Source organism: Cervus canadensis, chromosome 17 (genome assembly GCF_019320065.1).
Source record: "Cervus canadensis isolate Bull #8, Minnesota chromosome 17, ASM1932006v1, whole genome shotgun sequence".
Lineage (NCBI taxonomy): Eukaryota > Metazoa > Chordata > Mammalia > Artiodactyla > Cervidae > Cervus > Cervus canadensis.
The window spans coordinates 34,453,767-34,595,354 of record NC_057402.1 but is presented as its reverse complement, the minus strand read 5'-3'; the positions used below and the strand labels follow the sequence as shown (position 1 = coordinate 34,595,354).

Genomic DNA, 141,588 nt, shown 5'->3' with positions numbered 1-141,588 from the left:
TTGACTCTAGCCCTTCTGGAGTGTGTGTTGACTACTTCCCTTTTTAAAACCCCTCAATGTTCCCTATAGATTTCAGGATAAAAACCAGACTCCTTTGCTTGGCACCCAAAGGCTTCAGCGGCAGCTCTTGCTTATGCTCTCTGGCTCTGTTTGCCACCACGTCCCGGTGCCCCCATTTCCATCGTCTTTCTCCATATATGGATCCCTTTGACACCTGCACCCCATCCTGTGTTCTTTAGCTCCTCGTTTTTTGTTTAGATTGAAGTGTAGTTGCTTTACAATGTTGTGTTAATTTCTGCTGTAGAGCAAAGTGATTCAATTATATATATATTTACCTTCTCTTTTCCAAACTTTAAACTTTTTATTTTGTATTAGAATATAGCCTATTAACAATATTGTGGTAGTTTCAGGTGAACGGTGAAGGGACTCAGCCATTCATATACATGTATCCATTCTCCTCCAAGCCCTCCCATCCCATCCAGGCTGGCACGTATATATACATTCTATTTTAATATTCTTCTCCATTTTGGTTTATCATAGGATATTGAGTATAGTTTCCTTTGCTATACAGTAGGACCTTATTGTTTATCCATTCTGTACCTGCCTCTCATTTTATACCCTGTTCAGCTGCCCCATGCTGGCTGGGTTCAAGCCCCTCCTCTGAGGTCCCACAGGCCTCACGCTACCCTCCTCAATAAGCACCTGTCATGATGTTTCCCCCTTCAACTGTGAGCTCCTTGAGGGTCAAGGCAGCTTCTTTTCTTCAGATCTCTAGTATTTAGCTCAGGGAGTGACACACAGCATGTATCCTGAAAAAGATTTGTTGAATTAGGGTTAGTGTTCACAAGTAAGAATGATAACCTGTGTAAGAGCTTTGTGAAGACAGCTTTGGGCATCTTCCTGCCTTGGTTTTTTGGAACTTGTAAGTAATAATCCTTCCAGTTGAAATTTACTGAGTACCCACTCTGCCCCAAGCTCTGTGCTTAACATCAGTCGTCTCTGAGCTTCACGGCAACACTCTGAGGTGGGTACTGTTATTGGCTTCATTCTACAGTTGATGAAATGAAAGCCTGAAGATGTTAAGTGATTTTCCCCATAGCCAGCTTATGGGAGAAAAGCAGTTCAGTGAGCATGGGGCGGGGAAGAGGGCTAATCAGGAGGTTATCATGAGAGAAGGCTGATTTAGAGTTGACTATCCAGAGAGGAGTCCAGGGAGGCACAGGGTGGGGCTTAGGTTACAGTGAGGGAACGGGCACCTGTGGGTCACTCACCAAGTTTATTTAGTGCACATTCACCAACCTGGCCAGTGGTCAGAATGTAGTAACTGGCAGCCTTTCCCCCTGCTTCTTGTGGGGCGATTCCTTCTCTGTGACCCTCATCATTCCTTTCTCATCTCTGACGTGGCTCTGGCCACTAAGAGCTGTAGTTTGGGGCCAGATTGTCCCTTAATCTAAACCTTAAATCAGACTATGGGACCCTCAGAGACAGAGGCTGAGGCCCATTCATTTCTGTGCCCAGACCTGGCAGAGAGGAAAGACCTTGGTGGATACAGGTGCTGCGGGAAACACTGGCAAATAATTAAAGCTGAAGGGGGAGGGTGTCTCATAATCTATTACATAAAGACCGGGAGCTTCAGTCTTGGACATCTAATCACCTGCTGCATGTGTCCACCCAGAGGCCCCGGCATCCTCAACATGTCCAATGGATGCTGTCAACCTTCCTGCCCAGACACCTTCTCTCTGGGTTATCACCCTAGTCAGAAACCTGGGAATCCGCAAAGACTCCTTCTTTTATTCACCTCCTACCAAACTCTCAAGAGTCTACTGCCTCAACATCCCTTCTCTCCATCCAGGCTTGGCCTGGAGATGACTCTCAGCGCCACTTCCTGCCTGCACTTTTGGTCCCCACTGTCTTTAACTGGTCTCACTGGCTCTAGGCCAGTGTTGTCCAGTAGAACATTCAGTGATAATGGAAATGTTCTATGTTTGTGCTATTCAGGAGGGTAGCCACCGGTCACATGTGGCTGCTGAGCACTTGAAATGGCTGGTACAACTGAAATACTAAGTTTTTAATTCTATTCAATTTGAAGTGTATGTGGCGAGTGACTACTGTATTGGAGGGCGTAGTTCTAGGCTCCTCCCATCCCATTCCTACTATCCAGGCTGCATACTGTCACCCAAATGAACTTTCTGAAACTGCACATCTGTGCAACCATGTGTGTGCTCAGTTATGTCCAACTCTTTGTGGCCCCATGGACTGTAGTTCACCAGGCTCCTCTGCCCATAGAATACTGGAATGGGGTGGAGTGGGGTGCCATTTCCTACTTCAGGTGATCTTCCTGACTCAGGGATCAAGTTTGCATCTCTTATATCTCCTGCACAGGTGGATTCTTTATCACTATCAGCATATCCCTAAGTAAAATCCCTTAGTACTGATTTCCTAAGACATTCAGAGAGAAAAAAAAAGACATTCAGAAACCAAACTCAAACTCCTTAGCTCAGCATGTGAGTCATTTCCTACTCACTTCTTTCACCTCATTTCCCACTACACTCTTCCTCTCATGTGCCTTTCCTACCAGTCAGAAGAAACTCTTGGAATTCTCCTAATTTTCTGCCTCTGTGCATTGTTCCCTCTGCCTGGAATACCCTACCCTCCTCCCAACCACTTCTTCCCCATCCGACAAACAGTCTCATGGAAATTAAATGCTTCCAGGTTAGAAATGCTTACTTATATTGCAGTACTATGATGCATGCATGACAAAGTATTCTCATCTCTCCATTAAAGCAAATCCTCCAAAACTCGGCTCCAGGTCCACCTCCTGCAGGGTGTCCTGAGCCCTATTCTGGGTAAGACCCTCCTCCATTGGGCATAGCTCTCTTATGGCACAAACACCACAGTGCCATATTACTTTGGTTTCATTTGCTCTCTCTAGACTATAAACAACTTGAGACAAGCTGTGTTCTTATTCACTCAGTTTTTAGTACAGTGCCTGTTACATAGTGGATGTCCAACTGCAGTCTTTGAGCATAAATTATGTTCCCAGGAGGGAACATAAGTATACCAGGAGGATACTTATAGCAGTGAATAAGACAGAACTTGTCTTCATAGAGGAGAATGACAAGAGAACAAACAGATGAACAAGATTATTGCAGACTGAGCTTGGGCTGAAAATCCCCTTTTTCCTCCACATTCACTACCCCCGCCCCTTCTCCGCCCTGCTCTATGCACTGAGAGGCTGATGTCTGCAGACTATGTCAATGGACTCCCCATCTTCTGGCTTCTTGTTGGGTTCTGTCAATAGGAGGCATCGACATGAAATGGGAGGGTGGGAGGCGAGTGAAGTTGGGGCATTTTTTCTCCAGACCCTCCCTAAAAGTCACCACGCCAGGCCACAGCTCCTGTCAGGTAGCTCTCCTTTTACTTACAGTCTCTCCCTCTGGATTCCAGAAACAGATCCTTCCTCTTGCCCCTTCAGGCCCAAGATAGTAAGGGCTCCTCTCTGCTACAAGTCATATGGTATCACAATAACCTATGTTAGTTTCTCTATACCCTGTTCACACCTTTGTAAATAATCCCATTATTAAACTCTTCTCAGTGATCTAGCTTGAATGGATTCTGTTCTTGCAAGGAACTTGAATAACGAAATGATTCTTTGCAAATTTCTTTTCCACCATCCTGGAATATCAACCTTTCCCCTAAGCTGTCTCCCTTAGGGTCACAAGATGGCTGCTAAAGTTCCGGCCATCATGTCCAGACAGGACAAGGGTCAGAGGGACAAGAGTGCATCTCTTGTCATGTATCCCTTTTAAGAGTGAGGAAATCTTTCCTCAATTTAGTCCCAGATCTCTACTACGTAACATTGGCCAAAATCATGTCACAGATTCATCCAAGGCAACTACGCCACAATGACTGGTTCGGACCAGTCAAGACTCATTCCCTGGGGCTCAACCTCCCCAGAAGCACATAACCCTGCAAAGAAAGATGGAAGATACTTGGATAAAATTGGGGTGGGGAGGGTGCTGGGAAGGAGGAAAAATGAAAGTGGAGGGAATGGCACTTGGGTGTCGACAAGTTGAGAAACAGTTGGGAAAGGATTCTAAAGTTAACTGAATGGCCTGCATGGGCTGGTAGGACAGCCAGGCTGTGCACTGATAGGTCTGAATAGGGCCACCTCCTTGGCAGAGACTGTGCGAGCTCATCCAGGGGCACTTGGCTGATGAAGCAGGGTCCTTGGAGACCTTGCTTTGATGAGAGGACTAGAACATTCATTATCAGCAAACTTCTGTGTTTATATGTAAAATGGCATCTCTAACTTGGAAACAGAACAGTCCCCTGAAAGAAAAAAAAAAAACAACAGTCCCCTGAGCTGCTGAACTTGCCCTTCAGTACAGTAGCGCAAACATTTCCCTGCAAGGCTATTTTCACAATTCGTTGGCTCAGCAAACATTTCCCCAGCAATAAAGGCAACTGCCAACTAGAGCTGAATTAGTCAAATTATGATATCTAATGTGGGTCTAAATTAATTACATTTGGTATTATTGAAGGAAGAAGAGAAAAAGGAAAAAGAAGGTTTGCCTTTATCTCCATTATTTTGTATCTAGAGAACCTCTGTGATATCTCTTAGCCCCTTCTCTGGGCAGTGTCCCAGGGTCTGCACTGTTGCAGCCCTTCCCCACCCATCAAAATATGGAGCCCTCTTGTCCCAACCCTGCAGAGCTCTCTCTGCTGAGAGTAGCTACAGTGTCTGCTCTTTTCTGATTTTTGTGGTGGAGCCGGGTTGTGGAGAGAGAAGCCGAGACCTGTTGAGGGGAAACAGGCGGCTCTGAAACTGAAAGCAGTTGAGGACTCCCGGTGATCATGGCCATGTGGTCAACAGTGAGACGCAGTTCAGATGCTGGCCCTGGGCTAATGTGAAGGTGGCATGAGGCAGGTGCCTTAGCTGGGCCAGGCTGAGATGAGCTTCTTAAGGCAGGACCATGCCTGATCACGTGTCTCCTGGCAGCAGGATGACTAGCACTCACCTGGCAGGTGCTGAAGAAAGGACCTGGATTTGGAGAAGAGTTCCATTCAGCTGGCCATCTTGGACTTGGTGCCTTGCCTACCAAGACCCAGAATCTCCCCAGGCCACTACCATTTCAAACCTGATGTATTTTCCTATTTGGAGGTTTGACATTTTCCACTTGCTCCTTGGAAAAAAAGCTATGACAAACCTAGACAGCATATTAAAAAGCAGAGACATCATTTTACTAACAACGGTCCATGTAGTTAAAGTTATGGTTTTTCCAATAGTCATGTATTGATATGAGAGTTGAACCATAAAGAAGGCTGAATGCCAAAGAATTGATGCTTTTGAACTGTGGTGCTTGGAGAAGACTCTTGAGAGTCCCTTGGACAGCAAGGAGATCAAGCCAGTCAATCCTAAAGGAAGTCAACCCTGAATATTCATTGGAAGGACTGATTTTGAAGCCGAAGCTCTAATACTTTGGCCACCTAATGCGAAGTGCCAACTCATTGGAAAAGACTCTGATGCTGGGAAAGATTGAGGGCAGGAGGAGATGGGGGCGACCTGGGATGAGATGGTTGGATGGCATCACCAATTCAATGGACATGAGTTTGAGCAAGCTCTAGGAGATAGTGAAGGACAGGGAAGCCTGGCGTGCTGCAGTCCATGGGGTCACAAAGAGTCAGACATGACTTAGTGACTGAAGAACCACAACAATTCATTTATTTAACAAATATTTATTTGGCATCCACAATGTGCCAGTTTGCTGTTGATGAAGCATTGGGCACAACAGACAAAAATGCCTGTTCTGCAGGCACTTACATTCTAGTTGAGGAATATAGACCATACAGAGCATTGAGAAGTAAAATACACAGCATGTCTGAAATTTTCAGCAGCCACATGTGGGGAGCAGCTACTGTATTTTTAAAAATTTATTATTTATTTATTTGTTTGCACTGGGTCTTAGTTGTGGTACTCAGGATCTTTCAGCATCTGGGATCTTTAGTTGTGGCATGTGAACTCTTATTTGTGCCGCATGTGGGATCTCGTTCCCTGACCAGGGATCAAACCTGGTCCCCATGAATTGAAAGAATGAAGTCTCAGCCCCTGGACCGTCAGGGAAGTCCCTACATAGTATGTTCAAAGTTTGTTCAGTGCCACAAACCTGTCAAACAAGTGCTACGAATAAATATCAAGTTAAGAAGAGGGATGGAGACTATGATTCAGGGTAACAGTTTTACATAGGATGGCCAAGGAAGGCATACTGAGAATGATATTCAGGTAAGTAAGATATGAGGATCCGGGGAGAAAGCGTCTCCAGGTGGCAGGAACGGCAGAAGCAAAGGCCGGATGTCGAACAGATCGGTCGATACCACCCACTTGCCTCTCCAGACCACTCTCCACCCTTCTACTCTCAGTCCCCAAGGACTGACTTCCATGGGCTACAGGAATGGACCCTCTGCTTTTTGGCTTCTAGGTAGGTTCAGTCTGTGGAAGGTACCAGCAGGACATCAGAGGGTGTGAATGGAATGAGGTCAGAGTATTTAGGCTCTCTCCCTGTAGGGTCTTGGCACGCTACCTACAACTCTCCCAAAGGCCCCAGCTCCTCTCTATTGCTTTACCACGGCCACCTTCTCTGGGTTCTGTTTTCTGCTCCTTCGCCCCATCACTTCTGGCCTTGCTGTTGCTTGCCCTGGGCTGCTGCATTGTCCTACTGATTTCCCTAAACCTCGAACCTTTGTGAGGGTCCCTTTATTAAATCCTCCTCAATGACTCAGTTTAAGGGGGTCCTCTGTTTCCTGAAAGGACTGACCTTGACAGATACGGGGAGGGACTTGCCTGGAGTGTCTTAGGAACCTCAGGCTGCTCTGGTGCCTGGAGAGGAGTGAGCCAGGGAATGGGGAGGGATAGGAGAGGAGGTCAGAGAGGTCATGGGAGCCACAGCTGGAAAGGTCTTGCGGGCCATTATAAGGACTGTTTCCTCTGAGATTCTTCAAAAACTTTAACTTGGGGAAAGGATGGTATATCTTTCTCAGCTAGCAGCTGGGAGAGAAAATAGGGCACCTTCCTTTCCAGGGTGTCTCCCAGCCAGGGAGGGTGTCCGCCAGCCAGCAGGGCATGAACTCTGCTCCTAGTGCAGTGAGATGGCATAGACTCATCTGATGGTCTCTGCCTCGAGTGTGGGTTCTTTCCAGACACTCCCCAGCCAACAACTCCTCAACTCCATCATGGGGCCTTCTGGAGATAAAGCTAGCCTCTCACAATGGTGCTGATGGTGGCATTGTTGGCACAGGGGCAGACCCATTGGCACAGAAGCTGGTAGATAAGAGTAACTCCTTAGGATTCTGTCCAACCTGCCCAGGATTTCTTGGCTCTGCCTCAAGTGTTGAGGTTTAATCACTCAGAGAGCACTGTTGGGTAAGCCTCTCTGGCCTGCAGGTTTTGGCTCTAATTCTTTCAGTTGCAAGCCCCCAAACCCAACTCCTAGTAGAAGAGAAAGATGAAGAGGGGGCGGGGAGAAGGAGGAGAAAGAAGAGGAAGTGGTAAAGAAGCAGGAAAAGAGGAGAAAGGAGAAGACTGGAGAGGTGGTGATGCTATCAATTCACATAACAGAGAAGTTCTATGGTGAACTTCCCTGGCTTCAGGAATAACTGGATCTTGTTGTTCAGTGTCATCAATTCTTTCCCTCCCTCCCCTCATCCCTCAGTTCTGCTTTCCTCTAATGGGCTTCTTAAAAATGGCCACTGGTAGGTCCAGAATTATTTTATAACCAGCTTAGCCACTTCTGGCAGAAAGAGAACCTTGCTTTTCCAACAATTTCATTAAAACTCCCATAAAGGGTTCTCAGCTGTTTGGCCTGAGTCATGTGTTAGCCTGGGGGCCTGGGATGGGGTTAGTTCCACCAAGTCTATCAGCTAAGAATAGGGGTAGGGTGGTCCCCAAAGGACAAATGAGGTGATATTTCCAGATGAAGAGAGAATGGATGCTGGGCACACAAAACTCTTCACAGGTCTTCTGTTATCAACTGGGGTAACCACATAATGTATGTCCAAGCCAGGACTCATTTTTTAAAAAAATATTTATTTATTTGGCTGTGCCGGGTCTTAGTTGTGGCACACTGGATCTTTGATCTTCATTGCAGCATGCAGAGTCTTGTTGGATCTAGTTCCCTGACCAAAGATTGAATCAGGGCCCCCTGCGTTGGGAGCCTGGCGTCTTAGCCACTGGACCACTACGGAAGTCCCAAGCCAAGACTCTCTTGAGAATGAAAGAGAGAATTTTTAATAGATAAGACAATAGGCTTAGACCAAGACTATCCTGAGAAAGTATCATTAGCCTGACTAGAGCAGCCAAGAGCCAGAGAGCCAGGGGCTGCCCCCATTTGAGCCTTGAATCCTGCAGACTGAATCTCTCTGTCTTTCTGGGCACAGGTAGGAGAGAGGAAGGCGCTCAGGGCTTGGATCTCAGGCGGGGTGGTGGGTAGCTTGGTGGGGTGAGGACACATTGGAAGACAAGTCCTATTTCTCCATATTCACTTAAAGTCCACTCAAACTGTGTCTCGCCAGTCTTCCACTCCCATGCTTTGTTCAAGTTACAGCCCCGCCTCGTGCCAGGGCTGCCCTTCCTATAGTCCTCATACTCCAGGACTCCTCTCTAGTCCTCTGCTCACCCCTAGGGCCCTCAGCCTTCTCACAGCTCCTGTAGCATTTTGAGTTAGTCTAGGCTCTGTTCCGGTGCGATTCCTGCTTCCACCGCTGGGTAGGGAGTTTGTTCTGGGTCTGGTTGTCTCCTCATCCCCTTACCACATAGCCCTCAGCAGTGAAGACTGAAGACTCTAGGCTAGGCTGGGCTAAAACCCTCAACTGTGTCTAGCCCAGAGCCCCCTCCTTTCTGCACTGCCCACCCTTTCCTCTGTGTTCCTGGTATCGATTGCTAGGGAATTCTAGCCAAAGGGCTTCTCACGCAAAGGCACACAAACTTTGACCCAGGATTGGCTGTTCAACTCCAGGTCAAGGTCCTCTAACCTCCCTCCTGTCTCCCTCTTTGTCTGACCCGGTGCTCTGAGGGCCCCCTTCCGTCTTATGAGCTGTTCTCCAAGACAGGCTTGGTGATGAGAAGTGCAGGGCCTCGCATAACCCCAGTGCATTAGACTCTTGTCCAGGAAGATGGGGACAAGGGGGTACCCTGACCGAGGCGCTGAGCCTGTCTACCTTTGGCCCCCTGGGGCTTTGCTGGTAGTCTGAGACAATAAATCACGGTGGGAAGAGCTCTGGCCTGGAAGCAAGGGCCTGGGTTCTGTTTTGATTTGTCATTTGTCCTTCAGCTCTCTTTGTTCTGGTTTCAGTCTCTCCAGCTGAGAAGTGGGACAGGAATTGGCTTACTTAGCTGAAATTTCTTTGGAATCAAGAGTTCCTTGGAGGACTTCCCTGGTGGACCCTGGTAGTCCAGTGGTTAAGAATCTGCCTACCAATGCAAGGGACACAGGTTTGATCCCTGGTCTGGGAAGATCCCACATGCTGAGGTGCAACTAAGCCTGTGGGCCACAACTACTGAAGCCCACATGCCCCAGAGCCCGTGCTCCTCAACAAGAGAAGCCACTGCAGTGAGAAGCCAGAGCACCACAACTAGAGAGTATTCCAGGCTTGCCACATCAGAAGAAGGCCTGTGCACAGCGAGGAAGACCCAGTATGGCCACAATAAAAATAAAAAAAGAATCCCTTGGAAAATGTGAGGAAAGCAACCTATCTTTTACCAAGAGAAGAGTTTTTCTGCAGATGGTCTTTCAGCCATGATGAGCAGGCTGCCATGAGCCTTCTTTTATTTTTTAAATTTTTATCTATTTACTTATTTAGGCTATTCTGGGTCTTTGTTGCTCCACGGGCTTTTCTCTAGTTGGGGAGAGAGAGAGGACTAATCTCTAGTTGCAGTGCATGGGCTTCTTATTGTGGTGGCCCCTCTTGTCGTGGAGCATGGGCTCTAGGGCTCCCGGGCTTCAGTAGTTGAGGCACACTGGCTCAGTAGTTGTGGTTCCCCAGCTCGAGTACACAGGCTCCATCACATGTGGGAGCTCCCTGAATCAGGGATCACACCTGTGTCTCCTGCACTGGGAGGTGGATTATTTACCCCTGAGCCACCAGGGAAGCTCTGTGATGATTCTTTAGAGCTACGGCATTGCTGGGGACTCTGAGAGCCAAAGGAGAGATTGGGCTACAGAGCAGGGTGATGGATTTGGAAGTGCCTTCCTTCCTTGCCACGGCTTCCACATAAATTCTTTCCACTCTCTGTGGCTCTAGCTCCTACTTGGTGTAAAGGATAGACCTTTCTTGGGTACTGCAAAAATTCTCAGACTGAACCTGAGATGCAAAGGTAAAATGAATAGAAGGATGCTGGACAGAATGGAAGCCCAGCAATACCTCCCTGTATCCTGCCTGTTCTGTTACCTAAATTCCACCATTATATCATTAGCACTTTGGGCTCAACACCCTGGTCATGAGCCTTAATACAGCTGGACTTAACTCCTTTACCTGTTACTAATATCTTGCAAGGTCTTGGCTTATGAGATCAATTTCCCAAGGCTGATTTTCCTCCATGTTAGAGCATGGAGGATGGAGTGACAGTTTGGGTCTGTGTCCTGGCAAGAATCAAATGTCCTGAGAATTACCATGAAGTAATGCTGGAACTAGACCAGGAGAAATCCAACTTGCTGTGGAAAGAATCCAGGAAGTGTTCTCAGAGGAAGTGATGTCTTAGCTGAGGCTTTAAGTGGGAAAGATTCAAAGTAGAAGTGGGCATTCCTGTTAGGCTCTGCAAAAGATTCTGATTTCTATTCAGATGGGAGCTACTGAAGGGGCAAGGTGGTGATGGAATGAGATTTTGCATCTTTGAAAAGACACTTGGGATGCCACAGGGTAGACAAGGAATTGGGGGCACTGAAAGTCAGATGGTACCCAGGCTGGAGGTTATTAGTACTCTGGGGAGCAGTGATGGGGGCCTGGATGAGGATGGACAGAAGTCAAAGAGGAGAAATGGGTCCTTTACCCCTCAGTCTGTTCTCAGAATGTTAGCCCGTGATCTTCCTCGACTCAGACCTCACAGAGCCTCTATCTCACACAAAGGAAGTCCCTTCTCAGCAGGGTGCTCCCAGCATCTAGGTCAGGGCTGTTCCCCACCCTCAGCATCCTCACTCCCACCAAATTCCAGGAGAAATCCCCGGTCACAGGACACTGCACATTTCCAGTGCCCCAGGTACTGCTCCTTCTTTCAAGGACCACTGTGCAGGGCCTTGAACTTGCTGTTCCTTCTGCCAGTTGCACTCTTCTTCCAGATATCTGTGTGCCTTGATTCTTAGCTGGGTGTCTGCCCTTTCTGCCTGGGCTGGGTGTCCTTTTCTCAACGTCCTTTGAATTGCAATCTGTCCCTACATGATTCCTACCCCTTCTCTGTCTTATTTTTCTCTATAGCACTTTTCATCCTCTGAGACTCTCTAGGCATTTTCTGACCTCACCGCCCATCCCCCGAGCCCCACAATGTAAGCTACAGGTAAGCAAGAGGTTGTCAGTTTTGTTCGCTTCTGTATCAGTCTCTGGCATCCAGAGCAGTGTCTGGTACATAGTAGGCGTTTGGTAAATATTTATTTGTGCAGTGCCCGAGGTGGCATCTGACTGCAGTGGGAGGTGAGGGGTAGGATGAGGCTGTTTTCTGGAATGGGCCGGCGGATGGCAGTGCCATTCGTAGGGCTGGGGAGCGCGGTTGAGCTCGGAGGGCGGGTGATGTAGTTAGTTGGAGACACATTGAGCTAAACAAGCTGTTTTTTGTTGTTTTTTTTTTGGTCTGGCCATCCTACATTGCGAAGGCTCGGCAGGGGCGGGGACTGATCAGCCGACCCAGGCGGTGCTGGGGCTGCGTGTCCCGCCACAGGCGTGGGCCAAAACTATGGACACACTCAGACGTCCGTTTGTTTGCAAAAGCTCAGCTCTGCACGCAAACCTAGGTCCTTTGCACCGCCCCACCACCCATCCAATCACGCACCCACGAGGGTTCGGCGGCTTGTCTTGCTCCACCTCTGCCCCCACGCTCCGCTAGAGACTGGCCCTTTAAGAGCCCCGCCCCCGACTCTCCCCCTCACCGCTCCCCGGTTTCTCCCCCCGACCCCCCCGCGCTCGCGTGACTGTGCCAGGACCCGAGCCGGGCCGGGGAGTTGGGCTGCTGGGTGGCTGCGCCGGCCTCCGGGTCCTTCTCACGCAACTCCCGGGCACCGCGCCCCCGGCCAGGTGGGGCTGGGATGGGCCGCGTGACCTCTGCCCCCTGGAGGGATGTACCAGACACAGGCACGCTAGCCTGGGGAGGCATCTGCGCCCGCCACCCCCCCTCCCGCCCCCTCTAGTAGTCCCTGAGCTCCCTTTCTTGCCCCGCACCCCCACCCCAAGGCCTCCTTCTAACCCTTTCCTCGGCCGCTGGGAGATCCGCTCGCCGCACAATTGCTCTGCCCTGCCAAAGCGCTAGTAGCCCCAGGAACCTCGAGGGCCCGAGGGTCCTGGCTCGAAGTACCCTTGGTTTGCAGAGTGGTCCTAGGGGCGTCTCAACGGGTCCAGCTAGTGCGCGCTCAGCAAGGCTGCACATTCTCCATCCCTTCCCGCCTTCCGGCTCTTCCATCAGGGAGCGCGGACTTCTAGTCGTCCAGGCTCTGGGGGCTCTGGGGGTGGGGGAGGCTCTGGGGAAAGGGGCCAGCCCATCGGCGCCTCTGGCCTTCCGGCCCTAGTGACCTCGGGGCTGGGGTCGCAGTGCTTCTCACGCGAGCCTCGACTCAATAACAGGGGTTAGGAGGTCATCACTGGGCAGCTCCGCCCCTGCTTGCCAGCCTGGTTCCTATCTGCTGGTAGAGAGGAGGAAGCACTCCCAGTGTTCAGTGGGTGCAAAAATGAGGGTGACTGGTTCCCGTACCCCTGGATGGAGCACCCCTATACCCTCTTTCGGTCTATCATGTGATTTCTTCCCCACACTCCTCCCCAGCTGGGCTCTGCGCTTGTCCAGGGGTACCTTGGAACTGAGGGTCCTAAGTGTCCCTAGTTTTCACCCCTTGAAGAGCCAGCACTTGACCGAGGTATCCCCAGAGTTGGTTCTTACCTATCCCCCAGCTTCCTCTCTCGCCCCTCCCTCCTCCGTTCCAAAGCTTCCAAAAGCGACCAGTTCCCCTCCCCCCCCCCCCCGCCCATCCCCGCGCTCCGGGAGGCGTGGCCACACGCCCAAGCCGCCTATAAAGGTGGCATTGCTTTCACCCTCACTCTGAAGGTGACAATTCCTTGGAGCCTTCCTTGGTCTTCTTTGGGGTCCCTGGCTCCAGAGACCATTCTTTCCAGCCCAGCTCTGCACCCTCTCACAGCCGCAGGTGAGTGCTGGGGATTTCTGGATTGTCACTTCCCTCGGCCAAAAGGAAAATTCTATTGCCTCCATGTCTTCTTGGTCTAGCACCTCAAAAAAAAAAAAAAAAAAAGGGAGGCTATGAGTGTCCTTAGTAAGGAGGCAGTCCAGCTTCCCTCACTAAGTGGGGAAACTGAAGCCAGGGGAAGGGCTGGACTTGCCCAAGATTCCATGGCCAGTACCAGAACTGCTGCTCCCTTCTCAGCATTCCAGGACCTAGGCTCCAGCTCATCCCCTACTGACTCCTGGAATGCCTGGGGGCTTCCCCATGGAGGTCACCTGGAAGGTTGGAATAGGACTCCGGTGTGAGAGTCTGGGAGCCAGTACAGGACTTCTTCAGGCTCTGTGAGGAGGAGGCTTCTCCGTGGTCAGGGTGGATGAGGGGGCAAGTTGGGTTCTTACCAGCTGTACCCTGCCTTATCCAAAAGCTACTCCTGGCTGGAGCCACTCTCCCAAGACATAGCTTGTCAGTGCTGAGAGGTGTTGGCTGGACAAGGGAGGCTGATCTGAGAGAGAGTTCTGGGCATTGTCCAGGGGCCTTCCCTGTTCCACTGTCTTCTCTGGCCTCTGCTGGGGGCCGATCAGTGTGAGAGACTGTGCTCTGCAGAAAACTTGACCCTGAAAACTCAACAATCACACCTCTCTTGGCCTCCTACCATCTTATTAAGGCTAGGGGTCTTTGGAGCACCCACTGTGCAGAAGGGGACCCCATGGCATGCCAAGACCTAGCAGTGTCCCCAGTTCACCCAAGGAATCTGGACTCAAGTGTGCTTTGGGGTTCAGCTCCTTTAGGAAGCCTCCCTAGACAGACAGCTATAGTAGTTCAGATAGGAACCATACAACCTCCCCATTTTGGATGGCTCTTCTGTAGGGAAACTTCACTAGTCAGACTACGCTTAACCTCATAGGAAAGATCTGAGTTTTCTCTTATCTGAGATCAGCTGGGCACCCTGAATCAGAGATCATGTCCCATCCCTTCTCTCAGGTGATGTGACTGAAGCCCAGAAGGGTAAAATGAACTGACCAATCCAAGGCCATGTCATAAAGCCTGGAACCCTTGTGTCCTGACCTCCAGTTCAGGGCATCAGTAAGATGTCCCTGTCATAGCTCCATGCCTGGAAGAGAGGAATCCATGAATTTGCATACCCTTTCTAGTCTGAACCTGGAGAGAGAAAGTATTGTGTCAGTGTCCGTTAAATTCAGCTCCATTCCTAATTTCCCATATTCCAGTCCATAGTTTTCTTACAGCCTTTGCCTGGTAGGATCCTTCCATTTATTCACAGCTCTAGAGTGACTGGCAAATGGGGGAGGTCCAGACTATTCATTCATTGAGAATTGAGCCCAGTGAAAACCTTGGCCTGGAATTTTGTGACCGGGAGCCTCAATCTAGTTGGCCTCCAGCTGCTTTTAAACTGTGAGTCAGCAGAACTCAGAGAGCTGGGGCTTAAGGGCACTGTGGCTTAGACAGTAAGGAAGAGGGGCAGTCCCCTTTCCCCTCCCCGCTGTGTCCCGGTATCTGGCCAGATTCCCTAGATCCTGGGTTTGAACAGTAGAGAACTGAGGGTACTGAGAAGATGCCTTGTCATCAGCTGATCTGACCACTCTTCAAAGAGAGGTACCTATGACAGGAACATAGGAACAGGGAAGACTGGGCCATGAATCTTCCCAGGGAACTTTCCCTAAGAGTTCTGAGTCCTGGCTCTGTCTGAGAGCTGGGTGCCTTTAGCCAAGTCAGTGCCTCCTCTGGAGGTCAGTTTCCCCAAATGTGAAATGAGGCTGAACAAGAGGGACTCCTTAGTTCTTTGGTACCCCACCCCAAGTTGGGTGGTAATACTCAAGGGGAATTGGGTGATACATATCGATTATGTGCTTAGTTTAATATACGTTAGGGGAAAAAACAAACCTGTATTTTCACACAGATGTTATTGTGTGAAACGGTGCTAAGTGGGTGGATTTAAAGTTGATTTTAGAAAAATATGAAATAAATAATAGTATAGGTTTTCTATGGAAATCACAGACTGACATTGAGATTGGTATGGCAGTTAAGGTAGTCTGGAATTAGACAAATTTGGATTGGGATTTGGATTCTATCGTTGCTGGCTGTGTGACCTTGGGCAAGTTCTGTACTTTCTCTAAGCCTCAGTGCCACCTACCACAAAGGCTGTGGCCAGGACTGAATGAAGAATGACTGAAATTCTTGGTATGGAGTTGGCAGATCAACAAACAGCTTCTCCTATGTCCTCTCCCATTTCATGCCCAGTGAACAGTTCTGGATAAGGTTTTCCCTTTTCTTGACCAGTGTGCTGACATTTTAGGACACTGGCTCCTTCCATCTCCCCGTCAGATCTTTTGACCTTTTCCTCCCATCTCACCTCTCAGCAGCCACCTTGGAATCTACGTGGATCATGTTTTCTGTGTTTGGACTCCCCATCCCTATATCGGCCACAGAACTTCTCCTGGCCTCTGCCGTCTTCTGCCTGGTATTCTGGGTGCTCAGGGCCTGGCGGCCTCGGGTCCCTCAAGGCCTGAAGAGTCCACCGGAGCCCTGGGGCTGGCCCCTGCTCGGGCACGTGCTGACCTTGGGGAAGAACCCACACTTGGTTCTGTCACAGCTGAGCCAGCGCTATGGGGACGTGCTGCAGATTCGCATTGGCTGCACACCCGTGCTGGTGCTCAGTGGCCTGGACACCATCCGGCAGGCCCTGGTGCGGCAGGGCGATGATTTCAAGGGCCGGCCCGACCTCTACAGCTTCACCTTGATCTCTGATGGCCAGAGCATGACCTTCAACCCAGACTCTGGACCGGTGTGGGCTGCCCGGCGACGCCTGGCCCAAAATGCTCTGAAGAGTTTCTCCATCGCCTCAGACCCGTCTTCCTCGTCCTCCTGCTACCTGGAAGAGCACGTGAGCAAGGAGGCTGAGGCCCTCCTGGGCAAGTTCCAGGAGCTGATGGCAGGGCCTGGGCGCTTCGACCCCTTCAAGTATGTAGTGGTGTCAGTGGCCAATGTCATCTGTGCCATATGCTTTGGCCGGCGCTATGACCATGACGATAAAGAGTTTCTTAGCCTCATCGACCTGAATAATGAGTTCGGGGAGATAACTGCCTCCGGGAACCCAGCCGACTTCATCCCTGTTCTCCGTTACCTGCCCAACACTGCCCTGGACCTCTTCAAGGACCTGAATCGGAGGTTCCACGTCTTTGTACAGAAGATAGTCACGGAACACTACAAAACGTTTGAGAAGGTATAGACTAGGGAGAGGCAGGTGGGTGGTAGGGAGTGGGTAGAGTCAGGGGTCAGGAGTCAGAGATAGCTGGAGCAGAGTGGAGTTTGGTAGGCTCTCACAGGTCTTCAGCCTGGGATTTTGAAGCCAGTAGTGGAGGGGATGCCATCCTTGGCAGGAAAATAGAACTTTTTATTGACCAGCCCTTCTAACTTACCATCAGACAGCAGTATATACTGTAGAGCCAGTCCATGCAGGACCCTAAGCTAGTTGTGGTAGGAACCAAGAAGAGTTAAAGAGTTGGTCTTCTGGCCTCATGGGAGAAAAAGATGTAAAGGGCATGTGCAGATGATAATGTTACTAGACTCTGTGTCAAATGTCCCTTGAGTTGGGGCTGCAAATATTCTGGGTCAGGAGAGAGCCTTGGAGAGACAAGAGAAGCTGGGGGGGGGGATGGTGGGGGTGGGTGGGTATGGTCACCTCTTGGACGAAGATGCTAGGGATGGGAAGGGACCAGGTCTGGATGGAGAGGCAGTTCTGGGTTTGGGATCTTCCTTACCTGTCAGCCTTCCCTACCCAGGGTCACATCCGGGACATCACAGACAGCCTGATTGAGCACTGCCAGGACAAGAGGCTGGACGAGAATGCCAATATCCAGCTGTCGGATGAGAAGATCATTAATGTCGTCATAGACCTCTTTGGAGCCGGTATGAAATTCCCCATTATACCATTCCTATGGCCAGCTGCCCTGACCCACCAAGCCCCTAACTGCTCCCTCTGTTCTCCGCTGGCCAGGGTTTGACACTGTCACAACTGCCATCTCCTGGAGCCTCCTATACCTGGTGACAAGCCCCAGGGTGCAAAAAAAGATTCAGGAGGAGCTGGGTAGGTGGCGGCTTCCCTTGGAGCGCTCATGGCAGGAGGCCCAGCCAAGGTCTGAGTGGCCCCTGACCTGTCTGGTCCTCTGTGCCCTGCAGACACAGTGATTGGCAGGGCGCGGCGGCCCCGGCTCTCTGACAGACCCCAGCTGCCCTATTTGGAGGCCTTCATCCTGGAGACCTTCCGACACTCCTCCTTCGTCCCCTTCACCATCCCCCACAGGTGAGGCCCCATGGATCTGCAGCTGTCTGATGCTGGGCCTTACTTCAGTTCATGTACCTGATCAGGGTGGTGGGAGGGACAGGGTATGGGAGGCAGGGAGATCTCCTTGTGGCCCTGAGCCTGACTGAGCTTCCTCCCTCCTCAGTACCACAAGAGACACTAGTCTGAATGGCTTTTACATCCCCAAGGGGCGCTGTGTCTTTGTGAACCAGTGGCAGATCAACCATGACCAGTAAGTTGAGGGGGGGTGGCAGGGAAAGCTCCCCCGCTCCTGAGCTTCACACTTTGCTGTCTCTGGGCCACTTGCCTGAACCCTATTCTTCACAGCTGGGGCTCAACCCGCTTGATGGTTCTGAGTCCCCAGGCTGCCTCTTCAGCTGCTTCTCTCTGATTTACAGGAAGCTATGGGAGGATCCATCTGAGTTCCGGCCAGAACGGTTTCTCACTGCTGATGGCACTATCAACAAAGTACTGAGTGAGAAGGTGATTATTTTCGGCTTGGGCAAGCGGAAGTGCATCGGTGAGACCATTGCCCGCTTGGAGGTCTTTCTCTTCTTGGCCATCCTGCTGCATCAGGTGGAATTCCGTGTGACCCCGGGTGTGAAGGTGGACATGACCCCCCTGTATGGGCTGACCATGAAGTACGCCCGCTGTGAGCACTTTCAGGTGCACGTGCGCCCTTAGGGGACAGACAGCTCTGCCCCTGTCTGGGCAGCCAGGCCAGGGGCCTAACCCAGGGGAGCCTAAAACCCACAGACTTTGTCAGGCTGATTTTTTGCTGTCTGAGCTATGGGCAAGCCTGAGGGATCATACCTGCCCCCCACCCTGGACTTGTCCTTCTGCACACTGATCACAGATAGTGGACACATCAGGGGCCACACAGGAGCTGATGGAGCCCTTCTGAAGTTGTGCTGGAAGGGCTAGAGGGTCCTCAGGCCTCTGGAAACCTCCAAAGAGCTTTTGGGAAGCCCCTGGGCCCAGCCCACCAGCTGGTTGGCTTTTCACGGAGGCTGACTGGCTTGAGAAACATTCAGAGCAGGTCACACCAGGGCCTCACCAATCTCTGACAATTGGGAGCCGTCAAGACTGAAGGGGAGAGGCAGTCCAGAATACTGACACGGAGGTGGTCTCCCTGCTTAAACAAGACTGAGCAATCTGACCACTAGGGTCTGGGACACTGTGCCTGGGGGACAACCTTCCTCTCTGCAGGCAGGGGTGGGGCTGCCGCCTAGCCTTGCGAGGCCCCTGTTCCTGTCCAGGGAGGGCTGAGGACTTGTGTCTAACAGGAGCAGAGAGCAGAGGGAGGGCCCAAATCCAGGCACCAGGACTGGATCAGGAGGGCGGGGGTGGTAATCGCATCATCTTCTACTGCATCTCCTTTCAATATACCCTGTGTTAAAAAGTCTTTTAAAAATGTTTGTATACAAGGACCTTTTCATTTTCGCCTGTATTGTACTTGCATGTTTGTATTTGCCATATACGAGAGCTTAAGAGCAGCTTATTGGGAGCCATGAAGAAAATTCTAACCCAGGTATCCAGAAATGTATAGGAAATATCTATCTACCCGAGCTAAATAAAGATATTATTCAGAAGTCCTTATTGGTGGAGATTTTTAAAATCGTGAATGAAGGCATCTACGTGCCCGGTGTGAGCCTAGTCTCGTGTTGGGTTTTGCTGTGGGAGGACGCAGCGGGGAGGAGGAGGCGGTGCTCTCAGGAGCTCTCAGAAGCCACTGCTCAGACAGCTTGCAGTCTGGTTTGGGCACAAGACTCTGTCACTTCACTGCCTTCCTCCTTCTCTAACTGATCACACATTGGTGAAGAACATTCTCTGAAGCAGGCATTGGGGGCGATAAAGTGAATGAAAAATGGTTTCTAGAGCCTCCTAACATGGTTGGGGGAACTAATTCATTAACACATCACCCAATTCATTGTCCGTGCATGCATGCTAAGTCGCTTCAGTTGTGTCTGACTCTTTGTGACCCTGTGGACTATAGTCTGCCAGGCTCCTCTGTCCGTGGGATTCTGTAAGCAAGAAAACTGGAGTGGGTTGCCGTGCCCTCCTCCAGAGGATCTTTCCAATCCAGGGAACCCTGGATTGAACCCACATCTCTTGTGTTTCCTGCATTGGCAGGTGGGTTCTTTACCACTAGAGCCAACTGATAAGACCCCAGTTCGTTGTGACCAGGTCTATAACAGCCAGATACACAACAGGAGGGTGAAGCACGGAGCCAGAGCAGGCTGGGTGGGCAGGGGAGTGGGTGCTGGGAGAGGTGACCAGGTCTTGGGGATATATGCACAGGGCCCTCCTTGAAAGATGGGAGGCAGACTTACTTGGGTCTCACAGCAGTAGATCTCAAGTCCAAGAAGTAGACTATGGTCACTGTATTGGGGGGGGGGGTGTGCTGGTTCTCAGCTCAGAAGTCATGGTCTGCTTGCTCTTCACTAGCCATACCGGGCTCAGGTCCTGCACTAATATTAGATCCCACACTGGTCACAGATGGAGAACAAGGTGTTTGATCATCGGGTCCCATAAGCTGACTTTGGCCCAGATTTCAACACTAAAATCATCCTTCTCCATCTGGGATGGCAGAGTAGTGGTAGCAAGTAGGGACAGAGGCTGGACCTACATGCTATGCTGTGCTTAGTCACTCAGTCGTGTCTGATTCTTTGCGACCCCATGGACTGCAGCACACCAGGCTTCCCTGTCCATGGGGATTCTCCAGGCAAGAATACTGGAGTGGGTTGCCATGCCATCCTCCAGGGGATCTTCCCAACCTAGGAATCAAACCCAGGTCTCCCACATTGCAGGCTGTTTCTTTACTATCTGAACCACCAGGGAAGCCCATGAATACTGGAGTGGGTAGCCTTTCTCTTCTCCAGGGGATCTTCCAATCCCAGAAATCAAACCAGGGTCTCCTGCATTGCAGGTGGATTCTTTACGAGCTGAACTACCAGGGAAGCCCCTGGACCTACATAATCAGGAGCTATTCTGGCTAAGGGACTCTGAGAGGAGATGCATCTTGTGCTGTGACCCCAGCCCAGCCTTCTTCCTGAGGCACTGTGCAGTGACCAAGGGTTGCCATTCATGCACTGTGCTGTCAGGAAAGTACTCCCACTCATCAAAAGCTTCAGGCTACTTCAAGGAAGGAGCTGAAGTCAGCTGGAGCAATGCTGTTTAGATAGGAGGATGAGGAATTCGGCATCCGATCATTCTTATATTGATTTATTTTTTACTTAAAAAAAAACACAACTTGTAGAACTTCCCTGTGGCCCAGTGGTTAAGAATCCACCTGCCAATGCAGGGGACGAAGGTTTGATCCCTGGTTGGGGAAGATTCCACATGCACTGGGCAGCTAATTCCCTGAGCCACAACTACTGAGCCCGTGTTCTAGAGCCCACAAGCTGCAACTACTGAGTCCCTGCGCCACACTGCTGAAACTTGCACGCTCTAGAGCCTGTGCTCCGCAACGAGAGAAGCCGCCACAGCAGGAGGCCCATGCACCACAACCAGAGAGTAGCTCCCACTTGTCACACCTAGAGAAAGTCCAGCAGTGATATGTGCAGAAAGTGTGCAACAGTGAAGACCCAGCACAGCCAAAAATCAATTTAAAAAATCAATAAAATAAAAAGCTTATATGATATAACAAATGAGCCTTCAAATCATGATGCTAAGTGAAGAAGCCAGAGATAGCAGGCTACCTATTGCATCTTTCCATTTATATGAAATGTCTAAAACATGCAAATGCAGAGAGACAGAAAGTTTTGAATAGATTAGTGGTTGCCAGGGGATAGGGGGCGGGGAGAGTGAAAGGCACAGGATTTTTTTTAGGTTTGGTGGAAATATTCTGAAATTAGATAGTGATGATGGTTGGATAAATTTGTGAATATACTAAAATCCACCAAATTGTGCAGTTAAAAATAGCTGAAACAGTGAAAAAAAGAAAATCTATACCAATCTTTATTCTAAAGAAGGAGTGGAATGGAGACAGCCTATGCACAACAATTTATGAAACTGTTCTCACTAATCATATTGGTAATGGTAATATTAGTATTTTTTATTTTGAGACTATAGAGTGTTGTGGGTTAAGGAGGTACACATGTAACACACAAAAGGTTAAATTTTAAAAATACATTGTATATATGTAATATGTATTATATATTATTATATTATACATCATAGCTCAGTTGCTAAAGAATCTGCCTGCAATGCAGGAGACCCCAGTTCGATTCCTGGGTTGGGAAGATCCCCTGGAGAAGGGATAGGCTACCTACTCCAGTATTCTTGGGCTTCCCTTTTGGCTCAGCTGGTAAAGAAACCGCCTGCAATGTGGGAGACCTGGGTTCGATCCCTGGGTTGGGAAGATCTCCTGGAGAAGGGAAAGGCTACCCACGCCAGTATTCTGGCTTAGAGAATTCCATGGATTGTGTAGTCCATGGGGTCACAAAGAGTCAGACACGACTGAGCGACTTTTATTTCACTTCACTTCATATTATATAATATATCTTATGTATATATATTTCTAAATGTTAGAAACAATCACCAGCTCAACAGTGAGCATCCTGAATGCCTAAATTACCATCCAAGGCTTCTTGGAGAAATGCTGGTTACAGAACCAGGGCAGAAAATGTAAAAGATGACCTGAAACAGTTGTTCATATCAGATAGCAAAGAAGCCACAAATATTATCAAGTTGATCACGCCATGCAGGAGTCCAACAGAAGAGCCTCCAACAGGTCAAAGATTGGACAACTTGACTGTCAACAATAAAATTCCGTGGATGAAAATCTATCAAATATCTTTGAATCCATGAGTCTACAAGGATATATATACACACACATATACACATATCTATTTAGACTAGTTTTTGTCTTCAGAAAAACCAATTCATTACCTTAAAAAATGAAAAACAAAAGCAGAATCAAGCATTCATCCTATCTTTCCTATATGGACTGTACTTGCAGATAACCAAATAGTACATAAGAATAAGCATCTCTTTTTAAAAATTTATTTATTTTTAGTTGGAGGATAATTGCCTTACAATATTTTGTTGATTTCTGCCATATATCAACGTAAATCAGCCATAGGTATACGTATGTCCCCTCCCTCTTAAATCTCCCTTCCACCTTTCACCCCAAGAAGAAACATCTCTTAATGAAAGTATTCCAATTAATAAATGAAAAAGAATTAATAGAATTGAATTGTCACAACATTGTTAATTAGCTATGCTCCAATATAAAATAAAATTCTAAAAAAAAAAAGAAACAATGGAATTGGAATGTCACTATTTTGCATTGACCACTGCTTCCAACAAACACCAGCATCATAAAAGGAGAGAAAACCAGATATGTGGCTCCTGGTAAAAGAAGCCAGTACTGCCCATGGTCTTTCCCATGGGATTGAACCAGAGTCTGGTCAACTCTCTGCATCCAGCTGCCAATTTGCAATTAATATAGGAGATGAAGAAATACACTGAATGGAAATATCAGGGAATAACCAATAAAATTCAGACTTTGGAAAAATCTACAGGCCAAAAGCCCTGGGGTCTTCAACTGAAAAAGAGTAAGGAAAAGAAGCAGATGGAAGGAAAACTTGTTGACTTAAAAGATACATCAATTTTTTGGGGCTGCATTAGGTCTTAGGTGCAGCATGTGGGATCTAGTTCCCTAATGAGGGATCAAATCTATGCCTCCTGCATCATGAGCACAGAGTCTTAACCACTGGACCACCAGGGAAGTGCCAACATAATTGGATTTTTAGAAATGAACAATGCTAAACTATGGTATCTAGGAAATACACACTTGGCTGTAAGTCTTGTAAGAATGAGGAAGTAATTACTACAACAGTTTGGAAAATGGTTATTTTTGCAGGGAGGGAATGAGTTATAATTGAAATAGGATATATAGAAGGCTTTTTTTTATTGCTCATTTGCTAAGTCATGTCTGACTCTTTGAGACCTCCTTGGACGGCAGCATGCCAGGCTTCCTTGTCCTTCACTAAAGTTCTATTTCTTAACCTGGGTGTGGTTCAAGAGTGCTTGTTTTATAAAAATGAAAGAAATAATATAAATAATTAGTATTGTTCATTGCTTTTTAGAAATAGAATTTTTAACATTTTTAAAATTTATTTTTTAATGAAGGATAATTGCTTTACAGTATTGTGTTGGTTTCTACCAAACAGAAATATAATTTATATATGTTGTCAATGCCCTTCAGTCAAAGGCCACCAAGAACACCCCTAGTTAAGCAACCTGGGTTTCTTATTCATCACAGTGAGAAAGAAAACACATCATGGGGAACTGGAGGATCTCGATAAAAGGAAGTTAGGAAAGAACTTAAGTTATTTGGGCTTTGTGGAGTGATTTAGGGGAGGGTTAGCTCTAGACTGGATGTTGTCAGAAAGTGGGGACAATAGGGTATTTGGTGGGTAGCATTGCGACCTTGCTTTTATTTGTGCTTAGACAAAATCATAAAGTAGCTTTGTTTTTTTCCAATAAAAATGTTGGTAAAATAAACAAGATGGTAAAATTTACCATCTTGACTTTTTTTTTTTTTTCAGAGAGTAGAAGGCAATTTATTGTGAATTTGATCCTGGCTAAGTTCAGTGATCTGGAAGGCAGCAGAAGTGAGCATCACTGAGTTACTGATCCATAATGTATTTATGGAGGAACTAAAGAGCTTCTTGATGAAAGTGAAAGAGGAGAGTGAAAAACTGGCTTAAAACTCAACATTCAAAAAATGAATATCATGGCATCCAGTCCCATCACTTCATGGCAAATAGATGGGGAAACAATGGAAACAGTGACAGACTTTATTTTCTTGGGCTCCAAAATGCAGATGGTGACGGCAGCCATGCAATTAAAAGATGCTTGCTCCTTGGAAGTAAACCTATGACAAACCTAGACAGCATATTGAAAAGCATATTATCTTACTGACAAAGTTCTATCTAGTCAAAGCTATGGTTTTTCCAGTAGTCATGTATGGATGTAAGAGATGGGCCATAAAGAAAGCTGAGCACCAAAGAATTGATGCTTTTGAACTGTGACATTAAAGAAGGCTCTTCAGAGTCCCTTGGACAGCAAGAAAATCAAACCAGTCAATCCTAAAGGAAATAAGTCCTGAATATTCATTGGAAGGGCTGATGCTGAAGTTGAAGCTCCAATACTTTGGTCACCTGATGGGAAGAACTGACTCATTGGAAAAGACCCTGATGCTGAGAAAGATTAAAGACAGGAGGAGAAGGGTAGGACAGAGGGTGAGATGGTTAGATGGAATCATCAACTCCATGGACACGAGTTTGAGCAAGCTCCAGGAGATAGTGAAGGACAGGGAAGCCTGGTGTGCTGCAGCCCATGGGGTTGCAAAGAGTCAGACACGACTGAATGACTGAACTAAACTGAACTGAATGCATTTATGGCCACACCTTCATGTCTCTTACACTCAAATCAACCATCTTAACCAGTTGGAGTGTTTAAATTCATTCATAATGTTAGGCAGTCGTCAGTAACATCCATATCCATAGTATCAGAACCTTGAAACTCTATACTCACTAAGCAATGACTCCCTATTCTTTCCTTCCTGAAGTCATTCTAGTTCTGTGTCTATGAAGAATTCATTTTATATGTTCTCAGAATAACCTGTATGGGACTGGTGTTCTGTGAGGAAAGAACCAGAGAAAGGGAGAACAAAATGGCCCAGGAGCACCAGAACAGCCTGGTAATACAGCCAGAAGAGTAATAATACTGTGTGGTCCAGCTGGGAGCATCTCATCAGTTCCAGCTGTCAGAAGCTGCTCCTTATCCATCCTCCTTTTTGATCAAGAAGAGACAAAGTTAGGCCTCAGGACATACCTACATTATATTCAGATTTTCATCATTACCTAGGTTTTGCTGATTAAGATCAATTTGCTAATTAAGAAGGACTTCCACTGAATGCAATCAATCATTGAACTGGACCATCTGATACGACAATGGCTGCCCTACCAGGAGTACCTCAGTAGTACTTAGATTCTGGATAGGCTGTTTTGTTCTGTATTGGAACATAGGCAATTATCAGGATCAAGGTGACTGTTAGTTTTTTTGATAGGTCTGGAAGCCAAGGACCTAGATTATTAACTACTTGAAATCAAAACATGTCCCAGAATTCAACTGCATCTATTTCAGAGAATCAGGTTGCTTTCTCTGTTTTCCCTGTAGTATTTGCATAAGTGTAGCAGTGTTGACTTGGTGGAGTAGAGAAAACCATGGGCTATATGATTGTCCATGATAGCTCCTGTTAATTGATTTAGAGTATTTTGTGGGCTTTCAGAGCAAAAGTGGGGTTCTATATGATTTCTGATATGCCAGAGACAAGTTTTAAACATTTTTTAGCTGTGCTATTCCCACTCAAGGAATTGTAATTGGCAGAGTATGTATGAAGAGGGAATCAGTTGTTCCTCTTGGAAGTTCTCCTGAGTAATCTGTGCTTGCCTCATTATGGAGGCTTGTGTCCATATACCTTAGTGTTCATAAAAAGAAATACTCATATATCACTGTGAAAATGTACAATGATGTAGCTGCTTTGGAAAACCGTTCTTCAAAAGATTAAACATAGAATTACCATATGACCCAGAAATTCCATTTTTAGTTGTGCCTAACATTCTTAAAATTTTTCACATGATTGTTGTGAAAATATTACACAAAATATCACACAAAAATCTGTACATAGATGTTCATAACAGTGTTATTCATAGTAGCTAAAAAAGTGGAAACAATTCACATGTTCATCATTGATGAAAGGATAAGATAATGTGATATATCCATATTATTCACCATAAAAAGGAATGAATCACTAATTTGTGAGATAACATGAATGTGCCTTGAAAACATTATGCTTATTGAAAGAAGCCAGACCACACATTATATGCAGGTCACATGTTATTTGATACAATTTATGTGAAATATCCAGAATAGGCAAATCCCTGGAGACAGAAAGTAGATTAGTGGTTGCCTGGGGAGCAGGAGGAATGGAGAGTGACTGCTAATGCGTACAGGGTTTCTTTTTGGGTGAGGAAAGCACTCTGGAATTAGCAGTGATGGCTGCACATCTTAGTGAATATAGTATTGTAAAAGCCACTGAATTGCACACTTTAAAGGGGGTAGAAATAAGACCTCCTATATAGCACAAGGAACTCTGCTGAAAGTTATGTGGCAGTCTGGTCGGGAGCAGAGTTTGGGGGAGAATGGATACGTGTCTTTGCATGGCTCCATTTCTCTGCTGTGCACATGAAATTATCACAACACGGTAAATTGGCTATACTTCAATGTAACAGCTAGAAAAAAGCCTATACTACCTCATCCAAATAAATAAAGGGATGACTATTAGAGTACACATGTTGTGTATATCTCAGTTTAACAAACCAGGGACCAGGAGGCCAGAATCAACAACCTTACAGAATGTTGAAGCTGTTCATAGTCGGTGTAAGAGCCGATCAGAATTCTCTCTGCATCTTCAGGGTAATATTAACAGTTAGAGGCCTGGCTGAAAGGTTTGGGAAAGATGGTATTTCCAAATGAATGCACAACTCTATTGCTTGGCAAGTTAAATAAATTCAATTTAATCTTTCTGCTGATCTGCTTATTTTAACACTTTGGAAATTTCATCAGAATGCATGCCCTCACATCGTGGCAATTCCACAGGACCTTCCATGCTTAAGCGCTCTATTCAGAGAGAATAGAGCCCTTCATTGTATACCCTTCGTTGATTATTTTCCGATTTGTTGCTGGGTATGTCTTGAGGACAATATTGAGCTTCACGTATTTCTGCTGAGTTCTCATTGCTATATTCTGTTATCCTAGGATATCCCAGGCTGTTTTGTGGTTCTCCCTCTGGTTAATACCTTGGAAAGCATTAGGCAATCTTTTACTAAACCTGTTTGTCTTCTGTTACTTTTACTTGATTTGTCAAATGTTTTTTTCCCCATTCCTTGGTAATTTTGCTCTGATTGTTATAAGGGAGCTTTTTTTTTTTTTTTAAGGGAACAGAGGCACAGACCTAATAAGTCCTTTCCACACTGGCTCCTGAGAGATCTAATAACTTTGGGGACATACTTATACTTTAAAAAAATGTATTGTTTACAGCAGTCAAAATTAGCTGGGCATCCTATGTTTTTATTTGCTGAATCTAGGAATCTTAATGATTGTAGCTTCATCAGACTCATGGACAAACAGTGCTGGGCATTTTATGTCTTGTCTGGAGAAAAGCAGTGCCTTGGTGGCAGGAATATGGTATTTCTTCCTCCACAGCCTTGCTACAGGATAATATGGTGGCTGTTGGAAGTGAAGTCAGAGATCTCTGCACCAGTATGGTACTTCCCAGCTGTGTGCTAGGTTCAAACCTCCATATTTTGTTCTAATCATGCTATTTTCTTCCCTTACCTATTTGGGTTTGTCAGCATCTTACCTCAAACTCCTTTGGGTTAAATTCTTGCTTCATGCTACTTACTTCTCTTTGTAACCCTAATTCCTAAACCCGTTTGGTTAAAATAGCAATTTTTCATTAAAGATAGTTTGAATCAGGGATGGTTTAGTGGCTAAGACTCTGCACTCCCAATGCAGTGAGCCTGGGTTCAATCCCTGATCAAGGAACTAGATCCCACCTGCTACAACTAAAAAATCCTGCATGCCGAAGATTGAGGATCCCATGTGCTGAAACTAAGACCCAACGCAGCCAAATAAATAAATTAATTAAAAAAAGATTGTTTGAATCACAGTGGTCATTTTAGGGAACTTTTGTGGATTTTAAAAAATTACTTATTTATTTATGTGTTTCTGGCTGTGCTGTCTTTGTTGCTTTGCGAGGGTTTTCCCTAGCTGTGGCGAGTGGGAACTACTGTTTATTGTGTGCATGCGTTTTTCATTGAGGTGACTTCTCTTGCTGTGGCGCACAGGCTCCACCGCAGGGGCTTCGGTAGTTGCAGCACATGGGCTTCAATAGTTGTGACTTGTGGGCTCTAGACCCTGGGCTCCGTGGCATCTGGGATCTTCCTGGACTAGGGATTGAGCTCGTGTCTCCTGCATTGGCAGGTGGATTCTTATAAGTATCTTCCTCAAAACAAAAAGGAAAGTAACTCAGTTTTTTTAAGTCTTTTTGTTGGAAAGGCTTTAATTTAATGTACACTTTAGGAATATCTAATCTATTTAGACAAATCTAACATTTAAAAAAAAGAGAGAGAAAGCTACTAAATCAGATTATAAGGTCCCTTAGAATCTGTAAGAGCTTTGTGTTGTCTGTTATGGACTCGTGTGAATGTATAATAAGAAAACTCAAAGAATTTCTAAAAGAAAGAGAAGATTTTAACGTACAGCATTTTAAATACGTTAATTCTTTAAAGACTTTAAAAAAATTTGTCTTTCTAGCTGAAGCTGAACTCCAAAGGGGAAAAAAAGGAATAATTAAGTTAATGGCCTTGGTTAATAAGTTGTAGTCAGTCAGTTTAGTCACTCAGTTGTTTCTGGTTCTTTGCAAGCCCACGGACTGCAGCACACCAGGCTTCCCTGTCCATCTCCAACTTCCAGAGCTTGCTCAAATTCATGTCCATCGAGTCAGCAATACCATCCAACCATCTCATCCTCTGTCGTCACCTTCTCCTCCTGCCTTCAATCTTTCCCAGCATCAGGGTCTTTTCCAAGGAGTCAGTTCTTTGCATCAGGTGGCCAAAGTATTGGAGTTTCAGCTTCAACATCAGTCCTTCCAGTGAATATTCAGAGCTGATTTCCTTCAGGATTGACTGGTTGGATCTCCTTGCAGTCCAAGGGACTCTCAAGAGTCTTTTCCAACACCACAGTTCAAAAGCATCAATTCTTTGGTGCTCAGCTTTTTTTATGGTCCAACTCTCACATCCATACATGACTACTGGAAAAACCATAGCTTTGACAAGACGGACCTTTGTTGGCAAAGTAATGTCTCTGCTTTTTAATATGCTGTCTAGGGTTAAATACAGGTCACTCATTTACCACGTCATTCTACTTAATTCCCCAAACTGTGTGTAATTATTTTACATTGTTAGGTTAATCATGTTCCCATTATGGCTTGCAATTGTAATGACCTTTTATTTTTTGTCTGGTTATTGATTGTGAAAACTGATAAACATCTTTTACTATTGTGATTATGCAACTATCATTTGCTTAATACTATTGTATCATGATTGGTCAACAGAAAATAATAGAATTCTATATCAGTAAAACTATCATTTAATAGAAAAATTTGTAATCACTTTTTAAAATCCAGGTGCACAGCAGATTATCTTGGAATTCTTTGAAAACTACAAATGCCCAGGTATTGCTATTCTTCTCCAAAGCTCCAGATATATTTCTAATGAGCAGCCATGTTTAAAAACAACTGGACTATCTGATGATCTTTTACTTTTATCTAGTTTGTTTCACTTTTTAATTTCATATTCAGAGCTCCCATTTCATTTAGCTTGTTTTCCTATTTCTCCATCTCTTTGTTGTTGTTGTTCTTTCTTAAGTCTTTATCAAGCTTAGTAAAAAGCTTTTGTACACACACACACACACACACACACATATATTATGTATAATATATATTATAGAAAGTTTATGAATTTTTGTCTAGCTAAAAAAAACTGTGATATTTTGATTCCACTTGCTTGACTTAGTATGAATAGAATGTTAGATTTCTAAATTATATTCACTCAAAACTTTGATATAATTCCATAGATTTTGGCATCTAGTATTACTGCTAAAAGTCTAGAAAATTTATTATCTTAGTGATTTAAAAAAAGATTTTTTGAATGAGGCTTGAAGCTTCTAATCCAGTTCTGAGAATATAAAGAAATGCTATGTTGTAAAACAAACAAACAAACAGGAAATTGACAAGTGATACACTATTATTAACCAAAGTACAGATTTTGTTCAAATTTCATAGGATTTTATACTACTGTCCATTATTTGTTTTCATACCTTATTCAAGACTTCACATTGTGTTTAATTGTATTGAGCAGCTTTGGCTGCACACAACAAATTCTGGTAAATTCTCTTTTCATTTTTATTCCATTGTAAGTATTTTCTAGTTTTCCTTGTTATGGCTTCTTAGATATACCCATCATTTAAAAGTGGACATGTAATTTCCAAATACATGGGATTTTGTTTAAAGTTTTTAATATTATTTTCTCATTTGATACTAATTTATCGTTTAAGTGCTTTCTTCTCTGCAATCACTCTCTGTGTTTTTTTCAGTCTAACCTTATTGAGGTTTTCAACGGCTAAGTTGAAGATCTCTCTTGGTAAATGTCACTTTGCTCTTGAAAATACATGGATTATTTTTAAATATCTCTTGATATTAATTTCTAACATAATTCCACAGTGATAAGAGAACAGACTGTGTATGATTTCAATATCTTTAGACCATGATATTTTTGCACCTTGTTTTATGTCTCTGTGTTCCAGTGACTTCTAGTTTACAGTCTATGGGAACTTGAATAGAATTTGTAGCCTACTATTCTGTGAAAATTGTATAAATGTTAATTATGTTAATTATGTTCACAGTGTTTTTCAGGTCTACTATATCCTTCTACTTCTCTGTGTATTTATTCTATTAATTTTTGAGAGTTTGATATTGAAACTCTAATTAAAAATCTTAATTTATCTACTTAAAAATTGTAATGTATAGTGGAACTATATGTAACCTTGTTCTGTATTTTACAAGCCTCCTGTAAATGTGTTATTGTACTTTCATAATTTAAAAAAGTAAAAATTAAAAAAAATCCAAAAACTTGAGGCATCTCACATTGTTGTACTGCAGAAACCAACACAACATTGTAAAGCAATTATCCTCTGATTAAAAATAATTTTAAAAATAATTTAAAAATGCAGCTATGTGAATTCTAAACATTTCTTTTTTCTGGTAATTTTTCTTATTAATATTTTTTCCTTTTTTTCACTTTATATTAATTGTTTTAAGTAACAAATTTAGTTTTTAAGGTCTATAACTGATTTGATCTCTTGAAAGTTACTATTAATTATGAAATAAATAAGGCTTCCCTGGTGGCTCAACAGTAAAGAATACGTCTGTCAATGCAGGAGATGTGGGTTCAATCCCTGGTTTGGGAAAATTCCCTGGAGAAGAAAATGGCAACCCATTCCTTGTTCTTGCCTGGAGAATCCCATGGCCAGAGGGCCCTGGAGGGATACAGTTCATGGAGTCACAAGAGTCAGACAACTTAGCGACTAAACAACAACAACAAACAATTATATGATTACCTAAGAAAATTAGAATTTAAAGGACAGTTAGAACAAACGTACTAAGGTAAGACAATAGCTGTTTCTTATTCTTTGGCTACATACAAACACAGTTATCCTTTATAAAGCTTAACCTTTCCCCCCAGCTTTATTGAGATATAACTGACAGGTTCAGTTCAGTTCAATTCAGTCGCTCAGTCGTGTCTGACTCTTTCAACCCCATGAATCACAGCATGCCAGGCCTCCCTGTCCATCACCAACACCCAGAGTTTACTCAAACTCATGCCCATCGAGTCGGTGATACCATCCAGCCATCTCATCCTCTGTTGTCCCCTTCTCCTCCTGCCCCCAATCCCTCCCAGCATCAGGGTCTTTTCCAATGAGTCAACTCTTTGCATCAGGTGGCCAAAGTATTGGAGTTTCAGCTTCAGCATCAGTCCTTCCAATGAACACCCAGGACTGATCTCCTTTAGGATGGACTGGGTGGATCTCCTTGCAGTCCAAGGGACTCTCAAGAGTCTTCTCCAACACCACAGTTCAAAAGCATCAATTTTTCGGCGCTCAGCTTTCTTCACAGTCCAACTCTCACATCCATACATGACCACTGGAAAAACCATAGCCTTGACCAGACGGACCTTTGTTGGCAAAGTAATGTCTCTGCTTTTTAATATGCTATCTAGGTTGGTCATAACTTTCCTTCCAAGGAGTAAGTGTCTTTTAATTTCATGGCTGCAGTCACCATCTGCAGTGATTTTGGAGCCCCCAAAAATAAAGTCTGACACTGTTTCCACTGTCTCCCCAACTATTTCCCATGAAGTGATGGGACCAGATGCCATGATCTTAGATTTCTGAATGTTGAGCTTTAAGCCAGCTTTTTCACTCTCCTCTTTCACGTTCATCAAGAGGCTTTTTAGTTTCTCTTCACTTTTTGCCATAAGGATTGTGTCATCTGCATATCTGAGGTTATTGATATTTCTCCCGGCAATCTTGATTCCAGCTTGTGCTTATTCCAGCCCAGCGTTTCTCATGATGGACTCTGCATATAAGTTAAATAAGCAGGGTGACAATATACAGCCTTGACATACTCCTTTTCCTATTTGGAACCAGTCTGTTGTTCCATGTCCAGTTCTAACTGTTGCTTCCTGACCTGCATACAGGTTTCTTAAGAGGCAGGTCAGGTGGTCTGGTATTCCCATCTCTTTCAGAATTTTCCACAGTTTGTTGTGATCCACACAGTCAAAGGCTTTGGCATAGTCAATAAAGCAGAAATAGATGTTTTTCTGGAACTCTCTTGCTTTTTCGATGATCCAGCAATGTTGGCAATTTGATCTCCGGTTCCTCTGCCTTTCCTAAAACCAGCTTGAACATCTGGAAGTTCATGGTTCACATATTGCTGAAGCCTGGCTTGGGGAATTTTGAGCATTACTTTACTCGCGTGTGAGATGAGTGCAATTGTGCGGTAGTTTGAGCATTCTTTGAGATTGCCTTTCTTAGGGATTAGAATGAAAACTGACCTTTTCCAGTCCTGTGGCCACTGCTGAGTTTTCCAAGTTAGCTGGCATATTGAGTGCAGCACTTTCACAGCATCATCTTTCAGGATGTGAAATAGCTCAACTTGAATTCCATCACCTCCACTAGCTTTGTTTGTAGTGATGCTTTCTAAGGCTCACTTGACTTCACATTCCAGAATATGTAGTATAAGGATATTGGCTTCCCAGGTGGCGCTAGTGGTAAAGAACCTGCCTGCCAGTACAGGAGACATAAGAGATTTGGGTTCCATTCCTGGGTCAGAAAGATCCCCTGGAGGAGGAAATGACAACCCACTCCAGTATTCTTGCCTGGAGAATTCCATGGACAGAAAAACCTAGTGGGCTACAGTCCCTAGGGTCACAAAAAGTAGGACATGACTGAAGCAACTAAGCACGCATGTGCACGGGGACTTGCTAATGCAATCTTAAAAACTGTTTTCTGGTTATTTTGTATATCCCTTGTCCTCTTTCCCTCTTTTGTTGCCTTCTTTTGTGAATTGATGATTTTTCATAATGGTATGCTTTGATTCCCTTCTCTTTATCTTTTCTGAATCAACTGTAGGTTTTCATTTAGTGCTTATCATGAGGCTGATGTAGAGCATCTTATAGATTTAACAGTGTATTTTTTACTAACTAGAATCTTTTTGTTTCAGCTTGAGTAGTACGCAGAGGACAAAGATTATTATTTATTCTAGGTCATAATTTTCCCTTAGTTATAAGTCCCCTTTTCCTATCATATTTAAATTTTTTGCTTAGTAACATTATTATATGGATACATGTAAAGATTTAGTCATACACTACAATGTTGGTGACAATAATATTTGAAGTTTAAATTTAAAAATATAATCAATGTTGTTAACTAATTTTATTGCTATATTATCAGATAGCATATATCACATTCACTGCTATTTTATATCAAGCCCTAATTGAGATAAAGACTTTTCATAACAAACAAAAGCTAAGGGAGTTCATAATCACTAGATTTGCCTCGAAAGAAATGCTAAAAGGAGTTCTTCAAGATGAAACAAAAAGATGCTAATTAGTTGTTGTGGTCTTTTAATGGACCGGAACCTGGTGGTCCGGAGTCCACGATAAGAAAGCAAAAGAGAGAAAGAGCCTAGTATCTCCTGGGTTACACAGAGAACCAATAAAGCCCTAGGACAGGGCTTGTACCGCTCACAGAGGCACAGGGCATCCTCTCAAAGAGGTCTTGAAAGCCTGGGCAGGAAAGTGAGCTCAGCAGGTTTCTACGCTCCAGAGAATTAGCCAGAGGGAGAGAGAGAAAGAGAAAGAAAGAACGACACAGGGACCCAAGTCTCTAGTGGAACAAGGGTATTTTATTAGCAGAAATGCAGGCTTACATATCTTTAGTAAAATGATTACTCAGCCATTACAAAGGATGAAATCCCATCAATTGCAACAAAATAGATAGTCTAACACATACAAGGTCGCTGACGCTGAAAAGAGTCACTGAAGGGAGTTACTGAAAGGAATCCAAGCAGGTACCCTTTCCCATGATCTCAGTCCTGAGAACTGAGTGCAGCTCTACTCCTTCCTGGAATAGGAACTGATAAGGAACAGAGAATCCTTGAGAAATGATACACAAAGGAAGAAAAGTGCAACATATTGGATTCCTTAAAGTTTAACGTCCCCTGACAATTCCCCCTTTTTTATTTTTCCATAATTGGGGGTGACTGTTGATACTATAGTGAAAAAGGTCCTGACCAAAATGAGCTTGTTTAGTTTGAACAATTTTAGTTGAAAGGCATCAATATAATACACATATAACCATTAGAACAATTATTAGTGTTACAATTTCAGATCTAATACTATGTATAATGCTTTGTAACCATCCTCAAGGGTCTAGCCCAGATAATTGATCAGCTAGTTGTTCAGCTAAAGTTTCCAAATTAGTGGAAGAGGGCAGACTCTTAGAGAAGGCTTCAAAGATTTCTTTTTGTAATAACTGTACATTTAAGGAAGCATTATCATGTAAGTCTTGCAAATGAAATTTGATTTGTTTTCAATTGTAGGCACTATAGTTGAACTGAACAGGGGTATTACAAAATTTAGTAGAATTTCAATCACATTATAGCAAAGCCCGTTTTTGTAAATCTATTAATTGATCTCCAACCCATTTGATGGCTGTTTTAAGTTCCTGTATTTCATCTTGAATTTCCTCGTCTATCTGAGCCTGAGTGGCCCACATAGTGTGAGCATCTTTAGTCCAGTTTTGGGTAAAATTATGTGTTTGAATTGAAGTTCGTAAAGCAATGTTGGTGACGGCAGCAGTAGTGCAAATAGCTATTAATCCTAAAATGCCAAGAATCAGCCATTCAATGAATTGTTTAGATTGTTGGAGTAATTTAGTAAGTAACCAGGAAGTGAGCCCGGCCATGGGGTCTTCTTCCCAGGGCTGTTGGAGATTTACTGGTAACCACAAATTACATTGAGATCAAAGAATCAAAAGGGATTAATTTCTTAAGGAAATAGAAGAGTTTGCAATTTATACAAGTTACAGAACGTAAAATCTTATTGAATTGTAAGTTTCCTATAGCTATAACAAAAGGAAGGGGAACACAAGCTTGTATGAAATATGATTGATTATAGCAAAAGAAATAATTACTATGACTACAACTGGTCCCTGTGAAATGTCCAGTCCAAGTCCCAAGTTCTCTGGTGCCTGCAGCAAGTTTCCAGATGTCCCATTGTTCAGGCCCAATCTGTTTATTGAAGACGAGGGGGTGCCATTCCACCCTCAAGCCAGCCAAGAAGTCCTTTGTCATGGTAATGTTCCATCGTAGTATTAGTAACTTTCTATGCAGAGTACATCATGAGAAATGCTGGGCTGGAAGAAGCACAAGCTGGAATCAAGATTGCCGGGAGAAATATCAATTACCTCAGATATGTAGATGACACCACCCTTATGGCAGAAAGTGAAGAGAAACTAAAAAGCCTCTTGATGAACGTGAAAGAGGAGAGTGAAAAAGCTGGCTTAAAGCTCAACATTCAGAAAACTAAGATCATGGCATCTGGTCCCATCACTTCATGGGAAATAGTTGGGGAGACAGTGGAAACAGTGTCAGACTTTATTTTTGGGGGCTCCAAAATCACTGCAGATGATGAGTGCAGCCATGAAATTAAAAGACGCTTGCTCCTTGGAAGGAAAGTTATGACCAACCTAGATAGCATATTAAAAAGCAGAGACATTACTTTGCCAACAAAGGTCCGTCTGGTCAAGGCTATGGTTTTTCCAGTGGTCATCTATGGATGTGAGAGCTGGACTGTGAGGAAAGCTGAGCACTGAAGAACTGATGTTTCTGAACTGTGGTGTTGGAGAAGACTCTTGAGAGTCTCTTGGACTGCAAGGAGATCCACCCAGTCCATCCTAAAGGAGATCAGTCCTGGGTGTTCATTGGAAGGACTGATGCTGAAGCTGAAACTCCAATACTTTGGCCACCTGATGCGAAGAGTTGATTCATTGGAAAAGACCCTGATGCTGGGAGGGATTGGGGGCAGGAGGAGAAGGGGACAACAGAGGATGAGATGGCTGGATGGCATCACCGACTCGATGGGCATGAGTTTGAGTAAACTCCGGGAGTTGGTGATAGACAGGGAGGCCTGGCATGCTGTGATTCACAGGGTCACAAAGAGTCGGACACGACTGAGCGACTGAACTGAACTGAAGCTACTTGGGTAGCATAGTCACACACAGTACTGTTAATATCATCTGAGCAGTTAGATAACCACATACCATGGGGTCCCCAATTGACAATTGTGTGCTTAGCCACAAACATTAATTTTCCTGATTTGGCTTGACACCTGTCCCAATGAACAGGAATATACTTAAAGTTCTTATAAGTAAACCTTTTGCATAATGTTTTTTTGCCCTTTCCCTAGAGTTTCAGTAGTGTTGACATGGTTCTCATAAAAAGAAAAGGCAGTAAATAATCCAAGCAATGTCCAAAAGTCCTTTTTTGGAGTCAGGACAAAAGCCCAAGTTTGTCGGCTAAAGTTAATGCATAATTCCATTGGGCCCAAGCACAAAGGAAGGACTTCATAACCTAGAGAAATATTAATTAGTCTTCCCTCCTCCTCAGGGTGTGGGGGCCCTTTCACGCTCCAGGGAGAAGCATATGTATGGAATCATTGGTTAATACGATCGGCCCCTTTTCTGTCCATTCTACAACCTGTAATAAAGGGGGGTTGGGTATGTAAGCCCAGTAAGTATGATTAGTTAGTTCAGCTCCAGCGGGGGTCGGGGGTGGGGGGAGCGAAAGCAAGCAAAGCAAGCATAGCAACAAAAATATTTTCAGGACTCTGAGGCATTCCCTGTTGAAAAATCAGATTTTCAGCTTGATTAGTAAGGGTTTTCATCTGCCCCCAAGTAGGGAGATAATGAGGTAGATGACGTCGAGTGCGGTGTTTTTTGGAAATCTCTAAAGCCGCCATGACTTGTACTGGAATTTCCTCTTTCCAAGAATTTGGCCTTTTCCTCTCTATCTTGAACGCTGATGGTTTCCTGGGGGCGGATCTTCCAAAGAAGGAGCCAACTGACTTCATTGGATCCATCTGGAGAAATATAAGCATACCCCTTTCCCTGTAAGGTTAGTTTCCCAGGTTTCCATTGATTAGTTAATCCGTCTTGGTACCAAATGGGCAGAGGAAGAGAGGTGTCCTTCAGTTCCTCAAAATGTTTTTCTGCTCTTGTCAAGATATCTCCCTGCGGTAAGTTTAAAAAATTTAAAACAAATAAAGCTGTATTAACAATAGTTATAGGTTCAAGGAATAGCTTACGTTGGAATCTAGTAAAGTCTGTTTTAGATAAGGAAGATAGTAGTGTTCCTGTGTATTTTCTCTTTTTTAATTTTTTTATTTGTAGTTTTAATGTGTAATGTGTTTGTTTGACTATGTCTTGTGTCTGTGGATTATAAGGAATACCTGTAATATGTTTAATAGAAAATGTTTGTAAAAATTGTTTGAAATAACTTGAAGTATAGGCAGGGCCATTTTCTGTTTTTATAGAACTAGGAGTTTCCATTATAGCAAAACAAGCTAATAGGTGAGTTATAATGTGTTGTATAGCTTCACCATGAAGAGGTGTGGCCCAGATAAAAGAAGAATTTGTGTCAATACAGACGTGTAGGAAAGAAGAAGGAGAAAGCTTAGGGCGATGATTTACATCCATCTGTCATAGTTCATTAGGTTGTAATCTCTGAGGATTAACATCTTGTGCAATGGGTCAAAGAGGTAGGGGTCTACAAGTAGAGCAATTATTAATAATTTTTTTAGCCTGGCGGTATGGGATTTTTCATAGCTGGTGTAGAGAGTCAGCATTGTTGTGCACCAGAGCATGTTGTTTTTTCAGAGTAGCAAAGGAAACAAGTTTATCAGCCTATTCATTACCATAAGTCACAGGACCAGGAAGACAGGAATGTGTTCGAATATGTGTAAAGAAGTGGGAGAAGTGTGGTTTTTAATAATGGATTGTAGTTCCAAAAAAAAGTTGTTGAATAATAGGTTAATTGGAGTTTATGGTGGAGGTTTTTATATTTTTTAATACAAAAACTGAATATAAGGAATCAGAGACTATATTAATGGGGTAGCGATGTAGGCAAATAACGAATAAGGGCATATAATTTGTTTTGTTGAGCAGAATGGAATTTAGTGTAAAAGACTTTATATTTTTTGAGAGACCAGAATGAGGCTTTGGCATTTTTAGTCTCATCTATATAGAAAACTTTAGCTTGAAGTATAGGTTGTGGGCTGATGATGCAGGAAATAATAAATTTAGTATTTTTGAAGAAATTTTATAGCTTGTTAGAGGGATAATGAAATGAAAATTTCCTGAAATATTTTAGAAAAGCTATTTGGAAATCGGTAGAAGTTTGTAATGTATTTTTGAATTGAGATTTATTAATAGGTATTATAATTTTATGGGGATCAGAGCCAATTAGAGTTTTAGTCTTAATTTTTTCATTGACAATGATTAGAGCAATTAAATCAAGTTAGGGTGAAAGTGACTTTATTTTTCTAAAATGGGTATAGATCCATTTCATTTGGGCAAGAAGTCTCATGGGAGAATGAAGAGAGGGGAGTACAAATAATTTTAAAGGTAAATGTAGTCTAATGCAGGTAAGAAAATGTTTTTGTAGTTTATTTTGCACTAAATAGAGTTTTTCTCATGCCTCTTGAGAAAGTGATCGAGGGCTATTTAGATTAGGATCTCCTTTTAAAGTATTAAATAGATTAGTTAGTTGATAATTAGCAACATCCAATGAGGGCCTAATCTAATTTATATCACCTAAAAGTTTTTGAAAATCATTTAAGGCGGATAATTTATCAGTACAAATCTGTGTTAGTTGGGGAGTAATATATTGCCTATTAACAACAAATCCTGAGTAATGGTAAGGCGTAGGTTTGAATTTTTTCAGAGGCAATGATTAACCCAAAGTTTTTAAAGCATTGTTGAGCTATATCAAACATGTGTTGAGTTTTTAAAACAGATGGAGCTGAAAATAATATATCATCTATATAATGAACAACAAGAAAGTCAGTAAATTATAAGTTTTTTAGCAGTGTGTAATTTCTCTTTTGTAAGGGGCCATTGTTCTGTCTAAATAGGCTCATCATTTTTTAAAGTTATTTTAATAATTGTTTTGTTTGTTAAATGAGCAGTGGCCCCTAAGAAAAATGTGGAATGTATATATGAGTTTGTTATTGCATAAGTAAATCTTTTTTTTATTAGATTAAGGGGTGCATCTATCACATAAGGTCTTAATGTTGCAGGTTGGCCTTCTGGCCCCTCACATGGATAAATTTGAGTACTCTGATAAACCTCTTGTACTTTGGTTTGAGAAATTTCTGCAATTTGGCAAGAGATTTTTTGTATAGGCCAGGATTTGGGCCATAAATGTTTGGATATAATAGTAATATCAGATCCAGTGTCAAGGAGGCCAGAAAATCTTTTACCATTAATTTTGATACTTATATTTGGTCGGGCATATTTAGATACCGATGATGTCCATAAGGATTGTTTTTGATCTGTACTGTCGAATCCACCTGTCCGTACAGCATTAGAGAAGTCAATAGAAATGTAAGGTGAAAGCATTACATTGCTTTATATAATGTATCACATAGATACATGGCTTGTGTTAAGTAGTCATTCCCCTTTCCTTGTTGAAAATCCATTGACAAGAGATGTAGGGATTTATTTCTGGACTCTCAAGTGTAGTCCATTGACCTATATGTCTGTCTTTATGGCAGCACACACTGTTTTGACTATTGTGGTTTTATAGCAAGTACTGAAATTGGAAAGTGTAATTCCTCCAACTTTGTTTTTCTCTTTCCCTGATAGGATTTCGCTTTTGTTCAGTTGCTCAGTCGTGTCCGACTCTTTGCGACCCCGTGGACTGCAGCACGCCAGCCTTCCCTGTCCTTCACCATCTCCCATAGTTTGCTCAGACTCAAGTTTGAGTCAGTGATGCCATCCAACCATCTCTTCCAACAGCAAAATTTCTCAGGGTCTTATTATTTAAAAGAACAATATTCCTTAGCACTGTACTTGATGTTGATATAATTCCAATGAACATGATTTCTAATATCATACCCTTGATACTGATAACTGAAGAAGCACCATATTTGTCCATTTCAACCCCCCCCCTTTTTTTTTTTTGCCATATGTGGCTTGTGGCATCTTAGTTCCTCAGTTAGGGATCAAACCCTGGCCCCTGGCAGTGGAAGTGCAGAATCCTAATCACTGGACCATCAGGGAATTCCCTTAAAATCTCCCTTTTGAACCTTTTTAATCTAACAGAAGAAAAGACCACAATATTCTGCTTTAGGTCCCCAGATCTTCACAGCTCTGTATATTCCTTCTGTGTGTCCAGGTGTCATCAGGTGTATTTATATTGAGATGATCCCATAACTGATCTTTTTGATATCTCTGCAATGTCATTTGATGAATAAGTTTTCAAAATAGTGGTTGTACAGTAGCTTTTAAGACTCTGAGGTAAAAATATCAATTGGTACTATAAGGAGGGTTTGGGAAATACCTCTAAACTACAATTTAAGGTTTTTCCAAGACCAAGTCATGAGAATTGAGGTCAAACCTCTGCTCCTTCACTTAATGTATGATCCTCAGTAAGTGACTTAAGTCCCCTCATGTTACATTTTCTTAACTACAAAATGAGATACTTCTTACTTATTCTAAGAATGTGGATATATTATGGTAAAGCTGGTGAGGCCATAGGACTATTCAATAATAAGACTTGAAAGAAACAAGCTTTTTCTCTCCCCATGGGTCCCAGAGAGGAGGTCCCTGCTTGCCATCAGGGCCACAGGGGAAGTGCTAGGCTTTGGCCAGGTGCAGAAGACAGAAACACAGAAGCCTAGGCCAGAGTCTTTATTTTGGTTTCCAAGGAAAACACAAGGCTGGACAAATTAAACGTCTTAAGACTGGCTCCTTTGAATAATTCCAGCAGGCTTCAAGGCATAGTGTGGTCTCTAATTGCTTCGTACCTGGTCCTGGAGTGTTTTAGGGCTGGAGATATATTTCCTTGGTGTGTGAGAGTTAGATAAGAAGATAGTTGTGGGATATGGACCCTGGATTGGTTAGTCTGTATATGAAAAATGTGCTTTGGTCAAGCCCTTTTCTATCTGTAAGAATTGATTATCCTTAGGAGATGCAGTCTTTCCCAGTGTCTATAAGGCTCATAAATGACAGAGCATCAATAATACAGAATATAAGAAAATATAGTTAACGTAGTTAACCAATGGATGCCAAATAGAAAGATATGGAATCTAAGAAAATGCAGAACAATTGATTCTGTGGCTCTTTGTCATCGTTTTAAGGCAACATTGTAGTAATGATAATAGAGAACTTAGAGAGCAGGACATGGGTTGCCTAAGCAGCACAGAAAGCCTATTATTATGGGGATAAGAGAGGAGGAACACAGGTAGAACTACAAGGAATCCTTGTGGGTTGGCCATAACTAAGTTTCCCATTTATATGGCATTAGCCAAACACAGATCTGAACTTTTTGGAGTTTGTAGCAATATCTTGGTGGAATTGTGGAGTATATTAGAAATATGCTCAGTTCAAGGTGGTAGGTCTGAAAGTCATGTTGTTGGAGGATATGATCTGATAAATTAGCAAAGTAAACATAAAGGTTAGTGGTATTGTACATAAGGAGGGGTAGGAATAGTTGTAGTGTCAGAGACACAAGACAGAAAGTTGTGGTGGAAAGCTGGAGGAGAACAGCAGGAGGAGGCACTGGGGAGTGAATGCTTCTCTTCCCAGGGGGGCCCTGGAGTTGACCGACCTAAGACAGCTGCCTCCATAATGTCCACTAAGCTTTAGAATGGCACAGACAGTATTAACCTCTATCAGATTTCTCTTTAAGCTTGAGAGTATATGGGGTCTATGTTTTGGCAAGGAATATACCAGGATCGTGGGCTAAGCAGACAGAAGACTTGAGGAATGTAAGAATATAATAGAAATCCTTAGTACCAAAAAAAAGCAGAAATGTCCTGTGTCCAGTATGTGTTTTAGGACAGGCAGTCCATAAGCTCTGCTGGGGTGGAGGTTTTAGCATCTGGGGTGAAGCTGTCTTGGGCACAGGGGGTAAAGACATCTCCAACTTCAAGGAAGGCCTCGGATTGGGGTGATGTCACCTCCAGCAGTGACCTTACAAGCCAGGCCAGTGTTGTCTGGGATATAGAACTTGGGGTATCCTTTCCAAGTGCATAGCCACTTGAAAAGTGTGTCTTAGCATTTTAACAAATTTGGTTGAAACAATGATTGGCTTGGGCTTCTGGGTTACAAATCACTGAAAGTACCCAAACCAATAGCAGTAAGACCCTGTCCACACAGTAGTGTGAAACTGAACTTTAGTGGTTTGCTACTCCCGTCTAAAAGCCATGTCCATGTCCCAGGCCTGGGACCTGGTCAACTACCCCTAAGCACAGAGTAGCCCTTAGCCATTTACTATTTTGTTTCTCTTGTTACTTCTTAGGAGTGGTCAGTTAATGGTGGCCCAATTTTTCTTTCCTTCATATATCTATGTCCCTTGCAAAGTGACTTTCTATATCTCCTCCTGTAAAGAGGTATAGTCTATTTCCCCAGCGCTTGAATCTAGGCTGGCCTCATGACCAGCTTTGGTCAACAGAATGCATTGGAAGTGATGGGATGCTAGTTCTGAGTCCAGCCTCAATAAACTTTGAACATGTCTGTCCTCTCTTGGAATCCTGCCACCACCATGAGAACAAATCCAGGTTAGTTGGCCAGAGGATAACAGACTATGTGAAACAGGAAGTTAACCAAGTAAAGGCCACCTTAAAGCAGCTAGACCCCAGTCAACCTTCCTTGAGTGAATCCAGCCAAGACCAACCAGGCCTAGTCTAATTAGCAGAATAACCGAACTAACTCAAAGAGTAATGAGCTAAATAAGTGATTGTTATTTCAAGTCATTAAATTTTGGGGGAGTTTGTTACACAGCAAAAAATAACTGATACACTATGTTAATTTTGTTTCCCTTGTTCAACAATAAGCTTCCTCAGGGCAGGCCTATTTCTTTGTTGCCTCCATCCCAGCTTCTAGCTCTGGGGCTGAGCACATGGTTGGCATACCATAAATACTTGTTCATTAGTCAGACCCTCTCTGATAACTTTATGGGTGACTTGGAGCATCTTGTTTTCCTCTCTGGGCTTACTTTTCCCTTGTTCACACCTCTATCTGATCTTTCCAAAGGACTGGGTGATGAGTAAAGATATATTTCCCTGTTGGGACTTTTCCTGAGCATCTCTTGGTGGTTCCTTCACAGAATACTCTCAATCTACTTTAGAAAAAGAAAGAAAGAGGGACTTCCCTGGTGGTCCAGTGGCTAAGACTCCAAGCGCCCAATGCAGGGGGCCTGGGCTTGATCTCTGGTCAGGGAACTAGACCCCACATGCTGCCACTGAAGTTCCCATGCCACAACTAAAAAATTCCCACATGCTGCAACAAAGGCTGAAGATTCCACATGCTGCAACTGAGACTTGGCACAGCCAAATAAATAAATGAATACATTTAAAAAAAAGAAAATGCAAACTTGTGAAACAGCCCAGAGCATTCTTGGGTTTATCACTTTTTGCAAATGTTTTTACCCTATATGTGAAATTATTCATCTACTTCCCTCTTTTCCTAGCACTTCCCTTGCAAGGGGAGCATCAGATGTGTCAGGATACGACTGTGAGGTGAGTGGTCGTGAGGAGGAGAGCAAGAGAGCAAGAAGATAACCAGCTTGCTGTGTTCACTTATTTGGGACATGGGGGACATGCACAAGTGTCCTGAACTCCTAAACATTCTGCACAGTAGTCTGACTCTTGAGATATGCTTGGGGAGGACACCTAGCTTCTAAGTCCCCAGGAGCACAACGAACCTGGAAGCATGCCCAGACTGTGGACTGTTAGACTTGGTGAGCTGGGAGGCTTTCCCATTCAACCCCCTCCCTACCAACATTTCTGTTGGGTCCACCTGCGTGTCTGCACAGTGAAATTGCCTCCCCTGAACATTTTAATAGCTGGCTCATAGGACCAGGTGAGAAAAATCAGGAGTGTGTCTGCACGCAACCCTTCAATCTTGCCTGGGAACCTGAGAGTTGTGAAGCTGATGTTCCTGAAACTATTTAAAGCCCCAGGACTGGAGGAAGAAGTGGCAACTCAGTGGCAGCCTCTGAAAAGACCGATTGTTGCTGAGCTTGTTTCTCTTTGAGGATCCCAGAAAGGGAAGAAAGGGGAGGACACAGAGGCTAAGGGCTGGAGCTGGGAGGGGCCTCTGGTAAAGCTGCTGCCTGGCCAGTAACTGTTGCTGTCTGTTCTCTTCTTGAACATCTTTTCAGATGGGCAACACACCTTCCCCTATTATCCAGCACAGTTCTAGATGCCCTCTGTTCTTTGCTTAATATCTATCCCTGCTCCATTAAAAAAATTAAGATAATTCTTTCTAGCTTAGACACTGGGAAAGAAGCTTAAAAGAAAAAACTAAGGACATGGTAAGGATTACAGGGTGTGGTGGGAGAGGTGTAGGAGGAGAGAGGACATTGCATTGAGGGAGAGAGGTTTCTAGCTGTGGGAGTGGACCACAGACTCCTTGGGATGATCCTCCAAGTCCAACCTCATCTGCAGTGATTCCTATTTAAGTTGATTTCATCAAAATGAAATAGAAGGGGAAGGCAATTCTCAGATGATTTCAGCCAAAATGCAAAACTATCCCTTGACAAATCTGGATTCGTTTCTTTGGGGGGTTCTTGTTTAATGAAGTGAGGAAATTACAACAAGTTTGAGGGTGAGATAAAGTCCTATAAGATAAATCCATTTCCCCATTAACTTCCATGATAGACTTGATGGTGTCTATCAAGTACTTTGCCCATTTTTAAATTGAGTTGTTCATTTTCTTGTTGTTAAGGTGTGAGAGTTATTTATTCTGGACACTATATCCCTGTCAGATATATGATTTCCAAATATTTCCCCTATTCTGTGGGACATCTTTTTACATTCTGATGGAGTACAACTTATCTATTTTTACTTTTATTGTTGGACCATAAAGAAAACTGAGAGCCAAAGAATTGATCCTTTTCAACTGTGGTATTGGAGAAGACTCTTGAGAGCCCCTTGGACTGCAAGGAAATCAAACCAATCAATCCTAAAGGAAATCAACCTTGACTATTCATTGGAAGGACTGATGCTGAAGTTGAAGCTCCAATACTTTGGCCACCTGATGCAAAGAACTGACTCATTGGAAAAGACATTGATGCTGGGAAAGATTGAAGGTGGGAGGAAAAGGGGACGACAGAGGATGAGATGGTTGGATGGCATCACTGACTCGATGGGCATGAGTTTGAGCAAGCTCTGGGAGTTGGTGATAGACAGGGAAGCCTGGCATGCTGCAATCAAAGAGTTGGATGTAACTGAGTGACTGAACTGACTGACTTTTGTTGTTGGGCTTTTGGTGTCATATTTAAGAAACTCTTGCCTGATCTAAGGTTATTATTTTTAATCTTGATCTTTGTTTAGCATTTTATGGTCTGGAATCTGTTTTCACATGTTAGTTACCTCACTTATAAAATGATGTGTAAGAGTTTAAGACACTTAAACGTTTGAGATCACATAAAAGATAAATAATCATATAAATAAATAGCAATGCTTGCCTGGCCCTAAAATTTATGCTATATAAATAAGGTGACTATGGAATTTTTTGTCTAAGCTGAACATATTTAAGGATAAAGGTAGGTGATAATAATTATTATGAGTAACAAGTGTGAACTGGGACTGTTTTAGGCAGACTGGGACATATTCTGCCTACATATAAGTCATGGAGACCCGAGTCCCAGTGTTGAATCCACTATTAATTTGCTAAGCCCTTACCCATACAATGGGGGGTGAAGTAGATAATTTCAAAGGTTTCCTTTCATCTCTACCATTCTAGAACTCCATGACAGGTACTGTTAAGTCAAGAACTATAGAGGAGTATTGTGCTGTTACTGACCTAAGACTTTGTTTGATTCTTTGATGGTTGATATCCTTAATAGAGACTGTTAGGGTGGCCAAAATCACATTAAGGCAGAAGCAAGTCTTGTTAAAACAATTGCTCCTTCCTATAGTCAGGAAAGACAAGTGGGTGCTGTTCACTGGTTTTACCTAAAAAACATTATCTACAAAACATTTAATTCCTGTGTGTATCCTGTAAATGTTGGTGTCCTTCAAAGTTCTGTCTTTGGCCTTTGACCCTTCTTATGCTATGTGTTATCCTTGGATACTCCATTACTGGAAATTCAATTACTGCCTGAGTATTGATGAATTCTAAACCTCATATCTCTCTCCTGAGCTCCAGATCTATATATCCAGTTTCCCACCAGATGGCTACACGTTCCAGACTATGAAATGACCTACTCCTGGCATGTGCATGGCCAGGGCCAGAGGACACACGGAGGTCCCTATCCCCCTCCTCTTTCCTTCCCGCTCCCTTCTATGGTGAGGGGTTTCACAGGTTCACACGTGTGTTCCCCTCAGCCTGAATTCCCACTCTTCAGTCTCACTCCTCCCAAGCAGTCCCATTTTTGGCTCCTCCTTGGGCTTGGGGGCGTTGTATGATGGTGAGGTTCACTATCAGGAGGATAGGCCTGGGGAAGAGGCTTGTCTACAGGCTGCAAGTGGGCTTGGAGCCATTTGGGAGACAGTTAGGGAATCCTAGGAAGGCAAAATGGAAGGAGGGGTGTGAGCTCTGAGTGGTTGGTCACTTGAACACCACAGAAAAGTCTTGGTTCAAGGAAAATCAGAGTGGAAACTACCTACAGAGTGAGTCAAGGGCAAGGCCGCCAGTGTCCCAAATCTAAGGATTTTAACTGATCCCACAGTACCTTAAGCTCAACATAAGCAGACCAGAATTTATTGTCTTACTGCTTACCTATAAGATCTTCATCCTCTTCTATTCCATATCTGAGCAAACAGCACCATCAAACAATCTTCAGTCTTAGCCATAAACCTAGGCATTGATTCTACTTCTCCTAAACATCTTTATAAACTGTCTTCTCCTTATCAGCCTGACTTGCTAATGCCTTAGTGTGAATTATTGTCATTTCTCATCTGATCTCACTCCCGCCAGTTTTGTTTCTCTTAAGTCCATTCTCCATAACATCAGTCTGACCAGGACATTTCCTTACTTAAAACTTTGTATTTGTTTCCCATTGCCTTTGGCATAAACCCAAGCTCCTGATGGCATGGAAGGCTCTCTGGGATCTGGCTCCTGCCTAACTTTCTGGATCTATCTATCATCACTTCCCCCCTTTTATGCTTCCCCCCATTTACGCTCCTTCCAAGCTGAACTCCCTGTGTTTCCCTGGGTGGGCTGTGCTAACGCACATTCGTTTGGCCTTCTATGTAACTCTCCCTTTGCTGAAATGATCTTTCTCCAGGTTTCACTTAATGAATCCCTGTTTGTCCTTTGTACATCAGCTTAGATGTCACATCTAGGAACCCCTGTGCTCCCCTGTCTGTGTCTGCTTCTCCCACTTCCTCATCACATGTGCTTTCATGGTGCTCTGTGCTTTTGTACCATGCTCATCTGTAATTCTTTGTTTTTCCTTCTAGAATGGAAGCACCTTGAAAGCAGGGCTTTATCCCTATCCCAGTACCTAGCACAGTGCAGGGCACTTAGTACACAGCTCCTCTACAAATGTTTACTGAACCAATCAAAGAACTATGGAATGAAAATTTTATTTACATTTTAAAATTTAATTTTAATTTTATTTTTGGTTGTGCTGGGTCCTCATTGCTGTGTGTGGGCTTTCTCTGGCTGTGGCAAGTGGGGGCTACTCTGCAGTGGTGGTGTGTGGGCTTCTCATTTCAGGGGCTTCTCATTGCAGGGGTTCTCTTGTCGCGGAGCATGAGGCTCTATAGTGTGGGTTCAGTAGTTGTGGTGCATGGGCTTAGTTGTCCCACAGCATGTGGAATCTTCCCTGGAATTGTTCGAGCCCTTATCTCCTGAATTAGCAGGCAGATTCTTAACCACTGGACCACCAGGAAAGTCTCTGAACTTTAAAAAAAAATCCTGTTTCTCTATGCTATTAATCAGCAATTTTATATACTATCAATTGCTATAAGGTAAAGGAGTTCTGAAATCAATTTCTAATATGGTTTTGGCTGATGACAATCCTTAAATGGGTGTAACCATAAAAAGTGCCTCTGTTGTAATCAGCCTGGATTCCCCCTCTTCCAAACTCTATGTAACTTTTTCTGGATGCCAAAATGTTGTCCTGGGATGGTAATGCCTACTGCTAGTCTCAGGCTGCCATGCATATTCATGTACTGTTTTTTTTTTTAAATATAGATTTTCATTTCTCTTAAATAGGAGTGAGCGCACTAGGTGTACGGTTAAATATGTTTCCAATTAAGTTTTCAAAAATTATCATTAGTGACACATGGATCTTAATATATTTGATGAATTTCTTTTGTTATTATTGATGCCCAAACTGTCCTACTTTTGACCAGTGGGAGCCTCAAGTTAGCATCTGAGTTATTTTAACAAAAATGTAGCAGTCTTTGATAGCTTCTTTGCTACTTTGTACAACAGTATGTTTCAGGAACATAGTGGGTATTCCTTGTCCCAGTTAGTGTTCAGTTTTAACACACTGAGTCAGTCTGTATATATGGTGGTTGTAGCAAAGACGAGGAGTTTGGAACAACATTATAGCAGGACTCCCCGGCTTCCCTAACTCTATAATATGCTGATCTTTAACCTGACTTTTTTGTGCAATTAATGAACATCCCCAATTCTTTTGAGAGAACATACCACTTGTGTAAAACTGTGTGAAACAATGATTCTCTGTTCCAATTCTGAATGTATTTGCCATTCTCTGTAGATCAAAGGAGAAACTCAATAATGCTTAAAAGCTTTAAGAAACTTAAAAGTCTGGGTGATTGATCTTTTAATGAGGTCAAAGTTCCAAAACAATACAGCAGAATTCTCTAAGCAGAGCAATTCATTTAGTAGAATTAAGGCAGTTGCTGATCTCTTTTCCAAAGTTTAGTGGCTGACCAACTCAGACTTCAGATCTGAATAGAGACTCTCAGTTTGAGCTCCAGGGAAAGTATATATAGAGGGTCTCTGGACAATCCTTTCATTCATTCAATACACACTTATTTTAGCACCTACTATTTGGCAGGCACTGTGCAAGGTGATGGGGATGCAAGAGTAGGATCCAACTGACCTCTGGGGTTACAGCAGTGTTTGCTACAGAGAACAAGATGAAAGGTTGATTCTCCTGTGAGTTTAAAAAATAATTTGGAGTGGACTATACTGAAGTGACGTAGCACACATGCATAGAACCATAACCAAAGGGAGGCACAAGAGAATTAACAACCTTTTTGTGTGTGTGTCTGTGTGTGGAATATCAATCATGGTCAGCAAATCTCATTAATTTCACAGTAACTGTTAGCTATTATCTCCAGAGAGGCACAGCTCCTTTGTAAAAGGATAATAATAATTAAAAGGTAGAGCAAAGATTCAACTCTGAGTCTGATACAGCAGGGGTTCCTAAACCTTGGTTTGCTAAGAATTGACTGGAAGAAACCTTTAAAATAACAGATGCCATGGCTTCTCCAGACCTACTAAAACAGAATCTTTAGTGTTGGTGTAAGGAAAGGGACAGTTCATGAAACCAGAAAAAAATTTAAAGTTCTTCAACTTATTTTGCCGAGCCAAATTTGGAACCCCTGCCCTCCTCTATGCTGCCTGCTCAAGCAGTGGTTCCTAAACCACTGTCAGGCTTCAGGCTTCAGGCTTCAAGATGACCTTGCAAACTATAAACTTCCTCATTACATTCAGTCTTGATCCTAAATGGCTGCTTTTTTCAAAATCAAGACGACGAGACGGTAAAATGCCACAGGAAGGAGAGTGGCACTTTCCCGTGTGCTGAGTACTAGGGGTGGGAGTGGGGAAAGGTATTCAAGCACAGATTAGCTGACACTATGCCCAAAACGAGCTGAAGCTGCTAAACTTTGAAGATCAACCACGAAGGAAATTTTTCCCCCTTTAATCCATCATGGGAGCCTACTAATTGCATCCCACAGCTGCAACTGATCGAGGAGAGGGGCCACGAGAACAGAGGCAGCCAAAGTCTTCCGCTCTGGTTCGGCGATTAGCATAACAGGAACTGGAAGGGAAGTCGGAGCTTTCCATCAGTACTACAAGAGGGAAGAGAGCTCCCCAGCAACCGCGCCTGGAACGCAGGCAAGACTCCAACTCGAACCCAGACTCCATCCGATATAGGTAGCCGGGGCACGGGGAACCAGGCCTAGCAGGCGCTGTTCTGGAACGCCACACAGCTGGTCCCCAAAGTTATTGTTTCCAAATTCTCAAATTTCCCGGGCGCCCCGCCCCCGGGTTCCGAAGCGTCGCGCCGGAAGTGACCTCACGACGGTGGCGTGGAGACGCAGGGCGCTTCCGGCGGCGGCCGCGGCTGTGGGGGTGGGTGTGAAGAAGACCTTTAGTCTCAGGGTCTTGCGGGGCTTCGGGGCAGGCTTGATGTAGCGAACCGAGGAGGCGCAGGCTCGGTCGCGTAGAGGTAGGCCCGACGGAGAGGCGGGTGGCTGGTGGGCGCTCGTGGGAGGGGTCTTCCGGGGTTGCTGGGAGAGTTTGCTTTTAGGCTTCGTGGTTCCAGGCCTTGCAGACTTCTAGAGCGGTGGGTTCGAGATGGGGGCCGCTTCGGGTGCGCGGGGGCCCATTATTAGGACTTGCCTCCGGGATATGGTTTGAGGTGGAGGTCGAGTGAGCGGGACTCTCAACAGTCGAGGAATTGTGGGAGGTGTGAGGCATTAGCGGCCTAGGCTCTTAGCTTAGCCTGTTAATGGCTCCTGCAGCCCACCCCCTCATTGCTCCCTGCCTCAGTTTCCTTTTGCACAGTGGAGTACGGTGGCAGGGAAGAACGCTAGTGCCACATCCATGACAGATAGCTGGGGGATGGAGATGAATTGGAGTCTGAGAGGGAAGGGTGGCTGAGAAATTAGTGATACCTGACAGAGGTCAGCTTCTGCTATTCCTGGAGACTCCCCCTTGATTCTTTACTGTTGTTGGTGTACGTCTTAGTTTTTTATTATCAGTACTCTTTGTGTGATATTGGTTGAATTGATCAGTAATTGACTTGTTGAATGGTTCAAGTGTTGTGGTGTGGGGGAGGTATAGTCCTCACCTGCTTGGGCAGTAGGCTGTCAACAAACCTCCCAGTTCCAGAGGTAGGAGTCCAAACAGCCCACTCCTGCCGTTACAGATGAGGATCTCCAGACCCAGATTGGTTTTTGTTCTCTTTCCTAGCCACAGACTAAACTGATTTCTGGTCTGTCAAATAGAGGTCTTAATCCCATCAAAACTTAAGTGACTGCCTCTGAGCAGGTCACTGTTTCAACTGGAAACTTCAGATGGATTCTAGTCTTTTGTTTATTAATGGAAGATTAAGTGTACTGAGCACAGAATTCTTATTTTTTGGTTTCTCTTTATGAAATGGAAATGGTTACAAAAAAATAGCTTTTTGATTGCTAAGAATTTTTTGTTTTTTTTTTAATATAAATTTATTTATTTTAATTGGACGCTAATTACTTTACAATATTGTATTGGTTTTGCCATACATTGACATGAATCCACCATGGGTGTACATGAGTTCCCCATCCTTAACCCCCCTCCCACCCCCCTCCCCCTCCCATCCCTCTGGGTCATCCCAGTGCACCAGCCCCCAACACCCTGTATCATGCATGGAACCTGGACTGGCGATTCGTTTCACATATGATAATTTACATGTTTCAATGCCATTCTCCCAAATCATCCCGCCCTCGCCCTCTCCCACAGAGTCCAAAAGACTGTTCTATACATCTGTGTCTCTTGCTGTCTCGCATACAGGGTTATCGTTACCATCTTTCTAGATTCCATATATATGCGTTAGTATACTGTATTGGTGTTTTTCTTTCTGGCTTATTTCACTCTGTATAATAGGCTCCAGTTTCATCCACCTCATTACAACTGATTCAGATGTATTTGCTAAGAATTTTTTGTTGAAGCCTTCTTGAGGACTGTGGGACTAATAGTGTCTCTAACCTTTGTGACCTGTGACCCACAGTTAATGTATTTTGCATGCTGACTCTTTGTGACGCCTGCATGCGTAAAATGTGTACACAGGAAACAAAAGTTTGCCTTCTATGTGTGTGGTACCCTCTAAACATTTTCTATTTGATTGAAAAAAAAAGTTGATTGTAACTCACTAAACTGATTCTGACCTATATTGGATCTGACTGCTAAAGACCTGTAGTTTGAAAAAGGTTCGACTGGAAAATGTTTAATTAAGATGCTTGAGAGTCTGAGATTTGTAAGTAATGCAAGGTGGAAAATATGGCATTTTTCTGTTCTTATGAACCACAGGAACAGGGTTATTAGAATTCTTCAATCAGAACAACAGGACAGGACGTCCATATTAGTATCCCAAAGGAGTACAGTATCTGTATTGATAATGTGTCTGAATTTTGGCAAGGCATTTGAGTCTTTTCTGATGACCTGGTGGGTGAGATGGGGTGGGAGATTTGCCCTATTGTGGTTAAATTAGGTGACGTCATGACTTTGGGCGTCTGTGTCTGTAGGAATTTGATTTATGGATTCAGGTACAGCTGGGAACTTATTGAGGGTCTGTCACTTTCTTATATGCAGTGTGTATTTGAAGCCTTGTCTGAAGAGTGTTCTTATCAAATTTGTTGCCTAATGAAGTGAAGAGAGAAAGTATCATCTGGTTAATCTCAAGATTTGCCCAGTGTAGTTTAATGAAATGGAAGGGTCATCATAAATTTAAGTAATTTAAATATTTAATTGAAAATGGTTTAGTGTGTAATTTCTGTTAGGTTGTAAATATTGACTTTTAAAAAATAAATACAAAGTTTTATAAATCTAATAGCAATTTGATGCTTTAAAAGTATATAGATAACCTTTCTTATAGTAAAAAAAAAAAAAAAGCCCTTGAAGATATGGCTGTGTATAAATGGTGTATTACATTACCTGATTTTCAGATGTTAAGCCAATCTTGTGTTCCTAGAATGGATTCTGTTGAGTCGTGGTGTATCCTACTTTCTATATATTGCTGTTTTCAATTTGCTGATATTAAAAATTTTTGTGAGGAATATTGGTCTGAGGTTTCCTTTTCTTGTGATGTCTTTGGACTGGACTCAGTATCAAGAGTAAAATTACCCTCATAAAATGAGTTGGAAAACGTTACTCTGCTGTTTTTTTGAAAGAGTTTATGTAGGATTGGTAATTATTTCTTTCTTTACATTTGATAGAGTTTACCAGCAAAGTCCTCTGGGCCTGGGCTTTTCTTTGTGGGAAGATTTTAAATTACTCATTCAATTTCTTTACTTGATACAGGTCTATCTGGATTTTCTTTTACTTTATGATAATTTTTTATAAGTTTTGGTAATTTTATCCTTCTGGGAATTTGTCCATTTCTTATTTTTCTTTTTTCTTTTTGAGCTTGTATCCAGCCCACAGAATTGTATCCTAAAACAGGAGTCCGCAAACTTTTTCTGTAAAGGGCTTGATGGTAGGCTTTGTGGGCCATGTGGTCTCCATTAGTACTCCTCAGCTCTCTCACTGAAGTGCAGAAACAGCCACAGACAGCAAGCAGAGAGCTGTACGAGGTTCTCTTCCAATACTGCTTTGTTGATAGTGGGCCAGATTTGGTACATGGGTGTAGTTTTCTGACTCCTGTTTTAAGGTAATACATTTTATGGTTGAAAGTCTTTGTTATCTAGGTAGATCAGGTTTATGATAGAGTGGGATGGAAGTTGATTCCCTTGCTTGCATATCTTTGTGTACTCCTAAGGATATGTGTATTCCAATTTGAAGATTGAGACTTCATTTCCAAGATGTTGTAAAGGTAATTTAGGCATTTTTATAGTTTTGTTCAGGTAAGACAGAAGGTGACCCTCGTAGTATAATTTTCTAGGGCCATAACTCGAATCCCCTATTTGGCCAGTATTCCTTCTGTGAAAAGGAGGTGTTTGTAGGACTTCCCTGGTGGCCCAGTGGTTAAGACTCTGCTCTTTCACTGTAGGGGGCATGGGTTTAATCCCTGATCAGGGAATAAAAATCCTGCAAGCTGCACCAAAAAAAAGAGAGAGAGACATTTGAAATAAAATTTGTTACATGGTAGAAATTATATAGATTATCTCATTTAATCTTCATAATGGTTCTATGAGATCGTTTAATTGGTATACAGTTGACTCTTGAACAGTTGGGGGCCAGGGCCTCCAACCATCTGCAAAGTTGAAAATCTGAGAATAACCTATAGTCAGCCCTCCATATACATGGTTCTTCTGTATCTGCAGTTCTGCGTCTCACATTCAGGCAACTGCCCATCATGTAGTACTGATGTATTTAGTGAAGGAAATGGGTGTTTTAAGTGGACCTGCGCCATTCAAGCCCATGTTGTTTGAGGGTCAACTCTAATTCCCATTATAATTGAGACAGTTGAGACTCAGATTAGGATAATTTGCTCATAATTCTGGCCTTTGATGTCTGACTTCAGAAGTCCATGCCCTTTTCACTACGCTGCCTTTTGTGGAAGATAGGGACTTAGGATTGTACTAGTAGCTGTTTTCTTTCAAGATCTCTGTCATTTCCAAGCTTTTGATTCTACAGACACGTTTCTACATAGATATGTGGGAAAATATCTAGTTTTTCAGAAATCCATAACTAACCACTCATCCATAATTATTGATTTAATTGTCCTTAGCATATCAAACTATTAGATCTGAATGCTGAGAGTTCTGTCTGATGTGGATGAGATGGAAGTTTGTAGCTCTGTAATTGGCTAATTGTTTTTGAATCATTTCTGATGACTACCTTAATTGCATGATGAGTGGAAGACTATTTAGGTCTTCCTGACTTTGTTATCTAAAGGCTTCTTACAAGAGAAATGATTCACCAGAGTCTCATAGTGTGGCATTTGGTAGTCTGGAAGTCCTAATAGCATTTGAGCAAAATCATCCTGTGTCTAGCATGTGTGCTCAGTTGCTCAGTCGCGTCCAACTCATAGCAATCCATGGACTGTAGCCCTCTAGGCTCCTCTGTCCATGGACTTTTCCAGGCGAGAATACTGGAGTGGATTGCTGTTTCCTCCTCCAGGGGATCTTCCTAACCCAGGGATTGGACCTGTGTCTACTCCTATGTAATATGCCCAGCATAAATGGGTATATTTGTCCACTACAAAGGCATATACAAAACTGTTTAATTCTCTATTCATAATAGCCCCCAAACTGGAAATAGTCTATCAGGAGTAGGATGGATAAATACATTGAGGCATAGTTATGTAATAGAATACTATATAGCCATGAGAGAGAATGAACTGCTGCTACATGCAACAAGGGTGAATCTCACAGATGTAACATTGAGCAAAAGAAGCCAAATACTTTAAAAGAGAACTTTTAAGATTCCATTTATATGAAGTTCAAAAACAGGTAAAATGAACCTTTTGTGATAGATATCAGAATAGTGGCTGCCTTTGTGGGAACACAGTGGGGCCTTCTGGGGTGTTCACAATACTGTGTCTTGATTTGGGTGTGTCCTCCCTTAGTGTGTTCATCTGACTAGAAATCCATATGTTGGCACTCCACTTGTTTTAGATTTACTGTTTTCAGTTAATAAAGAAATTTTCTTTGAAACTATTAAAAATCCTACTTATTAGTTATTATTAACATAATATAAACTTGTATGTGTAATATCAGTGCCTTAAAGATATATGTTGAATGGAGAAGTAAAAGTCTTTTCCCATCTGATTGATTTCTGGCATTTCTAAAATTCCTATTACAGCTTTTCATTTTGCATCAATCTCAGCATCAGAGTAGGATTATGATGGAGTATAAATGATAGGAAAGGAACTTCATAATTTTGTGACATTAAGTAGACAAAGGTCAATCAGGAAGGGGAAAATAAGCATAAAATCATGTGTATTTTGTGCCTTTTTCCATCATCAGTGTTGTGGAAATTGTGTGGCATTGGAAATTCACTTGATTTCTTAAATCCTTTGAGATATATTGATAATTGTTGCAACTCAGTGATGGGTGTGTGGGGTTCATTATGCTGTTCTGTCTACCTTTGTATATGTTTGAAATACTCTATAGTAAAAAAAAAAAAAAATTATGGATGAGCCTGCTAATGCATTGTTTCTTTTATTGTCTGTTCCGTCAGCATAGTTTTGTGATACTTGCTCAGTTAAATAATAGAGAATTACTGGAGTTTGTCCTTAGGTTTTTGTGTTTCTAATGAGACACTCCTCTTTTTTTTTTTTTTTAAACTGAAGGAGTGCTTTTTGTGCTCCTTTAAATATATTTTTGCTGTTTTTCCTTTTTTAGACTTATGTTTTATGTAGATATATTTCTGAAATTAATATTTGAAAACTGTTTAAAATGCTGTTCTATTTCTTTTCTATTTTTTGTGGAAAACACTAAGCCAGTGTTTCATTTTATGCTTAGTATTGTAAGTTACTGTTGTTTAGTCGCTAAGTTGTGTCTGACTATTTGCAACCCCATGGACTGTATCCTCTCAGGCTCCTTTGTCCATGGGATTTCCCAGGCAAGAATACTCGAGTGAGTTGCCATTTCCTTCTCCAGGGGATCTTCCTGATGTAGGGGTCAAACTCTGGTCTGGTGCATTGGCAGGGGGATTCCTTACCGCTGAGCCACCAGGGAAGCCCCTATGTCACCTGCTGTTTGCTGACTTCCTTTTGTGTGTAGAACAGTGTTAGATTTCATGTCTTACATAGAATTTCACATAGAATATGCTTAGGGATATTGTGTTTTTGGAACCATTTCCAAGGAGAGCTAAGGCATTTAGATATAAATATTTAGATAACTCTAGATTTTGAGGGATTAACTTCTGTCAAGTTTATTATGTCTCCTTTGATTGAATTAATATTTACTGAGTTCCTCTTCCATCCTAGGCAATCTTATTGGCTGAACAAAACAGACAAGGTCCCTTGCCCTCGTGGAGCTTACATTCTATTGGGATGACACATACAATATAAATAAGATAATTCATATGGTGAGTCATTTTGAAATTATAACAGAAAGTGTTGGAGAGTGATAGGGAGTTAGCTGCATTAAATTGGGTAGCCAGGGAAGGCCTCTGGTGTGGTGACATTTTCGAAGGTAACTGAAAGACAAGATAGTACTAGCCGTTCTTATAACTGCAGAAAGAGTGTTCTGAAAATACATGGTGCAGAATTTTGGAGAGAACAAGCTTGATGTATTTGAGGAACAGTAACAAGGTCAGGTTGTCTGGAGAACAGGAAGAGGAGTGGTAAGAGATGAAGTTGTCTGTAGAGGTTAGTAGAAATGAGATTGTGTAGGGCCTGCAGTCCACGGAAAGGAAGTTAAGCAGAATCATGACAACTGATTTACATTTTAAAATTTGCTCTGGCTGCAGTGTAGAGAAAGAATTGGAGGGGCAGAAATTGAAGCAGAGATGTAACAGGGGACTGCTGCAATTATGAGATGATAGTGACTTAGAGTAGGTAAGTGGTAGGGGAGATGGAGAGAAATGGACATATCTTTGAAGTAGTGCCAATAGGGCTTATTGATGAATTGAATGTATGGGATGAAGGACAAGAAAGGACTCAAGAAGACTCCTGACTTTTTTTCCCCTTTGTCTAAGCAGTATAGTGTATGTTGATGCCATTTATTGAGATGGAAAAAGCTTGAGGCTCAGTTGCTAAGTTGTGTCCAACTTTTTGTGACCCCAAGGACTGTAGCTGGCCAGGCTCCTCTGTCCATGGGATTTTTCCAGGCAAGAATACTGGAGTGGGTAACTATTTCCTCCAGGGGCTCTTCCCAACCCAGAGATCTAACCCACATATTCTGCCTTGGCAGGTGGATTCTTTACTTCTGAGCCACCTGAAAAGCTGTGAGAAAAGCTTGGGAAGGAACAAATTGGGGGATGTTGAGTGTTAGGCTGAAAAAATTAAGAATTCTGTTTTGGACATTTATGAGATGCCTAATCTTTGCGGGGATTGTCCAGTGTGTGAGTTTTCATCTTTATGTTTTATGGAAAACCTTTCTGGGAAATCAATCTCTTCTTATTGAAAGAATGACAATATTCTGTGTCATGCTATACTGGTTATGTTGGCTGCATATAGTTTTCCTCCTTTTTTTTAAAAAAAAATTAAGATATAGCTTGCATACAGTAATAATGCATAGATGTTAAATGCCCAATTCAGTAAATTTTGCTAGATGTGTATAACCTTGTAACTACAGCATCAGTAAAAACAAAGAACATTTTTATTACTCCTCAAGTCCCTCTGCCTCTTTCTAGTCAGTTTTCCTCCCTAAAGGTGGAAGACTTCTGATTTTTCTCACTATAGTTACTCTTGTAGAAATTCTTATAAATAGACTCATATAAATGTATCTGTGTGACTTTCCGTTTTTGAGTATCATCTCTGTTGTATTAGTAGCATAAGTAGTTTGTTATTTTTTATTGTTAAGTGGTGTTCTGTGGTATAATTAATACCATGATTTGTTTCCTCTCTTCTCCTTGTTTCCAGTTTTTGACTGTTGTTATAAAGGTACTTTGTACACTTGTGTACAAGTCTTTTTGTTAATATATGTTTTTATTTCTCCTGGGTAAATCCTAGAAAGGAAATTTTGGGTCACAGATATATATTTGCTATTATAAGAAACTGCCAACCTCTTTTCCAGAGTGCATGTATCATTTTACAGTGTCAGCAGTTACAGGTTGTTTCAGTGCTTCGCACTGTCACAGACATTTGGTGCTTTCATTTTTGGTCTGTAGTGTGGATATAGTGTCTATGGTGGTCTTTTCACAATCTAATAATTTTTTAAATGTAAAGTATACATTTTATCATATAAAATGTATCATTTTAACAGTTTTTAAGTGTACAGTTCAGTGGCATTGAGTTCACTTACATTGTCATGCAACCATCACCATCATGAACTTTTTTATCATATCAAACTGAAACTTTGTACCTGTTAAATAGTAACACTTTATTTCCTGCTCTCCCAGCCCCTGGAAACCACCATTCTACTTTCTGCCCCTGTGAGGTTGACTATTCTAGATACCTCATGTGAGTGGAATCATACAAGTTACATCCTTCTGTGTCTTATTTCACTTTCACTTAATGTCTTCAAGGTTCATCTATGTTGTAACATATATCTAAACCTTCCTTTTTTTAAGACTGAATGATACTGCATTTTTATGGAGTGTTTGTGCATTCATCCATCCTGGACTTTTGGGTGTCTCATTGTGTTTCAATTCACATTTCCCTGTTAATTAATGATGTTCAACAGCTTTTCATATGTTTATTGACTATTCATATAACTTCTTTTGACTGCTTTAAAAAACTGATGTTTTCTTTTTATTTCTTATTTGTAAGTATTCTGGATCCTATCTCTTGTGAATATTTTCTCCTTAATTGTGGCTTTCCTTTTCTTTTTTTTTCTTTTCTTGTTTTGGTGTGCTTATAATAGAGGGCAGAAACATCTTTTTGCCATCATAAATCTGGGAGTTTTCTTGAAATGCTTGATCCTTGGAGGTAGCCTTCACTGGGATGATGTTGAGATGGGGCTAGATTATATGGAATACCTCCCTAAATATTTTTTTTAACAGTACCTTTGTTTTAAATGTATGATTATCTTAACCCATCTAGAGCATGATTTGGTTTGAAAAAAAATTGAAAATGATTTGTTTTGGAAAAAAGATAGTTTTCTACTATGGTGTATTGTAATCAAAGCTAGGTGGTTTTACCTTTTGACTGACTGAGGCTTTATCTTGAGAAAATTATTCAAGATAAGCACAGAATGAAATTGATCATTGCTGCATTAACTATAATTGTGAAAAATTGAGTTATCTAAATGTCCACTGAGGAAAAAAATGATATGTGAATGCAATGGAATAGCACATACACATGGAAAATATGCTATTTTACTAAGAAGCTGCCTTTATGCTCTGATTACAAGTATGTAAATATCCATTATAATCTCTGCTGTAAATTCCCCATCTGTAAAATGGGTTAGTAAAGTAGCTGTCTCATAGGGTTGTCATGAAGATTGAAGGCCCCTAAAGAAGGCCCCTAAAGTTTTAACTCAGTCCTGAGACATAGTAAAATGAGCACTAAATTACTAGCTGCTGCTATTGTTACACAATATAATAGTATGTGTGTAAAGGCTGTGGGATTACATGTGTTCCATTCACTTTTTATTTTCTTAATGGTGATTCTCCCCCCCCCCACCCTTTCTGTTAGCTATTACTGTATTAAATCATTACCAAATTCAGACCATCACCTGTATCAGTCTTGGTCTTGAATCTCAACTTTTTCCCTTCTCCATTGCTTCTACCTATTCCATCTTGCCACTATCTCTTAAATAGGCTGCTCTAGTTGCCTCCCAGCGTCTTTTTTTCAACACCTCTTCCAATTTGTATTCTTTAATGATGATTTTTGATGAGCAGGACTTTTAAATTTTGATGAAATCGAACTCATCAAAATTTTTTCTTTTATGATGAGTACTTTTTTCTGTTTTGTCTAAAAAATCTTTCTCTACTCTAAGGTCACTTAGATGTTCTGTTTTTTTTTTTCCCCCTAGTAGTTTTAGTTTTAACTTTTATGTTTAGTTTATTTTGAATTAATTTTTTGTATCTGATATGGGATAGGAATAGAAAGATATTTTGTTCTCGTATATATCCGGTTGTTCTAGCACCATTTATTGAAAAATCCTTTTTGATTTTTCCATTGATTTATCTTGATACCTTGTGATCAGAAGTCAGTTAACCATGTGTGTACACGTCTGCTTCTAAACTCTGTTCAGTTCATCTGGTTATCTCCTCGCACCAATACCACATTGATTTCTATAGCTTTATAGTAAAACTTGAAATAAGGTAGTGTAAAACAACGGCCTTTGTTTTTCTTTTATATGATTGTTTTGGCTATTCTAAGTATTTTGCATTTCCATATAGATTTTAGGACCAGTTTTCCAGTTTCTCCAAAAAGGCCAACTGGGATCTTTATTTATATTTGATCTGCAGATCAACTTGAGGAGAATTGATAACGTTAAGCTCTTCAGTCTGTGAGTGTGTACATCGCTCCATTTATTTAGATCTTCTTTTAATGTTTCTCAGCAATCTTTTGTAGTTTTTATCATAGAGGTCCAGCACAGTTTTCATTAGATATGTTCCTAAGTTTTTGTGTTTTTTAGTACTATTTTAAACAGTGTTTTGAAGTTTCATTTTTGGTTGTTTGTTGCTATTGTATAAAATACAGTTGTTTATTTTATATTGAGCATGTATCCTGTGATCTTGCTAAAGTCATGCTCAGTTGTTTCGTGTCCGACTCTTTGTGACCCCGTGGACTGCAGCCTGCCAGGCTCATCTGTCCATGGGATTCTTCAGGCAAGAATACTGGAGTGGGTTGCCATATCCTCCTCCAGGGGATCTTCCCGACCCAGGGATCGAACCCATGTCTCTTATGTTTCCTGCATTGGCAGGCAGTTCTTTACCATTAGTGCCAGCTGGGAAGCCCTGCTAAAGTTTCATACTAGTAGGATTTTTTTGGGGGGAGGGGGTGCATTCCTTAGGGTTTTCTACATGCACAGTCAACAATAAAATTTACAAATAAAAATAACTTTACATCTTCATTTCCAATATTTTTGCTTTTTATTTCTTTTTCTTATTGCAGTAGCTAACACCTATAATATAATGTTGAATAAGAAGTAGAACTGGTGAGAGTAGATATTCTTGCCTTGTCCCAGTCTTCAGGGGAAAGAATTCATTGTTTCACCATTAATATGATGTTATCTATAATTGTTTTATAGATGCCACTGCTCCCTTTTTATGTCATGGATGATGTTGAATTTTGTCAGATTATCTTTCTGCATTTGTTGACATGATCATACATGATTTCCCATTTGTTTTGTTAATGTGGTAGAAGACATTGATTTTTTTTTTTTATTGACCTTTTTGTTTGAGATAGCTGTAGATCCATATGTACTTATAAGAAATAATACAGAGAGATTCCTTATACCCTGACTGATTTTCCCTGTTGGTAACATCTTGCAAAACAATAGTACGGTGTCACTACCAGGATATTGACATCATATGGTCAAGATGCAGAATGTTCCCTTACCACAGGCATCCCTCATGTTGCTCATTTATAGCCATCCCTGTTTCCCTGTGTCTCTGCCTCTTCTATCACTCCTGGGAACCACTCTTCTTTTCTCCATTTCTATAGCTATCATTTCAAGAGTATTACACAAATGGAATCATAAAGAATGTAATCTTTTGGGGTTGGCTTTTTTCACTTTTTCTCCATACCACGGTTTGTGTTTAACCTTTGACACATGGAAAGTCATCTAGCCTGTTCCAGTTTGAGGCTATTAGAAGTAAACCTGATAGACACATTCAAGTACAGGTTTTTTCGTGAGTTACGTCTTCCATTCTCTGAGATAAATGACTAGTCGTGCAACTGCTGGGTCATGTAAGAGTTGCGTGTTTAGTTGTTTTTTTTTTTTAATAGCCTCCGTTTTGGCTATTTATTTATTTTTGGCTGCGCTGGATCTTTGTTGGCTGCATGCAGGCTTTCTGTGGTTGCACTGTGCTGGCTTAGGAGTTGTGGAGATGAGCTTAGTTGCCCCACAGCATGTGGAATCTTCCTGGACCAGGGATCAAACCCATGTCCCCTGCATTGGCAGGCAGATTCTTAACCACTGGACCACCAGAGATGTCTGCATGTTTAGACTTCTTTTTTTTTTAAGTTAAAAAATGGCCGCACCGTTTAGTAGTTCCGTCAGCAGTGCATGAATGTGTGAGTTATTCAGTTTTTCCACATCCTTAGCTTGTAGGTGGTGTGTCAGCATTCTTTATTTTAGCTGTTCTAGTGGGCATTAGTAGTGTATCATTGTGGTTTTAGCTTACATTTCCCTAGTGGTTAATGTAATGATGTTGAACATCTTTTCATGTACTTATTTGCCATCTGTATAGCTCTTTGTTGAAATGTCTTTTGTGTCTTTTGCCCACTATGGATTGGATTTTTTTTTTTCCCCATCACTGAATTTTGGGAGTTCTTTATGTATTCTAGATACTGGTCGTTAGTCTTTGTCATATGTATGATTTGTAAATATTTTTTCCCAGTCTGTAACTTTTTTAAAAATCCTCCTAATCAGGATCCTTTTGCAGAATGAAAGTTTTTAATTTTCAAGAAGTCTGATCAGTTTCTCCTTAATAGGTCGTGCTTTTGGTGTCCAGTTGAAGAATTCATTGCCTCACCTTACATCCTGAAGGCTTCTCTTATGTTTTTACTAAAAGTTTTATAGTTTGACATTTTACATTTAAGTCTATGACCCATTTTGAGTAAATGTGTATATATAAATTATGAAACTTAGATCAGGGTTGACTTTCTACTGATGAATATCCATTACCACTTGTCTTAACAACTGAAGCAAGGTATGCAGTATTTGTATTCTTTAACTGGAGATACAAAGCCTGATAAGATTATTAAACTCAGTATCTATATTATTTTATTTTTAAAAATATTTCCTGCTTGGTTCATTGCAGAAGATTGTATTAATTCTCTTCTACTGACTTTTTAAAAATTTATTTTTGAATATTTTATATACTTGTTTATATTCTACATTATGTTTTGACATAATCAAATTGCCTAAATGGAAAATTATAGCAATATATATTATTAGTGAGTTGTATCCTCAGTAATAATATATATTGTTTAGGCATGAATTAACTCTTTTAATGTTTTTGCCTTAATCTTTTATCTGATGTTTTTACTGCAACCCTTTCATTTCTTTTATTTACATAATTTGTTCAACTTAAAAGCATTTTATTTACAGTTGATTTATAGTGCTGTGTTGATGTTTGCTGTACAGCAAAGTGATCCAGTCATATTATACATTCTCTTTAATTTTCTCTTCTATTATGGTTTATCAGAGGGTATTGAATATAGTTCCTTGTGCTGTACAGTAGGACCTTGCTGTTTATCTATGTTATATCTAATAGTTTGCATCTGCTCATCCTAAATTCCCAGTTCTTCCCTGCCCCACCTCCTCTCCTCCTTGGCAACAAGTCTGTTCTCTGTATCTGTGAGTTTATTTCTGTTTCACAGATATGTTCATTTGTAGCGTATTTTAGATTTCACATTCAAGTGATATCACGTGGTATTTGTCTTTCTCTCTGACTTATTTTGCTTAGTCTGATCATCTCTAGGTCCATCCATGTAGCTGCAAATGTCATTATCCCATTCTTTTTATGGCTGAGTGACATTCAGCTATATATGAGTAATGTGTATGTGTGTGTTTGTATATATACACATATATTTTAACATCTGTTTTTTTCTTTTGAGATTTTAATGTAAAAAAGTAGAAACACAGATGGGGCACAAATGTGCATTTTATACCCAAAGATAATGTGGATAATTTGGTTATTACTCATAACATTTTAACAAAATAATCAGAAATTTAGTCATTCACATTAGTAATAACATTAAGAGTTCTTATTAAAGGAGTTTCTCATACATCATCTCACATTGGGAGATGATGTGTGCAGTGGGCAGATGGGAACAAAAAGCAATCAATAAAGAAAATGTGATAAGTAATCTAATAGTGATAATACTGTTTCTAGGAGATAATATTGGAAGTGCTTTTTAAAAAATTTGTTTTTAATTGGAGGATAATTGCTTTACAGTGTTGTGTTGGTTTCTGCCATACAACAGCATAAATCATCTGTTATACATGTATCCCCTCTCTCTTGAAACTCCTGCCCACCCCCACCCCACTATTTGTGACAGAGTACCAGGTTAAGCTCCCAAAATGTCTCCTCCCTCTTGAACATCCCACCACCGCCACCCTACCTGTTGTGACAGAGTACCAGGTTAAGCCTTGAACACGAACAGAGATCATTCTGTCATTTTTGAGATTGCAACCAAGTACTGCATTTTGGACTCTTGTTTCTATGATGGCTATTCCATTTCTTCTAAGGGATTCTTGCCCACACTAGTAGATATAATGGTCATCTGAGTTAAATTCACCCATTCCAGTTCATTTTAGTTCTGATTCCTAAAATATTGATGTTTGCTTTTGCCATCTCCTGTTTGACCACTTCCAACTTGCCTTGATTCATGGATCTAACATTCGTGACATTGTACAAGAGACAGTGATCAAGACCATCCCCAAGAAAAAGAAATGCAAAAAGGCAAAATGGTTGTCTGAGGAGGCATTATAAATAGCTGAGAAAAGAAGAGAAGCTAAAGGCAAAGGAGAAAAGGAAAGATAAACCCATTTGAATGCAGAGTTCCAAAGAATAGCAGGAGAGATAAGAAAGCCTTCCTCAGCTATCAAAGCAAAGAAATAGGGGCAAACAATAGAATGGGAAAGACTAGAGATCTCTTCAAGAAAACTAGAGATACCAAGGGAACATTTCATGCAAAGATGGGTACGATAAGGACAGAAATGGTATGGACCTAACAGAAGCAGAAGATATTAAGAAGAGGTGGCAAGAATACACAGAAGAACTATACAAAAAAGATCTTTATGACCCAGATAACCACAATGGTGTGATCACTCACCTAGAGCCAGACGTCCTGGAATGTGAAGTCAGGTGGGCCTTAGGAACCATCGCTACAAACAAAGCTAGTGGAGGTGATGGAATTCCAGTTGAGTTATTTCAAATCCTAAAAGATGATGCTGTGAAAGTACTGCACTCAATATGCCAGCAAATTTGGAAAACTCAGCAGTGGCCAGAGGACTGGGAAAAGTCAGTTTTCATTCCAATCCCAAAGAAGGGCAATGCCAAAGAGTGCACAATTGCACTCATCTCGCACACTAGCAAAGTAATGCTCAGAATTCTCCAAGCCAGGCAGGCTTCAACAGTATGTGAACTGTGAACTTCCAGATGTTCAAGCAGGATTTAGAAAAGGCAGAGGAACCAGAGATCAAATCACCAATGTCTGTTGGATCATCAAGAAACCAAGAGAGTTCCAGAAAAACATCTACTGCTTTATTGACTATGCCAAAGCCTTTGACTGTGTGGATCACAACAAACTGTGGAAAATTACCAGACCACCTGACCTACCTCCTGAGAAATCTGTATGCAGGTCAGGAAGCAACAGTTAGAACTGGACGTGGAACAACAGACTGGTTCCAAATTGGGAGAGGAGTATGTCAAGGCTGCAATTGCCTGCTTATTTAACTTACATGCAGAGTACATCATGCGAAATGCCAGACTGGATGAAGCAAAAGGTGGAATCAAGATTGCTGGGTGAAATATCAATAACCTCAGAGATGCAGATGACACCACCCTTATGGCAGAAAGCAAAGAAGAACTAAAGAGCCTCTTGATGAAAATGAAAGAGGAGAGTGAAAAAGTTGGCTTAAAACTCAACATTCAGGAAACTTAAGATCATGGCATCTGGTCCCATCACTTCATGGCAAATAAATGGGGAACCAATGGAAACAGTGACAGACTTTATTTTCTTGGACTCCAAAATCACTGCAGATGGTGAGTGCAGCCATGAAATTAAAAGACGCTTGCTCCTTGGGAGAAAAGTTATGACCAACCTAGACAGCATATTAAAAAGCAGAGACATTACTTTGCCAACAAAGGTCGGTCTAGTCAAAGCTGTGGTTTTTCCGGTAGTCATGTATGGATGTGAGAGTTGGACTGTAAAGAAAGCTGAGCACAGAATTGATGCTTTTGAACTGTGGTGTTGGAGAAGACTCTTAAGAGTCCCTTGGACAGCGAGGAGATCCAACCAGTCCATCCTAAAGGAGATCAGTCCTGAATATTCATTGGGAGGACTGATGCTGAAGCTGATGCTCCAGTACTTTGGCCACCTGATGTGAAGAGCTGACTCATTGGAAAAGACCCTGATCCTGGCAAAGACTGAAGGCGGGAGGAGAAGGGGACAACAGGATGAGGTGGTTGGATGGCATCACAGACACAATGGAAATGAATTTGAGTAAACTCTGGGAGTTGGTGACGGACACTGAGGCCTGGCGTGCTGCAGTCCATGGGGTTGCCACGAGTCGGACGTGACTGAGCGACTGAACTGAACCAGGTTAAGCTCCCTGTGTTACACAGCAAGTTTCCACTATTTTACATATGGTAATGTGTATGTTTCACTGCTTCTCTCTCAATTCCCACCATCTCCTTCCCCTCCTGTGTCCACAAGTCTATTCTCTTATGTTTGTGTCTCTGTTCCTGCCCTGCATGTAGGTTCACTAGTACTATTTTTCTGGATTCCATATCAGTTTAGTTCAGTCGCTCAGTTATGTCTGACTCTTTGTGACCCCATGAACTGCAGCACGCCAGACTTCCCTGTCCATCACCAACTCCTGGAGTCCACCCAAACCCATGTCCATTGAGTCGTTGATGCCATCCAGCCATCTCATCCTCTGTCATCCCCTTCTCCTCCTGCCTTCAGTCTTTCCCAGCATCAGGGTCTTTTCAGATGAGTCAGCTCTTTGTATCAGGTGGCCAAAGTATTTGAGTTTCAGCTTCAACATCAGTCCTTCCAGTGAATATTCAGGACTGATTTCCTTTAGGATGGACTGGTTGGATCTCCTCGCTGTCCAAGGGACTCTCAAGAGTCTTCTCCAACACCACAGTTCAGAAGCATCAATTCTTCGGTGCTCAGCTTTCTTTATAGTCCAACTCTCACATCCATACATGACGACTGGAAAAACCATAGCCTTGACTAGATGGACCTTTGTTGACAAAGTAATGTCTCTGCTTTTCAATATTCTGTCTAGGTTGGTCATAACTTTCCTTCCAAGGAGTATGCGTCTTTTAATTTCATGGCTGCAGTCACCATCTGCAGTGATTTTGGAGCCCAGAAAAATAAAGTCAGCCACTGTTTCCACAGTTTTCCCATCTATTTCCCATGAAGTGATGGGACCATATGCCAAGATCTTAGTTTTCTGAATGTTGAACTTTAAGCCAACCTTTTCACTCTCCTCTTTCATGTTCAGGATTCCATACAGATATGTATTAATATAAAATATTTGTTTTTCTCTTTCTGTCTTACTTGACTCTGTAGAATAGGCTCTAGGTTTGTCTACCTCAGTTCAATGGACTCAAATTCATTCCTTTTAATGGCTGAGTAATATTCCATTGTGTATATGTACCACAACTTCTTTATCCATTCATCTGTCGATGGATCTAGGTTGCTTCCATATCTTGGCTATTGTAAATAGTGCTGAAGTGAAAATTGGGGTACATGTGTGTTTTTGAATTATGGTTTTCTCAGGGTATATACCCAGTAGTGGGATTGCTGAGTCATATGGTAGTTTTAGTCTTAGTTTTTAAAGAAATCACCATACTGTTCTGTATAGTGTCTGTATCAACCTAAGTTCCCACTAATAGTGCAAGAGGGTTCCCTTTTCCCCATGTCCTCTCCAGCATTTATTTTTTGTTGACTTTTAACTGATGGCCATTCTGACTAATATGAGGTGGTACCTCAGTGTAGTTTTGATTTGCATTTCTCTAATTAGTGATGTTGAGCATCTTTTCATGTGCCTGTTGGCCATCTCTGTTTCTTCTTTGGAGAAATGTCTATTTAGATCTTCTGCCCATTTTTCAACTGGGTTTTTTTTTTTAACTTTTTATTTTGTATTGGAGTATAGTGGATTAACAAACAATGTTGTGATGTCTCCAGTGAACAGCGACCAGACTCAGCCACACATATGCATGTATCCATTCTTCCCCAGATGGCCCCCCATCCAGGCCATCACATAACTTTGAACAGGGTTCCATGTGCTATACAATGGGTCCTTGTTGGTTATCCATTTAAAAATAGCAGTGTATACATGCCCACCTCACACTCCCTAACTATCCCTTCCCCTCGTCCTTCCCCTTGGCAGTCATAAGCTCATTCTTGAAGTCTGTGAGTCTGTTTCTGTTTTTTAAGTAGGTTTATCTGTATCATTTCTTTTTAGATTCCACATACAAGTGATATCATATGATATTTCTCCTTCTCTGTGTGACTTACTTCACTCAGTATGGCACTCTCCAGGGCCATCCATGTTGCTGCAAATTGCATTATTTTATTTTTTTATGGCTGATTAATATATTGTATTTTTGTACCACATCTTCTTTATCCATTCCTCTGTCGATGGACATTTAGGTTGCTTCCACGTCTTGGCTATTGTAAACAGTGCTGTGATGAACATTGGGGTGCATGCTTCTTTTCAGATCATGTTTTTCTCCAGTTATATGCCTAGGAGTGGGATTGCAGAGTCATACAGTAGCTCTAGTTTTAGTTTTTTAAGGAACCTCCATACTGTTCTCCATAATGGCTGTACTAATGCACATTCCCACCAACAGTATCGGAGGGTTACTGTCTCTCCACATCCTCTCCAGGATTTATTGTTTGTGGATTTTTTGAAGATGACCATTCTGTCTGATGTGAAGCAGTACCTCTTGTAGTTCTGATTTGCATGTCTCAGTTAGTGATAGTATCTTTTCATGTACCTGTTGGTTATCTCTTTCTTCTTTGGATAAATGTCTATTTAGGTCTTCTGCCCATTTTTTTTTATTGGGTTGTTTGTTTTTTTGTTATTGAGTTGTATGAACTGTCTGTATATTTTGGAAATTAAGCTGTTATCAGTCACATTATTTGCAAATATTTTCTCCCAGTCTGTAGGTCGTCTTTTTTGTTTTGTTTATGGTTTCCTTTGTCGTACATTTTTTTTTTTCTTTGTCGTACATTTTTGCTTTTATTTCTATTGCCTTGAAGACTGACCTAAGAATGTATGATTTATGTCAGGATGTTTTGTCTGTGTTCTCTTCTAGAAGTTTTATGGTGTTATGTCTTAGGTTTAAGTCTTCAAGCCATTTCAAGTTTATTTTTGTGTATGATGTGAGGGTTTGTTCTAACTTCATTGATTTACATGTGGCTATCCAACTTTTCCACAGCCAACTTTGGTCATAGCAAACACCCTGTTCCAACAACACAAGAGAAGACTCTACACATGGACATCACCAGATGGTCGACAACAAAATCAGATTGATTATATTCTTTGCAGCCAAAGATGGAGAAGCTCTATACAGTCAGCAAAAACAAGACCGGGAGCTGACTGTGGCTCAGATCATGAACTCCTTGTTGCTAAATTCAGACTTAAACTGAAGAAAGCAGGGGAAACCACTAGACCATTCACGTATGACCTAAATCAAATCCCCTTTGACTATACAGTGGAAGTGAGAAATAGATTTAAGGGACTAGATCTGATAGACAGAGAACCTGATGAATTATGGACGGAGGTTCGTGACACTGTACAGGAGACAGGGATCAAGACCATCCCCATGGAAAAGAAATGCAAAAAGGCAAAATGTTTGTCTGAGAAGGCCTTACAAATAGCTGTGAAAAGAAGAGAAGCGAAAAACAAAGGAGAAAGGGAAAGATATTCCCATTTGAATGCAGAGTTCCAAAGAATAGCCAGGAGAGATAAGAAAGCCTTCCTCAGCGATCAATGCAAAGAAATAGAGGAAAACAACAAAGTGGGAAAAACTAGAGATCTCTTCAAGAAAATTAGAGATACCAAGGGAACATTTCATGCAAAGATGGGTTCGATAAAGGACAGAAATGGTATGGACCTAACAGAAGCAGAAGATATTAAGAAGAGGTGGCAAGAATACACAGAAGAACTGTACAAAAAAGATCTTCATGACCCAGGTAATCATGATGGTGTGATCACTCACCTAGAGCCAGACATCCTGGAATGTGAAATCAGGTGGGCCTTAGCATTACTACTAACAAAGCTAGTGGATGTGATGAAATTCCAGTTGAGCTATTTCAAATCCTGAAAGATGATGCTGTGAAAGTGCTGCACTCAATATGCCAGCAAATTTGGAAAACTCAGCAGTGGCCACAGGACTGGAAAAAGTCAGTTTTCATTCCAGTCCCTAAGAAAGGCAATCTCAAAGAATGCTCAAACTACCGCACAATTGCACTCATCTCACATGCTGGTAAAGTAGTGCTCAACATTCTCCAAGCCAGGCTTCAGCAATACGTGAACCATGAACTTCCAGATGTTCAAGCTGGTTTTAGAAAAGGCAGAGGAACCAGAGATGAAATTGCCAACATCTGCTGGATCACAGAAAAAGCAAGAGAGTTCCAGAAAAACATTTATTTCTGCTTTATTGACTACGCCAAAGTGTTCGACTGTGTGGATCACAATAAACTGTGGAAAATACTGAAAGAGATGGGAATACCAGACCACCTGACCTGCCTCTTGAGAAACCTGTAGGCAGGTCAGGAAGCAACAGTTAGAACTGGACATGGAACAACAGACTGGTTCCAAATAGGAAAAGGAGTACGTCAAGGCTGTATATTGTCACCCTGATTATTTAACTTATATGCAGAGTGCATCATGAGAAACGCTGGGCTGGAAGAAGCACAAGCTGGAATCAAGATTGCCAGGAGAAATATCAATAACCTCAGATACGCAGATGACACCACCCTTATGGCAGAAAGTGAAGAGGAACTAAAAAGCCTCTTGATGAAAGTGAAAGAGGAGAGTGAAAAAGTTGGCTTAAAGTTCAACATTCAGAAAACTAAGATCATGGCATCTGGTCCCATCACTTCATGGGAAATAGATGGGGAGACAGTGTAAACTGTGTCAGACTTTATTTTTCTGGGCTCCAAAATCACTGCAGATGGTGAGTGCAGCCATGAAATTAAAAGACACTTACTCCTTGGAAGGAAAGTTATGACCAACCTAGATAGCATATTAAAAAGCAGAGACATTACTTTGCCAACAAAGTTCCGTCTGGTCAAGGCTATGGTTTTTCCAGTGGTCAGACGTATGGATGTGAGAGTTGGACTGTGAGGAAAGCTGAGCGCCAAAAATTGATGCCTTTGAACTATGGTGTTGGAGAAGACTCTTGAGAGTCCCTTGGACTGCAAGGAGATCCAACCAGTCCATCCTAAAGGAGATCAGTCCTGGGTGTTCATTGGAAGGACTGATGCTGAAGCTGAAACTCCAGTACTTTGGCCACCTGATGCAAAGAGTTGACTCATTGGAAAAGACCCTGATGCTGGGAGGGATTGGGGGCAGGAGGGGAAGGGGACAACAGAGGATGAGATGGCTGGATGGTATCACTGACTCAATGGGCATGAGTTTGAATAAACTCCGGGAGTTGGTGATGGACAGGGAGGCCTGGCGTGCTGCGATTCATGGGGTCACAAAGAGTCAGACACGACTGAGTGACTGAACTGAACTGATCCAACTTTTCCAACACCACTTTCCAAAGAGATTGTTTTTTCCTTGTTGTATATTCTTGCCTCCTTTGTCAAAGATTAATTGAGTATAGGTGTGTGGGCTTTTTTTCTGGGCTGTCTTTTTTCCCATTGATCCATATGTCTGTTTTTGTGCCAGTACCACACCGTTTTGCTTACTGTAGCTTCATGGTATTATCTGAAGTCTGGGAGGTTATGCTTCCTCCTTTCTTCTTATTCCTCAGGATTGCTTTGGCAATTTGGGGTCTCTTATGGTTCCATATACATTTTAGGATTATTTATTCTAATTCTTTGAAAAATGTCGTGAGTAACTTGCTAGGTATCATGTTAAATCTGTAGATTGTTTTGGATAATTATGGCCATTTTAACGGTATGAATTCTCTTAGTCTAAGAGCATGGGATATCTTTCCATTTCTTTGAATCATCTTCAGTTACTTTATTAGTGTTTTGTAGCTCTCAGCATCTTTCACTTCCTTGGTGAGGTTTATTCCTAAGTTTTTATTTTTAATCTTTTTTGATGTGATTTTTTAAAAAGGATTGTCTGTTTACATCCCTTTCTGATACTTCACTGTTAGTGTAAAGAAATGCAGCCAGTTTTTGTATGTTAACTGTGTCCTGTCACCCTGCTGAATTTGTTTTATCAGTTCTAGTAGTTTTTGTCCATGTACCATTTGTTGTGAAAAGCTGCATTACCTCCTTTGAATTACTTTTCCACTTTGTCAAAAATCAGTTAGGCATATTTGTGTGGGTCTATTTCTTGCTTTTTTGTTCTAGTGATTGTGTCTATCTTACACTTGTGTCACTTTTGGTAACTTGTTTTTCAAGGAATTTCTTTGTTTTGTCTGAGTTGTCAAATTTACTGGCATAAAATTATCTTTTTAATGCCTGTGATGTCCTGTTGTTCATTCCTGATATTGAAAATATATGTTCTCTCTCTTTTTCTTGGTTAGTCTAGCTAGGGATTTATCAGCCTCATTGATATTTTCAAGAGAACTGATTTTTGGTTTTTTGTATATTTCTTGTTTCTTATTTCATTGACTTCTACTCTTTGGTTTCTTTCTAATAACTTTGGTTAATTTTCTCCTTTTTGCCTAGCTTCTTAAGAGGGAAGCTTCAATCATTGGTGTTAAACCTTTCTTCCTTTCTGATATAAGCATTTATATTAGAAAATATAAATATATAAATTTCTTTTCAAATACTTTTTTAAGCACATCCCACAAATGTTGATATGTTCTATTTTCATTTTTATTGACTTTGGACTATTTTCTAACTGTCCTTTTGATTTCTTCTTTGACTCATTGGTTATGTAGAGATATTTTGCTTAATTTACAGTTATTTGGAGACATTTGAAAAATCTTACTATTCAAATTTAATTCTGGTTATGGACAAAAAGTATACTCTGTCAGATCTCAGTCTTGGAAATGAACTGATACTAGTTTAAGGCCCAGCATATGTTGGTGAACTTGAAAAGAATGTATGTCCCATAGTTGGTCGGTTTAGTGTTCTGTAATGTCTTCAGTCAACTTTTCAAAAAAAACTGTGTCCAGGATTTTTTGTTATCTTTTAAGTGATGTCTTGGTAAATATCTGGTACATAATGGTTGAAAGTACTTAAAAGAACTATATACATAACGATATTGCTTATTCATCAGTATGCTTACTCCTAGTGGGAAAAAAAAGCTTTATTTTTAATGGTTTATTACCTCAGTTAAGGTTATGATAGAAGATTTGTTATTAAGCAGCACCTATTATATAACCTTATATAATGTTTGCTAAATTTAACTGAAGATTTGTCTGTTTTTCAAGGTACACTGCATGATTGCTTCTCTCCACGGTAATCTCACATCTGAAACATGGCTACAGATTGGCTGGGCAGTATTGTGTCCATCAACTGTGGAGATAGCTTGGGTGTGTATCAGGGAAGAGTGTCAGCAGTGGATCAGGTCAGCCAGACCATTTCTCTCACCCGGCCTTTCCACAATGGAGTGAAGTGCCTTGTGCCAGAAGTCACTTTCAGGTGAGCGTCCTAACTGATTCTTCAAATCCAGTCTGGTGATCTGTGGAGCTTGACCTAGGTCTCACTGCCAGTATTCTCTTGCATAGGACTACTTTTGTCAGGGGGCAGATTTTACAACCTTAGATCTTCTAGTTCTACTGCTATTTCAGCAGAGACTTTGTGTAGTAATTAGCTTTCAGCTGATGATTCAGGGTTTGTGAAACATTTTTCTTATCTCTGTCAGACATGCAATATTATATTTAAATGTGTCAAATTTAGAATCATCTTTCTGTTTTCTTTTATGGTTTCAGATTTCCTTTCTCAGTTTTGTATTATTTGTGCTTTCTTATATCTAAGGCCTTTATTGATTCCCCCCCGCCCATCCCCCCACATAACTATTTCTCTTTGCTATAATACAAAGATATAATACAAATCTTTGTAGTATAATTTATCTCCAGAGACACACTCTAGCTAGTAGCTAAAGTCCTTAGCTATAGGAATGTATTTTTCTTTAGTGTTTGCCAACAAGTCTCAAGCTTAGATGTTGTCTTCACATCCCTCTTTTCACAAGTTTCACAGAAACCTTCCTTTCTTAATGTTTTTTTAAAAAAAGACTTTCTGGCAAGAGCTTCCTTGACTTCCTAAACAACACCCAGACCTAACCATTTCTGTAGGTGTGTATCCATCTTATTGCTTACCTCCTCTGAAGTCTTCACAGAAGATATACCCTTTATGTTCAGGGCTAACCTTATCACATATGCTTAATGTATTATTGTTTTCTATATCCTTTGAGACCCTACCCCTTTTCTTTTGTGTCTTCACTTTCAGCCTTTATACTGTCTCTCTTCTCGTCACTTTCTAACTTCCCCAGGCACCCCCATAGTAAAAACACTCCTCCCCTCACTGCACACACCTTGCATTTGCCACTAGGTATTGCCCTGACTAATGACACCTTTCACCCAAGTTAGAAACTTAGGAATCATAATGAATTCTTCATTCTCTTGATCTTCATGTTGAGTTAGTCACCAAATTCGTTGGATTCTAAATGTTTTTTTGGTTTCATCCTCCTTTCTCTCTTTGCATTGTCACTTGCTATATACATCCCCTCTTATTTCTGCCTCATCTCCTAACTGGTGCCCCTGCCTGTAGTTTCTTCACTGGTCTTAGAGCCACCAGAAAAATCCAGTGTGATCATGATCTGATCCCTAATTTTCTCTACAGCCTTACCTCTTGATGGCCCTCTACAGGCATTTGTCTCTTCAGTAACACTGTAACACTTACAGTTCCTCACACGGCCTCGGCCTCTGAGCCTTGGCTTAAGGTGCTCCTCTCCCTCCCATACTCTGCTTGGCCAACTCTTATTTTCCCTCCCCAACCAGACTTAGCTTAAGTGCTTCATCCGTCTCTACCAAACTAACATGTATTTTGCTTTGGGGGGCTGTAGTCCCCAGTACACACCTCTGTCATAGTATTGAACATTTTTGACTACCTACTTGAATTTTCTGCCGACCAGACTTTGAGTCCTGAGTCCTGTGTGAGCATGTATTGCTTTTCATCTTTATATACCCCACTCCTACTGCAGGGGTTACCACATAGTAAGTAATCTGTGTATACCTATTGAGTGAGCAGGTAGGTAAATGAATGAAAAAAGCCGTTACGCATTCTAGAAATCTAAGATATTAATGATGGTTTTATGATTAACAATAGGTCTCTTTATTCTTTATTGAAGTATAGTTGATTTTCAATGTTGTATTAATTTCTGCTGTACAGCAAAGTGACTCAGTTACACACACAAATTCTTTTTAATGTTTTCTAGTATGGTTTATCCCAGGATATTGACTATAGTTCCCTGTGCTATACAATAGGATCTTGTCCATCCATCTATATGTAATAGTTTGTATCTACTAACCCCAAATGCCCAGTCCATCTGTCTCCCACTCCCTTAACAATAGGTCTCTTTTTTGTTTTCCTTTCCTAAGTTTTTAATTTATTCTTTGTTTCTTTTTTTAAAATTTATTTATTTTTAATTGAAGGATAATTGCTTTGCAGTATTGTATTGGTTTCTACCAAATGTCACCATAAATCAGCCATAGGTTTACCTATGTGCCCTCCCACTTGAACCTCCCACTGACTTCCCTCCCCATCCCACCCCTCTAGGTTGTTACAGAGCCCCGGTTTGAGTTCCCTGAGCCATACAGCAGATTCCCATTTTGTCTGTTTTACATATGGTAATACATGTTTCCATGTTACTCTCTCCATACATCCCACCCTGTCCTTCCTCCCCGCCTCAGCCGTGTCCATATGCCTGTTCTCAATGTCCATGTCTCTGTTGCTGCTCTGCAGATAGGTTCATCAGTACCATCTTTCTAGACTCCATATACATGCATTGGTATACGATATAACAGTAGGTCTCTTTTAAAGGTCAGTGCTGTGTCCATTGAATGTTGGTGGCTAAGTCTTGTCTTTAAGTATGCCACCATCTTTTTTAGGTTTTGCCTCTGATGACTCACTGAAATGAAGCCCTCCAAAGGTGTGGCTTGTTGCTGTTGATCTCAGTTTCATCACTGTTACCGCTATTATAGTTTTGAGACTTGGACTCTTTTATGTATTTCAGGGCAGGCGACATTACAGAATTAAAAATTCTGGAGATACCAGGCCCTGGAGAAACCCAACATTTTGGAGACCTTCATCAGACAGAATTAGGCTCCTCTGGTATTGGTTGCCAAATTGGTATCAATCAAAATGGCACAGGCAAGTTGGTCAAGAAGCCAGCCTCTTCGAGCAGTGCCCCTCAGAACATCCCCAAGAGGACAGATGTGAAGAGCCAAGATGTTGCCATCTCTCCCCAGCAGCAACAGTGCTCAAAGAGCTATGTGGACAGGCACGTGGAATCCTTGAGTCAGTCCAAAAGTTTCCGTCGTCGGCACAACTCTTGTAAGTTGGATTAAGTTAATGTTTTTTCTTAACTTGATGTCTCATGTCCACTTATCCACTGCTGTTCTTTAAATAAGTCCTTTATTACCCTAATAAAAAAAGATGCTGGCAGGGTTTCGCAGAAATACAGCATGGTTCTTTTATTCCGGTGCTGTTTCCTCAAGATGTTAAAGGGAAAGGAAATAAGCTGTTTGAGATTCACACCCGATCCCTCTCCCACTGCTTCCTCTCCTTCAGAAAATGTCTGTGATCGGCTCCAGTTCACGTAGACAAAAGTGATGTTGGTTTTGATCTGGTAAATGGTGGTAGTAGTGATGTCTAAGTTGAACCAGCATTCAGGCTGTTCTAGGGGGTTCTTTTTTTTTTTTTTTCATTTATTTTTATTAGTTGGAGGCTAACTACTTTACAGTATTGTAGTGGTTTCTGCCATACATTGACATGAATCAGCCATGGATTTACATGTGTTCCCCATCCCGATCCCTCTGGGTCTTCCAGTGCACCGGCCCTGAGCACTTGTCTCATGCATCCAGCCTGGGCTGGTGATCTGTTTCACCCTTGATAGTATACTTGTTTCAAAGCTATTCTCTCAGAACATTTCTAGGGGGTTCTTGAATAAGTTTTGTTCTTGTGGTTTAACTCCCATCCTCAGTTAGAGGAGAGGATGGGATGGGCCTAGACATCTCTGTGATCTTACAGTTTCTGACAGACTGACAGTTTTAAATTTACTGTGTTCACTGTCCCTGCCAGCCCACCAAGGAGAGCATACACTGACGTGTGTTGATGCTCAGTTCTGTGTGGTACTGACAAATTGTCGAGTGCCGTTTGCTTATTACAGAATTGTAGTTAATTCACCAGAGTCAGGTATGCTGTTTAACATTTACTAGAATAATGTTATAGTAGTGAATTATAACATTCACTAGAAATTTATGTGGCCCTTCAGAAGCCAACATTTTTAAAGTTTTGAAGATGCCTGATTTCCATAAGTATAAACTATTGAAATTTTGGGGAAAAAAAAAAAAAAAAAAAGTATTTCAAGGCACTTTTTTCCTTCAGTGCTTCTTACATAACTATCTGAATTGACCTGAGACTGAAATTGAATTGTTAGTTCTTCTCTTTCCTTTGAAAAACTGTATAATGCTTGGATGGAAAATGACTTTTTCCATTTAGACTTTAACCTTCTCTGTGTTGCTTTATTCTTTAAAACAAAACAAACAAACAAAAAGACATCTTTTTTCTTTACTAGAAAATTGACTTGTTTGTTAAAAGTTTGAATGTCCAAGCAGTTTATAATCTCTCATGGAGGAAGATAATCTTCATTAGCAATTTGCAAATTATTTTTTCCTACATATTTTCCCCATTAGTAATACCTTACATTACTGTGGGGGCAGTAATGTAATGTAATTTTGTAACAAATGTAAATTTGTTACATTTAATGAGCCAGTTTTGATACATTAACCAAAGTCTATATTTTATTCAGATTCCCTTAGTTTTTACCTAATGTCCTTGTTACAGGCTTTCATCCAGCCTGCCACGTTACATTTAGTAGTCATGTCTTCTCTTGGCTCTTAGGGTTTCTCAGACTTTCACTGTTTCTGATGATCTAGACAGTTTTGATGAGTACTGGTTAGATATTTTGCAGCATATTCCTCAGTTGGTATTCGATGTTTTTTCTCATGATTAGACTGGGGTTATGTATTTTGGGGAGGGAGACACAGAGATAAAGTGCGTTTTCACTGTGTCATGTCAGCAGTGTGCCCTGTCAGCACGGTGTGCCCTCTTCTTGGCTGCCCTCGGTCTTGTTGCTGCGTGGAGGCCTCCTCTAGGCGCAGAGCATGGGGGCTACTCTCTCGTTTCTTTGTGCAGGCTTCTTATTGTGGTGGCTTCTCTTGTGAAGCACAGGCTCTTGGGCATGCAGACTTCAGTAGTTGCAGCACATGGGCTTGTAGTTGCTGCTCATGGCCTTAGTTTCCCCATGGCTTGTGGGATCTTCCTGGACCAGGGGTAGAACTGGTGTGCCCTGCATTGCCAGGTGGATTCTTAACCACTGGACCACCAGGAAAGCCCCACATTGTATTTCTTTTGACATTAACATTGATTGCCTGACTGAGGTGGTGTGTGTCAGATTTCTCTTCTGAAGTCAGTATGTGCAGCCACACCTAAGGAGTGGAGAGTTATGCAGAGTGTCTACGTAAGTTACTTGGAATCCTTCTCTACTAGAGATAGGTCTCTTCTTTCTCATTTATTTGTTCAGTTATTTATTTTTATCAGTATGGACTTAAAGGGCTTCTCTAGTGGCTAAGTGGTAAAGAATCCACCTGCAATGCCGGAGATGTAGGTTCGATCCCTGGGTGGAGAAGGTCCCCTGGAGAAGGAAGCTGTAATCCACTCTAGTGTTCTTGCCTGGGAAATCCATTGTCGGAAGGAGCCTGGCTGACTGCAGTTTTTTGGGTGGCTAAGAGTCGGACACGACTTAGCAACTGAACTACAACACATGGACTTACAAGTGTTTATTTTATACTTTGGTTTATAATTCAATACCACTTTATTTTGGTAATCAAATTGTTTCAACTTTGGCCACTGTGAGCTCTTTCAGTTGGCTCTTGTGTCCCTTGGACATGCTCCCATCATTGTGGATGGGTTCCCCCTCCCCCAGTACTTCCTTACTATCTAGCACTACAAGATGCTCCAGGTTTATCTTCTGTATTTCCTGCTCCAGCCCTAGACTCAGCCATGTCTCCAAGGGGTCCTGTCTCCTTTTATTGGAGAATGGTATTACAAACCGCTGTCTAGGTACTAGATGTGTTCCTTGCTACTGGGTGTCACCCTTTCAAAAGCTGACAGAGCAAGGAAATATATATGTATATACTTAACAGCATAGATACATATATCTATAAATACTTCTGTATGTAACCATCACTACTATATTAAGCTAAATGAGTTCATGATGTGACCGAGTCTAATCCATTACCACATGGATCATTCTAGCCTCCCCCTCATCTGTGACCTCTCCCTCCAGCTGTGAGAAACCCATACTATCTGCCACCTGACTTAAATTATTCAATTCCAGTATACGTATCAGAATTACAGTACTAACCCTAAGGTATAACCCATTCCCTTCATTGATTTGTTTCATGTATTTATAAAAGATTGTTTCCTTGCATTCTGCATCCCATCTGGGGATCCTCCAACCTCCTCACTCTTTTGCATACATTAAGGCTCACTCTGTACTCTATAAAAAGTTCTGTGGGTTTTAACAAATATATATCTTATATCTAATATCTTTACAATACTAAGCAGACTTCCCTGTTTCACCTATTTAGTCCTTCCCTTTTTCCTTCCCTGACTGCCTGTCGCAACCCCGCTCCAAACAGCTACTGATCTTTTTACCATCTACCTCTGTAGTTTTGCCTTTTCTAATCACATAATTAAAATCACACAGTATATAGCCTTTTCAGAGTAGCGTCTTTCACTTAACATTATTTATTTAAGATTTATCCATGTCTTTTTGTGGCATGATAGCTCATTTCCTTTTATTGATGAACAGTATCCCATTGTATGGGTATAAAACGGTTTATCCATTTACCTTTTAAAGGGCATCTTGGTTGCTTCTAGCTTTTGGTGATTATGAACAAAGCTGCTGTAAATATTTGTGTGCAGGTTTTATGTGGACAAGACTTTTTAGATGAGTTGGGTAAACACGCATGAGTATGATTGCTGGATGTATGGTGAAACTGTCACTTTGTTTCTCCCCCCCCCCCATACTAACAGTTATAGCAACTCTTGAAAGAGTACAGTTAACTTCAAAACAAGTAATTTATTTGATCTTTAACAAGTCACTCTGATCTAGTAAAAAGTGGGGTCACTCTCAGAAGTATACTCTGGTTGGTTGATGCTTCTTTTGCTTTTGCTATTTGATCCATTCTCATTTTTTAGGTTATTACTGCATGTAAATAAGGTTAAGAGATGATGGACAGTAAAATGTTGGGTTCTTTTTCCAAAAATTTCTCTTTAATCCAGATTTGTGTGGAAGATGGCCATGGCCTGGGAGTTTGGTGATTGGATGTGACTCAGAATTGGTTTGTGATGGAAAGCAGAGTAAATTTATTTATTTGATCAGCGAACCCTGTAAAATAAGAAGTAAGGTCTGCTGAGAATTGACTGATTCATTTATGTAGCATTCTAAGGACCCCAAGGAAGTATATTGGTTTCTTCCCACCACAGTTGTAATGTAGATTATTAATGTTTTTTTCCATTGATGGATGAGAAATGGAGATTAAGTATTTTTTTCATTAGAGAGCTATAAATCAGATTTTCTCTGGTGTGTGTAGATTGATATTGAGACTAGTAGATTGATAAAGCTATAAGAATATAATTTCTCACAAATTCTGGCTTTTAATTGTCTTTCAAAGTTAGTAATGAGTTGTTGAAGGATTTGTTGGTTCTAGTTACCTGATCCAACATTGATGTGAGATTTAGCACAGGCAGATTTTAATCTCTTCTTTTAGGTTGGGAGTTGGGAGGTGGTTATAAAGAATAGTTTCTATAACCTTGGTCACTGAACTAACACTCAAAAGAGTATTTGTCAAGTAGGTGAATGGAATATCAGTTCCAGGGAACAGAGGGAAGCCTCTTGAATCCTCTTATATGGTCTGTTTAATGTAACAGTGATCCCACCATCTCAGGTCCTAAGATTATTTTTTGCTAAGTTTTCATGGTCCTTCTGAGGTCCTAATGTGACTTCATTACCTCCTTGGATGTGCTTCATATAGCCAACAAACTTGAAAACCCGGGTGCTCTTGCTGGAACCCAAGAGGTTGATTGATTACTAGGGTCTAGAATTGGGAGTTGAAAAGAAGGTACTAGATACTCTTAGGAACCTCCTCATAAAGCCCATTGAGACTGGCACTAAAACGTTTGCAATTTGACCTTCAAGTGCCCTTTAGCGTGTTAAGTGCAGGACAGAGCTCCCCTTTACAATATGTGTGTGACAAACGCCAATAAATAAGTAGCACTGAGTGTTACACAACAATGGGTTTGTTGTAAGTTATCCTGGCCAAAGAGCCTCTGTGCCAAAGGCTGGCAGCAAAATGGCACAGGAAGGCGGCCAGCCTCTAGTCTTAACACACACTTGGCCCTGGTAATTGAAAGGTAAAGAAATCTGGGAAGCACTGTTTATCTTTTCCAAGGGAAGTGCTTTTCTCTCCCAGGGGCCAAAGGCCAGTTTAATGCAGAGCCAGGCCCTTTGCGGTGAGTAAGCCAAGTTTTGAGACAGCTTATTCACCTAGGACTTCCCAATATTTTTTTTAAACTATGAGGAAAGGGAAGAATAAGAGACAACTAAGCATGTTAGCCTGCCTTTAATTTACCTTACATTCTCTTTATCTTTTTCTTGCTGATATGTGATGTCAGTATTTCCTCTTAGAAGGACTTTTTTTTCGCTGTCTGCTTTCTTAAAAGTATTTGGAACATAGCTGATCCTTAGTGTATCTTTGTCAAATGAATGAATGGAAGTTCTGTATTCAGCGACAACATGAGAAAATACCCGATACTTTCTGAAGTAAGAACTGTGGGTTTGTGAGTTATGTTTGTAGTTTGTGGTCAAGCCACAAATGATCTCCCTTTTTGCTTCTTTTCCTCTGTCTTCTTTCCCATTGATTAATTGCTTGTCTTCATCTGTCATTGGGATAGGTTCAGGACAGTTTATTGTCAGTTCACGCTGGACTTGACTGAACTCCTTTCCTCTGAAGTCCTTGCCTCATGCTCCCTCTTGTATTGTTGACAACTCATCTTCCTGTCCTTTTCAGTCACGCAACATGCCTGGCATAGTTTTTGATGGTTCCCTTTCTTTCTCATAAGTTAGTCTCAAGTTGCCCTTTCTTTTATAACCTCTTCTAGAGTTGTTTTGTTTGTTTGGGGGTTTTTGTTTTTTGATGTGGCTGTTGTGAATTTTTAATTCATCAGAGGTTTTTTTTTTTTTTTTGTATGCTTATGGTGTAGGCATGGTGCTGGCTGGCAGATCTGAATGACAAGTGACAGACTTAACACCTTGAGTAAAACAGAGATTCAAAGAATTCTGGTTAAGTTCAGTTAATTTCAAGAAAAACATTTTTGTCTTTTTAATTTTAATGGTAGTCTTAGCTGGAGAAAATACCTCTGAGAGGCATGATGTAGAGCAGAGTGAGCAAACTTCTTCTGTAAAGGGTGAGATATAAAATATTTTAGGGTTTATAGGCCATAAGGTCTCTGTCTCAAACATTTAACTTTGTAGCCTTAGACAATATAAACAAAGGAATGTGACCATATACCCATAAAACTTTATTTACAGAAGCAGGTGATGTTTGGTCTGGATTTGGCCCCAGGACTATGATAAAGAGTATACACTTAGGGTGAAGTGGTAATCCATATCGATTCATGTTTGGAATAACTTTGTTTATTTTTTAATTTTGGAGGCTATCTTCTTAGGTCTGGTTAATTTTTAAAAACCCTCTGGTTAAAGAAGGCCTGTGAGAGGAATAGAGGAAGTGTTACCTCTGCCATTCTTTTGTTCACTTATGAGTGCATTATTGGTATTATCTTTATTACAGTTTTTTTTTAAGTTGTCTTTTAAAGCCACTTATTTTTGTGTGCTTCAGTAGTTAAAAATGTATATAGTTGTACAATATGAATGTACTTAATGCTGTTGAACTGTACATTCAAAATGGTTTAAATGATAAATTGTATGTTATGTATATTTTACAACAGTTTAAACATTTTGATGTGAATCCACTTGTTGTTATGGACTGTCATTCATTCCTCAGGCAGCTCAAATACTGCCAGTGACTGGGTAGCATGAAACTTCTTAAGGGTGCTGATTTCCATCTGTGCCTTAAGTTCATAAGGCTTAAATTCTTTCTTTTTTTGTTAGAAGAAAAAGTAAATAAAATATTCAGTATCTTTTCCCCACATCATCCTTTGTGGATCATCGGTGGGTCATCCTTTGCCCTCCTGGGTGGGCACACAACCACTGGAGAGAGACCACTGGGCCAAAGACCTGTTTCCTAATATTGATTTAATATTGACTTAATATTGAGGCAGTACAATGATAACCTTGCAAACTGGACTTTTTCTCTGTTTCTTTGCTTGCCTGCATGTATTACTAATGGTGTTATCCTGACCATGTATTTTCATGCTTGTTCTCCCATTCCTAATCCAGCCCTGTTTTCTCATCCGTGTTTCTATAGCACTTTATATAAACTTCTCATTATATTGTATTTTAACTATTATATCTCTCCTTCCTTTTGGGTAACTTGTCTTGATTATGTACTGTATTCCAGGTACTTAGCTGTGGCACACAAAATGCTCTCATTAAATGTTTTTGTCAAATTATTGAAACTAGAACTTCACCCACACTTCGACAAGCTTCTCAGTGGTTCGTAATCTCAGCTTTATAAAAAGCTGACTTTTTTTATAAAAAACTGAATCAGCCAACTCTTCCTTCCTTTTATAATTTTGGTCAGCCTTAGATTTTTCTCTGAGGCCTAAATCTCATCTTTACTGCCAGCATAGCCCTTTTCCATATCAGTATTTGGCATGAGGAAGATTTAGACATGAGTTACATACGCATAGTATACATCTTTCAGAATAATTATTGTAATTAATCTTGCTGATGTTGATTTATCTGTTAAATATTTATTGACGGACTGCTGTGTACTAGAAACCCTGTTAGGGGTACCACAGTGAGCATTTTACATACAAGAAAATTGAGAAGTTGGATGATAGATTATCAACATGTTAATAACAGAACTGAAACTAGGTCCTAGGTCTCCTGACTCATGGTCCACTGAACAGAAGGGAGTTGCTGTGAGAAGTTAGAGCAGTATAGTTGGGATACTCTGTATGAGGGGGTTTGCTCATGATCATCCTAACCTCTACTTGAGTGTTTTAAAAATTGAGGAGCTCAATCTCACAAAAGGAAGTACATTATGTTTATTCAGACTGTGTTGAAGGTTCCGTTTGGCATACCAGTCACCTGATTCATCCTTTTGGGGTGGTCAGATGGGGATCAACCTATAAATTCAGTTCAGGATTCTCTGGGAAGGCGTGGTTTGGAGAATTCTGTGGGGTCTCTGCTGCTGGAGGAGTAGTTGACTGACGTGTGGTGGCCAGATAGAGTCTCAGAGACAGAGAGTGACTTGACTGCTATGGTGTTGATACACACCTTGGTGTGGCCTCTACAGAATTATGTCAGTATGGTCCTTGTCATCATCTGATGGTTCAGAAATTGCTAACCCAGAGTGATAAAATTTTAAGAAAAGAGATCACATTAACCAGAAGATCTAAAAACAGGCCTGTAAGTCAAAATATATCAACTTAAAGTGGCAGATGTATATCCGTCCCAAGATCTGGAATCTGTCTAAACCCAGGGATTCCCTTTCTACTGAGGTCTAGCCTGAGATTGAATTAAATCAGAAAATGACTTGCTTGGTAAGCATGGAATTCAGAGCCACTTGGACAGGATCTTTCTTTGAACTTCAAGTGACGAGGACTTGGCTTTCTTTTACTCTGGTGGTTTCTCTCTTAATCAATAGCTGGACATTCAGAATCAGACCACCTGGACTTGTGTGGAGAGACTGCTGTGTTCTTGCCCTCCACTCTTTTGATATAGTCAGTTGTCAAAAAAGCCTCAATCTTTACCAATTCCCTTATGAAGGGCAGTGCTTCAGATTTTCAGGAGTACTGCTTATTTCATATTCACTGTTACTTGGGTACTTTATGAAATCTACTATTCCATGAGATTTGTGGTAATTTGTGCTCCCCACTGAGCACTTTCTGTGAGTATACTGACTTTAGTTCCTGTTTTTTTCTGCAGGGTCATCTAGTAGCAGGCACCCAAATCAGGCAACTCCAAAGAAAAGTGGCTTAAAGAATGGCCAGATGAAGAATAAAGATGATGAGTGTTTTGGGGATGATATTGAGGAGATCCCAGACACAGATTTTGATTTTGAAGGGAACCTGGCCCTTTTTGACAAGGCAGCTGTGTTCGAGGAGATTGATACCTATGAGAGGAGAAGTGGTACCCGTTCCCGGGGCATCCCAAATGAGAGGCCTACTCGGTACCGCCACGATGAGAACATCCTAGAGTCAGAGCCCATTGTCTACCGTCGAATCACAGTGCCCCACGGTGTGAGCAAGGAGTTCTGCACAGGTAAGTTAACCCCACATCCCACTGGCTATTCCCTCCCCCCACACACACTTTTTTTTGGTACTTGAAACAGAATGATCCAGATTCTGAGTCAGAGTCTTGTAGTAGGAAGTAGCTTAAGTGGCATGGTCGTTGGCCCATTATATTGTCTTTTTTTTTTTTTTTTTTATTAGTTGGAGGCTAATTACTTCACAACATTTCAGTGGGTTTTTAGAGATAGTGGCCAGTTTATCATCCTGCTTACCACTCGATTGGGATGGGGGCTGATTTTTCTACATGTCCATTTATATCCTGCGCCTGGCAGGATCTGGTCTACTGTTTATTAAGAAGGTTATGGTTAACAACTAAAGGCATAGAGGCTAACTCTCTAGCTTGACATAGTTAGATCTGTTTTCACTTTGGCTTTCCTATTACTGCCTGTAGATTTTACCAGAGGTTCAGCTCTGTTGCACTGGTTGTTTGCTGGGGTAAGAAATAGTCAGAGCTGAGTGGTTGAAACCATTGGCTAAAATTACATAAATTACATTTGTTTACTGTACTGTCCTCATCTCCTGCTAGCTGTGGTCAATAAGGAGCTAGTCATCAAGTTCAATGACAGTAGTACCTTGGTAGTTATGTATAGGTCACCGTCCATGTATGATAGCCTAGTCTGTTAGCTCAGTAATTTTAAACTCTTTCTCTCTTTTTTAGCATAAGGATCTTTTCTTCAAACGTGGCCTTTGAGGCAGCCATGGGACAGGTGGTCTGTGTCATCTCTGTCTCTGTCCCTTCCCCTCCAAACTTATTAACTGGGCTTCTTGGAATACAAATAGAAACTATCATTATTGAGTGATTTAGGAGCTAAAGGGGGAATCATAATCATTTAAATAAGGATAATAATCATTTTGGCTTCAAGTCTTGAAAATAGGGTAGAAGTAGCTTGAAAGATAGTAGCAGTTACAGGGAGATTTATGGAGACAGCTTAATTTCATTTTAGGGAAAGTCAGATATGGCATGGCAGTTTTGTAGACATCAGCGGGGCTCTGTTGTATTTGGTTTTGCTGTGTGTAAAAGGTTCCATGTGAAAAGAAAATAAGCAGATTGTCAGTAGAAGACAGAAATTAGTATTCTTTCTTAACCTTTCAGACTCTGGTAGTCATGCCTCTTTGCTAACGTAGACTTGCTGGACTCTTTTTTTTTTTTTTTCTTACCACCTGTGCTAAGGCAAATAACGTAACTCAGAATCAGACTTCATTTAAATTGTCAGGTTTTAAGCTTTTCAAAGGCAGCTGTCATTCAGCAGGCTGGTAGTATACTCAGATCTTGACATCCATCCACTTTGACTGCTCTCCTTTTTACTGCCCTCAGTGACAAAATTAGCTGCTTCTACTGGTAACTTCCTGGAAGCTGAGGTGGTTGGCTCATGCTGTATGTGACTTCCCGGAGGTTCCTAAGCTTGGGGAGATTATGGCCTGCCTCAGAATGAAGTGGCTTAAAGGGAGACAGTAGCAGCAAGAATCAGGAAAGATTCTCAGATCCAAAAGACCCTAAAAAAACATTTGCCAAAGTAGACAACAGAAGAGGTGGGAACTTTTTTTTACTATGTACTCCGTTTTCCCAGCTTAGTCTTCATACTTTGTTTAATTTAATGAAAGAAGTAAAAGTTCCCTCCTCTCATATTTTTTAATCACAATTGTGATTAACAGACATACTACAAAGCACATGTGCTAGACGTTGGCCAGGAACTCAGGTATGGCCGCTTGTGGTATGTCTCAGCCAGCTGGATTTCACTGGAGCATTGACAGTGAGGGGAGAAGAAGTCCTATAGCATCATCTGTCTGGTTTTTCTCTTTGTTCTCAGCAGTGATAGGAGTGGGATTGAAGTCGTTTTGTCAGGCAGGATCTGTGCTGAAAACAGAGCGGGCATGTAGTTATCTTGCTGAGCAGCTTCTCCCACAAGTGATTTTGTCTGCTCTGGCTTCGAGGCACAAGCATTGAAGCAGGTTTTTACTCAGTGTTATTCACGTAGTGCCTGGCTGGGGGCACTTTTCTAGTTGGATCTCCTATCCAAATGTTAGTATCATAAGGCAAACTATATGGAAAATGTGGGGAAACAAGCTAGGACAAAAAAGTTGGGTTACTTGATCACCTAGTGTAATTTTATCATTTTTGCAGGTTGAGGACATTGAGGTCGAGAGAGGCAAAGGTACTTACAAACTTTATCTTTCACTTTTCTTTTCCTTTTCTGAATGTAGGTAAATTAAAGAGAAAGAAGGATATGAGAAGGATAGTTTAATGGCACTTAGATTATAATATAGTCTTTTCTCTTTACTTCCCTTAAAAGTAGACCAACTTAGATCAACAATTGTGGAGAGTGGCTTGGCTTGCTCCCCAGTCTAGCCTTGTGGCATTCATGTCTTAGAACTCCAAACCTATTTTCCTCTAATACCCAGAGTTGCAAAAGAACAGCATGTTTACTACCCATTTGGTAATGGTTTGGGTGTCAGGAATCTGGCAGCTTGCTGCTGGTATCCTACACAATGGCTGCATGCTAAGTGGTGTCAACAGTCTCTAAGCTGTTATTCTCTCATTGCTCATATTCCTCTTGGCAAGACTGCTGACTGTGTGTGTGGTGGGGGCAGTGTTATGAAAGGTCTATTGATTGGGAAAACACATTCAGGAAGCAACTAAATTTAGCTCTTTGTTTCACCCAAATCTTTTCTCTCTGGAAAGCCCCTTTGGGTCCTTTAACCGTGCTGCTGTCTCCAGCAGATTGTCGGACATTCCTCCAGCTTGGACCTACCTAAATGATGGTATCCAGTAGTTGCAGATGTGTTGGTTAAATTTGGCTATAAAATGCAAGATGTGTGTGAGCAGTCTATGTTCAGAGGTGAGAGGTCCCCAAAGAACATGTTAGGAGAGTGATAAGTCTTCAGAGAAGAATCTTTGCTGAACATTAATAATATTGTAAAAGTAGTGTTTAAGATAGTTTGGGCCAGTCAAAATGCTGTCCTTATTATGTGTAAGTCACTCTAAGACAGTCCTTGCACCCATATTATTAAGATGTAGTAGGAAATGGAAAGATACCATATATGCCTGAAGTCCAGTGAGAATGTGGACTTTAAATCCATGGGGTGTTGAGAGGCAGGAGAGGTCCTGAAGGTGGGGTGATCGGGGAAGGCTTCACAGAAGGAGCAGGACAGAAGCCTTGAAACATGGGCAAGATTTCATCAGAGAGGAAGAGGAAGATATTTATGGGTAGGCTGGGCAGATGCTGGTGCATAGTGTGAGTGAAGGGCTGTGTGGGAGATTGGCTGTCGGCCGGTTTGACCAGGGTAGAGATTTTTGTGGGGGGTGGAGGGAGGAGTAGGAGTTGAAAACAGCTTTAGACCAGAGCGGAGCCCTGTGTGCTCTGTTTTCCCCTGTTTTATGACCATGAAGAGCAACTGAAGGATTCTGAAAAAGGCATAGTATGTGCGGGGCATGAATGGCGGTGAGTGTCTAGTTGTAGTTAGATTGCATGAATTCAGAACAGGCCAAGTCTATATGTTTTGTGATTTTCTTCCTGCATTGCTTTTTGGCTGAGCCCTAAGAAAGCAAATAGTAGTGTTGCCACACTAAGGGACTTACTAATCATTAAAGGCTTCCATGCGGAGGCTTCTGTAGGATCAGAGAATTGAGTTATGCAGCTGCGTGAGGACTCCTGAACCTATTTCCTTATCTACAGTGGGATAATGCTTGTCATTTAAATGAGGTTATGTGATTGCAGCCAATTACGCTGACTGCGCTCTTTTCCCACTTCCACACGGGGGCCTGGTGCGCAGTGGCTGCAAATAGCACCCTCCTCGGTAGTGTACGCAGTCTGTTGCCTGCACAGGTTGCCCTCAGGGGCCTTGGAGATAGCCCTTTCCAGTGGATGCTCATGACTGCCATGCCGTCATCAGTCTAGGCTCCAGACTTGTATGTTAGGTGCCTTTGGAAAGCCCCAGGGCACAGTGACCAGGGTCCACACTGGCCAAGTCATGATGTCCATTCATACCAGGCTTCAGAACAAGGAGCATGTGATGGGGGCCCTCTGCAGGACCAAGTTCAAGTTCCTTGGCTGCCAGAAGATCCATATCTCCAAGAATTGGGGACTTGCTAAGTTGAATGTGGATGAATTTGAAAACGTGGTGGCAGAAAAGTGGCTCTTCTCGAATGGTTGTAGGGTCAAATACATCCCTCACTGTGGCCTCTGGACAAACGGTGGGCCCTGCACTTGTGAGAGCCTTCGCACTGCCCCTCTTTACTCATGCTCACCAGCAAATCCTGCTTTCCTGTCGAGGAAAAAAAATGAGATCATGTAGAAAGCAGCTAGTGTAGTGCCCAGCTTATAATTATTGTTCAGTCAGTAGTGAATTGCAGAGACATTCGCAGTAAAGTTACTTCAAAGCATCAACATTTATAAAATTTATACTAGACGCCATTCTGGATCCTCTGGGTAAGTCATTGTCCATCACCTCAGGGGCCTTAGAATATAGGGTAACCAGATGTGTAAACAAGTAAATTATGGAAGTGTATGCAAGATTTAGAGGTGGCAGAAAGGGGAGGGGAAGGAGAAACATTATGATCGATGTCATAGTATTGGATGTTCGGGGATATCAACTGTATCCTGGGCACCATTCTAAGCTCTTCACATGCTTATCACAGTTTTCGTAGCATCTCTGGGGTTACACTGTTGTATTCTTTTTATGTATATATATTTAAAATGTATTTGTTTTTGGTTGCGCTGGGTCTTCATTGCTGTGTGCAGGCCTTCTCTAGCTGTGGCAAGCAGGGGCTACTCTTTGTTGCGATGTGCAAGCTTCTCGTTGGCTGGTTTCTCGTTGTGGAGCAGGGGCTCTAGGCGTGCAGACATCAACAGTTGCAGGCTTAGTTACTCTGCAGCATGTGGGATCTTCCCAGACCAGGGATCGAACCCATGTCCCCAACATTGGCAGGCAGATTTCTATCCCCTGTGCCACTAGGAAAGCCCCAGAGTTTTAAGAGTTTAAGTTCAAACTAAGGGCTGGGGGATCTGGAGCCATCACATTATGGCCTGACACCTGAGTTTTGATCAAGGTACCAGTTCATCATTTTAAAAACTGAATTGGTCTCTACAAATGTGACCTTTTTGCTATTATACACTCTTTGCCTTTTCACGGCCACAAGTGTCTAGCCAGAGCAAGGAGCGAGTTTGATTTCAGTGTATCCACCATCCTGCTTGAATTCAATATATCAAAGCTAAGTTAGTCATTCACTCCCACCCATATCTTTGACTCCTTAGCATTCCCATTTCTTTCAGTGGAATCACTATTCTTTTAAGTGTCCAGCGTGAAACTTTGTGGCCATCTTTGCCTCTTCCTTCTCATAAAAGTTCATGACTAGAAAGAACCCTGGAGGCCATTTTTTTCTAATTTAATAGCACACTGATTCCTTCTGCAGCAGTTTTGACAAGGAGTTTACCTTTATCCTCAGTATTCATTGACTCCAGATTCTCTTTTGCTCATGTGTGGCCCTTGAAATTGTCATGATCTTTTAGTTTATGGTGCTACCCTGCAGGCTCCCTTTGTCTCTTGAAATCAATTCTGTATAACATCATCCTGTATGAAACAAGCTGGCTTATAATGCCTTCTGACGTCTGGCCCGCCCACCATTCTGAGCTAGTCCTCCTGTAGGCCTTGGGCTCCGGGCATCTGCTCCTGTCACACCCATTCCAGCCCCTGGAGCTTTGTTCATAGCCCCTCCCCCACCCCAGTGTGCTGTCTTCTCTATCATTGTGACAAGGATTCTGCCTGTCTTTCAAGCGTGGTTCAGACGAAGGATTTGACACTACCTGCAACTCCTGGCTTGAAATCACATTTTACACTTGTGGTCAGGATAACACAGTTTTGTGTTCTCTGTTATTTGCACATATATGTTTTTTTCTTCCAGCTAGATTGTAAGACTAAGAATGTGGTTTGTTCTCATATTCTTTTTATTTATTTTGTTTCCTGCCATTCCCCACCCTACCACTGGCTTGATGTATTATTACATTTGTAAACATTTGTTGATCATATTTGGATCTTTCTTTTTTCTCCCCAACTTTAAAAAAAATTTTTTATTTATTTGTGGTTGTGTCGAATCTTGGTTGTGGCCCTGTGGGATCTAGTTCCCTGACCAGGGAACGAACCTGGGCCCTCCTCATTGGGAGCATGGAGTCCCAGCCACACTGGACCACTAGGGAAGTCCCTCCCCAAGCTTTTATATTGAAAAAAATTCAAAATTGCAGAAGAGTTGCTAGAATAATATAATGAACAAATGTATGTCCTTCATTTAGATTCACCAGTTAACATTTTGCTACATTTACTTTATAGAAATACATAAACACACACCCCTGAACAACTTGAGATTTAGTTGAACTCATTATATTTTGTTTTTTGCATTTCACCCTTACTTATGTATGTATTCAATAGGATGTTGCTCTCTTCAGTCACACTACAAGATTGCTCTCAGAAAACTTAAAATTAATACAGATGTATTATCTAATTTCATATGCAAAGCTTTCCTGTTGTCCCAATTACATCCTTTATAGTTGTATTTTTAATCAACCATTGCGTGTTACATTTATTTGTCAGGTCTCTTTCATGTCCTTTAATCAGGACAGTTCCCACAACTTTTGTTGTCTTTTGTGATACTGACATTTGTGAAGAGTCTAGACCAGTTGATTTGTAGAATACCCCTTAGTTTTGATATATTGATTGTTTCCTTTCGATGTGTTTTGTGTTAAACATTTTCCCCAGAGTTTGGTGGCACTCTGTCTCTTGTGGGGTATCACATCGTAAGAGGACACAGCATCAGTTTGTCCTGTCCCTGAGGCAAGTTTGATCACTTGGTAAGGTGTTGTCCAACAGATTTCTTCTTTGTAAAGATACTTTCCCCTTTGTAATCAATGAATCATCTTTGTCAGGAAGTCCTTTACCTCTTGAATCCAAAGCTTGTTCCACTAGAGCTTTAACCTGAAGGAGTGAGGTCCAGTGAGGCTAGGAGGTTGGTCTCATTGTTAATGGAGAAAGGAACAAGTGGGGAGTCAGAAACATCTTACCCACACTTGCCTTTGGTTACAGCTGGACTCTTATCCAGCTGCAGAATGGAATGCCCCGAGGCTGTTGTACAGGTTTCCTTCCCATTCATTCATGAATTCAACACATCCTTCTGTAGCCCCTGCGCTAGGCACTGTGCTAGCACTGAAGGCACAGTGGAAAAGGGGATATGGCAGTGAACAAGGCAGGCAGAGTTACTGCCCTCGTGGAGCTTACAGGCTAGCAAAGTTGGTAATCCAAGAGGAAGGCAGGAGTTATTTACAAATTGTATTAAAGCACAATGAAAGAAGTAAGCAACATGCTGAGACTGAGGGATATTTAAACTGAGACCTGAAGAAGGAGGAGTCAGCCATGTGTGGTGTGGAGGAGCATTGAACAAGAGAGGGTAATGCCAGAAGAGGGAAAGCACGTGAGGGGACGAGTTTCTTAAGCCTGCAAGGAACCTGGAATACTCAGGGCCCAGAAGGCAGCCAAATGCCTGGAGCCTCTGGGGTTGAGTTCCAAGGTAAAGGAGCTGTAGTATGCGGGGCCAGATCATGGGAGGCCTTGTAACAAATTCTTCTTTCAAAGATACACCTGACACCAAATTGCGTTTTATGGCAGCCTTAATATAAGTCTACAGGGGCTGTCTGTACATTGTGGGTCTGAAGGTGTGAATTTACCAGTGGTTTTATACTCTAAAAAAGAACTCACGATATTGCTACCCAGTTATGTGACCACCACAGTGTGGAATAAGAATTCATAGTCCTGGAGAAATCCCTGTGCCCGTAATTAAGTTCTGCTTCTCATTTGTAAGACATGGGATACACACAGCCTTTCCAAGTTTAAGGCCCTGCCAGTGTGAGGATTGAGTTTGGATTGGAGAGGATACTTTGCCGTGGGAGCCTTGTTACACAACAGAAAGGCTGGGAGGTTTGAAGGAGTGGGAGGGATGTACATGCAGAGGCTGTGGAGGAAGACTTGGACATGGCACTGGAAGGCTTCTGAGGGTGGGGAGGTGCAATGGAGGGTGTGAGGACATGTCCGTGTGTCCGTAAGGGAGGGAAGGTCCCAGATGGTGTGTGCTGGAAGGAGCAGTGTGAAAGGGACAGAGACATGAAGAAGGGGCAGCATACATGGTGCTGGGCCTCAGGGCTTCACTGCCCTGCCTCCATCTGCGGGGCGAGCTGTGTGCGGGGAGGAAGCGTCTTCTCTCCCGGCCTGTACTGGGTGTGCTTAAGCCATTTTCCTTGATACCCTAAGGTTAATCAGATCCTAAGAAGGGCTCTGCTTGTCACGAACTGGCTATAATTATATCTCTCTTATTTTACCGACAGCTGTAAAGAACATATTAATATTAAGAGAAGCCCTACCCACTAATGTTATTGCCTTGGTTCCCAAACAATTAACATCCACCTTCCAACCCAAACATAATTGGGTTTGGCCCATGTTCAGGCTTCGGCAGTGTTATTGTTTGCACTTCACACGCTATGTTCTTGGTGTCCTTCCTTTGGAGTTTATTTTATTCCCTCTGCCTGTTTCTGATAAGCCAGTCTGCCTGTTGGACTTTGTGAGTAAATGTTGAAAAGGAACATTTTGTGGTGCTGGCATATTCCTTTCAGAGACAGAGAGTAGAGTACAGTGAAGTCCTGGACTCCGTGACTGGTAGACTGAACAGAGAGGATTCCTGGCCAGATCTTTCCCTGGGCTACAAAATGTGCCAGTTCATCAGGGCCTCTTGCCCTGGTACAAATCAGTGAAATGTAATAGACACGGTTTCCGGCTGCAGCAGCCAGCCATCCAGAGTAGGGTAGGCTCTCCTCCTGCTGTACCATCAGTCTTGTACCTCTAAGAACTGTGAGGAGAAAGCAGCAAATGCTCAGCCTGCCCCCGGAGAGCCCTCAAAACCAGAGAGGGGGCACCTGCACGTGTAGCACAAGACCTAGTTCCAGAAAGAAAGTTTGATTAGTGGAGTGGCAGGCACAAGATTCACTGCCCTGACCTGTTTCAGATTCACCAGAAAGGGAATAAGTAGGTAAAGAACTGCACAGACTGGAGGGAAAGCTCGCCTTGCGTGACTCTGCAGGTGAAGAGGGTGTTTGAAGTAGGCAGGTGCGTGACTTGTCTGACAGGTTTAGGGTTGTTAGTGTCTTAGGATTTCTGAGAATTCATTCAACTTTTTCACACTGCTATCAGTGGTTCCCAATTAGTCCTGATAATATGTGCATGTCTGAAGCCGACCATAAAAAATGGCTGTTTAATCAGCTGTTGACATGCAATCAGGCTACAGCCCCCAGCATCGGCATCTGGGGTATCAACGGCTCACATCTCAGAAGGGGTGAGGCTCGGCTCACTGCCTGTTGTGTCTGCCTCCAGCAGGATTAGGACTCAGACAGGTGGAGGAGCTCAGTTAACCAACAAGATAGTGTTCATTTTGACATGGACATGGCTTTTATTATTACATTATTATTTTGCCTTTGTTTGAGAGAATACAGACGTGGGTACTGTAAGTTCAGTCTTTATGCTTGGGTTTCTGTTGTTAAAATGTATAACCACAGCCTGATTCTCTGTGGTTTCAGAGATCTATGTAGGCAGGACTGGATAACTGATAGAATTCTCCTGAAGTTGTCAGTGAGGAAGAGAAATTTTTCTATACAGGGCTCTGGAACCAACAGGATGGTGGTGAACTTTCTGATGAAAACTTCTGCCTTAGAGTTCAGCCACACAAGAAATGGTCGATTTGCATCATTTATATGTTTGAGCACCTAGTGAAATCTTGCCTCTGTTGGTAAATAAATACAGCTGAGATGACAGAACTGAGGTGGGGGTCGAGGAAGGAAGAGGCTTATTTCCCTACTTCGAGGGGTTTACAGTCCAGTACAGATGAGGACACAGGATCTAAAATGGCACCTGAGGGACTTCCCTGAGGGTCCAGTGGTTAAGACTCCGTGCATCCAATCTAGGGACCCCAGAGTACATCCCTGGTGAAGGAACTAGATCCCACATGCCAGCAGTCAAATAAACTTTTAAAGTGATGGCGGGGGGGGGGGGGGCATGTGATCCATCCAGACAAAACTAGATATATGCAAAATCCCTTGATAACTTGCTGATTGGAACCTGTTTCTTGGTCTGCCAGTGAGCCAGGGCAGTTTGCTCACTTGGGGCCAGCCCAGTGGCTTTAACCTTTGTAAGGTGGCATTGGATGTCAAGGCAAAAGATCACGATTTTTGACTTTGCTGTTTCTTTCCTGTCCTGGTTTTCTGGGCTCTGAAACGGCACCTTGCTACTGGACATGTAATGCTATAGACTTCCTCAAGTGTGCCGAGCTGCTGAAGAGTTTGACTTTGTAAAACCAAGTGTTTCTGATGGTGTACTTTCAGTGACTGTGATTCTCCCTAACCTTTATAGAGTTGCAGTTTGTTTATGGTGAGTAAAAGATTTCTTCTGAGTAGCTTAAAGCAAACCATAGTTACTTTCCATGTACTCTTTCTGTTTGGTAAGAGCTTTAGGTTACAGTCACCCAGAGTGGGGAGAAAACAACAAATTATTTGAGAAAGCAAGTTTTTAGTTGAATTTCTTTGGCCAAACGGAATGGCTAAGTAGAGGAGAGGAGGAGGATGTGGGGAGCAGGTGGGATGAACAGGTCATCCTGCCTGAAAATTGAATAGCGGGGACCAGAGGATCAGGAGGGTTAGCTAGTGTCTGTTCTACTCTAGGCAAGAATAAGGGGTCTGCTTATGAGGAAAACCTCACAGCCAGGAGTGGCATTTCCCCTACTTTGAGAAAAGTATGTTTTAATGTGGTTGGCAGCCTTTTCTTGATAGTACCGGGTACATGTTGGTGGATTTGGCCTTCATGGTCTAAAGGTAAACTTGTAAGAGAGGTTCCGTTCACCCCCGCTCTGTGGTAGCCTGAACAAGTTGTTACGTAGTTCCATATCCACTGCTTGAGCTCTGGAGAGCTGCATAGCATGCCTTTGTCTTGGACTATTCAGATGGGCTGAAGAAGGTCAGTCTTAAAGTCTTGGCTTTCGCAGATCAACTCCATCATTTGAAGAACTGGTTTCCTGTAATCACTTTTCCTTTTTCCTCACCTCCTTTCAAACTGCAGACTCTGGCCTGGTTGTCCCAAGTATTTCCTACGAGCTGCATAAAAAGCTGTTGGCTGTGGCTGAGAAGCATGGCTTGACTCTGGAGCGGAGACTGGAGATGACAGGCGTGTGTGCCAGTCAGATGGCATTGACCCTGCTCGGAGGACCCAACAGGTAAATGCCCCCAGGTGGGTGGGGGCTGAGTGTGGGATGACGCTGCTCTGCCTTGGCACCACCATGGTGCCTCATACACACAGGGGTTCCGTTTCTGCTCCTCAACAGAGTCTCTGTGAAGTCACTTTCCTGGACACTACACAGCTTTTGTTTGCCATTCTCACCCCTGTCCTGGGAGTCCTCATTATTCTCCCAGTGCTTATGCATGCTCAGTCATGTCTGAGGCTTTGTGACTCCATGGACTATAGCCCTCCCTCCGGCTCCTCTGTCCATGGGGATTCTCCAGGCAAAAATACTAGAGTGGGTTGCCATGCCCTCCTCCGGGGATCTTCCCAACCCAGGGATTGAACCCACGTCTCTTATGCCTCCTGCATTGTTGGCAGGCGGATTTTTTACCACTGGCACCACCTGGGAAGCCTCTTCTTCAACAAACCACTCTTTGATTCTTCCTTTCTGGTCGCTGTTGACTCTAAGACTCCTGCCAACTACCAGAGGCTTGCCTTCTAAGAACCTCCAGAGACCCAGTTTTGGTACAGCTGAGTGATAGGGAACTCAGACAGTACAGTTGAGGGCACTTCAGTAATGCTATGGCATGATTAGTTTTGTGTTTTAAAAACTTTGGCTGAGTAGATTAGCAGAGACAAGATTGGAGGACATGAGACCAGTTAGAAAATTGTAACAGGAAACTGAGCCAGGGGCCAGGTGATGGTGGTCCCAAGTAGGGAAGAGGGGATCAGAGAAGTGGGTAGATGAGGGAACTTTTTAAAGTAAAATTAAGAGGGCAGAGTATTGAGTGGATATGAAAGGTGATTGAAAATAAAGTGTCAGTGATCCCTGAACTTTAAAGCGTTCTAGCCTGGACACTGGGATGGACAGTCACCATGATAAGGAACGTGGGAAGAGGAGCAGGCATGGAGGAGGTGGTAGGTTTTGTTTTGGATATGTTGAGTTTAGGACTGTGAGACATGCAGATGGACTATTAGCAGTCTGGATCTGAAGTTTAGATAAAGGTCTGAGCAGAAGATAGAGATCGGAAGTCATCAGCTGGTACGTAGTATAAGAATAGGCAGGCTCTGTTAAGGAGAAGGTGTGAGGAGAGGAAAGGGCCTAGGGTGGAATTCTGGGGAACATCAGCATTAAAGCCTAATTAAGAGATGAGCCTTCCAAAATAGCTAAGAAAGTTTAAAGCCAGAGAGGTAAGAGAACCAAGAGGGCACGGTTTAAGAACCAAAGAAATGGTGTTTGAGGAATAAAGGGATGGTTGGCAGTGGTGATGCTGAGCGAGCAAGCACATTTAAGGTTGACAGGTGTCTGCTGGATTTATCAGCGAAGAGGAGGACATTGTTAGTCTTGTGGGAGAGTGGTGGCTAAGGTGACCCACACTGACAGTGAGGTTTCCCCTCCTTGCTTCTCCACTCCTCTCACCCTGTAGAGTTGCGTTCATCCGCCTTGCCCCTTGACTTAGGCCTGCTTTCCCACCCGGATCTCTGGCCTGGCCTGTGCTGGGGAAAAGCCAATGGAGACCGCACAGGAGGACATGGTGCAAGTTGCCCTCTGCAGTATATCATGCCCTTGGGTCTGCTGACTGTTGAACCTCCTCCCAGAGCAGCCACTGGGGCAACCCTTGGAATAAGCTCTTCCTGCAAATATTTGAGGCCATTAAGTGGCTTCCCAGAAATAGCAGTTTGGGGGCAGGACCTGAATGTCCTTCTCAAGTCCATTCCTTTTTGGTCAGCTTTTTGTGGTTGACTGTCCTTGTGCCTGTCTGTTCTGTCAGTGTCTGAGCTCTCAGAAGGGCCAACAGTACTGTTCTTTGCAACAGTTGCTGGCTTTTCTTTGAGAAAGATACCTCCGTAATCACTTTCATGTATGTTAATTGTTGTTCAGTGATGTCCGACTCTTTGCGACCCCATGGACTGCAGCACACCAGGCTTCCCTGTCCTTTACCAACTCCCGGAGCTTGCTCAAACTCATGTTCATTGAGTTGGTGATGCCATCCAACTATCTTGTCCTCTGTTGTCCCCTTCTCCTCCTGCATTCAATCTTTCCCAGCATCTGTCTTTTCTAATGAGTTGGCTGTTCACAGCAGGTGGCCAAACAATTGGAACTTCAGCTTTAGCGTCAGTCCTTCCAATGAATATTCAGGGTTGATTTCCTTTAGGATTGACTGGTTTGATCTCCTTGCAGTCCAAGGGACAAGAAGACAAGAGTCTTCTCCAATACCACAGTTCAAAAACATGAGTTCTTTGGCGCCTTCCTTATGGTCCAACTCTCACATCCATACATGACTACTGGAAAGACCATAGCTTTGACTAGATGGACATTTGTTGGCAAAGTAATGTCTCTGCTTTTTAATACACTGTCTAGGTCTGTCATAGCTTTTCTTCCAAGGAGCAAGCGTCTTTTAATTTCATGGCTGCACTCACCATCTGCAGTGATTTTGGAGCCCAAGAGAATAAAGTCTCTCACTGTTTTCATTGTTTCCCCACCTATTTGCCATGAAATGATGGGACCAGATGCCATGATCTTAGGTTTTTGAATGTTGAGTTTTAAGTCAGCTTTTTCAATCTCCTCTTTCACATTCATCAAGAGGCTCTTCAGTTCCTCTTTGCTTTCTGCCATAAGGGTGGTATCATCTGCATATCTGAGGTTATTGATATTTCTCCCAGCAGTCTTGATTCCAGCTTGTACTTCACCAACCAAGCATTTCACGTGATATATCCTGCTTATAAGTTAAATAAGCAGGGTGACAATATACAGCCTTGACGTACTCCTTTCCCAATTTGGAACCAGTCCGTTCTTCCATGTCTGGTTCTAACTGTTGGTTCTTGACCTGCATACAGATTTCTCAGGAGGCAGGTCAGGTGGTCTGGTATTCCCATCTCTAAGAGTTTTCCACAGTTTGTTGCGATCCACACAGTCAAAGGCTTTGGCATAGTCAATAAAGCAGAAGTAGATATTTTTCTGGAACTCTCTTGCTTTTTCTGTGATCCAAGGGATGTTGGTGATTTGATCTCTGGTTCCTCTGCCTTTTCTAAATCTAGCTTGAACATCTGGAAGTTCTCGGTTCACGTACTGTTGAAGCCTTGCTTGGAGAATTTTGAGCATTACTTTGCTAGCGTGTGAGATGAGTGCAATTGTGTGGTAGTTTGAGCATCCTTTGGCATTGCCTTTTTTTGGGGTTGGAATGAAAACTTGACCTTTTCCAGTCCTGTGACCACTGCTGAGTTTTCCAAATTTGCTGGCATATTTAGCACAACTCGTTAACATCATCATCTGTTAAGTGATGTTAAGTACCATGGTATGTTAAGTATCATGCATTTTTTCACTGTGCCTTCATATTAGCATTTAATTTGCTGCTCATTGCTTCACCTGGAAGGTAAATAGTAGACCAGGTTTTAAAATGAGCAAGCTAGAGCTCAAGAGAGCAGAAAGACTTGGCCCACGTGGCACTGGTGGTTCACGGTGAAGCTCAGTCTCCAGTGCCTGGACTCTGACCCCTGCTGTTGGGTCTGTGGGTGTCGTGGTCTGCTTTGAGTCCTCGGATGGGGGATGCCTCTGTGAGAGGAAGAGTTCATTTAGGGAATAAACCCGGGCGAGTCTGATGTGAACTCTGCAGTTTTCTGTGAGCAGGGAGAAGTACTCACTATATTTCCTTACGATGCAAACATGGTGGGGAGAAATTAATGACTTGGTGTATATGAAAGTACATTACCAAATTCCCCTGAATTTATTTGGAGAGTGAGGATTTCCTCTTTGGCATGACAACATCTGTCCTCCTCTCTTTGGAGAAAACCCATAAGTGACTGTCCCTGCTCCACCCCAAGCAGGGACCTAAGCCTCTTTCTGACTGTTCATCTCCCCTGCCTTCCTGCCCGGGGGCAGACGGCACTGCCTGGCAGTTGGGCATAGCTCTAGGGCTAATTTTAACCCCCCTATTTACGGCTTATCTGAGACCAGAGGGGTCTCAGCCTTTCTTTTGGGGTGGGGGGGTGGCTTCACTTTGAATGGCATAAAGCTGAAATGAAAGTGACTTCATCAGAAGTGAGTGTCCAAGGCAGCTCCCCACCGGGAAGCCCTTAGCCTTCTGCCTTCTCTGTGACCAGAACTATAATGATGGCAGCATCAATTGAGTACTTTTGGTGTCAGTTCCTGTTCAGAGTGCTTTACATCCATTCACCCACCCAGCAGTCTAGGAAATACAGTAGCTCCAGCATTGCCCTTATTAGCTTACTGGCAGCTCAGAGAAGAGAACTTGGACTGGCAACTAATTGAGTATGATTTACAACTGCCCTCTTTGGTACTTGCTGTGAGTCTCTTAGGAGTTGAGCCAGAGTAATCCTAGAAGGAGTGGGTCAGAGATTCGTAAGTGAAAGGCTTTCTGGGCAGGTGAAGTAGTTTGAGCAGAAGCAAGAAAGAACCGTCAGGTGCAAGAGAGAGTGATGAGACCAGTCTTGCTGCAGCAGAGCAGGCACACTGGGGAAGAGTCAAGAAGGCTGCAGAGGTGGAAAAACCTCTGTTGAGAAGTGTTTGATGTAATAGGTCCTACAGTGAGAACAGAAAGTGTTCTTAGTTAGAAAGCAGTGTTCTGGCAGCGGTGTTGCACGGAACAAGGTCAAGCGAACTACCTAGTGCGTGCTAAGTCGCCTCAGTCATGTCTGACTCTTTGCGACTCTGTGGACTGTAGCCCACCAGGCTCTTCTGTCCATGGGATTCTCCATGCAGGAAAACTGGAGTGGGTTGCCATGCCCTCCAGGGGACGTTCCTGACCCGGGAATTGAACCCAGGTCTCATGTCTCCTGAATTGGCAGGTGGGTTCTTTATCACTAGCTACACCTAAGAGGACCCAAAGATGAGGTGTGGGACAGTGGGAAGGCCACCCTGTGAACTTGGCCTGTAGTAGATTTTGTCCATCCCCTCTAGAACCTGGGCCCTGAGAGCAGCAGGTGCCAGGAGGTGTCCGGTATATGGGGCAAAGGATTGGCAAGTCTCGGCTGATGATGCTTCTTTACCTTCTGTTCCAGGCTGAATCCCAAAAACGTTCACCAGAGGCCTACAGTGGCCCTGCTGTGTGGGCCTCACGTGAAGGGGGCTCAGGGTATCAGTTGTGGAAGGCACCTGGCCAACCATGATGTCCAGGTCATCCTCTTTCTGCCCAACTTTGTGAAGATGCTGGAATCCATTACCAATGAGCTGTCTCTCTTCAGCAAGACCCAGGGCCAACAAGTGTCTAGCCTCAAAGGTGAGCCCTTGCACAGGGTTGGGGCCCGCTCCCTCCTCAGTGCTTTCATGGTCTGCTGGTGCCGCCCAGTGGTGACAGGTGGAAAAGCACCACAAGCGTAAAGAGCACTTTGCTCATGAGTAGTCTTAGAGTCTTAAGGAAGTAAATACCTTCCTTGCCTACATCCCATCCCTTCACCTTCTTCCTTCTCCCACCACTCAGATGGAGAGGTGGGGATCCATTTAGTTTTTTCACGGATAAGTACAGAATGGGCACTGTTCCTGACACTGGGGATATGGTGGTAGATTTTTTTTTTTCTTAATCCATGCATTTGTGGAGCTTACATTCTGGTTAGGACAGATGACAAGTGACATTTCTCTCAGGTCAGATGGTAGTAAGTGTTATGCAGACAAATAAAACAGGGAAGGGAGCTTGTGAATGTTGGAGGGTTGGGTGGAGGGTAGCAGTAGACTTAGATGTTTTAGGGCCCTGTCATAAAGGGCCTGTGGATCTTTATGTAAGGTTTGAACTTTTAGTCTGAGTGAGATGGAGAGTCACTTTAGGAATAAGTAGCAGAAAGATATAATCCAGCTCGGGTTCCAGACGATCATTACGTCTGTTGTTTGAGCGCAGACTGTAGACTTACACACATTTATTAAGGCTATTGTAATAATTGGAACGAGAAGTGATGGTGGCTGAGACAGCATGAAAGTGATGAAAGGTGGTTAATTTCTGAAGCAATATTGAAGATAAGAGTTTATAGACTGGATGTAAAGGATAAGAGAAAGAGAAGGGTAGAGAACGACTCCAAGGTTCTTGACCTGAGTAACTGGAAGGATGGAGGTGCCATCACTGAGATGGGAAGAGCTGAGGGAGGTTTGGGGAAGAAGAGCAGGAGCTCAGTTGAAGATGCCCATTGGATAGGCAGGTGGAAATGCTGATTGATGGAGATGAGTCTGGAGTTAAGTGAAGGGATCCAGTGTGGAGTTACAAGTGTGGAGAGGTGGTATTTAAAGCCGTAATGAGCCTGAATAAGGTATCTTCTAGGAAGAGAGAACAGATAGGATGTTAGAGTGGGTTCTTTGGATAGAAGTTTAAGGGACCAGCTAAGAGACAGGGAAAGAGTGGTCATTGAAGGAGAAGGAAAGCCTGGAGAGTCTGGTACCTGAAAGACGAGTAAAGAAAAGAGGGTGTGAGCAGCTGTGTCAGCAGGCCTTCCTAGGTTGAGTTCAGATGAAGATTGAGACTTGACTACTGGATCCAGCAGTGTGGAAGCCCCTGGTGATCTTGACAGGAGCAGTTTCAAGTGGTATGGTGAAGCATGGTCTGATAGGAGTGGGTTTAAATGAGAACAGGGCAGAAGTGGAGCATGCAAATGTGGCCCAGAGAAAGGGCCTTGCCAGGGATCAGATGGCAAGATGGGGCCAGAACCTCAGTCTCTTAACTCTCAGGTCAGGCTCCTGTGGGCATGCAGAAGGGAAGATGCCATTCCTACTCTCAAACCTCAGGGCTCATATGGACACCCCCATCCCCACTCGTAGTGGCCTGTTCTGAGACTCTAATTGAGGTATGTCAGTACTTAAGGCTGAGACCTGGGAAGGGGTCCTCATATGTGGGTTCCCCCTCTTAAGATCTGTAATATGATGCCCTTTTCCAGGCAGTTATTCTTCCTCAGCTACCCACAAGGCTTCCTATCCCAGTTGCTCCAGGATGTTCACCCTTGAGTTTGGTCTGACTTCCGCTAGTCTCAGTTTAACCTCTTAGGCTGGTCAGGACTTATGTGCTTATTGAGCCATCTGTTCTTACACTGTGCCAGAGGCCTGGTGAGAGCAAAGAAGCCTTTTTAAACACCTGGGAGAAGTGAGAGATTCCTTCGGCGTTCTTAAGTTTGGGCTGCAAGAAGGACTCATTTTTATAATCGTGAGGGGACCAGCAAGGCCAGGCTGTGGGAGCAGGCCAGCCTGGTGTAGAGTGAGCACGCTTTTGCCTGTTCACACTTCTAGGGCCAGACAGCAAATGGCAGTCAGCCCAGTTCTCCTGGGCCCTGGTCACATCCTCCCCCCGAAGGCTGACTTGGTAATAGAGCCCACCCTCCCAGAGCTTATAATTTACCAGGAAGTTAGATGTGCAGAGGAGGCAGGGGCCTCATGTCCTGAGAAGCTCTGCTCACCCAGCACGACAGTGCTTCAGCCTGGGAGCTCCACGAGGATAGTGGTCCCATCGGGCTGATGTACCCTTGGTCTCTAGCACCCAGCCCAACCAGGTCTTGGAACTCCCGGAGCCTGGGTCCCGGCCCAACCTTGAAAAGCCTGGCCTCTGCAGAGGCATTGGAGTGGTGTCTGAACAAGACACTCTTGGGGTCACTGAGGTTCTTGTCCCAGCCTGGACTGCTTTCTACTTTATAGGGGTTACAGATGGCACTCTTTCCACCTGCAGATCTGCCCACTAGCCCTGTGGACCTGGTGATCAACTGTCTGGATTGCCCTGAGAATGCCTTCCTGCGGGATCAGCCCTGGTACAAGGCAGCTGTGGCCTGGGCCAACCAGAACCGGGCGCCAGTACTCAGCATAGACCCTCCTGTGCATGAAGGTGAACAGGGCATTGATGCCAAGTGGTCACTGGCTCTGGGCCTGCCTCTGCCTCTGGGGGAGCACGCGGGCCGCGTCTATTTGTGCGACATCGGCATTCCCCAGCAGGTCTTCCAGGAGGTGGGCATCAACTACCACTCGCCCTTCGGCTGCAAGTTTGTCATCCCACTGCACTCTGCCTAGAAGGGCTCTGGGCGGGCTGGACCTCGTAGTCCCCTGCTGCTCCTGACACTGAATTTGACAGCGAACGCCTTAAGGATGTGAAGCTTCATGGACCTTGTTGTTAAATTTTTTCTCTTTTCATTTCGTTTCTTTGAAAGAACAGATCATATTTAAAACTGACCTGTCATGTGCCCTGAGCCAGGGAAGGCTTTCCCACCGGGGGCACGGGGCTAGTGGCAGGCTAAGCGCACAGTGGCTCCAGGCATCTCTGCACTTGGCCCCCTGCGTGGTCAGGTGGGGCTTCGTTTACAGACACAGGCAGCTCGCAGGTTTACAGCCACTGGGCCTGGGCCCACGCCTCGCGGGGTGGGGCAGTCCTGTTGGGGGCTCTCTGCTTGCTCTGGTTCAGAGCTTGTGGCTTTGTCTCCCCTGCTTCCTCCAGCCAAGCAGCCCCTCCTCTGATCATGTAGAACTGGCTGTGCTGCCGCTGTCCACTAGGGGGCAGACTTGCATTCTCGGTTCAGTTTGAGGGCTTTGAGGCCTTCCTTGAGCCCCACCGCAAGATGATTTGGGGGCTTTGACCCTTTCTCCTGAGCTGATCAAGTTTTGTGCTAGGGTTTTTTTTTTTTTTTTTTTCCAAGGGTCCTTCCTCCTTTCCACTCCATCACTCTGAGAGGCAGGGAAGGGGGGCAGGGTTGCATCTGAATGGTGTTACTGTATTGGGATTTTTTTTTTTTTTTTTTTTACTGTTTTTCTGTTGTCTGCAGCCCAGGTAGTGTAAGCTTATGTTACTGTAGAACCACAGTGCCCATCTTGCCAGCAGTGCCCCCCAACCCCATACTCTCTAGCTGGGGACTGAGCCTTTGCCTAGTCTGGGGCCAGACCCCTCAGGGTGCAGCTTTAATGTTCAGTATTGGGGAGGCCCCTGGGGGAGCCTGGTGCTGAACCAGAAGAGGCTCCCTGGTGCTTCTGTCCTAAGCCACCACTCCCCCCTCCTCCTTGCCTGCACATATATCCCTACTCTCTTCTGCCCCCTCTGCCCTTCCCCTGAAATGGTCCATTGCAGCTGTGGGTGCATGTCCCTCCCACGTGGGCTCTCCCCCAGCCCCCCAGCTTTTACAGTGTCTGGGCCTTCAACCCTTTGATTGTCCTCTCTAGATGTGTAGGCTCAGGGCCAGCACCCTGTCTCTAAGATGCCAAAATGAGGCTAGTTCTGGATGAGCTAGCTGGTGGGACTCAGCCTTAGGAACACAGTGCTACTCAGATCCTAAGACACTGAGCCCCCAGATGTTCACAGGCCCCAGAAGTTGGCAGAACAGGAGCCATGTCCTAGAGTTCCCGAGTGGGGCCCTTGCAGAGGCTTGTGCTTTAAAGCCTTTTTCAGGGCTTCAGGCTTCCTTCTGCTCTGTGCCCACCCAGTATGGTTAAGGGGGTGAGTGGAAGGGCCTGCCAAGGATCATGGATGCAGGGTAGGCCCTGGTACCCTGGGTTTCAGGATGCTTATCACTTTCCTTATCGGAGCATAGCTGGGGCAGATTAGGCAGGGCAGAGAGGGCTGGTCCCTCCTTCCCTCCCAGCCTCCCTCAGATGTTAAATTGTCTCCAGCGGTGGATGGCGGCCAGCGACTGTGAATCCCGCGCTGTGTATCCTTCCTGAACCTCTGCTCACTCTCAGGGCCGAGAAGCTCCTGAATGAGGCCCTCTCTAGAAGTGGGCCCATGGTTTGAGGAGCAATGCTGGGTTACAGGCATTTTAGTAAGCAACCATTCAGCAGGCTCTGGCTGCCTGTTTATGCGGTGAGGTCTCCCCATTGGGTCCAGTGAAAAATGAGCTAGGACCCTGGTCCACAAGACTCTGCTTGCTCCAGTGAGTCATGGTGACCCTGTGGGTGATGGCCTTGTGTTGAGGGGCCACTGGGAGTTGGTGCCCAAGCCTCTATTTTCTCCCCAGGTGGCACTGGAGCCTCTTGCTGCCCTCAGCCTGGGCCTTCCCCAGTGGTGGTAAAGATAGCATGATTCCTCCATCTTCACCTCTTTTCAGAGGTATCCTACCCACAGTGCCCAGTCCCCACGGGGCCCCAGTCAGGTGGCCAAAACTCATTCATGCAGCTCTTGGGGAACCAAAAACCAGCACTACAATAAAGCTGAATGACGGGAGTCTTGTGTGCTGTGGTACATTGCTCCGTGGGCTGCAGTGAGGTACTGCGTCCCCAGCCCTAGGAACCTGCTTGATCCTCACCTGACCTCAACCAGCCAGTTATTGGACATACACAGCCTGAAGTCTCAGCCAGAGACAGGGCTGAAGGAGAGGTAAACCCGTGGGCCATTCCTGGTATATTCTTCGGGGCTGAGAGGTATAGGGGCCAGCAGGGACGCGGGCGCAGGACAGGGCCCAGGTGCTTTTCCGGACTGTTGAGCAGACCTGCCGCTGCTCTTCTGGGCTCAGGGGGACACCCGAGCTTCTGGCTAGCCTTTCCGGGCCTGGCCCAGTTCACACGTAGCTCTCCACAAGCAGCACTGCTAAGAAAAACTTTATTAATAAGGTAGGGAGGGGAGAAGGCAAGGAGCCTGGAGATGGACACACTGGTACCAGGGGTTACAAACAGTAAGAAACACTTTATTATAACTTTACAACATATAAATAGCTTGGGTCAAATCTGTGCTTTCTGGCAGCTGGGCATCAGGTCTCCTCCCCTGCAGGCTCCTGCCTTCCTTCACATTGCACTGTTCACTGGGTGGCTCTGGCCCTGGGGCCGGTGGTAGAGGTTGGAGGAAAGGGGCCGGGCAGTCCAGTCCCGCTCTCCATCTCTGGTGCAGTGGCCGCACGCCTGTCATCTGCTTGGGTTGCGGCTGGTGTGGAAGGACCGCTCCTCAGGGGTCAGACCAGCAAAGAAGGGGTGCAGCAGGGCCTCCGCCAGTGTGATGCGCTGGGCAGGGTCAAATTCTAACATCCTCCTCATCAGGTCAAACAGCTGCACGTGCTCCAGAGTGTCTTGGAGCATATAACTCTGCTCAGGGACACAAGGTGCCTCAGTGTCATGGCAGGCCGGGGGAAGCCACAGCCGGTCCCCTCGCCTCTGGGAAGCCTTGCTGCACGGCTGAGGCGGCAGGATGCCCCCCGAAGGACTACTTCTGCCCTCCTGGACAAGGAGCAGCTCTTTGCTTTTCGCGCCTGTAATCATGTCTGCTCTGAACTTGTCAGGTTACCGGGTGTCTTGCTGGCTTGATGCCTCAGCCCCCATGTGCAAAGTTCTGACAGGTGGGTAGACACCTCTGTGAAATTCACTTGTCCAAGCACCAAATGCAGTTGACAGAGGCTTCCTGGCCATGTCTACGTCTTCCCCCACCCTCCCCTCAGTCCTGCCTACTGAGAAAAGAGGGAGCGGGAAGTAGCAGGGTCTTGGACATCTGGCTCTTCGGATGCCCCCCGATTACATCAGAGCCACCCTGTGGGAAAGGGGAAGAGCTAAGGGCCCCTCTAGGGCAGTTTGCAAGAAGCCTCACTGCCAGCACCCGCAGCCTTGGGCACAGCCTCCCAGAGCCGGCACGAGGCGGCCGTTTCTAGCTGCCTGGCCTCTGCTGTGTCTGCCCAGTGCCTGGGGGGGTCCTTGCATGCAGTGAGCTGGGGGAAGCCAGAAACTGACCTTCAGAGGTTTGCAGTTCTCCTTCACATACCGGCCGTCAGAGCTGTTCTCATCCCAAACCAGGCCCCCTTTGTAGAAATATTTCTGCTTCCTGAAAACAAAAGACAGGAAGGGTGGAACCTTAAAGTGGGAAAGACAGCAGCAGTGTGGAGAACAGCAGCGAAGCAAGGCAGGGGACCCTGGCCTGATCCAGCAGGAAGGTCTGGGCAACAGCTTTGCCAGGTCACCCCGAGGCAGGAAAGCCCTGAGGGAGCAATCCTTACCTTGTCCGGTGGATCATGTGTGATGGGATGGGCCCTAGGATCTTCTCCATCATCACCAAATGCTCTCGGTTCTCGTGGGTCTGTGGAAGGGTGAGGGACACAGCAAGTGGGAATCATGACAGCCTCTGCCCCCTCAAGGTCCCTCGGAGAATAACGGTTAAGAAAGATGGTCAAGGTCTCTCCCGGCCCCAGGAGATGCAAACCCACCAATGGGACAGCAGCCCCAGCCTCTCTGACCTGGTGGCAGCCTGGGACCAGGGGGGAAGCCAGCCTCTTCCCTCAGGGTGAGACTTCCCAACCCATGCAGCGTACTGCATGGTGACACAGCTCATTCTGGCTAGTTCTTCTCTGTCCCCAGAAAGTGCCCTGCCCAAGCCCATCTCCATGCCCTCACTCACACTGTGCCCCTTGGCTGGAACACTCCTCCCACCCCAGTCCTCCTTCCCTGATGACTGACTGCAAGAGTCCCCGAGTGTTCCAGCTACCCTGACTGACCTCTTCCTTCCCAAGCACCTACAACCCTCAGGAGTCTAATCTCACAACATGCTGGTGAGTGGGTGGGAGTCCCTCCCACACTAGGCCTCTGCAGCTTAGGGCAGAGGGGTGATGAGGGAGAGGCCTTACCTGGAAGAGTGTGAAGCCCCGGTAGTACTCAAAGAGAATGCAGCCGATGCTCCAGACATCACAGGGCTGTGCCCAGCCCAGCTCTGAAAGCCAGAATGGGGTGGGCTATGAGACTCAGCTCTGTGCTCCCAGCCCAGAGGTCACAGGGCAACTACCACGCTGTCTGGCAAGACTCCTGGCCAAAACCCAGTAGAAGTCCCTTTCTTAAGACCAAGTCAACAGCCACAGAGACTCAGGACACTGGCCCCTGAACAGGCACCGCACTCCCTGTTTTCATAGCCTGCCAACAACTGCCTGCTTTATCGGGCTGGGAGCTGCAGTCACTCACCGAGGATCACCTCAGGTGGACGGTAGTGACGGGTGGCCACGATGGTCGTGTGATGCTCGTGGTCAAACGTGGCACTGCCGAAGTCAGCCACTCGGATGCTGGTGTTCTTCACGGACTTCTCCTCACAGCTCTGGGGGGCAGGGAAGGGAGCCAGGTCAGGAGTCTGTACTGGTGGGTAACCGACTCCTGGAACAGGGCCTTGACCATTACCCCACCAATAAATACCTTGTGCTCATTGTAGAGGGTTTCAAACTCAGAATTCACAAACAGGATGTTCTCTGGCTTCAAGTCTGTGTGGGTCAGCTGGTTCTCATGTAGAACTGGGGGAGCAGGAGAGGAGGGAAGCAGACACTGAAAACCTGGGCTTCCTCTCTGGCCCGCCTGCCAGTGCTAGGCCAGCTCCCTCTTCCAGAGCCAGCCTGCTAGAGCCCTCAGCCCCTAACCTCAGCAGTGGCAGAGGGAGAGGACCACACTGTCTCTGCTCTTCCCTCTCAAGGGTTCTCTGTACTTATGAACTCAGAGGGTTCTAATTCTTGAGGGGGCAGGGGAGATGCCTTCCATTTAGAAAACCTCCTCCTACCTGTCTGCAGGGGACCAGGTCTCTAACCAAAGCTGCATTATCAGTCTTGGAGTGGTTCCCTCTCCCAAGCACCAGCTACATAATTTGCAAGGCCCAGGGCAAAATGAAAATGTAGGTCTCCTTATTCAAAAGTTACTTAGAATCTCAAGATGGTAGTAGGAGAGCATTAAACCAAGCACAGGGCCCCTATGAAACGATGAAGCCAGTCCTGCCTTTCTCCCCTCACCCCCCGGCCCTGAGCAGGGGAAGTCTTTTCCCTCTTTTTCCCTCCAACCCTGTCCCACCGACGGTTGTACGCTGCCACTCATCTCTTTTCCCATCTGGTACTCAAGACCCTCCCAACGGTGTAGCCCATCTCTCTTGACATGGGCCCTCTCTTCACCACAGTGAGCTGGCAGCACACGCCAGGCTCTGGGCCAGCACTGGGTGGCTCACCTGGCTTGGAACACTCTCCCCGGTCCCGTCACCTATGCAGACCCTGCCAGTCTAGCTCTAGGTCTAGCCGCCTCCTCTCCAGTGAGCCTTTCCTACCTGTTTCAACCACTACAAATCCTGCAGCACTGAACATAGGTGCCACCTTAGAGGCTGGCAGACAGATGGGAAATAATGGTGAGACAGACGGGGTCTGTGGGTGGGATCTACCAGGTCAGTCTGTGACCTCTTCATCCTATGCAGGAAGGTAGGAATGGGGCTGGTACGGGGCTAAACCTAGAGCATCTCTCTCCCTTTTTCTCTTCCGGAGAGCCTGGGGTCAGAGGCCAGTCCAGAGGCCCCTGGAGGGGACGGCAGCCTCTCCATCGTCACAGCTGCCTACTTGAAGGCCTTTCAGCCAAAGGGGCCCTAGTGTCTCAGGCCCAGCAGAACAGTCAGCAATGTGTTGGAGCAACTGATGGGAGGGCAGGGCCCCCAGGTGCCTTTGCTGTAGACAGGAGGCTGCCCCTGCTCCACTTGAGGGTGGGAACTTACATCTAAGGGCGTGGCAGAGCTGGTAGGCCATGTGCCGGACATGTGGCAGAGGGTAAGGCTGGAAGTTATTCTCCTTTAGGAACTCAAAGGTGTTCTTGCCCAGGAGCTCAAAGGCGATGCACATGTGACCGTGGAAGTTGAACCAGTCAGACATCAAGACGCACAGGCTGGAGAAGGACGGATGGGGCTCAGGGTCTGTGCTGGGGGGCTGGCTGCCCACCTGCTCCCTCAGGTGAAGACAGTCCCACTCCCTCCCAGGCTGCTGGGTCACAAACAGGATGCAGATTCACAAAAAAGAAAACTATGGGCACAGTCCCTGCTCTCAGAAAGGTGGAGTAACCAGGCCACTCCATAGGACGAGCGCCCTCTGCCAAGCTTCCTGAGTCTGCAGGGCTCAGCACAGTGCTTGGCGGAGGTGAATGTTCCGTGTCTGTGTGCTCCTTTGGATATCTCTGACGACGTGAGCATCCCAAACAGTTTGGGGTTCATATCTTGTCTAATGCCCACCACAACCCAGTGAAGCCTCTAATTCACAAATGCAGGGCAAGGAGGCCACCTCAGAACATAGAGTTGGTTGCAGTGGAGCCTAGACTGAAACCCAGCTGTTCCTTCCAGCAAAACTCACTCTCCGGACCCCCCTGGCTCTGGCTGTCGGGAGAAGGCATGGTGCCGACCCAGCAAAAGGGCACTGCTCGGCCCCACTGAGTCTGGGCCGCTGGGCTGGACAGACACTGACCCCTAGGAAGCTTCCCACCCATTCCCTGCCGACACTCACAATTTGTTCTCTTTGTCCTTCTCCTTGATCTTCTTGAGAACGTTGATTTCTAGCCGGGCGGCCTCCCGGTACTTGCCTACATTGCGGATGATCTTCAGGGCAACCTGAGACTTCCCTCTGGACCGGGGAAGGAAGCAGCAGTCCTCATGAGAAGCTATGCAGCCCCTCCCCCACCCTCCACCCCAACCCAGCAACTCCTCGCAAATGCTACTTAGGACTCCAGGAACAGGGCTGCCCTGAAGACAGCAGATTCTTGATGCCCAGCCTGCCCCACACAACTCCAGACCTCTACCTGTGCAATATGAAGTTACTGTTGACAACCGTGCCAGTCTTAGGTTTTTATGCTCTCAGCTGCTGCCAGCTCCCAGGAGGAATGGGCAGAGGAGCAGAGCCCTATCCTGCTGACCAGCACCAGCCCTAGAGCTTGCTCAGTTACCTGACCTGGAGGCCAGTCAGTCCTGACCCTGGCCAGGCCATCCCACTCAGAACCCTCTGCAGCACCTCCTGACCCTGAGCACATCACGAACTCTACACAAACTGTTCCTCCTGGGGTTCCAGAAGGGAGTGAGAGCCTGGCAGGAGGGAAAGGTGCCAGCAGAGGTTCTTCCCCTCACTGAACCCCAGGACCGATCCCTCAGCACACCTCCGGGCCCCACCTGCCTCAATACCAGCCATGGCATTTGTCAGAGACCCCCGAGCACCAGGAACCCTTATTCAGCATCCAATGAGGATTTTAATAATTCCTGCTCCACACCTCCCACCTTACCCCCAGCACCACCCCTGTATGCCATGAGCAGGTGCCCAGCACAGAATTACTGGGGAGGTTAGGCTGTCAGGCCCAACACTCTCAGGAAGGGAGAGCCAGTGCTCAGATGCCCAGTGGGAAACTAGAGTGATAAGCCCTGGTCCACAAGGGTGTGGCCTAAGGCCTCTGGGAAGCTGGCCTTGGTGCCAGAAAGGTTCACAGGTCGAAGGGCAGAGGCATCTTCTAGAACACTGTGCATTTTTCTCATCCCATTTTCCCAGATTTTCAGAGTAGGAAAGGACCTCAGAGGAAAAGCCCTAACTCCAGACTCCTGGAACAGCATCCCTTAGTAGCATTCCGACCCTTGAGATGAACTTATCACTTCCACACAGCTACTGCCAGAGTTGGGCGGCCCTTCCTTTCGTGGAGCTGAATTCTGCCTTCTCACAACAAGCCCACTGGCCAACTCCCTCTGGACTCCCTAAAGGTTCCCTGAGCCCTGGGCCTGCCCTTTAGTGACTTCAAAGGCTCGCTTCCCATCTAGCTGCTCAGAGTGGCAGCCCAGAGAGCCCTCACGTGCCACAGCTCTCAGATCTGCCGCCTCTCACCACTGTCTCGTCTACGTGTCCCTAAGCCCACTGGTCCCAGCCCTGACTTCTTGGGCCACATGGGGTCTGAAGAGTGTTTAAATGGGAACTGGGTGCCCAGGGAGGCTTCGCTGGTAATAATCACTACCTTAGATTGGGGTCACATGGCAGGCTGAATTGCTAGGTTTAACTGTCCTCTCCAGGCACCCCTCAACATGGGAGCACCAAGTAGACCAGTGGCCAGCTCCTCCATTCGAGCTGGGGGATACAGGCAGACCCTGAGCATGCTTCTTCATCCCTAAAATCATACAAGAGTCACGTACAGGCAGCACGTGGCTCAAATAAGACAGCAAGGACACAAGCACTTTCTGGCCAAAGCGCCATACCAAAGAGAGGCCATTTAAGGCTCAAAGGCAGTGGGTTCGCAGGCAGCAGTCTCCCAGCCTAAGGGAGAGGAGGCAAGGGTTCTGGTCTCAAGGAATGGCAAGGGACAAAAAAGTTTTTCACTGTTCAGCCTATAAGGGAGCAAGGGACCCCCAGCAGGATCCCGACACACACAGGTGTACCCCTGCTCTACCTGAGCACATTCAAAGGGGCCCAACCCCTAGCCACGCTGCAGAAGGCAGCAGCCTGCTTGATGAGAAAGCCCAGGGTCTTGTTCCTCTCAACGGGGGCCTACGTGGCCTCTCAGGCAGACCTCCAGAGGGTGGAGGCTCATGCTTGAGTTGGGCTCAGCAGTATGCTCAAACCCCTGCCAGGCCCCTAAAAGAGCTCACAGGAAGCAGATCCAGACCATGGCGGGGCCAGGGTCTTGCCCTGTTCTGATCTCCACCACAGCCCTGAGGAAGTGGGGAAACTGGAACAGCACCATTCAATAACCATCAGTTCTTAGGCAGAGATGCCACATGCCCATGAATCCCAGGAATTTCTCCCTATTTTAGGGGATCAGCAAAAACCCAACATGCATAGGAGCTTTGGTGCTACTCTTCAAAGAGAAAAAGGTTAAGCTCTGCCACCACCTTCAAGAACCTCGGGCCAGCTCTTCCCAGGAAGACAGCTTACCTGGCATGATCCAAACACTCCACCACCTTGCCAAAGGTGCCTTCACCCAGGTTCCCCACAATCTCATCTAGGAGAGAAAAGAAACAGGGCATGAGAACCTGGAGGACGGAGGGCTGGCAGCTCCTGTAAGTTCACAGCATTCAAATTCTCAAAAACATAAAAGGTTTCTTTCTCACTGCTACACTCTTAAAAACAGAAGTTGCTAGCGTCTGTGTCATTCAGGCAATTACTGGTGGCCCCTCTAAGGCACCACGCGCAATAGAGGCCCCTCGGGCAGGAGAGGTCTCGTCTAACAAGGGGGATAGAAAGTAGAGAGGTAAAGTTTTACGAAAGGTGGCTGTACATCGCTCTTGGAGCCAATCGCCGATCCGGCACACCAGGTGGCCCTCCTTGTCATCTTCCACACTCCGGCTGCTGCGCTTACTGCTCTGTTGGCTTCTCTGCATGCACCGCCCCCCGAAACGCCATCCGACCAATCGCATGGTAGGCGGTTCCGATTGACAGATTGAGGTGTCAGTCAAAGGCAGAGGTGGAGACGGTGAGGAGCCGGTGGGTTGGTTGATTGGATTTTCCAGATCCCAGCATTTCATAAGGCACACAGCATATATAACGATAGGGATATTGCAAGGGACACGTCAAGACACAAACTGACTTCAAAAACAGAAAAGTAAAAACAGCTACAGGTATGTAAAGAAAACTCGGACATTATCTAAGAGAGAGGCGCCGCAAATGCTCAGAAAGACGCCCAGCCTCTGCTGCTAAGGGGCTGGGCCACGTAGAGAGTCGCAGGCCTGACTCCCACCTCCACTGAGTCTCCCCCTCCCGGCCCTCCCGTGTCGGCTTCGGCCAGGGTGAAGACGCAGTGAGAAGGGTGCAAGAAGACGGCGGGCCAAGCCTCGGTCTGATCATCCAGAATGGTCAGAGGCCACTCTGGTTCAGCTGCAGAATGCCCAGTCTGTCTGCCCACGCGGTCCTACACACGCCCGACAGCTGCCACCTGCCCCTAGACAGCATCTGTGGCCAGACTCAGCATCACCAGCAGAACCAGTCTTTCGTCGGCAGCCCTTGCACCACCAGCCTCAAACAGAGAAGGAGCGCTGGATCCTCTGGGCTGGTCGACTCTCCAAGGCCTACCACCACGACGGCCCACACAGGCCCCAAGCCAGCTCCTGCCCTGGCCTTGGCACCGAGGCGACTCACAGGCCAGGCCCAACCTGAGCCTCATGACAACAAAGGGCACCAAAAAGAGAAGAAGCAGAGCCACACACCTGTGGCAGTGTGCAGAGAGGGTACCAGGCCATGCCGGATGCCTGGTCAACCCTCAACCCACGGCCACTCAGAGAAGTCACGGGAAAGCGCGGCAGAGAAGACACCTGGACCCCCTCCACCGCTGCACCATACTCCTCAGGGGCCTTGCGGCCGGGAGCCAGTGAGGGAGGGCAGAGGGCTGGGAAGGGAAGACAAGACAGCATATACCCTCCGAGACACACAACTGGCCTTCCTTCCCAGAAAGCTGAGCGCAGAGCAGGTTCCCGGTCTGAGCAGAGATCTGTACAACACTCCACAATAAGAATGCTTCCAAGGCCCTGCTCTGGGCATGTGACCTGCAACTGGACACGGCCGGGAGCTGGGGGCCTTTCTGCCATTTCTTCACAGGCCCCACCCCACAGGCAGCTCATCCCCCTCGCCTAGACTGCCCCTCACATGAAGAGGTGAGGCTGAAGAGGGCGTGCCTGCAGGTCAGAGTGCAGGTCCCAGTCCAAGCTCACTGACAGACGGACCCCGCCCTCCACCCATGGGCACTCCAGCCTCCAGGCCTTTGGTGAGGGGTGTGGAGAGGAGACTGCAGAGGTGGATGCAGTCCACACCAGTCAGAGCACTCAGCTGGGTGGCGGGGCAATCTCTGGGTGGGAAGGACCAGGTCAAACAGCTCCAGACCACATACCAGCAACCCTACTAAGGATCCTGAAGAAGTGTCCCTGGCCACTCGCACACGTGGCCTGTGCCTGGAGCAGTGTGGAGACAGGGAGGCCAGGGGCCAGCCAGCGCCGGAACCAGAACCCCTACGTTGCCATTGCCAGTGGGCCAGAAGACAGAGGAGCTGGGCCCCTGCTCAGCCCTGCAACTGGACCAGACAACACATACACACAACACACACACACACCAAATGCGCGTGCATACGGCTGGCAGTACTCACCCAGACCAGCCACCTGAGAGAAGGCTAGAAAGAGACGAGGCCTTCGAGCCCCAGCAGCACACTCTGGCCACCACTCACCGAGGAGGCGCTGCTACAAGACCTGGTGCGGCGTTTGTGGCAGTGGTGGGCATGCTTGCGGGCCCGGTACGGCTCCCTCTCCCGTGACCGCCGGCGATGATGGCAACGCGAAGATCCATAGTAGTCCTCTCCAAAGGATGGGCTCCGGTCTTCACACCGGTATGTGTCGCTGTCACGGTGCTCCCGGTATCTCCTCTGGTAGGGCAGGCGGTCATGGCTGCCAAGAGTCACTGGTCAGAATTTCCTCCCCCCTAAGCAGGCTCCTGCTGCCAGGCAAGACTTGTGTGGTGGGGGTCCTTGCAAAGGGCTCACAAGGGTCGCCTGTTGGAGCAGAGGCATCCAGACTACGGGAGGTGGGGAAGGGGAGCACGTGTATGTGAACTCCAGACCCCGGGCTCCTGACGGCATCCTTCCAGGGCCGTAGGAGGCAGAGCACGGGGAAGGTGGGCATGGCGGAGGGCCTCTGAGGGCTCCCCCATCACAGAGCTCTCTCTGGCCTGCTGAGACTGTAATTTTGGCCTAAGGGCTGAGATAAGACCAGAGATCAACCTCTGGAAAGGGCTGAGATTATGTTCCTAACCCACACTGAGGAAGGCTCAGAGGTTAGCAGGGGAGATGCTGGCCTACAAAACGGGGGAACATGTTAGGAGAAGGAAGACTCAAGGAGAGAGAAAGAAGGGGGGGGCAAGGATGGCGGTGAACTGAGGCCAAGGAGTGCAGGTGAGATCCGAGAAGAAGACGGAAGAGGACAGGGCAGTGATCCAGATGCAGCCCAGCAGAGGTGGCAGTCACCTGAAGAGGCCCAGGGTGCCACAAGCCTCCAGACTATCTCCCTAGCCCAAAGGGGTAAGGAGTCCTTTCTTCTGACCTAATTCCCTCTCACCTTCTAGACCGAGATCTCCGGGGTGGAGGCTCCCTTCGAGACGGGTATCGCAATCTCCCTTCGTGCTCCCGACTGTAAGACCTCCTCCTCTTCCATCGGTAGCTCAGGTATGGGTCTGGCTCAGGGGAGCGGTATCGCTTACAGTGATGCATCTAGGCCACAAGAAATAGAAAGCCCTGCTGAACACACAGCCAGCCACTGGGCTGCCTAGGCGCTCCTGAAGAAGAGGCCCATTGTTCTGTTTGGGGGCAGCCCCTCCCAGGGGTTTATGAAGTGATGAAGAACTCTGAGGTCACACTGGTCAAACAGCAGACAATGGGTAACACCCTTCTCTGCTGGTGAGCAAACAAACAGCTGCCTCCCCAGCACAGCGTCACTGGCCTGGTGGCCTGAGCACTCAGGGAACCAGGTGAGCCAGGACCGGTGTTGAGGCAGAATGCAGGAAGGGGCTGGTGAGCACCCCCACAGAAGACCCCCAAGAAGAAAGGGAGCCTCGTGCTCAGTTCCCTCCTGCTTGTCTGTAGGGTCCTATGAAGGGCCTGTTCTGTTGAGCCAGAGGTCAGAGTCAAAAGGCTGCTGGCAGGGAGCCAACACGCAGGAGCAAGGGGTGAAAGACCTCGAGTTTGAGAAGCCAAGTTGCCTGGTTGAGGCCCTGAATTGTACCCCACTCAAGGGAGCAAGGACCACAAATCAGTGTGAGGAGCCACAGGCAGAAATGAGAAGACCATGCCCCGGACAAAGAGGGGCCCCCAAACATTCCCGAGCCCACCTAAGGGTCTGGTCAAGCAGACATGGGGGTCTATCCAGTCCTTGTTCGTCTAAATTCAGTCTCAGAATCAGTAAAGATGCCAGGCGTCTTCAGAGCAACCAAGTGAGTTGCCTGAAGCCTATTTAGCACCCTTAGACCAACTGCCACTGGTGCCATGCCCAGGCAGAGCCTCACCCCCACAGGACCATTACTGTTCCCTCTTCTAAATCCCCTGATCCAGTACCCTCTTTTGTGCCCATCTCAGGAGGAGCCAGAAGGTTGTCTGTCTGGCAAGCTCTGTGTTCACAGAGGCTGGCCAAAAGGGCCCCACCTCACTATTCCTAGTTCAGTGGGAATTTATGTTCACCACAGGAAATTGCCAGGTTGGTTCAGCCACGAGCTATGTGAGGCCAGCTCCCTGTTCCACCCATACCCCCAAACCTGACACTACTCCCTTGGGAGGGCTCGGTCAGAGACTATAGCTAGCCTCCCTCCCAATCCTTCACTTGGCCATAGCCAACCAATGATGGTCAGTCCTAGGCTTGCCTGATGAAGCACATTTTGGACAAATCCATTGAGGCTGCCCCATCTCATGAGAAGGGTCTGGAGGAGAAAAGGATGGAACAGCTCTCCGTGAATGAGCAGGTCACCAAAGCATATCTGACAAAACACCTGGGAGCTTTCCTGGGATCCCAAGAAAGTCACTGCCCTCAGTCTCCTGGCTAGCAGCTGTCTTCTGCCCTCTACCTGAAAGTCTAGGCCCCAGCAACCCTTGGAGATAAATTCTTTGTTAACAGCTCAAGAGCTCAGACTGCAGTTCTGTTTTGGTGATCAGCAGATCAATGTTTCACTGTTTCCCTGCCATTATGGCTGGGTCAGGTCCCCAAGTAATGGAATGAAGGCAGTATCTCACATCTCACTAAGTGACACGAAGATGCTCCAGTGACCAGAACAAAGGCACTGCCCATCCTCACTGGGCAAAGCATCAGACCTGGTCTAGTCCACAACAGGCCAAAGACTCCTTCCTGAGACCTACAAGGTTCATGTACAGACATGGTCATGTTAATGGAAAGAGCACAGCTTCAGAGTCAGAGAGAAGTCAATCTGAATCCTGGCACTGCCACTTCCAGCTTGTGCCTTTAGGCAAGTTATTAAACAACTCCAACCTTCAGCTTCCTCTTGCAACACGGGGATAGTAATTTCTTACAGGGCTCCGTGAGGATTAAATTATGCCACCCTTTAAGTAACATGCCTAGTACATGCCTTAAGGTCAAATGCCTAGCACAGGTCTGGGCCCACAAGACGTACTGAAGGCAGCTTTTCACTAACAACATTAAAAAGGTTCCAGGTAACACCTCTGGGTCTGTGTTAAATGCCTTAAGAGCATTGTGTGTATGCATGCTAAGTCAATTCAGTCATGTCTGACTCTGTGACCCTTTGGGCTGTAGCCTGCCAGGCTCCTCTGTCCATGGGATTCTCCAGGCAAGACTACTGGAGTGGGTTGCCATGCCCTTCTCCAGGTGATCTCGACCCCGGGATGGAACCTGCATCTCTTACATCTCCTGCATTGGCAGGAGGGTTCTTTACCACTAGCGCCACCTAAGGACATTTTAAAAGTCCCTTCCAAGGAACCAGAGGGGAGAGACCTTTGGGTAGAAAACCCTGAACAAAATCCCAGTGCTGCTGTTTACTGGTCTCTTAACCTTATACAAGTCACTCTGGGCCTTGGTTACCATATCTGGAAAATGGAGATAACACGACCTCCCAGCCAACTTGGCAAAGGAGAGGACAAGTGTAAGAGCTATATAAAACACCATACACAAGGCAATCATAGAGAATATAACTTCCTTTAACACATTCTAGGCAGCTGAAATATTGGAAATACCAGATGCTCATTATTTCCAGCTAGGGCTCTAGGGCCCATTTCTCATCAATTATCTCTAATTCTTAGACCTCTGCAAACAGGTTGTTAAAAGAAGGTAGGGCCACAATTATGCTCTGGAAGGCTCTGCTCTGCACAATGAAGAAAAAGGTAATGCGAAGAAAACCAGGCAGAGGATGCCAGCTTTTTTTTCTGAGCACAGGCTTACATCTCATTTGCTGCTGCTGGCCAGAGAACTGGGCTGACAAGAAGAGCAGCCAGCCAGGTCAGCGGCTGCCCTCCCGGATCCCTGCCACCCCAGCGCCCCACGGTTATTTTTGGCTGACGCTGCCCCACCACTGCAACCTCAAACCTGCCACCTTGCAAGCCGCCACCACCGGGTGAAACGCTCCTCCTTTTCAAGGGCATGGAGGAGGGAAGCTGGAAGGCTGCCAACTCTGCTTCGACGGAGCCCTGGCTCAGGCGATTCCCACCCCAGCTCCACACCAGGACACCCGCACCCGGAACTAAAGCACAGAGACTCCCGGAGCGAGGAGCAGCCCGGGCATTTGTACTGTCAGCTTGGCCTGGCCCCTCTTCAGGGCTGGAGCGGATCCATCATCACAACAAAACAAGCAGGGGGCCTGCGGCCCTCGCTCGCGTCCCTTTCTGACGCTCGGGTCCCAGAGATCTCAGAGCCCAGTCCCCCGTAACCGCCGCCAGTGGAGGCGAGGGGAGACCTGGGGTGGGCGGGTGGGGGGCGGGGGAGGCAGGCCAGCTTGGGCCGGAATCAAACTCCAAGCCGCGCGGGGAAGAGGTGTCTGCGAACTAAGCCTCGAGCCAGGGGAAGGGGAGGGTCTGAAAGCCCCTCCAGGGTATCCCAGGTAGGGCCCCGACCCCATTCCGCGGGCAGGCTGCAGGGCCAAAACCGGATGGATCCCAGCAGGGGCCTCAGAGGCCTCTTCTGCTCGGACGCCGACACGCGGGTGCGAGCGGTCGGGGTCTGTGGTGATCGCCCTCTGGGGAAGAAGCGGCGGGTCAGGGGTGAGAGGTCGGGGCCGCGGCCTGAGGTGGGCAGAGAAGAAAACGAAAGGGAGAAGCCCGAGACCGAACCAAGAGCCCCGAGACCCACACCTAGCGCGCCCTCCCCGCCGACTCACCGCCCGCCACTGCTCTCGTCGCGGGCCCGGGCCCCACACTCACCGTCTCCCAGGCTCAGGCTGCTGCTAGGCCCCACTCCCCGCTCCGAGCGCCTCTTCCGCTTCCGGCTCCGGCCTCCGCCCGTGGCAGCCCCGCCCCTCGCGTGACGCAGCCGTCCTCAGCCTGGGGCTAGACCTGGCTCGGCCCCCCGCCCCGGCCGCTCTAACCCCCGACTCGAAGGCTCTGGAGGACCTGTCTTCTCTGTGCGGCTCCGTAGGGCAGCGACAGAACCTGGTTCCTGTAGGGTCGAGGGGAAGTCCTTGACCGCGGTCCGCCCTCCCGCCGTGTCGCGTCGCACGTAGGCCCTAAAGACGCGACGGGGGCTCGGTCCGCGGCGGACTGCGCCGAGAGCCAAAAGGTGGAGCCCCAACCCCGCCCGTGCCCGTCTGTCCCTTCCTGCGCGCCGGGAGGAGGGCATTGTTTCGCTGTTGCCTCCGTGAAAACCAGGCGGGGCTTAAGCGCAAGGCCTGGCTCCGGGGCCCAGGAGGGCGCTAAAGATCACGGAGATTCGAGCCGACGGTCCCAACTACCGGTTATGTGGAAGAAGCAAATGAGACCTTATTCTTTGTGCAGGTTTTTTATTTTCTTTAAGCCGTGGCTGCACACCCAAGTCCCAGTGTAGGTGCACAGCAGTTTGAGCCGATACCGGACAGTCTTGTATGCGGGGTCTCTGATGGGACGGGGTCTGGAAGAAAGGGGGTGGTGGTGTGTGTGTCCTTTTCCTAGAGCATCCTTGGAGGATGGCAGTAAGCGGACCAGCATTGTTTCTCAGTTCATAAGCCCTCACCAAAGAAAAGCCCTTAGCCCCTCCGCGGCCAGACTGGGCTGCAATTTCTCCCCGAGTCACTCGATGAACCTCTCTCCCGCGGCTCACCAAAGCCCCGCCCACCTACAGTTCCGCTCTCGGCCAGGGCGGGTTAACGAGGTCCTGTTTTCCAGATGACAAAAGTGAGGTCGAGTCTTTTGGGTTTGTGAGCGTGCACTCCCCGCCCCCGAGCTCTCGCTGGCGTCGCTAAGCGAAGCGGCCTCTAATTGTCACCGCGCCACGCCAGGGACACAGCATCCCTCCAGACCCCGCCCCTCCCCGGGAGACCACAGCGGAAGCCCGGTACCCGCCAGCCTTCTCCCTGGCCCGGTCCCGGTCCCGCCCCAAAGAGAGCTGGGCACGCCCCTGACGCGAGGCGCTGCCTCCCCGCCAACCTAGCTCGGTAGGAGCGGAGCCGCCCCCTCGGAGTTACGAAGCTCTCCAGTGTCTAACCTCTGGCTCTTCTTTAAACTGGCGTCTGGTGGCGTGGCTTGAGCGAGGGCTTAGTACCCCAAAAATCTCCACTAGTTCCACCATCCCTACTGGAAGTAAGCAACCGAAGTAAAAACGGGGTGCTTGCTACACTACTGCAGCCTGAAAACCGGCTCCCGGCCCCCCTTCAACCAACTGCACCCAACTCCCCATTATAGAAATTCAGGAACCGCTTCTAGTGTGCAGTTGGTGACCGAGAGCCCGGAAGCCTGCGCCCCTAGATCCTGCGCCTAAAGGAGTCCAAATTGCCATTCTTGCCTGGGCCTCGAAGCTTGGCCTGTGGCCTGTGGCCACAGCAGCCAGGTTTCATCTAAGGGTTTCATTCATTCAGTCGCGGTGGGAGGACTCTGATATCTCCTCCCACCTCTTCGTGTTGCCCGCAGATCCTGTGACTCCTAGAAGCCGGGATCACGTTGGCAACTGAGGGAGGAGCAGCTCAAAGAGGTTCCTGTCCCTAGCCCTGCTGTGGGCACCAGGCTCTGAGGGGGTAAGTTGGGCCCTCTTCCCACTAGCCCTCCTACCATGGAGAACCCAGGAAAAAAGCAGAGCTTTCTTTTTCAAAAGTAAAATAGAGGGCTTCCCTGGTGGCACAGTGGATAAGAATCCGTCTGCCAATGCAGGGGACATAGGTTCAATCCCTGGTCCAGGAAGATTCCACATGTCTTGGAGCTAGAGCCAGAGCTCTAGAACCCCAGAACTGCAGCTACAGAAACCTGTGCACCTAGAGCCTTTGCTCTGCAACAAGAGAAGCCAAGCAACGAGAAGACCGTGCACCCCAAGGAAGAGTAGCCCCCACTCACAACTAGAGAAAGCCTGAATGCAGCAACGAAGACCCAGTGCAACCAAAGAATTAAAAAATAACAAAATTCTTTTCTCTTTTCAATTTCTGGTTATACTTTTGGAGAGGGTTGGCATTATAATTTATTTTTTTAAACTTTTTATTTTGTATTGGGGTATAGCCAATTAGCAATGTTGTGATAGTTTCAGGTGAACAACAAGGGACTCAGCCATACATATACATGTATCTATTCTCTCCCAGCCAAACAGAATGTGGCTTTTCTGGTAGCAGTATTGAAGGCAATTAACTTAAAGGAGGGCTTCCCAGGTGACTCAGTTGTAAAGAATCTGCCTGCCAATGCAAGAGACGCAGGAAACATGGGTTCAATTCCTGGGTCGGGAAGATCCTCTGGAGAAGGAAATGGCAACCGACTCCAGTATTCTTGCCTGGAAAATCCCATGGACAGAGGAGCCTGGTGGGCTAGTCCATGGGGTCACTCCCTCTCTAAAATCTTAAGTCCAGCAGATGTCCTGCCTGAAATTCTACCTTAGAGCCTCATTCTTTTGTTTCTTTGTTCCTAAAAGAACTGGAACCTAGAAGAAAGAGAGGCAGAGTATCAGGCACGTGGAAAAAGTAAAGTATGGGTAACCCCTTCACCCCTAGTTCACCCACCCCACACCCCTCATTCCTCCAGTGCTGGATGGCTGAGACCTTGGCAATGGATGGCTGAGAAGCTCAGGGCCTGGAACACCTGCAGAGAAGGTTTACTCCACATCCTCCACCCGTTAGGTCCAAGCTCTTTCTCAGAGCCTCAACCCATGTGCCCGCCAAGTCTTTTCTGTGCCACCAAGGAGATGCCTCTGCCCCACACCCTGCCACTAGCCACCTGAGCCCCACAGCAACTCCAGCCCCTTTCATCTCCCTTGTGCCCCCCTGGGCTCTTGGCTCAGCTTACCTCTCTCTCCAGACCCCAGCTTTTCTGATCCCCTCCTTGTCCTGCTGTTCTTGCTGTCTGCCACATCCATCTTTGCCCTTTCCAGGACAGTTAATTCACCTTCAGGCCTTAGCCCAAGGGTCACCTCGGGAAAGCGTTCCTGGGAGTTCCCAGGGAGGGTCAAGCACCCTTCTCTCTGCTCCCACAGCCCTTGGTGGCTGTGCTTCCTCTGCGCGGGCCACACAAGCTCAACAGCCTGGCCTGTGCCACTACCCACTGTGATAAATCCTCAGTCCTCACCCTCAAACCAAGCCAGGCAAGCTCAAGGTCTCAGTAAGGTCTGGGGGCTGCCGTAGAGAGTCCCTGCCTCTAAGTGGGAAAGACAGAGCACCCAGCCAGGGTGGAATTATGGGTGCTGTGCCAGGGGGAGGTGGGGGCAGGAGCAGGTCCTCATGGTCCACTTTGGTGATGATTTGTGTGATGGTGAACCCGAGGGGGACAGCTGAGGAGGGAGCTATAGGAACCTGAGCCTGGAGTTGGGAGAGGAGAGTCAAGGTGTCTAGAAGGGAGAGGTCCTGGTGGGTGGAGGCACATCCCGAGCTGGGGCAGGTTGGGCATGTATGTGAGGAGTAGGCAGGTCAGTTGTGGGTAAGGCCCCCATCTTACAGTTGAAGCGATGAAAGCCGGAGAGGTGCTGAAGCAGGGACTTGAACTGAGGGCTTCTGACCCCCTATATCAGAGCTAAAATACAGCATCTCCCCAAATGTGCCCTTGCCCCCTGCCACTGCTATACTCCCACACTAGGAAGGAGAGCAGCAGAGTGGGGGAACGTGGGCCCAGGTCCCAGTGGACTGTGTGTGACCTGGGGCAAATGAATCCCGAACTCTGTACTTCCGCCCCCCGACCCCAAACCCAGGAGGATCAAATGAACCCGCAGTTGTTCAGCATTGGCCAGGCCATAGTCAGCACTCACAGATCATAGAATCTGTTGAAATTGAGAACTGTTCAGTGAGGTTGAGGCTGGTGTTTATTTGAAATCTGAATCACCAGGGAGCATACTGGGTGAAAGGTTAGGGTTGAAGGGTTTAAGTGCCTGCTCAGCCCCAGGGCTCAGTTTCCACATCTGAGGAAGGGCCTCCCCTCTGTCCTGCTGTCAGGACCCATGGAAGCAGGACCCCATGAAATGATGCCTGGCCTTGCCTGCTGTCCCCATCACACCCATCGCCCCTGGCCACTGGAGTCTGCTTGCCACTGAGCCCCACTAAAGGATGCAGGTGAATGTAGGGGAAGTGGTGTTCCAGGCTCTGGGGTCCCTGCTGAAGCCTGGCTGCTCTTTTCCTGGCAGGTGCTCAGACAGGGCCCCTGAGCAAGACTGGAGGCAGAGATGGGTGTGGTTGGCAGAGAGCAGGTGGCAGTGGGCCTAGCTAGCTGGCTGCCTGCAGGCAGCACTGGAGGCCCTGTCTGAGCAAGCACAGGTGCTGCAGAGGTGGGAATGAGAGCTGGGACTCAGCAGGGCCCAGTGAGCTGCTGGCTCTGAAGCAGAAAGTAAAACTCTGGTCCTTTCCCCCTGATCCTCCTTGCTAGTCCAGAGCCCCAAGGATGTCGCCTGAGCAAACAAACTCCCCTTACTAGACTGAAAACCCCAGAATGCTCAGGGCTGGGGCCCATGCCTGATGTCACGTTCTCAGGAAGAAGTCTTGTCAGGGTCAAGGGCATCCAAAGGAGACAGGAAAATGGAGTCCCCAACAGGGCTACCTGTTGAAAGTGTCATCTGTGAATGGACCCCTTGGAGGTGTCTGGTGCATCGCCTGGTGAGGCTGGGAGCAGCAGACAGACGCAAAGGATGGACCAGGGAACCTCTGTCCCTCCCCTCCCAAGAAGAGTAAGAGGGAGGGAGGTAGTTGGTTTCAGCTCAATGGACAGGAGAGTTTCCTCAGAAGCCCAGTCACCCCTGGGGAAGCTTCAGTCCCCAGGGAAGGAGAGAGGGTTGTGCAAACTGAGGCTTCTAGAGGAGATATCCAGCACCCCGCCCCATGTGAGCCACCTATGATGGCCTAGGTACCTAAGCCTTTAGTGGCCTGGGGGTCTCAGCCCACAACTGGCCCTTCTAGAGCCATGGCTCTCTACCAGGCCAGGGGGGACCCTGGAGACCCAGTTGACCTGCCTGCCAACTCTCCAGCATCCCACAACAGCATCCCCTGTACTTTTCCTGGAGCTCCAGAACCATGAGGAGCTGGGTGGAGAAGGGGATGTGTGTTGAGTCCAGCTGGAGGTGGAGGGTTTCACATCTGGAGCCGGCAGTGACAATGGCTGGGCAGCTCCTCAGAGCCTCAGGGCACAGGTCCCTACTGGGCTCCCAGCTCAGCTTATCGCAGCTGGTGGGGTAGGCAGGACCTGCTTTATCAGGGGCTAGACACTGCCCTGCCTGGGTGGGGGATGTGTGTGATGAGGCTGGACCCGCCCTCTCCAGGGGCTGGTGCTGCCTTCAGTCCTCCTCCTCGGCCCCCCCACCCCGCCAACCCAGCAGGTGGAATGCTCTGTGGCCTGCCTGGAGCAGGAGAGGCACCAGCTGTAGGAATCACAGGGACAGAAGGAGTGGAGGAGGCCAGACAAGGACACAGAACACAAGTGATGGTGCCGGGAGATGGGAGAGGGGTGGAGTTGCAGAGGCTGGGCAGAGAGTCCCTTCTGTTCCCAGTTTCCTGCTACTGCAGACAGAAGTGGAAAAGGCCCAGCTGTGTCTGGACCGGATGAGCCGACAGTCCCCTGGCCCTGGGGGCCCCTGAGATAGGGATGACCAGAGGCCCCCTTCAAGTGGGAGCCTGGTATGGCCCTGAACACTAGCCCTCCTACGTGCTTCATTCCCAGGTCTTCATTCTTGGAGCAGTAGCTCGGGAAGGAGGGCGGTGCAGGAGATGCTATTCAGCCCAAGAGGGACACCTCCTCCCTACATTTGGGAAGAACTTGCCATCATCCAGCTGACTCCTTTCCAGGTTCAGATGGGAAAACAGTCGAGCGGGTAGAGAAGAGCTTATTCAGGGTCCTAACAGTGGGTCTGAAGACTGGGAGGGGCCTCTAGACTGAGCGTACCTGCAGGAGATGCTGGTACTAGGCCAGGAGCTGTGGTGGGAGGGCCTCAGGGCCCAGACGGAGTCTTGATGGGGACAGCTGAGATGCCTGCACAGGCTCAACCTTCCTGCAGAAGCCGCTGTTGATGCTCACCCTGGGGGGCCACAACAGGGAACTTGTCAGCCCTGCAAGGAATCCAGGTACTAACTCAGCCAGGCTGTGGCCACCTGTGCCGGGGGCAGAGAAGCAGGGAGGCCTGGGCCCTGTCCTTGGGGATGCTGAGGTTGAGCGGCCCTAAGGACACCATGGGAAAGAGAATGATCAGGAGGGACAGCTTGGAGTAGGGCCCCCCCACAGTTCTACTCTGGTGAGCACGGTTCACATTGTAGGTCCACAGAAACAGCGCCCTCTGCTGGTGGGCATCGAGGAACTGTCCAGCCTTAAACCATTTGGTCCAGAGTTGAAGCCTGGAGTTCTGAGAAGCCTCTGTGGGCTGGGATGGTCAGAGGAGGGCTCCGGGAAGGGCTGAGTCTCAGAGGATGTGGAGGTCAGGAACTCGGGAGGAGGGAGCTGCATGGGTAAAGGCCCAAGGGCTAGCCTAAGCAGACAGACCCCACGCAGGGGAGCCCCTCCCCCACCCTGAGGCCAAATCATGACTCTGGGCAGAGTGGGGGTCTTCACAGGCGAACAAGAGACTCTCAGAGGAACTGGGCCAGGGCCACCAACAGCTAGGGGCCTGCTTAGAGCAGCTGCAAGGTGAAAAGACAGCCTTGTGTGGCCCTGGAAGCAGAGTGTGTCTGGCTGCTTAGGGAGAAGTTGGTGCTGCTAGCAGCGCTGGGGGCAGCCCTGGGCCAGGAGGCTGGCTCACCCCTCAGTATCAAGCTGGGCTCGGGTAGGGGGTTCTCTTCTGACACTGGTGGGATGGACTGTGGGCAGGAGGTGGGCCAACCTTTGTCACCACGGGTAAAGGAGAGGAGACCAGAGCCCCAAACTGCAAATCATTTGGCCAAGGCCAGATGCCCTTTCCTGGGTATCAGTACTCCTGGATATCACATTCTGGATCATTCTTGGGAGCATGTGGGAAATCTGTCAGTGCCAACAGGTCCTGGCTCCCCTCCTCATGGCTGAGCCCCACCTGCCAGCCCAGGGCCAGGCCAGAGGGAGGTGAGGTAACCTTAGCTGCTGAGTTCAAGTCAGGATGCTTGGGGGTGGAAGCACTCAGGACAGAGGGCTTCGTGTGTGCAGGGAAGCATGATGGAGTTGTCTGCCCCACTCCCCATCCCCGCCATCAGGACACAGTGAGGACATCCATGCGACTTGGACAGGAATCATTGAACATGGGTGAAAACAAGGTGATCTCAGGTCCATGCGGCACCCAGACCACTCCATTCCTACTACTAGCACACTCAAGGTCTAGCAGGGACCCGTGGCCCTCAGGAAAGAGTTGGAGGAGGAAGAATCACATCCCAGGCTTCATGAGAAGGTGGCTGAATAGTGGAGGGCATGCTGGCAAGAGGTAGCAGTGGTCCTGAAATTTACAGAGGAAGAACCACAGAGGCTTCAGAGGCAGAATAAGGCCTGGCATCCCCGGATCCGTGCAGTCTGTCCACCCCTTTCCTCTCCCTCCCCATTCTCATCTCCGCTGTCCTGTCTCTCCCCCGGCATGCCAATGAATCTCTTCCCCTTCTCAGGATGCCCCTGGCTTTGTCCTCCACTTCTTTCCCTCTGTCTCTTCCTCGTCATGCTCTTGCTGTCATTCTCTGCTCCCCCATGCAGCGTGCATGCACTAACCACCCACTACACACCTGCCCTCTTCCACACATAGAAGAACCAAAGTCAGAGCAGACCACTCCCTGCCCGCCAAAGCTTCTGGTATGGGAGGGGGCACACATCAGGTGGGCTGTTAGAATTTAATGTGCCTGATAAGGGGAGAGGCACTCTGAGAGCTGCAGGTGGGGCGGCAGACAGCAAAGTCTTCCCCAGAGAGGGGGCTTCTGGGCTTCAAAATCCTCACTGAGGGATGACTAGGCATCTTCAAGGAGCAAAAGAAAAAAGGGCATTTCAGGACTTCAAAGGGTGGTCCAGGGGTTAAGACTCTGAGTGCAATGCAGGGGGTGTGGGTTTGACCCCTGGTCGGGGAATTAAGAGCCCACCTGCTATCAAGCATGGCCAGAAAACGTTTTTTTCTTTTTAAGGGTATTTCAACAAGAGGGGAGAGCTACTGAAAAGGCCCAGAGAGGAGAGACATGGAGCTGGGAATGTTGTGAATAGTCCCTGATCCAGATGAAAAGTGGAGTAGGTGAGGAGTTGCTGTGAAGGGTGGGACCGGGCCAGAGCATGGGCTTGGGGGTCCCAGGCCCTGTCCACCTGATTTCAACTCCAGCTCCTCCTGGAGGGGGCCTCTTCCTGACCAGCATCCTCCCTTAGTCTCCTGGCCAAATGCATATGTGCACAGGCAGACAGACAGTGGGACACACGCACATACCAAGACACACCTCAGACACTCACCCAGAGACACACACACACACGCACATCCTCCCAGATGTGTGCACACACAGACACAGAGTAACAGATACAGACGTTGAGGGGACGGCTGAGAGCCACGGGATGGAGCATTGTAAGGACCTGGACGGGGTGTGTGCCATGTAACAGGACCCTGACCAGAGCCGCTCGACTGCTGTGACTGAAGCAGAGCGACGGGGTCTCAGCCGCAGCGCCGAGCTGGCCTCAGGCCCCAGAGAAGGTGGCTGTGTTGTGTGCTATGCTTCGTCGTTCAGTCGTGTCTGACTCTTTGCAACCCCGTGGACTGTAGCCTGCCAGGCTCCTCTGTCCATGGAGATTCTCCAGAAAAGAATACTGGAGTGGGTTGCCATACCCTCTTCCAGGGGATCTTCCCAACTCAAGGATCAAACCCAGGTATCCCGCACTGCAGGCAGATTCTTTACCGTCTGAGCCACCAGGGAAGCCCCAGAGAAGATGGAGTTGGTCTAAATCATTGGATCTCAAACTGGGGTCCAGTGCTAGGCTCTGAGAGGGCTGTCAGTTCCTGAAGGAAGCAAATTTGCAGTACCAGTTCTGCCACCACACATGTGTACAAAAAAAAATCTCTGCTTTTGTCTGTTTCTCAGCCCAGACTACTGAGGGTCGGAGAAGTCTCCGTGGGGGCCTGAAGGGACTCTCCTCTTTATGGGGTGTGCAGTGGCCCATGTCCGAGAGAACACAGGGACCGAGGGCTGGGCCCTCGGGGCAGATGCAGGCTCTGGGAAGGAAGGAGGTGGACCCTGGGGAGCCCTGTGCAAACACTACGCAGATGGCTTGTAACCAGTGTAGACGTGGGCCCCGGCGCTAGGGTCTCCCAGCCCCGTGCCCGTGTCCTGCAATATCTCCCTCTCTCCAGTCCCTGGGGGCCCCTCCGAGAACTCGCCTGTGAGCAAATGTGAGCCCATGGGGGTCCTGTGTGGAACAGCCAACGGGCCAAGCACAGCGGAGAGGGAGGCAGCAGCTGGACAGGGCCTGACGCTGCACTAGCGACGGGCTGCAGGGGGTGTGAGGGATGCACGGGGCCTCCAGCACTCTCCACCTCTAGCCCCATCTGCCACTTCAGGCTCCTTCCACCCTCCTCTTCTCAGAGTCTCTACCTCAGTCTGTCTTTCATTTCAATCCCAGGATTCTGTGGGCGTCACTGTCCCCAAAATAGAGCTTAAGAATCTACCTTCCAACGCAGGGGACACGGGTTCAGTCCCTGGTCGGGGAACTATGATGCCACATGCCACAGGGCAACTAAATCTGTGAACCACAACAATAAAATCCTAAGTAGGCAAAAAAAAAAAAAAAAAGACTCTGGGCTATGGAACCTGACCACTAGCTCATTAAATCCTGACCCCACATTACACTATTGTGTGCCCACATTATGTACTCCACCTCTCTGGGAAGTGAAGTGAAAGTCACTCCGACTCTTTGCAACCCCATGGACTATAGAGTCCATGGAATTCTCCAGGCCAGAATACTGGAGTGGGTAGCCTTTCCCTTCTCCAGGGGATCTTCCCAACCCAGGGATCGAACCCAGGTCTCCTGCATTGCAGGTGGATTCTTTACCAACTGAGCTATCAGGGAAGCCTCATCTGTAAAAATCAAGAAGAGTAACAGTTTTCCTCCCTCAGCAGCTAGCTGTGAGGATTAAACTGGACAAGCCTGTAAAAGGCTCAGTGTTGTTCTGGACACGTGGCACATAGTCCTAAAATGTTAGCTGCTCTTGTTACACATTTCATGCTACTGCAGGCCTGGACGCTTTGAGGCAAAAGTCCCCCTTCTGAATCAGGGTCCCTTTAGGGCCAAAGAGCTGCCATGGGGCTTTGATCTTATGTACCCTCTGGGTTAGCCTGTTAGGGCTACACCCCTCCCTCCGAAGTCACTTCAGTTGTGCCCGATTCTTTGTGACCCTATGAACGATAGCCCACCAGGCTCCTCTGTCTATGGGTTTCTCCAGGCAAGAATTTTTTTTATTAAAAAAAAAAAATTGCTTATTTGGCTGTGCCGGGTCTTAGTTGCAGCATGTGGGATCCAGCGCCCTGACCAGGGATGGAACCCAGGCCCCGTGCATTGGGAGTTCAGAGTCTTCGCCCTGGACCACCATGGAAGTCCCCCTGCTGCCTTCTTGTTGGGTGGGCTGGGTGTGACTTGGGATCTTGGGGACCCAGCTGTTCCTTGTCTCGTTTCTCCCCTCCTCTAATCCCAGGACCCTGACACAACTGCAGAGACTGACAGGTCCACAGGAGGGGCACATGGTCAGCCCCCAGACACCTCATCCACAGAGGGGTGGGGGAGGCAGATTGGGGTCCACGTTGGAAATTGGGCTTCTCTCTGCATGCCGGGACCTGCCCAGATGGAGGAGCCTGTGTGGGGGTGTCTGTTGGCATTAGAGGATGGGGGTGGGGCTCTCCTCAGATGGGGCTGCAATCTGTCCTTCCTTGCCTGGCCCTGGCTAGTGACAGGAGCAAGATGCAGGTTTTGGAGAAGAAAAACAACCAGAGGGCTGCCAGGATCCAGGTGGAAGGTGGAAGGGGCTAAGAGCTGTCTGGGGTCGGGGGAAGAGGGGCCCACCTGGAGTCAGGACCCCCAAGAAGCCCTTCTTGAAGACCCTAGAGACTTCCCCAAGCCAGAAACCAGGGACCTAGTGCAAAAAAGCAGGCAGCCCCAGCTCCATCATAGGGACTAGCCTCTTCCCCTCATGGGGGCCTCAGATTCCCTGTCTGTATAATGGGTCATAAACTCCTTGTCTGTATAATAAGGACTAGGCCCTTCCCCTCATGGGGCCTTAGATTTCCTGTCTGTATAATAGGTCCCAAACTCCCTGTCTGGGCCTCTGCAGAGCTGGGGGCTCAGGTCCAGAGTGTAGAGCCTCCTGGACTGAGGCAGCCCTTCTGCTCACAAATGGACAAGGGCTTCGCACTCCAGGCTGAATGGGATGACTGGGGGCAGGAGCGGGACTCCGGGTGCAGCTGGCCTTGGAAGCTGCAATGTGAGCTACTAGGGGCGAGGGTCCGTGCCCTCAGGTGAGCGTGACCTAGGTTTGCCCACACCTGAGGACAGGAATGTGAGAACCAGGATAGTGCAGCCAGCCAAGAAGGGAGGCCAGCAGCCCAGGTATTCCCAAGTCTTCCGCACCCGCCCCCTTCCCACAGGTGCAGGCCCCAGCAGACAGCCCAGGCGATCTCCCGGAGTCTGTGCAGGCAAGGTGGGCTCCAGGCCTGTGGGAGGTCTGGGCCCAGCTTGGCTTCTCTTTGGGGACCAAACTGGCATTTACTGAGTAGGCACCAGCCACGCCCAATCCCCTCAGCCTCCTGTCCACTGTCTATGGGCCAGGCCGCTGTGAAACTCTCCCTGGGTCTCCTGGCAGCAGGCTTTCAAGAACACAGAGATGGGTTGTGGCCTGCTGGCCTTGGACAAACCCTCTGCTGACTCTGGGCTCAGGTCCCCCTCTATGCACTGGGAGTGGACTGGCGGGACTCAGGGGTTCTGACCCTTAGTGATACCATGACCCTATTTGGTTTACCCATTGGGCCGCTGTCCCTGGGTCATGCTCTCTCTAACTCTTTATGGCCTGCTTCCCAGTGGAGCGGCCCACCGGCCTTGGTTGGGTTAATGAGGTTCAGAATGGGGTGAGGGCCAGGGGCCAGGGTCCTGCTGTCCCCACCAGGCCCCAGGTGCTGCCAGAGCTGAGGTCCACAACAGAACCCAAGGAGTGTCCAGGGTGGGTCCCCCCAGAGACAGAGGGGAGAAATTGGGAGCAGGCCCCGCCCACCCTCACAGAAGGTGACAGCTGGCCTGGCTGGTCCTGGCTGCCCTCCCTCAGGGCTGGGGATGGGGCTGGAAGTAGGGCCTCCCAGACAGAGGATGCAATGGTGTGGGCCAGGCCCTCTAGGACTACACTGAGTCCTTGTGCTCAGGAAACAGAGGGTCTGGGACAGAAGCCGAGGCTACCTGGGAGGTGAGTGTAGGAGGCGGGGAGGGGAAGGCTTGTGAATCAGGATCAGGATTTCTCTACTGAGGGCCAAGATCTGAGCCTTGGGGCCCTTGCTCCGTCTCGGGGTGGCCCTGGGTGGGGACCAGGCACTCAGTCCTCACCAGGACAAAGCAGATGCATCAGGGTCAAGGCTCTGTGGGCCCGACCTGGTGCACCTGTGGGTGGGAGGGAGGATGTGGAGATTGAAGGGGATTTAGGGGCTCGGGCTTGCCCTCAGGCAGCTCTCAGATGGGGTGGAATCAGTCACACAGGAAGCACTGAGGGAGTATCACCCATCAATACTTTTGGATTCAGGGAAATTTTTAGTCACTGAAAAATTTGGAGGGGAAGAAAACTGACCACCACCCACTGACTAGATTAGCAAGAACAAGTCTGCCTTCTCTAAACCTCTGTTTATTCATCTGCAAAGTGGGGATACTGACAGTACCTACCTCAAAGGAAGATGTGAGGATCACACAAGACCCGGGGCACTGTGCCTATTTCTGGTGCCCCTGAGCTTATTTATACCTGGGGTCCAGTTCAGGTGTCAGTATTAAAGCCATAAAACCAGAGACCCAAGATCAACTGTGTAGGGGGGCGTTAGTGACATAATCTATCCATTGTTCCACCAACAAGGCATTGTTCCCACTTCTTATTAAGTTCAGGAAACAATCAGATATAATGAGCAGCCACCAATGACAGACAATGTAGCATGTCCACGGCCTGGAGCTTATGTACTGTTCGTGCTTGGATACCGCACTAACAGGGATCAGGCCTCACCCTTATGACTCTGCTTGGAGGAGCTGGGTGGGGGCTCCCGTCCTTTGCCTCAGCTGCTCTCGGGGGATCCTGAGCAAAGCAGGGCAGGTCCATCAGTGGACCCTCAGGCTGGGAACTGTGTCCTCAGGAAACAGGAGCTGGTGCAGCTCTGACCATCAAGGGCTCCAGTGCTGGGAGGACAGGCACCTCTAGCCAGCTCTCAGCTGAAGGCATCATTTGGGGATTCTCCAGAGGGGCACCCCCTACCTCTCTGTGGGACCCAGGCCCAATTTCTCTCTCTGCCCTTGTCTCTCTGTCTGCAAACTGGAGGGAGAAACAGGGGCCTGAAGGGTCCTTCCAGTGTGGGCCTTGCGTGGTTTGCCTGGCTTCCTCAGCTGCTTGCCCTTCCCTGGACAGGGCTGGGGCTACTCCATATCTGGTACCTGCCCTGACCTCTGTGGGGAGAAGCCTCAGCCTTATCCGCTCCTAGACCTCAGCCACAGCCCTGGAACCACAGAGGAAAGGAGTATCTCAGAACATCTGGCAGCCAGGGCCAGTGCCCAGGCTGGGGAAGAAAAGTGGTGTGGAGACGGGCCCAGAGCCACCAGGGGACAGGTTCACAGCCTCGCCCTGCAGCTCACGACCGAGGTCAGCCCCCAGCCCAACCCCAGTGAGCTGGGCCGTCCTGGCACAGAGGGTCTGACTGACAGGCCCCAGGAAACCAAGGGTGGGGGCGGGGCAAGGACTCTTGGGGAGAGAGGAGGCCCCTGTGGCTCTGCCTTTAGCCCCCAAGGACAAGCTCTCTGTCAGCCTATTGTAGGTAGCTGCAGTCAGAGGCTGTCTTTGTCCCCAACCTGCCACGGGGCCTGCAATGCTCATGTGGCATAAGGTTCCTTACTCTTCGTGGGTGAGACTGCCTGGCCCTTTCCCGTGGGGACCCTGTGGCTCAGAGTAGAACTGGGCAGGGAGTAGCCAGTGGGGATGCTGGGATCCTTGTGTGGGGCTTGGGTGGCTCACTCATTGCCCCTGTGCCGGCTGAGTGATGGCTAGGACCCTCTGTCTCACTGCCTTGGCACTGGGCTTTTGACTTTTCACAGTGAGTTTTCATTTACTTGTGCTCTACAGTGTCCATTTCACAGACAAGAAACTGCCCAGAGAAAGGCAGCAACTTGCCTGAGGTCACACAGCAAAACAGCAGGTCAGCCCCCTGGTTCCCTAACCTGTCCCAGAAGGGTGGTTTCTTATTTCACACTATTCTGAGCCTGATAGCAGGGCCACCTTCAATGCCCACAGGCCAGGCCGCGTAAGGTTACATCCCCCTCGAGGTCATCTGGCTGTTCTTCTTTTTCTGAACTTCCCTCCCTACATTCCTGGATGCTTCCTTCTCTCACAGAGCTCTGTCAGCTAGGCCACATGCCCCCAGACCCTTCCTCAATGCTGTCACTGAACACTCCCTCCATCAACCGCCTTAAGTGAAGCAGGGTTTTGCCAAGAAGGACTCTGGCAGGGTGACAGGACAGAACATCTCTGGGATTGTTTCCCCAGCAACATCCTCTGCAAAATGTTCTCTGCCCTCCCTGCCATATACAGGCCACTGTGGGGGCTGCCGAATTCTCCATTGAGAGATCCAGCACTGGGTACCGAACCCAACTGAATCAACGGTCTGCTTCCTAGGGTCACTTGACTTGGGACAAAAGAGTAATCCATCCAAGGCTGAAGACTGGACACATAAAACTGGGGACCCTGTTTTTCTCTGTGGAAAAAGCTGGATTTCAGTAAGAGCAAATGGAACTGACAATTCCCAGAAAGTTAAATTGGGACAGATTTTGCTTCAGCCCAAGTGGTCTCGGGCTTCCTTAGTGGTTCAGATGGTAAAGAATCCCCCTGCAACGTGGGAGACCTGGGTTCCATCCCTGGGTTGGGAAGATCCCCTGGAGGGGGCATGGCAACCCACTCCAGTATTCTTGTCTGAAGAATCCCCAAGGACAGAGGAGCCTGGCAGGCTACAGTCCACGGGGTTGCAGAGTTGACAGACTTAGCGACTAAGCGCACACACCAGGCAGTCTCTTGCATGCTGAAGATATAAACTTGACCTTTGGTTTGGTCCTCTCATTTTGTTCAGTAGCTCAGGCAGCAGGTTGGGCTGGTCACTGGGAGGGCAAAAATACCTTCCATGGGCAGTGCTTCCGGTTTCCAGACCCTTCCTGGGGCCAGCCTGAGGGCCCACTACCCTAGGGCACCTCCACACACTCTAGAGTCGGACAGTAAATACCCATCCTTTCTGCTCACATGGACTTGTTTGGATCCCTTACCAGGGAAAACACCGTCAATGCCTCCAAACCAGAGGACTGCCCCCTGTCCCAAAGGTCCTCCCTGGAGGCCGAGCATTGCCCTCCACTGGCTTATCTCAGACCCGGCTCCGGCTTGTTCCCTCCGCACAGACCAGCCCACCACCCTTGGCCTTCTTGAGTGTCGTGTCCCAGCTGCTGCAGCGCCCTGCACTCACCGTCTCCAAGCGCAGCCGAGTGGCCCCACGCTTTCCAGTCCTGCTGGTCTGGTTGGTTCCTTCTCCCCTTCCTTCCCGTGGTGGTTACAAACCTCTTCCAGAAGCCCCAGGCCACCAACTCCTCCTTCTTTGGGGGCAGTAACTTGCTCTCCATTTCGCAGGGACTCGAGAGGAGACGCGGTCTGCGCTGGGGGCTTCCCTCCGCTCGCCGCGCGACTTTCCCAGTCGCCCCGCCCCCTCACCCCATTGGCTGCGCGGAAGGCACATACCCAGCCCTGACCAATGAGGTGAGGGAGGTGCGGTAGTGGCCAGGAAAGCTGGTCCCCGGGAAGCTGGAGTCCCTCAGGTGATTCCCTGCTGTGCGCGGCGTGGGGACGATTGGGCCAGAGCGATACAGTGGCCAGAGCCACTCTGTACGCTCTGCTTCCTTCTCATCACCGCGCTGGGTCACCCCGGCCCTAAGTGAAAAAAGGCACATGCGGGAGAGGTGGGACAGCTGCGTTAAGTCTGTTCCCAGCCTGCCGTTCACTACATGTGACCTCGTGTACATTTCTGCTCTTTGGTTTCTTCATCCGCAGAATGAACAAAGTCACTGCCTCACACGTCTGTGGGTTTAGTGTTACATGAGACACTTGAGTACAGAGTGCTTTGCCTCGCTCGTGGTTAGGGCCCAGACCCTGGGCTCCGTTGCCACTGACTGCTCCTCTCTTCTCTCTGGGACCTCATTGCTAGTTACTCAACCTCTCTGTACCTCCCATATCATAAACGTGTAGAGGAGCAAATGAGTTAATTCCTGCAAAGAACTTAAAAGCACACCTGGCTCACACCAGTGTTCAGTAATTGGGACTTTTACAGCCTCCTTATCACTGCCAGCTACACACGTCCCACGTTCTGGGGCACACGTGCAGATTTCCTCTGGGGTACAAACCTGGTAGCAGAATTGCTGAGCCCCACAGCATGTTCATGTTCCACTTTATTAGGAAAAGCCAAAGTGTCTTTCAGAGTTAGGCTGATTTACACTCCCTCAGCAACAGCTCAGACGGTAAAGCATCTGCATACAATGCAGGAGACCCAGGTTCGATACCTGGGTCAGGAAGATCCCCTAGAGAAGGAAACAGCAACCCACTCCAGTATTCATGCCTAGAAAATCCCATGGACCTGGTGGGCTACAGTCCATGGGGTCGCAAAGAGTCGGACACGACTGAGCGACTTCACTTCACTTCAGCAATCTGAGAGCTCCCATAGCTCTCCATCTTGGCCTGGTGTATTTTTTATTTTTATTTTTTGGCCATACTAGGTCTTCCTTGCTGCCGGCGGGCTTTCTCTAGTTGCAGTGATCAGAGGCTACTCTCTTGCTGACTTTTCTTGTTGCAGTGCTCACACTCTTATAGCATAAGGGCTCCATAGTTGTGGAGCAAAGGTCTAATTGTCCCTTAGTGTGTGTACTCTTCCGGGACCAGGGATCAAATGTCCCTTGTTTTGGACCACTGGACCATCAGGGAAGTCCAAGTCCTGGTATTTTAAGACTACAGCTTGTGACAATCTGATGACAGCGAATGTTTTTTCTGTATGTTTCCCTGATCACTGATGTCCAGTCATTTTATTTCCCCTTCTGCAGAACACCTGTTTATGACTTTGCCCCCTCTGCTCAATCTCTTTTTCTCTTTTGTCTTCAGTTCAGTTGCTCAGTCATATCTGACTCTTTGCGACCCCATGAACTGCAGCACACCAGGCTTCACTGTCTATCACCAGCTCCCAAAGCTTGCTCAAACTCATCTCCATCAAGTCAGTGATGCTTTCCAACCATCTCTTCCTGTGTCATCCCCTTCTCCTCCTGCCTTCAATCTTTCCCACCATCAGGGTCTTTCCCAATGAGTCAGTTCTTCACATCAGGTGGCCAAAATATTGGGAGTTTCAGCTTCAGCATCAGTCCTTCCAATGAATATTCAGGGCTGATTTCCTTTTTTTTTTAATTAATTTTTTTAAAAAATTTACTTTAATTGGAGGCTAATTACTTTACAATATTGTGGTGGTTTTTGCCATACATTCACATAAATCAGCCATGGGTGTACTTGTGTTCCCCATCCTGATCCTCCTTCCCATCCCCTTCCCCATCCCAACCCTCAGGGTCATCCCAGTGCACCAGCCCAGAGCACCCTGTCTCATGCATCGAACCTGGACTGGCGATCTATTTCACATATGATAATATACATGTTTCAATGCCATTCTCTCAAATCATCCCACCCTTGCCTTCTCCCAGAGTCCAAAAGTCTGTTCTTTACATCTGTGTCTCTTTTGTGGTCTTGCATATAGGGTCATCGTTCCCATTTTTCTAAATTCCATATATATGCGTTAATATACTGTATTGGTGTTTTTCTTTCTGACTTACTTTGCTCTGTATAAGGGCCTGATTTCCTTTAGAATTGACTGGTTTGATCTTAAGACTGCTTTTGTCTTAATAAACATTTTTAAAAAATTCT

General features: G+C 45.8%; 3 protein-coding genes, 2 long non-coding RNA genes and 1 pseudogene across 10 annotated transcripts; 4 read left to right on the top strand and 2 right to left on the bottom strand.

The window, feature by feature from the left end:
• Positions 1–13,278: 13,278 nt before the first annotated feature.
• On the top strand, positions 13,279–19,337 carry LOC122419730 (cytochrome P450 1A1). Of its 2 annotated transcripts, none has more exons than XM_043434530.1 (7): positions 13,279–13,388; positions 15,800–16,662; positions 17,222–17,348; positions 17,437–17,526; positions 17,619–17,742; positions 17,888–17,974; positions 18,141–19,337. In XM_043434530.1, the coding sequence occupies exons 2-7, from the start codon at positions 15,826–15,828 to the stop codon at positions 18,424–18,426; spliced, it is 1,551 nt and encodes a 516-aa protein (XP_043290465.1). In that variant the 5' UTR covers positions 13,279–13,388; positions 15,800–15,825; the 3' UTR covers positions 18,427–19,337. The 2 variants fall into 2 exon arrangements, with proteins under 2 accessions (XP_043290465.1, XP_043290466.1); XM_043434531.1 differs by having other exon boundaries at positions 13,294–13,388; positions 15,803–16,662.
• Positions 19,338–51,463: 32,126 nt separating this feature from the next.
• On the top strand, positions 51,464–108,879 carry EDC3 (enhancer of mRNA decapping 3). 2 transcript variants are annotated; one of them, XM_043489407.1, is made up of 8 exons: positions 51,470–51,607; positions 58,013–58,113; positions 75,127–75,337; positions 77,931–78,250; positions 87,099–87,434; positions 98,600–98,753; positions 103,778–103,995; positions 106,411–108,879. In XM_043489407.1, exons 3-8 carry the CDS (start codon positions 75,174–75,176, stop codon positions 106,743–106,745), a joined length of 1,527 nt encoding a protein of 508 aa, XP_043345342.1. In that variant the 5' UTR covers positions 51,470–51,607; positions 58,013–58,113; positions 75,127–75,173; the 3' UTR covers positions 106,746–108,879. The 2 variants fall into 2 exon arrangements, with proteins under 2 accessions (XP_043345341.1, XP_043345342.1); XM_043489406.1 differs by lacking the exon at positions 58,013–58,113 and having other exon boundaries at positions 51,464–51,607.
• LOC122419867 lies at positions 91,174–91,315 on the top strand (annotated as a pseudogene).
• Positions 108,880–109,318: 439 nt separating the features above from the next.
• CLK3 (CDC like kinase 3) lies at positions 109,319–123,411 on the bottom strand. 3 transcript variants are annotated; one of them, XM_043489409.1, is made up of 13 exons: positions 123,224–123,411; positions 119,455–119,606; positions 118,572–118,788; positions 116,640–116,736; positions 116,297–116,363; positions 113,903–114,019; positions 113,128–113,294; positions 111,807–111,901; positions 111,582–111,711; positions 111,254–111,336; positions 110,630–110,709; positions 110,367–110,457; positions 109,319–109,730 (listed from the first exon to the last, which is right to left on the bottom strand). In XM_043489409.1, exons 2-13 carry the CDS (start codon positions 119,604–119,606, stop codon positions 109,554–109,556), a joined length of 1,473 nt encoding a protein of 490 aa, XP_043345344.1. In that variant the 5' UTR covers positions 123,224–123,411; the 3' UTR covers positions 109,319–109,553. The 3 variants fall into 3 exon arrangements, with proteins under 3 accessions (XP_043345344.1, XP_043345343.1, XP_043345345.1); XM_043489408.1 differs by having other exon boundaries at positions 123,267–123,411; XM_043489410.1 differs by lacking the exons at positions 116,640–116,736; positions 119,455–119,606; positions 123,224–123,411 and having other exon boundaries at positions 118,572–118,664.
• A 60-nt stretch (positions 123,412–123,471) lies between these two features.
• Positions 123,472–125,428, top strand: LOC122454797. 2 transcript variants are annotated; one of them, XR_006273523.1, is made up of 3 exons: positions 123,472–123,621; positions 124,944–125,047; positions 125,181–125,428. It is a non-coding gene; the product is annotated as an uncharacterized LOC122454797 (long non-coding RNA). The 2 variants fall into 2 exon arrangements; XR_006273522.1 differs by lacking the exon at positions 123,472–123,621 and adding an exon at positions 123,678–123,881.
• Positions 125,428–139,306, bottom strand: LOC122454799. Its single transcript, XR_006273524.1, has 3 exons — positions 139,109–139,306; positions 129,363–129,495; positions 125,428–125,931 (listed from the first exon to the last, which is right to left on the bottom strand). It is a non-coding gene; the product is annotated as an uncharacterized LOC122454799 (long non-coding RNA).
• Positions 139,307–141,588: the final 2,282 nt, after the last annotated feature.

What these genes read in the sequence shown, in the direction of transcription:
- EDC3 (XM_043489406.1), top strand. Translation starts at nt 75,174, where the DNA reads ATGGCTACAGATTGGCTGGGCAGTATTGTGTCCATCAACTGTGGAGAT. An exon ending in GAGCAAGGAGTTCTGCACAG is followed by an intron (nt 87,435 to 98,599) that starts GTAAGTTAACCC and finishes TTCAAACTGCAG; the next exon opens with ACTCTGGCCTGGTTGTCCCA. An exon ending in CTGCTCGGAGGACCCAACAG is followed by an intron (nt 98,754 to 103,777) that starts GTAAATGCCCCC and finishes CTTCTGTTCCAG; the next exon opens with GCTGAATCCCAAAAACGTTC.
- CLK3 (XM_043489409.1), bottom strand. Translation starts at nt 119,606, where the DNA reads ATGCATCACTGTAAGCGATACCGCTCCCCTGAGCCAGACCCATACCTG. An exon ending in CACATGATCCACCGGACAAG is followed by an intron (nt 110,458 to 110,629) that starts GTAAGGATTGCT and finishes TTTTGTTTTCAG; the next exon opens with GAAGCAGAAATATTTCTACA. An exon ending in AGAACTGCAAACCTCTGAAG is followed by an intron (nt 109,731 to 110,366) that starts GTCAGTTTCTGG and finishes GTCCCTGAGCAG; the next exon opens with AGTTATATGCTCCAAGACAC.
- LOC122419730 (XM_043434530.1), top strand. Translation starts at nt 15,826, where the DNA reads ATGTTTTCTGTGTTTGGACTCCCCATCCCTATATCGGCCACAGAACTT. An exon ending in CATAGACCTCTTTGGAGCCG is followed by an intron (nt 17,349 to 17,436) that starts GTATGAAATTCC and finishes TCCGCTGGCCAG; the next exon opens with GGTTTGACACTGTCACAACT. An exon ending in CCCTTCACCATCCCCCACAG is followed by an intron (nt 17,743 to 17,887) that starts GTGAGGCCCCAT and finishes CTCCCTCCTCAG; the next exon opens with TACCACAAGAGACACTAGTC.